Source organism: Ursus maritimus, unplaced genomic scaffold (genome assembly GCF_017311325.1).
Source record: "Ursus maritimus isolate PB19 unplaced genomic scaffold, ASM1731132v1 scaffold_1, whole genome shotgun sequence".
Taxonomy (NCBI): Eukaryota; Metazoa; Chordata; class Mammalia; order Carnivora; family Ursidae; genus Ursus; species Ursus maritimus.
In genome coordinates this window covers 29,270,732-29,414,910 of record NW_024423343.1, presented here as the reverse complement: position 1 = coordinate 29,414,910, position 144,179 = coordinate 29,270,732, and the positions used below count along the sequence as shown (strand labels likewise).

The 144,179-nt window shown below is 45.0% G+C and overlaps 2 long non-coding RNA genes and 1 pseudogene across 2 annotated transcripts; 1 reads left to right on the top strand and 2 right to left on the bottom strand.

Moving 5' to 3' along the window:
• Positions 1-44,177: 44,177 nt before the first annotated feature.
• On the bottom strand, positions 44,178-78,688 carry LOC121104401. Its single transcript, XR_005836708.1, has 3 exons — positions 78,512-78,688; positions 65,396-65,506; positions 44,178-44,767 (listed from the first exon to the last, which is right to left on the bottom strand). It is a non-coding gene; the product is annotated as an uncharacterized LOC121104401 (long non-coding RNA).
• Positions 78,689-83,814: 5,126 nt separating this feature from the next.
• On the bottom strand, positions 83,815-107,085 carry LOC121104400. Its single transcript, XR_005836707.1, has 3 exons — positions 106,890-107,085; positions 106,638-106,713; positions 83,815-83,894 (listed from the first exon to the last, which is right to left on the bottom strand). It is a non-coding gene; the product is annotated as an uncharacterized LOC121104400 (long non-coding RNA).
• Positions 107,086-129,278: 22,193 nt separating this feature from the next.
• Positions 129,279-129,718, top strand: LOC103659954 (annotated as a pseudogene).
• The last annotated feature ends 14,461 nt before the right edge of the window (positions 129,719-144,179 follow it).

Genomic DNA, 144,179 nt, shown 5'->3' with positions numbered 1-144,179 from the left:
GTAGTTATTATTTTATGCATGAGCCTCAGGCTAATGTATGTGTGAACATTTTGTTATTAATTAGAAGGTAAATGAAAGCTGGCTGGAGGGAATTGCATTTGACCTTTAGCAAATTCTTTCATTTAGATGCACTGATGCAAAACTATCACATCCTATGAAGAAAGACGAAAATAAATCTGGCTGACAAAAGATGTTTTAATAAATACTCAATCTTTCTCCAACGTCCTCTCAGTCTATGACCACCCCACTATAATTTGTATGCCATTTGGGAAAGCTTTGTGCCTTTCGCTCTCTTGTCATAGTCAATCACTAACTGATCAGAGGCCAGATTCAGCTCAAAAAACCTTTCTTGAGTGCTCGCATCTAGTGATCCCTCCAGAAAAAGGAATTCTTAATGCTGTTCTCCCTCCAAATAAGCTTGCTACCAGGTAAGTGTGAGTGTACTGGGGTTGGTAGAGTCTCTCTAAACTACTCCGAGGCTGAGATCAGCTCATCTGGTAGCTGGGATGCGGTAACCTAATGCATCCAACCTGCTATGTGCCCCGTGTTATTGACAGGCAAAGAGAGCCTGCTGCATAAAGCACTCATAACATGGAAGCCACGGTCGTTACAGGAAGAAGAGCGTATGTGTTCCAGCTGATGAGAGAAGAGGGAAAAGGGGGAACGACCAGGGCTCACCACAGACCAGGCAGAGAAGAGACGCAGAGACGCACCATGGCCTTATCTTGGAGATCCATGAAGACTCGACCAATGAATGGGAAAAGAAGGGAAGAGTGTTAAGGGGGGAAGGGTGAGCATCCATAAAGGCATCTCTGGGGTGGAGAGCAATGCACCAAAGAAGGTGGGCTGCAAGAGGTTAAGAAGGATGAAGAAGCTAGAGTAGCCATGTTTTGCAGAAGAATCAGTGACAAAGAACTGGCCGGCAGCCTCAGGGCAGAAGGGAACTAAGACTACCAGGCTTTAAACAAATAAAAGAACTAGAAAAGAAAAGGAAGGAGAGCCATAAGAGGAAATCAATTGCTGATACTACCCTGTTGCAAGAGATTTCGGATTCCACAACAGAAAGAACGAGACGTGTTTATCATGTGGGATTCTCTCATGCTGTATCACACGTGAGTAAATGGTGCTCTCAGGGGCCTCATCTGGAGTTTCTCTGCCTCTCAACGTACCTGGAATGAGGATGTGTTAGAAAGTACAACCCAATGAACTTTCGAAAAAGCCGTGATTAGTTTCGGAAGGCTCCAACTGTGCAAGCAGCCAATATAATAAGCTCACATGTTGTGACTGATTACGCCCATTACCATTCCTGCATATTCCTGCCTTGGAAAGCCCACGGAGAAGCAGGAAGGAGAGTTAGGCAAACATCTCCAGGACTGGTTTTTGCATCCTGAAAAGCTATCAAGCCCTTTGAACTTAGCATTTTCATCAGAAATCATCTATTTTAAATAATGATACAGCGAATTTGGAGTGCTTTTTATTCAAGGACCTCAAAACGCATTACTATTATTGTTGATTCTCAGCATTTGGTAGCTAGTGTTAGATTAGTTTTCTAGATGGTTAAGCTAAAGCATCTAATGGCGAAATGCAGAATCAGCTGCAAAAGTAGGAAAAGAGTTTAGAGTACGCTGGGTCAAGCTCTGACTGCTCATCTACGTAACTATGCTTATTGGCATAGATGCACAGTTATGAGCTAGGAGCAAATGAAGACTTTATTTTATGACTGTCCATTTGTAGAGGACATTGGTCATGTTGGTGGCTCCCTGACATCTTTTACGTATACTTCTTTTTTTAAGATTTTATTTATTTATTTGAGAGCGAGCGAGCACACAAGTTGGGGGAGGGGCAGAGAGAGGACAGGGAGAAGAAGGCTCCCTGGTGAGCAGGGAGCCCCACTCGGGGCTGGATCCCAGGACCCCAAGACCATGATCTGAGCCAAAGTCAGATGCTTAACCAACTGAGCCACGCAGGTGCCCCACATATGCTTTCTAGGTTTGGGGAGGATCTCACTTCCCTATCTCCCTTGCAGCCGCAGTGCAGACATGTGCAGACCTGTGGCCCGGGCTCTGCTGATCAGATGCAACGGTGGGAGCTGCGAGTCTACTTCCTGGTGCACAGGTTGCAACAGAGCAAATTGCAGTGGTAAGTGCATGGCGATGGCAGCAGTGGCTTCCCCATCAGACCAGTTTGATAGCATAGTTGTAGGCATCTTTCTAGAGGTTTGGCCTCTAGCCTGGTTTTTCAGCTCCCTCAATGACCTTATGAACTCCTCTGTCCCCTTTGAACAAATCCTTCTCTACACAATCAGCCAGACAGCTTTGGTCACTTGCAGCTAAAATCCCTGACAAGTATTCCTTTGCATCCCATGGAAAATAGAGGTTCACGGACTCCCTTTTATGGTCTTAGATAGGTTGATACCTGCATATCAATCCATTTTTGAAACTGAAAGTCAATTTACTCAATTGATATTTGGTATTTATAAATATCTAGTATCCACTGAGCATTGACTAAGTACAAAATTCTGGGCTAAGTATTATGGAAAATATGTGCTGGGTTCCTGCTATGTGCTGTGTATCACACTGAGGGCTGGCGCATCAGAAAAGTAAAGAAAAACAGCCTGGCCGCCACCCTCCAAGAGCTGACAGTCCACAGGGAAAGGCAGGCAGTAATTGAGGAATCACACTCAGAACTGTAAAATTGCCACTGTGATAAGTGAAGTGAAGGGCAGAGAAAGCATCCCTGAGGGAAAAATATGTTAGCATGAGATATGCCTTTGAAAAGAGCACACAAGAGTCAGTTGGAGAATTAACTGGAGGGAAATCAAAATAGATGGAGACAGAGCGGTGAGGAGGCAATTTGAGTTATTCAGGAGAGAGCTGATGGTAGCTTAGACTAGGGTGGGAGGGGCAGATAGAGAGAAAAGGACAGACTCGGGAGATATTTAGGAGACAAATTCAAGAGGACTTCGCAATGGATTAGATGTAGGGAAATGAGGTAAGGTCACAGATGACCCCCAGATTTCTGACTTAAGGCACTGGGTAGATGGTGATGCCTGTCCCTGGGAGAACACTGGGAGGAAATCAAGTTTTGTAGGGACGTGGTGAGCTCAGTCTCATACTATGGTATGCAGCAAAGTCCATGTCCTCTCTAAAGGGTGTAGCTGGGGGCTCCTGGGTGGCTCAGTCAGTTGAGTGTCTGACTCTTGATCTCAGCTCAGGCCTTGATCTCAGGGTCATGAGGTCAAGCCCTGCACTGGGCTCCACACTCTTCATGGAACCTACTTTTAAAAAATAGATAATAAAAATTAAAAAATAAAGGACTTGGTTGGTTCCAAGCTCAGACAAGTTATTCCCAGATATGATACTTGTATCAATATCTCTCTATTAAGTCTGCCAGAGTTTGAAATAACTACATTAACCTGAATGGACCTTGACTGAAATGGTATTTAACCTAGATTTCTAGAGTCAGAAACCCAGTTCTCCACTTCTGAGTCAGAAATGATCTTCAACTACTGTAAGTTATTTTCCTACTAAATCCCCTGTTTTTCTATTTCCAAATAGTGGTGATACCTCCAAAAGAATGCTCTTCTACCCCAAACACTTTCCCTGGCTATAAACATTATCCCTGCGGTGCCTGGGTGGCTCAGTCCATCCCAGGTCATGATCATCAGGTCCTGGGATGGAGCCCTGCGTCGGGCTTCCTGCTCGGCGGGGTGTCTGCTTCTCTCTCTCCCTCTGACCCTCCCCACCGCTTGTTTTCACTCTCTCTCTCAAATAAATAAATAAAATCTTTAAACATAAATAAATACATACATACAAACATACTATCCCTAAAACTATGTTCCAATGTCTAACACTCTAACCATCGTTGGCCCACCCTAAAACCCCCTCTATTATTCAAATCCACCCTGAAGACCAGGGAAACACTGGCATTAGAGCCCCATGGTGTGTAAACAGGGGCTAAATCATCTCCTGGCACTATAAAATAGTTTGGGTTAGGAACCAGGAGGGTAGGCCAGCTGAGGTGAAGGCACAGTCTCTGGGAATCAGTGACAGGAGTGAAGACAACAGAGTTCTGGAGTAATCTTGAGGCTGGCCTAGGGCAGAGAAAAGAAAGTGAGAAAAACTAGAAAATAATGAGAGGCACTAGCTCTCAATGTTAATCAAATCTGGCCTCGTTTTTTTTTTTCTTTGCCACTCAGTACCAGTATATTTGCCTGCAGGTCTGGAAGATATTTTCCATTTATATGCATTCAGATTTTTTTTTTGCCTTCTCAATATTCCTCTGAAGTAATACATTGCATATACTAATTATAACTGCCAGCTATTGACTAAATCTGATATGTGGTTGAACTGGATTTATTTCTTAGTTTAGTATTAGAACACACACACATACTCACTCAATCACTCACACAAAATCAAATTCTTCCTCCCCCTTCCTACTCATCCAACCCCAAACTGTAATTATTAAACAGAGGCATGAAACCCAGCAGACCGTCAGTGCATGATGTCGTAAAGCAGCTATGGGAATTTGCTCTGCCCCAGCCTACACCAGGTGAGTCAACCACACAGCTCACCTGTGTGGCAGCTTCCAAGGCAAACATCCTTTGGGCGACATTACACAGCACCCAAAACAAGATCGCTGTTAGTATTTTCCATACAATCTTGGTTAGTGTTGGTAAGAGCTTGCCCCCAACACTCCCTTTCTGTTGACATTTGGCAGGACTTCTGTCAACAAACATGACATCAACCAACGCCTAGCAGAATGTCTCACACGTGGTTAATACTCAATACTGGTTTAATAAAAATTCAAAAGAAAATCAAATGAAAATGAGCCATCCTAATTTAGTGAGTGAGCAGAGCAAAGCACTTGGTGTCATAGCAAGCATCACAGAAATTAGTGTTGTTATTATCTGGAGTCCCAGTTCCTCTTTGTTCACATTCTGGGAACCCAGAAGAATCTCTCCTACTTCCTCCTCTCACTCCACCCCCTTATTTAAATACTATCACAACATTCAAAGAAGTTTAAACTACCCTTCTCCCCACCACACACACACATATACACACACACAAGTATGGTCTCTCAAGCATCACCGATGGGAGCGTAAGCAGCACAGCTCCTACAGATGGCAATTTGAACACATCTATCAAAATTACAAATACTTTTCAACCCAGCAGATCACATTGGAGAATTTATCTTACAGATTAACTCACAACCGTGTGGCTTACGATAGGTACAAGGTTGTTCATTGCAGATTTGTTTGAAATGGCAAAACGGAAACAAGCTAAGCATCCGTCAATGGGGAACTCATTAAATAAACCTTGGTAGAAGCACAGCATTTGAATACTATACAGTAATGAAGAAATTTTCAATGAGGACATTTTCTGCGTACTTTCACATGAAGATCTCCAAGATGTATTGCTAAGGGTTTTTTTTTTAAAGGTACAAAATAACAGTGTATAAAACATTCCAAATTTTGTATAAAAGTGGTGATAAGGAGGGGGTAAGAATAGATAGCTGCATTTGTTCTACGTTAATGTATGGAAATATATGAAGGAAACTAAGAAGAACAATTGCCATGGCAGGGAATGGAGAATTCGGGGGTGGGGGAGAGGGTAAGAATTGAAGCAAAAACTTTTTACTGTGAAACTTTATCTATTCAAGATAGATCGATAAACCCACCTTGCTTTCAAGTAAAAAGAAAACCTAGTCTTATGACAATCTAGGAGCGTGTTCATCTGCCAGTGTTCTATGGTTGAAGTTGATGCCCTGGAAGTTCAACATCTTGCCCAGTCTGTGCCCTGCCCTCCAGGCTCTTCCCTCACCCACTGGGGGATGATGCAACCTTTGAGATGAGCCACTGTGCCTGGAAAGCCGGACACCGGTGTCAGCTAGCTTAACACAGACTATTGGGCTATGGTCCTATTGTCACATCTATGTATTCCTTCTGGGACACAAGAGTATAAACTAAGAAAAATCTCTTGGGTCACAGACTCAGTATTATAACTCTTTATTTCTTGGCTTTCATCAGTTTAAATCCAGACTTCTAATGTGATTTGCAAATAGCTTTGTGTGATATGATATTAGAGGTTAGAGGTCTTCTTAATCCATCTAAAAATATATAAACACACTGCAACAAAAATCCATTAAAAGTAGAAATAGCTAATCCTTTACATGAGGAGAATAAATAATTCACCTCCGGGTTTTCCCACCATAAATCAGTTCTGCCGTAATCAGATGCCAGCCCTGGAATAGGAAAGCAAAGCAGCTGTATTAAACTTTGACAATTAAAAAAAAAAGGAATGGAAAAAGTGGGGATGAACCATTTGTTTTCTTTCCATGTAGTTCTCTAAACAGACTACATAATGAGTAAGCTGGGGAGAAACCAGTGTCTTCATTCTATTTCTAAAGAAAACCTTTCCTTTGTTTTTCCCTCAGGTAAAGGATGTGTCTGACTCACCTTGTGGGCTCCCACAACACCACATGATAACCCTCTGATGTGATTCAGACACCTGCACGGGCTCATCCCGACTCCAGTGAAAGACCTACTAAGAAGAACCTGCCATCCTGCCTCCAAGCTCAGTTGGAGGAGAAAGGGAAGGCTCGGGGACAGAATAATCCAGGACTCATTCCACACCACAAAGGGCCATAAAGAAAAGAACTGCCCCAATGCCTCCTGGAGTCAGGAAGAACCAGGAAGGCTATGGAAGTTTAAGGATGAAGAGGACCCAATCGGGAAATGAAGCTAAAGCCAAGCCAGCCACTTCAATGCAAGACTTTTTAAAACTCAGTCAACAAACATTTGCATCTGTCCTTTTCTGTGTCAGGAACTGGTCTAAGTGCTTCAACTACCAACTCCTTAAATCCTCACAATGTCCCCTTGAGGTAGGTTCTATTGCACTCTCCATTCTATGGGTGAAGAGATTAAAGTGCAAAATCATGAAGAAATTTGCCCGATGTTATTCAGCTGTGGATCAGAATGCACGAAGATGCTTCAGTTAGTCACCAGCTTTACAAAGGGCTGGCACCACCCTTCAGTTCTGCTCTGGACTCTGGGCTGCCTGTGGGGGAGGAAGAGATTACAAGTGGCCAGAGATATGTTGGAAATTGGCCCCAAAGTTAACAGAGCTGCTTTTGCATCCTAATAATTATCATTATATAAGGAATTGTTGAAGTTTTTAGTAGGCTTACTTATCTTGGCATTCTCAAACCTCATCCATATCTAATTGAGAATCACAGTGAAAAACAGCGGCGAGTTAGCTCTTCTCCAACACCATTAACAATATGCATGAGGAGGAATGTGGGGGAATTCTCAAGACAACTACAGCTCACTTCCTCATCTGAAAGGAGCCCCCAAAATGTGGACTCAACACCTCAGAATGTGGCGTATGTCGGCAGTAAGAAAGTATGAAATGTGAAATGGAAAAGACCAACTTTGTATCAGTTAGCTATTGCTACAACAAAGTTGTGTGACAAATAACCTCAAGACCTAATGGCTTCTTCTGGGACAACTGGATATCAGCATGTAAAAAAAATTATTTGGACCCCTACCTCATACCATATACGAAAATTAACTCAAAATGTATCAAAGACACATCTATAAGAACTAAAACTATAAAGCTTTTAGAGAAAACATAGGAGTGCATCTTCATGACCTTGGATTTGGTAATGGATTCCTAGGTATGACACCCCAAAAGTACAAGTGACAGAAGAAAAAACGGATAAATTGGACTTCATCAAAATTAAGAACTTTTATGCAAGAAAGGACACTATCAAGAAAGTGAAAAGCAACCCACAGAATGAGAGAAAATATTTGCTAATCACATATCTAATAGGGGTCTGGTATCCAGAATATATAAAGAACTTTAAAATTCAACAACAAACAAAAACAACCAACTCAATTTAAAAACAGGCAGAGGACTTAAATAGACATTTCTCAAAAGATATACAAATGGCCAACAAGCACAGGAAAAGATGTTCAACATCATTGTCATTAGGGAAATGCAAATCAAAATGACAATGAGATACCACTTTATACCCACTAGGAAGACTATTTATAGAAAATTCTTTTTAGAAAAAGAAAAAGGGCAGGGGGAAGGAAGGAAGGAAGGAAGGAAGGAAGGAAGGAAGGAAGGAAGGAAGGAGCTAAGTGTTTGTGAGGATGTAAAGAAATTAGAACCCTCCTGGGGGACCTGGTTGATTTGGTCAGTAGACTGTGCAACTCTTGATCTTGGAGTTGTAAGTTTGAGGCCCATTTTGGGTGTAGAGACTACTTTAAAAAAAAAATCTTTATTTTAAAAATCATTTATACTCAGTCATTCATCTGTAAGTCATATGTGGGTAAGGTGATCTAATGTGAGCTAGGCTGAGCTTTGTTCTGGACTACAGGTTGGAGCCAAGTCTGCTCCCATGTCTCTCATCCCCCTCACACTGGTAAGCGAGGCAGAGCATCTTCTCATAGTGATGGCAGAAGCACGAGAGGGCACACCCAATACTCAAACGTATCTTGGTCTGCATAATGCCTTTTAACATCTCATTGGCCAAAACAAGTCACAGAGCTGAGCTTGAGGACAAAGGGCAGGAAAGCACATTCCAGTACCTGTGAAAGGAACTGGATGAACCTGGAGGATATTATGCCAAATTTAAAAGCCAAACACAAAAACACGAATACTGTATGATCTCACTTAGATGTGGAGTCTGAAAACTTGAATTCATAGAACCAGAGACTAGAACAGTGGTTGCCAGGGGGTAGAGGTGGGGGAAATGTGGAGATGGTGGTCAAATGTACAAGCCTTCAGTGAGCCATTAATAAGTTCTGGGGATCTAATGTACAGCATACTGACTGTAGTTAATAATACCGTATTGTGTATTTGAAATTTTCAGGAGAGTAAATCTTCAGTGTTTTTAACACACACACACAAACACGAATATGTGAGGTGACAAATGTGTTAATTAACTTGATTGTGGTAATCATTTCATGATGTATACATGCATTAAATCATCACGTTGAGCACCTTTTAAAAATCATATTGTACAACTCAAATATATACAATTTGATTTGTTAATCATACCTTGATAAAAAATGGAAATACATAAATGCATAAGAATAATTTTAGAAGTTGAATGATGAAACACAATGACAAAGAAGGAGTAATGAATTGGGAGCTATAATCTAATCTATCACAGCTCTTTCTCTACACAGACCTTTTCCTTCTTTTCTTCTAAAGGGCAAGAATTGCTCCATATCTTTTCCACCAGCTTTTATAACTTTTTAAAGCACAGGACCTCCTAAGGAATGTGACCCAGTTCACTCAAGGTAACTCTTATTAAATTGCAGAAAACACAGATCAAAGTGAGTGTTTATAAACTTAGCTGGGCTTTGCTAATGGGTAGCAGGTGGAATTGATGGGTTCTAAGGCAGTTACAAAGTCCTTGCTATCAGGTTACACATTTTCAGGTGTGTAGGTCTTCCAGCATCCTCCAGGCAGGTTTTAAATCTGACCATCACTCAAGGGAAGAGCGAGGACCTGGAGGACCAGGTAGGAGTTTCATGGGCCAGTCCTGGAAGTAGCAGACACCACTTCTACCTTCTTTCAGCCAGAACTCACTCATGTGGTTACAAATTTCACAACCGCAAAGGAGACTGGGAAATGCAATGGAGCTGTGTGCCCAGGAGGAAAAGGGGACCAGTGGAATGAATGGTTAGCTAGTCTCTGCCACATTCTATATTAAGCTGCCTTTCCTTGAATGTCAAGCCACCTAAAGTTGGCTTTACAAAGTGTGAATCTTCTGTTGGTGGGAGTTTAGGGGATCACTTCCTCCTGACTGGAAGAATAGAGGGGAGTCCTGGCACTAAATTTGAGGACATTGAACAGCTGGAAAGGTAGCGACAGCAATAAAACGGACACGAATCAGCTCAAAGGAATGGAAAACTATACCAAAACTTGAAGAGCGAGCATGTGAGGCATCAGTGACCCAAAGGATTCCAATGCCTGGAATCCAAACAAGAAAATGGAGTGAATTCTTAGAGACAGACACCATCAAATGACAAAAGCCTTGACTCCACTTAAGTCTGGCCTGGGGAAGCAAGACTTCCATGTAAGTTACATAATTCACTGTTCCATTAATGGCTTGCTCCCTAGACTTTTACTGTCACCTTGAATAAATTTAAGATTGAAAGAGCAATGTAATCAAAGTGATTTGGACACAAAAGTCTTTCTCTCCCACTCTTTCTCCAACCTTCCCCCTCATTACAGCTGCCCTGAATGGGAGTAAAGGAAAAGTGAGGCCCATGAGGCTGTTAACACCTCCAAGGCCAAGGAAAGACAAAATGAATTCAAAAATCCTTCTTCCAAAGTACTCATTGTGCTTCGAGGAGCTGGCAAGCTCTTTCTTTCTCTGCAGTGACCTAGTCTTCTCCCCTGAAATTTCAAGCCGGTTGCCATTTCCACCTCTCTCAACTGGGGGCTTTATTATCTTAAGGTGAGAAAAGTTTCTTCAGCAGAAGTCTGCCTGGGAGAGAAATCAGAGTGATTTAAGCAGTGCCCATGTGTGTTGGAGATGGAAGAGAATCTCCAGCTGACACATCAGAGAGGAAAAATGTAAGCTCAGATGCATTTATTAAGGGAGGTTGGATATCTGTTCAGCCAACCTTCTTTTTTTTTTTTTTAACTCTCAGATACTATTTTAATGAAAAGCCACCACAAGTCCTCAGCAAATCACAGCTTTGAAGGAAAATGTCAATCCCTATCAAACCCCGAAGAACTGTTGGAGCTGATGGAAATCTACATTCATCAGCTCATTTCCCCACTTCCCCCTCCATGGGCTCCAACCAGGCCCCTCCTCCTCCAGCTCTCCCTGGGAGTGGAGAAATGGGGCTGCAAATCAAAGCCGGGGGGACATCCCATCAGACAATGGGAAGGTCTAAAGAAAGGTTAAAGCAGAAAGGAAATGAAATTTATAGACTTAGCATTAAAATCTTAAAGGACCTTAGGAACAGCAATGAATCTGATGTTAGGAAAGGCAGGGGCTGTCAGAGGCCACGGCAGGAAGGCCTGACAAGGGCCATAAATCTAAGCTGCGAGCAGAAAAAATAGGCGTCTTTTCAGGCTGAGGCAGCGTGATGAAAAGAGTCCAACCTGGACTTAAAAGAGAGGCAAGGCCGGCCGCAGAGGCATGGCGGGGAAGGAGCGCAGTGGGGACTGCAAATAAGGAGGGCAATGCGGTGGGCAGATTGCGGGGGCGGGAGAGGGGGCAGCTCGCTGGCAGAGGCCGCCAACAAAGGCACCAGCGACACGCCTTTGGCTGTGGGGGGACCTCTGAAACTGATCCCCAAAGAAAGGAAATAGAAAAGAGGTGGATGCTCTTGGCTGTACAGATGAGATGGGAGGTGGGGGGTGCTGAAGAAGGTCGTGGAGCGGGAGCTGGGGAGGGGCGGGAGTTTCCACTGGTTACAACACAGGCTGGGAAGCCAAGAACTCCCAGGATTGTCTTTAATTTGCACTCACTCATTCTGTCGTATTTTGGGGTTTGGGGTTTTGTGTGTTTGGATTATTCCTTCTGGGGCCCAAGTAAAGTATGTGAAGACACTAATTAAAATACATAAAACCACTGCAACTGAAAATAACATAGCATGAATTATCATTAAAATGCCAAGCTCAGTGGTCTTTCCCTGGGGGTAGGCCTGACTGGAAAAGCAGGACTGGCACGGTGTGGTAGGTCATCAGGGCATGTGCCAGCTTCACCCATGTCCCAGAATGAAGCACTGGGGCCTCTGTCTTCGCCTCCCCCCTCCCCGGTGGAAGGGAAGTTGGTAGATGTGTTTCACAGTTGCAGGAGAGGCTTAACTGAGTGAATAGCTCCACGGTATACTTCAAACCTTTGAGATTAAGTTTAATTGTTGATGCAGTGGTAATGGGCTGTGTATGTCTACATCTATCCAAGCATTTACGAAATGCGACTTTTTCAGTTTTTTGAAATACGAAAATCAATGTACCTTCTCCATGCTTAACAGTCTTCTCTACTCCAGTTATTTTCTACATTCTGCATTTCTTTTCTTTCTCCTGGCTGTTTTTCCCTTCTTATCAAATTTCTGTCCACTTTTCTCTCCTCGCTTCCGTCTTTTCTCTTGTCCATCATTTTGACTCTCCTCAGTTTCTCACGCCTCCCATTTGTCTCAGAAACTAGAGTGCATCTCAAATGCAATGTCATTTCATAGGTGAATACATATGGTCATCAATATTCATTAGTTTTCTTAATCTCTAGTAAAAATAGAAAAAAAAATGCTACCTTTCCATGTGTCAGACCGGTTGATTAGCAGACTGTACTTTTAATATGAAATTCTCATTCCATGGAGAACCTGAAGGCCTGAAAGCTCAGGGGGGGAGGGCCGGGGGGGGGAGGGGTGATGAGACTTTCCTTGGACCAACCAAGGAAAGGGGAGATCAGCAAAGTTAAGAGAGAATCTGGGGGGAGAAATGTAAGCTTCAAAGTGATAAGCGATAGAAACTTCAGGAGTGAATTCACCTACGTGCATTTCCCAAAGATAGCGATCATGCTTTCACATCCTGGACTCACCAGCAGATTAAAGGGATTTCCACAAAGAGTTAAGAACCCTACACTCTAGAACCTGATGAATGCCCTAAGGGGTTATCCACTCGATGTGGATCACCGAAAACTGGCTGCGGGGACACAGCGCTAGCATGTACTATCTTAAAACACAGAAAGAAGCCAGAAATGTCTGTAGAAATGTGCAAGGTAAAGGGTTTGTAAAAAGTTAAAAAAATAAATAAATGATGGAAAAGTAAACATCACCTCATATGTAAGGAAATTCTGATATTAGGACCTCCCATAAGAATTTTTTTTTATTTGCTTAAGTCAATGGATCCATAAATAAATGAACTTAATCTGACTTCTAACTCACTCATTTGGTGAAAAGCTGGTGGACTAGAAGTTTATTTGCAGAACTGGGGTCTTTCAGCAACTCAATAACAGGCTTCCTGTTTGACTTTGGGCAAGTTATTTAACTACTTGATATCTAAAGTTACTCATCTGTAACATGAGTAAAACAATCTGATTGCCATGTTATTTTTGGCTCTTGGGCTGCTCCCAGCCTTGAATGTGTAACTGAATCTCACAGAGGAATGTCACAGAATTAATGAAGATCTGCAAATCCTAAAGGGCCTCAGGCTGAATGTTGACCTCATGGTATTATCATTATAGAGTAACTGTTAATAGCCCCTGTACTATCACCCCCTCTCCTAAGTCATCACTCTCTTGTGTCTGGTCTGACCCCTCTGTGCTTAAGAACACATCTAACCATCTCCTCCTAGCAGGCCGTCTTGTCGTTCCACCATCCATTAGAGCCCCTACCATACTGTTCCTCTAGAATGCATAGTAAATCTTGTTGGCTTTGATTTGTCTCTTCTTCCCTCTCCTTAACACTTTATTTATTTATTTATTTATTTATTTATTTATTTTTAATGATTTTTTATTATATTATGTTAGTCACCATTCAGTACATCCCCGGTTTCCGATGTAAGGCTCGATGATTCATTAGTTGTCCTTAACACTTTATAATCTGGTTCCTGTCCATCACCACATATGACTCTTTGTGTCAAACTCAGTAGTTTCCCTATATACAAATCTTTCTAGAAATTGTGTTCTTCTTACCACTTTTTCTAGCAGTGTGATAGTTTATGTTTAAACTTCAGAGATGCGTCCGTGTAGCAGATCACCTCCAACCTTTCTGATAACTCCTTGGCAGATTCTTATTTCTCCTCCTGCCCAATGACCATCCCTTCTAACTCTTCTCCGTGTAGCGTTTCCAATAAGTGTTTCATCTAATTATGTAGATTTCCTATCAACTTCATGTATGATCTCCAGCTGCTATGCCTTCTCTTTAGGACCTGCAGCAGAAATTCTGTCCAAGACACATGTGTCAGTTATCCATTGTCACAATAATAGTGCATAGCAAACTACCTTAAAATGAAGTGGTTTAAAACAGTAACCAGTTTTTGGGGCGCCTGGGTGGCTCAGCGGTTAAGCGTCTGCCTTCGGCTCAGGGCGTGATCCCGGCGTTCTGGGATCGAGCCCCACATCAGGCTCTTCCGCTATGAGCCAGCTTCTTCCTCTCCCACTCCCCCTGCTTGTGTTCCCTCTCTCGCTGGCTGTCTCTATCTCTGTCGAATAAATAAATAAAATCTTTTAAAAAAAAAACAGTAACCAGTTTTTATGGCTCATTAGTATATGAGTGCTCTGGGTAATTTTGTGATGTGGGCCTGCCTTGTTTGGTCTCAACTGGATGTGTTCATATACCTGCCGTTTTTCCAATCAGTCTATTACATCATAATTGTCCTGCCATCATATAAGGCCAAGCAAAGAAAAAGCTAACCTTTGTTCCTGGCTTTATTGGCAGTATGAACAGCATCCCTAAGTTCCCTAAGTTTAGACATTTAAAACCATCATTCAGCTTACTTCAAAATTCCAGCATTATCTGAATCTTTTTTTCTTCATATTATATCCCACCCAGGCTCTTCACGTCATTTCCTCACAAACTTCCACATTTCCAGGGATCCATCACTCCCTACAAGTCATCTTGAATGGAGCCTACATTCCCCATTCTGTGACCATCACTTTGACCCTCTCAGCCTCTGATAAAAATCTCTGCTCCTGGTCCCATTCCTTCACAAACATTTGCATATGCATGCACAGGTTGGTGTGCCACGTCTTGAAAATTAAAAAAAGAAAGGAATCAATAGCAGAATGATTTTTGTAATAGAAAAAGAAAGAAAAGGAACAACTAAATTAAATGGCGCAGAAGTTGAAATCCAGTTTATTTCTTCTAATTGAGCCAAATCCTGGAAAACTCTGAAAATGATATCCTCAATCGAGTCACTCATGCTGTATATCCATCTCTGACTATTTAAAACAAACAGACATAATTGTTGGAAAACTCATTAATCCAGATCTTACTGATACAGCTACTGTCAAAATTAATCATCTCTTCCCAAGCAAGATGGTCTTTCCCTTTGTTAAATTCATTGGTGCCCATGAAGAAAATAAAATGTGCCTAGATTTTCAAAAGTATGTTTGAAAAGAACCAAACACAGTGAATAATTTCTAGAACTAAAAGCTGTAGATAAGAGTGTAATGTCCTATTTGGGCTAAAAAATGGAAACAACTTCATGTACTTGTTCATTTTTATTCTCAGCCCTTGCTTGCTGTTCTTCCAAAAATGCCCATGTCTTTACATTATCTCTTATTAAATCTATTTCTATATGCAAAGGTCTTGGTCCCCACCACTGTTCTATTCTCCAAGCTTCCCAACATTGCTTGGCACATAGCTGAAACTTAATAAGTATTTATCCTTTATGGTGGTAGCGTGGGACCTATTTCAAATGCACCACCTCTTTGTCAGTGGACTTCACAAAGACACAAACTTATAATGAAAATGTGCAGTCTTTTGAACATCTGGAATACATGCCAGACTTTGGTATGAACACTCTTCCCTGGAGATTTCAGATTTGTCTTTCTTTTGAGTTTGAATGTGTGTGGTTATAACTATTGTTCTCAAAAAACCAATGTCTGGTGCTTTTTCTTTGGATTAGTTTAGACTCATAGCTTTAAACTAACTTTAATCCATTAATGGTTACTCTCTATTCTTTTTTTTTTTTAATTTGGTTCTCTTTATACTCTCCTCACCCTGTGTCTTTTAGAGCCTCAACTTCTAGGTCTCAGGGCCAACACTGAAGACCCTTGGAGGGAAGACTAATCCTTCTGATTTTGTTTAGCATGCTAGCCTTTTTCCCTCTCTGTTTTCCATGGCTCAGCAATTGTTAACAACCATATGTAATCTCAAAAACTGCTTCCATCAATATATATTCAGGTATCCTATCCTATGCTCAGATATGGGGGACCACTATGTCCTTTTTGGTTTTCTTCAGTTACTGAATTTGAATTTCTAATTTTCCCACCTTATAGTATACAATCAATCAGACCAGAGACTCATAGTAACCAAGCAAGAGGGTAGGACCAGGATTAGAGAGGGCTAAAGCTTCCAGGTTGGTGTTTTTTTTTTATACCTTCCCATTTTTGAAGGATTGTTCCCTGTAAGTTGACTTCAAGCCCCATATTTTACAAAGCTCCCTCTCACAGAGTTCACCTCAGCCCTTTCCTCTTCTCTCTCTCACAAACTCTTGAGGCCCTAGAAAGTCTTCCTTCAATCCACACAGACAAGCAGTTCCACTTATTAGTTTGATTCAATGCCAACTTACTTTTCTGAAACACTTTCAGTCTGTGCTATAAGCCAACACTCCCACGAGAGCCGGCTTGCTTCCTTCCCACACTGATGGTGTGAGAGGGGAAAACAACACCCCACACATCAAAGAGCAGTCTTACTCAGGTCTGTGATTGGTTGAGAGACAATGCAGGGCGTGGTTCTGGGTCAACTGTTCAGCTCTTCTACTTATCCTCTTTAACTTAGAAAATGGAATAAATGATGAACGGGAAAATTAAGCAAATCAAACAAGATTAATTAAGTGAGCTTCTCTTTCCACATGCTAATCTGCATAGTGATGGGGAGCAATTTCAAATCAAGATGTGAGCAGTAGCCAAAACTATTAGTAGGTTGGGAAATGGAGTGCATCAAGGGTCAGATTTATAAAACAGTGCTCTTTCGCCAAACCTCTGAAATTCTAAACAAAAACAACACTCAGATACGTTGAAAAGACCAACCCGAAGCATCTGGTTTCCTTAGCTGGTGCACATAGCAGGAGAAATGTTGGCAGAACATTTGATTACCATAAAAGAGAGAGCTATGCAGAAACCACATTAGAGTAAACTCAACCAAAACAAAGTCAAATGTTTGAACTGTTTTGAATAGATTATGGTGGAGACTTGAAAAGGGTCTAGCCTGGATTAATGAGAAATGCAAATGAACTGGCTCTGAAGCAAACCTGCTTCCCCTGTGATGTGACCCTTTGCCCCACAGATTTGGGGGTGAAGTAAATACCTGTCATCTACAGAAATGCTCAGAGGCACATAACGTCCACATGACGGGTGGTTTGAGCCAGGCATGCTAACCATTTCCAAAGAGGTGATAAGTCAGCCTGATGCTGAAGTGTGCCTGTGGATCCCCCTGAACGGCCAGCCCCACCCCTCTATTCCCTTCCATGAAGAACTACATGGAGCAGCTGGTTTTGATCATTTCAGCCATGGCAAAGACTGTGAGAAACACATTTATTTTGGTAACACACAGCAACATATATACACTTACAAATACATATTTGCACATGCTTTTTCTCTGGGTTGTATATATATCTACTTATTGTCTAGGGTTGGCAATAACTTTCGATCAGTCTTTCACAGTGTCCTCTTATGAGCTGTCAACAAAACCTTCCCTAATTTGGGTTCTTGGCAGCTGGATCCAACCACCACTGGAAACCAAACTGCTGAGCTTTGGAAAGCCCAGCCCATCCATCTGGGCAGCCAATTTTCTAAGGGACTCTGACCTCCCCCTGGAGACCCTTTCCTCTAAGCCCCTTTTAGCATTATTGTGCTAAAAGAGACTGTTAAGAAACCAGTACTATTTTGAGAATACATGAGTGGTTCTCATCACACTCTCCAGATCCTGTCTAGAGTGGGAGCAAAGACTCAATGATTTGTGGGCTTGGAGAGTCAATGAATCAGGAAAATTTTCCCTAAACTAATGTTAACGAAAAGAACCGAGGGGAAGTATACAATTAGGTTGACAAAATGACTGGGAGTATTGGTTATGGTTCTGCTTGGCTGTCAGGGGAATGAGCTCGAGTAATAATCTTGCTGATAGTGAGTTATTTTCATGAGGGCACTTTAAGTGAGCTGCTCCCTCTCCCTAGATAACCAGACTGCTTCATGCCAGGGAGCCAGCACCACTCCTGCTACTTTGGCTGCCCAGTGCCTGGGGTTGAAAAATGTGAGGCAGCTGTGGGAGATGAGAGCCAGGCATCTTTCTATTTATTTAACTACTTCTCTGGCCTGAGTACAATCATGTGGTTTTCCATTTACATGATCTGCTAATTGGATATCCATACCTGCCCAGCCTTGATCCATGGTTAGAAGTCCTAGATGCTAACCCTGGCTCTTTCATTCCAAATATGCCCTGGATGCCAAGAGTGGTCCAGAAAAACATTTGAGAAAAACACATTGAGAAAGTCTTCTCAATCTTTACCATGCACAAGAACCAACTGGTAAATTATAAACTACACACTGTTAGGCCCACCTCAAAAGATTCTGACTCAGCACATCTGGGATAAGGTTTGAGAATGTACATTTCGAAAAAGAAGTTGCATTTCTCACAAGGTAATGCTGATGTTGTTTGTCTATAGATTATACTTCGAGTAAGGCACAGCCTTTAGGAAAATTGCTGTCAGGAGAGGTCAAGTCATTACTCTCTCTTTAATCAAGTCAACAAGAGATGTTAATTGAAAACCAATTTTTCCCAGTTAAGAAGAAAGGAATTTGTGGTCCCTCATATGCAGATATTTATCTTTCCCTCTCACTGCTAAGCTAATCCTACTCATTCTTCAAGGCTTGGCTTGAGTCCCTCTGGAGACTCCACCAGATTCTCCAACCTACACTAACATCTCCTTTATCTGAACTTCTACCGCACTTCAACACAGGATTGCCCACTTTTGTTCTTAATAGTTCACTAGTTGTTTCTTGCATGTGAATTTTGTCATAGATCTAAACTCTAACACAACTGGACAAAGACTGTCTCAACACTCACAGAGCGAGGAGTAGGCACAGAATGCTCTTTAAAATGATTTTCAAAGATCAAAGCAGAAATAAATTAGTGTGCCTCTAAATGTAAGAACAGGTAACACTGGAGAGCTATGATCACCAAGGAATCATCAGAGTAATCCATCACCGTGGCATTTTGGCTGTGGTTTTAAATTTTTTTGCTTGAAGTGGCTGGCATAAGATAAAGAGAGACTCTACTGTGTGGAACAGTAAATGACTTAACCTTTTCTGATTTTTTTTCTAGACAGGAATTAGTTCAAATTGTGCCCACAATGTTTCCAGATTGGATGTTGCTTCATGAAACAGATTTAAAAGTAATATGGTGGGGACTGATTGTAGAAAGGCAATGTAAGGAGTGCTGAAGACCCTCTCCCCAGGTAAATACCATTTAAATACTGAAAATTATAAATGAAAAACCACTTAAAGTCTCCAAAAATTTTCCTAAGAGATACATCAAATGGAGAAGCATTCATTTACAAAAATCTACTATATCTTAATATATGATAATATGTATACTGAAAGCCCTAGAACAACCACTAAGAAAATTTTTAAAATATAGTTTAAAAATATAATATAAAAATATAGTTTAAAAATCACTGAAGGAATTAAAATGTTCCACTAGAAAATACTCAATTAATGCAAATTAAGGCACAAAAAGAGGAACAGAATCAAAAAGATATGAGACATGTAGGAAAAAAGGCAAAGTGTTAGACACAAATCAAACCACATCAATAGAAACACTAAATATGAATGGAATATACAATCCAGTCAAAAGGCAGAGATTGTCAGACTGGATAAGAAACAATACTCAACTATGTGGTGTCTATAGGAAACACATTACAGTCAAAGACACTAATAGGTTGAAAGTAAAAGGATGGAAATAGATATATTATGCAACCAGAAACCAAAAAAAAACCAGGACTGCCTATACTAATATCAGACAAAATAGACATTAAAACAAATAATGTCACTGGATTATAAAATAAAAAATACATTTTATAATATCTATGATTTATAAAGTTAATGAGATATTTTATAATGATAAAATTATCAATTCATCAGGAATATATGGCAATTATAAACCCATATGCACCTAACAACAGAGCCTCAAAATACATGAAGCAAAAGTTAGCAGAACTGGAGGGAAAAAGATGAGTCAACAATAATAGTTGGAACTTAAATACCCCAGTTTTTTTAGGGGCAACTTAGTAGACGTTATTGTGATCCTACATTAAGATACTGTTTTAAAAAACTTTGCATATTGGGAGATCTCTGTGGCTCAGTCAATTAAGCATCTGCCTTCGGCTCAGGTCACGATCCCAGGGTCCTGGGATTGAGTGCCACATCGAGCTCCTTGCTCAGCAGGGAGCCTGCTTCTCCCTCTGCCTGCAACTCCCCCCTGCTTGTCCTCTCTCTCTCTGACAAATAAATAAATAAAATCTTAAAAAAAATTTTTTTTGCATGTATATACTCCAAATTTAGGCTATGAGTAAATCTTACAAAATTGCCATTCTTCTTTTTTTTCAGTTATACTTTTTTATTTTATTTATTTTTAAAATATTTATTTATTTTTATTTAAATTCAATTAATTAACATATAATGTATTATTGGTTTCAGAGGTAGAGGTCAGTGATTTCTCAGTCGTATATAATACCCAGTGTTCATTACATCACGTGCCCTCCTTAATGTCCATCACCCAGTTACCCCATCCCCTCCACTGCCCTCCCCTTCAGCAACCCCCAGTTTATTTCCTATGATTAAGAGTCTCTTATGGTTTGTCTCTCTCTCTCTGATTTCACCTTGCTTTATTTTTTCCTCTCTACCCCTATGATCCTCTGTTTTGTTTCTTAAATTCCACATATGAGTGAGATCATATGATGATTGTCTTTCTCTGATTGACTTATTTTGCTTAGCATAAGACCCTCTAGTTCATCCATGTTGTTGCAAATGCAAGATTTCATTTTTTTTATAATACCCCAATTTTGATAATGGAAATAACAACTAGAAAGAAGACTGACAAGGATATATAAGACTGGAACAACAGCATAAACCAGCTAAATGTAACAGACATCTAAAGAACACTCCACCCAAAAACAGAATATTTATTCATCACTCAGTCAATCACAGTGGACTGGGGAACAGACTCTGATTGATCTGACCTGAAGTAAGGTATGTGTGTTGGGATTCACCACAGTGGTAAAAAGTAAAATTAGAAGCAGGTTGTTGTTAAAACTTCTGAGCTTAGGGAAGGAAAACTCTACTATGATCACTGGAAATTATTTTAAACCATCTGAAAAAAAAAGGGTGTACCCAAGGTTGAATAATGAACTTTAATTAAATATCCAACCACACAGATGGTGCCTTTTGAGAAGTTTCTAAAATGATAGCAAACAGCTGAAGCTCTTTATGGTTTTGATGAATCTAGCCTTTATGATTACATAGCTGGATCTGGCACAATTTTGGCATGCAGTTCCTACTGCAACCTTTGCATTTCATCATAGTATACACATACACCTGACTTCTAATGGTAGGACCAAAGAGGTAGAGCAGTCCAATCTCTGCCCTAAATGGAATGCAAGGGAGGCCAACTGCAAATACAAGTGTTTTAGAGGATATTGTGTTGCGATGTTTCCTGGCATGTGATCCTTCGAGCAAAGCAGGCTCCTGTCTTTATCTGCATCACACTGAAAAAGTTGCAGCTCAGGACCAGTCCAGAGCCATTTTCAGGGTGGTTGAATTTCAGTCTGGCTTCTGTGATCTTAGCATCTGTAATCATTGTCATTTTAGTATAAGATTAACAGGGAAGTTGTTTAAATTAATATTTTATTAAAAACATACACACAGGTCCTTAAATAGCCTACTACTGATCGACCATTTGGGGCTTTTCCCTAGCTTCGCATTTTACATGTATTAATTTTTCTTTGCAAAAAGAGGCCAAACACTGTCCTACAGCTTTTGTAGCTTCAATAACAACTTTGCAGGGCAGATGTGACAGAATATTTTTAAAATAATACCAGTTTGATTATTGAGAATGTGATCTTGCATGGGGATAGAATTACTAAGAAGAATAGCACTTATTATATTAAATATAACAGTATTTATTAGGCACTTACATGCACTCATTTAATTTTTACAAGACTTTAAGAAGCTTGTGTTATTTAAACAATAAGGACACTCAGAGAAGTAAAGTAACTTACCCAACGCCACACAGCTAGTAAGGAACGGAACCAGAACTTAAACTCACATTCTAGTCAGTGCTTTTAACCACCTTGCTGACATTTTGAAGGTAGCCTCTAAGTTATTACACCCATCAGAAACCCTGGTGACTCCATCATGAGGCCTACTTACTGCAATGCTTAGAAAGACACACACATGAGACAACACACACAAGACATACACACACAAAACATACACACACATACACATACACACATGCACACACCCAACATGTGTACCCACAACCCTCACACACACACACACACACACACACATACTGCTTCTTTCCTGGCTGATCTTGCCTCTCTCTCTCACCTCCTTACTTCCTCAGAGAGGTAGCCAGCAGTATCAGATGTGAAGCCAGAAACTCCAAGCCATTTACTTACTGGGCGACCACTGGTAGAACACATCAGCACTCCGACCTTATTCAGTATTTGTGAAATATCCTGTCTCCCTCATAGTATCCTGTGAGGATCAAATAAGCTAACATTGGGGCAGGCGCCTTTGACATATGGCGGTAGAATTTGTATTGAAGGAAGATGTGACATGTATTTGCCTTTCTCGGGGTAACTACAGAAACTCGGCCCCAGGACCGCACTTATTACCCTCAGGAGCCCGAGCTGTCCAGAGGGTTAGCCACATCATTCATCCATTCTCCCTATCTCTGAGGGGAAGAAATTGTAAAGAGGTAAAAAATTCCAGAGCTGTGTCCCCTTAATCCCCTCTATGCCAGCCTAAAGGGGCATATCCCAGGTTCTTTCTACTCCTTCATGGGTGTTCTGGATCTAAAAATTAAAGTGATCACCAACACTCCATGGCAGCCAGCTTTCTGAAAGGAATATAGTCACCTATAGCCAGCTGGTGTGAGATACTGATTGGGGTCTTCTCCCAACCGGAAATGATACCAGACATACGGAAATCCCTATGGAAAGAAAAAGTTCCACATTTTCCAGAGCTGGATTCAAAGAAGCCTCTGGTGCTCAGGAGCAAAACCACGGATCTGGATTTTCATCCAGTTTTCATCATAAAGAGATGAAAGAGAAGGCATGGGAACTCAGAGAGGCTGTCAGAAGAGACAGGGTTCCCTCTCAGGGCCAGGGAAGTGGGTTCCCCCAGAAATTCACACATCACATTTAGGGGTGTGTGTAAGAAAGGGAGGCTGGCATTTTGATTGGCTGACTTCTTAGCCTGTGGACTTCCTGACTAGCCCTTGTAGCAGGAACTGAGGACAGATGGCCAGACTGAAAGTGCCAGTTTCCAAAAGAACTGAAGATGGATTTACCTCTGCCAATAGGCCCCGCAATGAGGCCATGGAGTGTAGACACTGGGCTGCAGGCTTACCTGACGCCACTAAGGCATGGGCCAAATTGGGACAATATCAGGGGACTGTGGCTCTAGGGTACTACCTGGGGGAGGTCTGAAAGACATAATCCTGGATTCTAAAGCTCAGAAGCTGCTGAGCTCCCATCGATAGGCCCTTGAGGGCTTGTTGAGGTTTCCACTTTTCCATACCAAACCCAAGATGAACAAGCTGCACAGTGTAGTGATCTTCTGAAAGGGGAAAAACAAGCTCCCTGCGGGCAATCAGGTAGAAAGAGCCTACCCCCATCTTTCCCACCCCCACCTCTCACCACAGAGGGAAAAGCATGGGAAAGGAGGGTATACAAGACAGCCGAGCACACCTTTACCTCTTCTCTGAGCCACTGGGGCCATGAGCGCAACCAGAGCTGGAAGGACAGCAAAGAGCTATGAATAGAATCTGAGGTTGGAGTTGAAACTGCAAAATGAATGAGGGCAAATTCTAACAACCGAAGGAGACTGTTCCAATAAGCAGAAGTGAGTGAAAAATTATGGAATCCAACTGAGGAGCTGCTAAGGGGACCTGCTGCTCCGGCAGGTAGGGAGGGACTCATGGTCGACAGAGCACAGCTGGCGGGAGTTATTGGAAGAACAAAGCTGTTTTCAGGTGTATTTGCCAATAAGGTGAGACCTCTCAAGCTAAGCTCTAATACATCAGGGCTGAGTTTAAAGCACATCTATCTTCATCCATATGGGCCGAGAGTCAAGGCAGTGAGGGTAGAGATTAGTTGTAGATCCTCTGGAGTCAGCAAGAACCAGATGTGAGACCTGGCTCTACTGCTTACTAGCTGTGGGGCCTTGGGAAAGTTCAACTCCTCTATGCCTCAATTTCCTCATTTGTAAAAAGAAGATAATAGAGTTCTTGTGAAGGTTCACCAGGAGAAGTCATATGAGCATTTAGCCCAGTGTCTGGTAGACTATGAGTCTTTAAATGTTCATTATTGTCCTTACTACTGTTCTCTGCTCAGAAGCCCATAGTAGGTTCCAGATGCTGCCATTTTCCTCCTCATTAAGCATTCCTGCTCTCTGTTCTCTTGACTTTATTGCCACCATCCTCCTTGTCTTCCTTCTTAATCTTCTTGTTAGCACCTCCTCATCTACTGAACTCTCTCTGGGCTCAGTCCTGGCCCTCTCCTCTCTCACCGGCACTGTCTCCCAGGGTGACTGCACTTACCTACAGGCCCGCAGCTCAAACTCAGGTCCCTTTCCTGAGCCCACTTACAGGCTCACCGACTCACTGCTGACTGGACATCTCTCCTAGATGTCTCATGGGAACCTCAAACTTAACTTGTCCATATATGGGCTCTGGGTCTGCCCTCCCCCACCACTCCATACGCTGGCCTTCCCACCCAACCCAGCTCCAGGCCAGCTTGTGTTCAAGCCAGAAACTTGGAGGTAGTCCTTTAAACCTCTCTCTCCATCACTCTCCACCACCAATCCATCATCAAGTCCTCTTAGTTCTTTCTCCAAATTGTTAAGCCATTCACTTCTCTCCCATGTCTACTCCCACCAATATGGTCCAAGCCACCCTTGCTTCCACAAAAACAAAGGCAATGGATTCTTAACCGGTTTCCTTGCTTTCATTCTTTTTCTTTTAAACCTTTTAAACCTTTAAAGTTCACCATTTTAACCATTGTAAAATGCCCAACTGAGTGGTATTTCGTACATTCACAATGTTGTGCAACCATCACCACTCTCTAGCTGCAGAACATTTTCATGACCCCAAAAGGAAAGCTCATCTCCATTCAGCAGTCACTCCCCTCAGCCCCAGGCAACCACTCATCTGCTTTCTGTCTCCATAGATTTATCTATCCGGACACTTCATGTAAATGCAATCATACAATATGTGACCTTTTGTGTCTGGCTCCTTTCATGTAGCAGAATGTTTTGAAGGTTCATCCATGTTACAGCACGAATCAGTATTTCACTCCTTTTTATTCCTTGCTTCCACTCTTACCCCCTATTTGTTTTCACAAAGATGCCAAAGTAATCTTTTAAAAGTATATCATTCCTTTGCCTCAAACTTTTCATCAGCTGTCCATTGTGCTTAGGACAAAGTACAAAATCCGTAACATGACCTTACAGGACCTACATCACCTGGTCTTTGCCTACTGCTTCACCCTCATCTTGCTCACCATCTCCTCCTAGCTCACTTTTTCCAGCTGCAATGAGCTTTCTTGGCTCCTTTGAGGCTTTACCCTGTGCACGTGTTTCTTCTGCCCAAGATGCTCTCTCCTCCCCTCTTTGCCTTCTCAGAGAAGCCTTCCCTGACCCCTCAATCTAAATTACATTGCCCCATTTTTCTCAGGGCACTGTGTTATTTTGCTTTATAGCACACATCGCAATTTGTAATTAAGTTGAGTCTTTATCTGGCTGACGTTCACCTTCCCTGCTAGACTGTAAGTTCCATGAAGTCAGGAGCCAAGTCTGTTTTCTTTACCAGTGTTTCTCGAGCTCTAGGCTTCCTACATAATCGTTTCTCAAAAAAATATCGATGACTAAGTGAATGAATGAATGGATTTTCCAGAGCAGAAGGAGTGGGAGACGATAACCGGACCCTTCTGCCATTAGAGAGCCTCATCTAAAATTGCACAGATGAGCCAAAGCACTCATTTACCCTTATCATCACCACCATCATCAACAGCGGCTTCCTGCTGACCTAATGGTGGCTGCACTGTGGCAGTCTCAGAAAAAAACACACTTTCTGGGTAATTCCAGTTTCTCTCCTACAATTTTCACTCCAGGCAGCTAGAAGCTAGAGGCTAGCAGCCAGCCCCATGAAGAATGACTGCAGGGCCACAGACAGAGACGTGGGATGATTTCCTGGCTTCTATCCCCTTGCTGGCCACGTTGCCACTCAGAGCCATGCTTCTCAGACTTCCCTGCTCACAGGGAGACAAAGATGCCACCCTCACAGCTCCTACTCACCATCCTAAGAGAAATAGAAGATTCAAGAGAAGAATGGTAGTGCTTTAACTGAAACACCAAAGGAGGACCATCATAAATACTTACTAATTTATACCAGCAACAAAAGCCTAACATTAACATTCACCCAACAGGAGACCAGCCTTGCAAACCACCAGGGAACCTGGACCACACTTCGAGAACATCTCTCTAAGAGGACTTGGGAATTTCCTGCTAACCTCCCTGACTCTGTTATTGTGGCCCCAGATGAAACCCAGTCCAGTTAAGTTAGCATCATTTTTAACCAACAGCAGAGCCAGCCCTGCTATGGGTAGCTCACAATTCTCTGTACTCTGTCACTCCACGATCCCTGGCATTGGTGCCTCTGTCAGCTGGTACCATCTTCCTCCTCTCTTGATGTGGTTCCCCATTTCCACATGTGTTGGCCTGAGCACATCTGGAGCTAACAAACTAGGTCCATTAACTCTAATGCTCTGGGGCTTTAAAACAATCAGAGGCCACAAGTGGGCTTTAAAAACAATGAGACCACAAATAGAGCTTTTAACATTCTTCCCCATGGCTCAGCCCTGCAAAGGAGCCCCAAGTCCCACAAGAAAATTGGGTAATACATCTAGCCAGTCCATCAACAAGTATTTGCAGAGCATTTCCAAGTGCCAAGTTCTGGGTTGGCAACTGAGGTTAAAATGGTGAACAAGACTGACTATGATCTTTGTCCTGATAGAGTTTACAACCTAGCTGGGAATACATAACTCAGTCACTATCCAGTTTAGTAATTGCTCTGATGAGGGAGATAAAGGATCCTTAGGATCCCATAGGAAGGACCACTCCCTCCTATGAGGAGACGTCAGAGAAGGCTGCCTGGTAGAAGTGACATCTAAGCAGAAATGTGAAGGATAAGCAGAAATTAACAAATGAAGTGGATGGAGTAGAACAAGTAGTGTACAAGATAACTGGAACACATGTTCAAGGGATCAACATGTTCAAAAGAACGTGAGGAATTAAATAAAGTTTAATCCAGGTTGTGTGGAAAAGAGTGTCAGGGAGATGATGCTGGAGAGCTACGTAGCAGACAAACCTCAGAGCCGTGTCAGTTACTTCACAGAGTCTGACGTTTATTCTATGGGTATTGAGAAGCCAGAACAAGATTTGAAACAGGAGAAAGGGAAATCTGCATTTTCCAAAGATCTCTTTGACTGCAGTGTGAACAGTGTGCTACGGGAGAGCAATAACAGAGATAGAAACCATCTAGAAGTGATTTCAAAAAACCAGATGGGTGATCATCGATAATTGCCCCAACTGGGATCATGAACGGCAGTGGGTATGGGGAAAGAGGACCAAGTTCTTTTGGAGCAAAAGGACTTGAATGGGAGCCCGGGGGAGAATAGTAATGATGATGCTCTGGTTCAAACAAACAAGTGAATGATCGTGTTATTCATGCACACAAAGAAGCCCAGAAAAGGAGAAGATTTGGAAGGAAGACGAGTTCAGTTTTACACAGGTTGGTTTATAGGTGTCCGGAGGACATTCGCATGTGGTTGTTAGGTACGTAGTTGAACGTGCAGGTCCACAGCTCCTTCCTAGGAAGGAAATCTGGGCTCTATAACCACATTTGGGAGTCAAGAGCATGTATGAGCTTTTTGAAGCCATGGTAGTTAATAAACCCACTTAGAGTTACACGTATCCTCCAGTAGCTTCCTGAGAAAGGGCTGATGGCAAGTAAAGTGATGGAGAGCCTGCATGACTTAAACTGTCATTCGCACAATACCTGAGTAAAAATACACATGATCATTTCAACAGATGCAAACAAAGCATTTATAAAATTCAACATAATTTCATGATTTCAAAAGAAACTCTTATTAAATAATTATTTACAATAGCCAAAAGGTAGAAAGAATCCAAGTGTCCATCAACAGATGAATGGATTAACAAAATGTAGTTTAGACACAGAACGGAATATTATTCATCCACAAAAAGGACTGAAATTCTGAGACATGCTATGACATGGATGAAACATCAAAACATGATATTAGGTGGGGTCTCCTGGGTGGCTCAGTTGGTTGGGCATCTGAAGTTTTTGCTTTGTTTGTTTTGTTTTGTTTTGTTTTTAGACAGAAAAAGAGAGAAGAGCAGAGGGAGAGGAGAGCAGACCGCACACTGAGTGGGGAGCCCGATGTGATACAGAACTTGACGTCACAACCCTGAGATCATGATCTGAGCCTAAATCAAGAGTGGACGCTTAACCAACTGAGCCACCCAGGTGCCCCTCATTGTTTTTAGTAGCTTTCATTACATATATTAATTAGAAGTCTTAACCGTTAGAAATCTGGTGAAAACTAAGGAGCAAGTAATCGTGAACTGTCCGTTGTACTTGTGTACTTTAAATGTGCAAAATTGTGAATACATTTAAAAATTTTTAGAAGCATATGCCTTTTTAATTTTCTAATGGAGCATTAATATATCCACATATCTTTTGTTTTTCTGTAATAAGAAGCCAAAAGTAGATAAACCTATGTTTAGTAATTAATTATTTAGTATTTTATCTCATTTGGAAATGATTTAGATATTTAATGAATTTAATTCATCATTTAACTTAACAAAACTTTAAGGTTTTAGTTATCAAAAAGACTTAAGAAAGCTATTTTAAAATTTTACCCAAAACTTTTTATTTAATCTATTTGTTCTTGACACTTACATTCTCACTACCTATAAAAGCTTTATCATACATTAGACCAAGTCAGTCATTATCCTAAGATATTATCTTTTTGTTGACAGAACTTATAAGAGAACATGAATTGAATTGGCTAGTAAACTTAGGTAGAATGAAAGTTTTATATTTAGTGTTGCTAACTCTGAAGACACGTCTGTTTTAATTAAACCATTAACCTTAAACTAGCTTTTATGATGTTGCAGGATCTTTTTCTCTGTTGGTGCCCACGGTTCTTGGTCACGCCACTTCGAAGAATGAAGAGGTAGACCAGACAGAGCGGTGGGCAGCAGAGCAAGGTTTATTGAGCAATAGCAAAGTGATAGTACAAAGCTCCCAAGGAGGGAGGGGACCCAAAGGGGTTGCCCGGACATCTGAGTCTTGATCTCAGCTCAGGTCTTGATCTCAGGGTCATAAGTTCAAGCCCTGCCTGAAAACAAACAAACAAACAACAACAACAAAAAAAAAATCCCACAAAGACAAAATATGATACTAGCCAAAAGGATCCAGACACAAAAATATAAATATTGTATCATTCCACTGATATGAAATAGCTAGAATAAGCACATTTATAGAGACAGAAAGTAGGTTAGAGGTTATCAAGGCCCAGGGAGGGAGAGCAGAAGGGGTGTTACTTCTTCATGGTTACAGAGTTTCTTTCTGGGGTGGTGAAAAAGTTTTGGGAAAATATTGTGATGCCAGTTGTGTAACAATGTGAAGGTAATGCCACTGAATTGTACACTTAAAATGGTTAAAATGACAAATTTTATGTTACATATATTTTACCATAATAAAAAATCTTCCAAAAAAACCTCCGCAAATTAAGACTAGAGGAAACGTCCCTAGCCTGATAAGTAGTTCTTACAAAATACCTTTAAAACATCATCCTGAAATGGAAAAATATTAGAATAATTCTCACTAAAATCAGAAATGAGTCAAGAGTCTAGTCTTATCATTTCTGTTCTGCATGATATTTAAGTCCTCAACCAGCAAAAAAAAAAAAAAAAAGAGAGACAGACAGACAGACAGACAGAAAGAGAGAAGAAAAAGAAATAAGGAATGAATGGAAAGGAAGAAATAGAACCGTGATTGTTTTCAGGTGACATCACTGTTTGCCCAGAAAAGCAAAAAAGATCTATGAGCAAATTATTAGAAATAGTAACTAAGTTTAGTGAAAATCAATTGCATTTCTGTACCCTTGGAATAAACAACCAGAAAATGTAATTAAAGAGAAGACAAAATTTACAATAGTTTCAAAGTACACCAAGAACCTAGAAATAAATATAAATATAAATATAAATGTAAAATCTCTAGAGGGAGAATTATAAAGCTTTATTAGTAGCCAATAAGATGACCCAAATAAATGAAAGGATAAATCACATTATGAATAGGAAGACAATAGCATAGTGTTGTCCATCTCCCCAATTCAATAAATTTCCAGTCAAAATACTAACACGCACTAACTAACATGGAACTTGATAAGCTGACTTTAAAATTTAAATGGAGGAGTAAATGGGAAAAAAATACCCTGGGCTTTTACGAAGAAGAGAGCGTGCAAGGAAGAATTGCCCCACCAGATACCATGCTTTTTTGTGAAACTACAATAATTAAGAAAGGATGATATTGGTAGTGGGTCAGACAAACAGAGCATGGAATAGAATATGGAGCTCATGAGATGTCCATTGACAGATGAATGGATAAGGAAGATATAGTATATATACAATGGAATATTACTCAGCCAACAGAAAGGAAGAATATTTACCATTTACATCAACGTGGACAGAACTGGAGGGCATTATGCTGAGCGAAATAAGTCAATCAGAGAAAGACAATTATCATATGGTTTCACTCATATGTGGAACATAAGAAACAGGGCAGAGACCATAGGGGAAGGGGGGGAAAACAGAATGGGAAGTCATCAGAGAGGGAGAAAACCATGAGAGACTCTTAACTATAGGAAACAAACTGAGGGTTGCTGGAGGGGAGGGGGTCAGGTGGTGGGATATTTGGGTGATGGCCATTAAGGAGGGCATGTGATGTGATGAGCACTGGGTATTATACGAAACTGGTTAATTATTGAACACTACATCTGAAACTAATGATGTACTATTAGTTGGCTAATTGAATTTAAGTTAAAAAATAAATATATGGAGCTCAAATATAGAGCCATACATGTATAAGACTGATGTATGACAGAGGTGGCCTACCAGATCAGTGGGAATATACATATAGCAAGATAAAAAAGGTTATCCATACAGAAAAATATGAAATTAGATTCCTTTATTACACCATATACCAAAATTAATTCCAGATGAATTAAGGGCTCTAACCATAAAAACTAAAATATTAAAACTCTTCACAAAAATCACAGGTAAATATCTTTTTGACTTTGAGATAGAGAAGAATTTCTTAAACAATATTCCAAAAAATGCTAATTATAAAAAAATTCTAAATTTGGCCATATGTAAGTTTAGAACTTCTATTTCTCAAAAGAAAGTGAAAACAAGCTGCAAATAAGGAAAAGATGAGGGCAATATATAATAATTATTCTTGGACAATAGGCATAAGTGGTATTGTCCGAGGAAAACCAGGCTGCAAGGTCACCCCCCACCACCCCCAGCAGTTCTATACCTGGTGTGAAGTTATGAGAGACTTCTACCCATGAACACCTGGAGACAGCTGTAAGGTTGTTCATAGGAATGCTATTTGCAATAACAAAATCTGGTGTTACGGACTGAATGTGTCTGTCCAAAACTCGTGTGTTGAAGCCCTAATTCCCAGTGCGATAGCTGGAGGTAAGGTCTTTGGGAGGTAATTAGGTTTAGATCATGAGGTCATGAGAGTGGGACCCCTACGATGGGATTAAAGTCACAAGAAAAAGAGAAATCAGAGCTCTCTCTTTCTCTACCATGTGAGGACAAGTGAGAAGGCGGCATCTGCAAACAAGGAAGAGGAACCTCACTGGAAACTGAATTGGCCAGCACTTTGGTCTTGGACTTTCTAGCTTCTAGAACTGTGAGATACAAATGTCTGTTATTGAAGCCAACCAGTCTATGATATTTTGTCATAGCAGCCCAAGCTGACTAAAACACCTGGAAACAGCCCAATACCCATTAACAAGAGAGTAAATGAACAAACTATGATATAGTCACACAATAGAATATAACAGAGCAGGGGTACCTGGGTGCTCTGTCAGTTGAGCGTCTGACTCTTGATATCAGCTCACGTTTATGATCCCAGGATCATGAGATCGAGCCCTGGGACAGGCTCCATGCTGGCTGTGGAGCCTGCTTAAGATTCCCTCTCTCCCGCTTCCTTTCCCTATGCCCCTCCCCCTCAAAAAAAAAAGAAAAAGAAAAAAGAATATAACAGAGCAGTCAACAAGATTAAGCTAAAGCTATACACAGCAATATGAATAAATCCTAAAAATACAACTTTGAGTTTAAAAAAAAAAAGTCAGTCCTAAATGGATATATACAGCATAATATGCTTTTTAACAAATTAAAAGCAACTTCTAAAAAAACATACTTTGTACATATGATTGGATGAGTGTGGATAAATTTATGCTATGTCAACTTAGCTAAGTTAGAACTACATTTCCCAGAATTACCTTTCCTGCTTAGTTTGGAGTTAGCAAGGCTGTCAAAAAATATTGTGAACAATATTTAGAACAATATCTTGAATAATATTGGCCTTTCTTGGGGCATCTGGGTGGGTTAGTTGGTTAAGTGTCTGACTCTTGGTTTCAGCTCAGGTCATGATCTCATGGGTTGTGAGATTGAGCCCCGATTCGGGCTCTGTGCTCAGTGGGGAGTCTGCTTAAAGATATTCTCCCTCTGCCCCTCCCCCTACTCTCATGCACACTCTCTCTCTCTCTCTCTCTCAAATAAATAAATCTTTAAAAAAGAAGAAGAAGAAGAAGAGGAAGAAGAAGAAGGTGGACCTTCCTTATGTTCAGAAGGCTGGTATAAGGTACCAGGCACTGTTGCAGCTCACACACATTGTCCCTGACCTGCTGGCTCATCATGTTGGCATGGGGTAGCAGGTGGGTCCAAAGCAACTCCACCTTCTCCTCCAGACTCTGTGAATCCTGGCCCAGTGAGTGCAGCTCCTGGGGCAGCAATTAAAGCCATGCCTCCTCAATTCCTGCCGGGTCTTCTCTTCAGCTTCTCCAACTCCTGGTCTAGACCGAGCACCAGATACAGAGCAATAACCATATAGCAATAATTTAACTAGCACTGGCACTATATGGAGTTGAATCTCTTTAATAAATTCCATATTCAATATAATTTCTATGGTTCTGTTTCTATGATCAAACCCTGACATACAATGAGATAAAACAATCTAAGCAAGTAAAGGAATGGTGAATACAGGATTCAGAATGCTAGTTACTTAGGTTAGGAGAAGACAAGAGGTTAGACTGGAGAAAGACAATAAGTGTAACTTTTTTTCATAATTCTAGTTTTTAGGCTGAGTGGTGTGTTCATAGTGGCCTATTACATAAAAAATAAATACAGTTGGGTATATGAATGGATGGATGGCCATGTGTGGACCAGTGAAGGATCATGAATACTGTAATTATGTTAACCTAAGGTGTAAAAAAGGGAGAGAGAGAGGACAAGTCATTTCTTTTGAAAAAAGATGTCTAGATATGGCATCGTCTCTTTAACTTACCTCCTGTTGATTTAAACTTGGTCCCCTGGGCACATCTAATTGCAAAGGAAGCTGGGAAATATCTTCAGTTGGGCAGACCATGTATCTGGATGAATTTCAAGGAGATCTTTAGATCTAGGTCTTCAGGGAAGAAGAAGACAAGAGCTACCAGGAGATAATGAACAGGTTCTGCTCCAAGTGAGGGCTATAGAGACAATGGATTTACGAGGTATTTTGAAGAAAGAACTGGTAAACTCTATAATGAACATAGATGTCAAAAAGCACTCCATGAACCAGTGTATGAAACCAAGAGGTTGGTAGGCGAGTGTTGTGGCTATTTGTTTTGAAGTCTTCCCAAAGGACCTTCCTAAAGGCACTGAAATTTTCTTTAGGAGAATCATTTCCTCTTCATTGGATATGCTCTCCAGGACTATTATCAGGTACCTTTTTTTCCCCAGCCAATGTGCTAGCAAGAGACATGTCTTAATTTAGCTCATGTAAAAGTAAACTGAAAAGTCAGTAGAGTTATATGAGACTGAAAAAGTTGAGGCCCATTTCTGGCCTGACCAGATTGCTCCTAATAGCAGATGCTCCTTAGGTGGCTGCCTTCCCAGCCTTCTAGAGATGTCTTGTTTTGAATCCATTTCCAAATCTGGTTCTCTATGTTCCTTGCTATCTTTGGAAGCTTCCACTATCCTTCCAAATAAACTTTCAATAAACTTCCAGTAAAGTTTCCAGAGTTGGTTTCCATTGTTCGCAACCAGAAAACATAATTGGTACACCTGGAGACTCCATACACCTGGAGACTCCATACACCTGGATACCTGATACACCTGGACATCACTGCCACTGATCTGGGTCTTATAAATGTAATTCATCTCTCTGCACTTCAGGTTTCTCATCTATAACATGAAAGGATTGAAATAGATTTATTTCCAAGTTTCCACTCAGTGGTAAGATTCTATGATTCGATTTGAGCCAATTGATGATCAAACAAGGGAAACTATAAACTCTTTCATGTACTCTGACTTCCAGACTCCACTTTGTGCAAGTGTTGCAATCTCCTATAAATAATAATAGGCTCCACGATCGTTGTAGGTTGAGTCTTATGAAAGATAGAAAGACTATAACAAAGGCCAGCTCCCAGATTTTACCCCTACCAAACCAAGAAACTGACCAAAAGGAGAGATTCATAAAAAAAAATGTTTTGCTTTTACCCAAAGGAATTCCGGGCAGATAAAGCCAGGCTGCCCACGGAATTCCTATTATATCAAATTCCTAGTGCATGTGTAATTGAATTTCTCTTTCTCACTGCCATCACCACTACTTCTGGAAGAAGGCATGTTGAGGCGTGGAAAGAGTGATGTACATGGTCCATTGTTCTCCTACGTGGATTCCATAAACAAATGTCCAAGTTGGAAAAATGATGAAGCTGCAGTCAGCTATCATCTTCCAGCTAATAATAGAGTTGAGCAAATGTAGCAATATTGCAGAAAACAAACAGATTCAGACCTCTACCTATGAAGTTATGATGATTTCCCAAGATGTCCAGGGAAGAGAAGAGATGCAGCTGATGAAATGCATGGCATGGACTGAACAGCATGAAGAGAGCACCCGACTGCAGCTGTCTCTGCAATTTGGCAACCTGCAACTATTCAGACAAATCTAAACAAATCACTACCCCTGACTTCCTGATGCCTCCAGGAAAGTCCTGTAATGACTGCTCTGTGCTGGCCTCCGAGGTAGGGGTGAGGGAAATATGCAAATTCCACAACTTTAGGGCTTTCCTAAGGCTTTAGCTCAATGTAGCAGCTGCCACCCTTCCACAGATTTGGCTGTTTTCTGCAAAATCCAAGTTTTCATTAACTAATCATATGTTTGCAGCCCTTCCCACTGTGGTGTGGTATCCATAGCTAGTAGGTAGGCACCAAAGACCCATTCCCCTCATAGCCCACCCAGCTTTATGGAATCCCAACACCCATCAGATAGCCCCAACTGGGAATAGCTAAGGTTTGCCCTCTGCCCACCTGACTATGCCTTTCTGACTCCATTTCCAAGGCTTAAGTAGCAGCATTAGTAACTGGATCCATGCACGTGGCTGTCACCTGGACACACATGTCCAGCCCTGAGTCCTGACAGCTGCCTCCCCCGCCCCCCCCCCAATCTCGCCTGCAGCTGCCAGGATGGCTAGAGCGCTGCTTGGCAGCCATGGTCATCTAGTTAAACACATTTCACTGGTGGGAAAGAGATTTATGTGCTCTGACCAGTATAGAACATTATGTAGAATGGGTGGTTGGGAAAAAAGTCCTACCCCCTGAAGTCTCCTCCCCTCAAAAGAAAAAGAGAGAGAGAGACAGAAAGAATTTTTTAAACTTGCTCTTTTTGCCCCAACAGCACTTCAGTGAAGCAACCCTAAAGGAGGTTGTGACAAAATAAGTCTGATGAGCCACCAACAGAGACTACTGGATCCCTGCAGGGAGAGTTGTGGCCCCGTCAGTAATCCATGGCTTAGGAACATTGAGGAGGGGGAGGGTAGGGCAAACCTATCTTGACAGTCAGCACAGTGAAGAAGAAAGACTCCCTCCACTCAGCATGCCTGGGGAAAGGCAGTGAGAGGGGCCTGAGTGCAGTCAAAGCAGCCCGGGTGGTGTAGACAGCAGCACAAGAAGTTTCCTCCAGGAAGTCAGCTCCCCAGGGGAAAAATGGGAAAAGAGAGAGAGAGAGAAAACAGAGTTACTCTATATGATGATTGTAAATCAACATAATCACAGAAGAAACATCTGAGCACCTAGTTTGTTACCATGCACACAGCAGGTGCTCAATAAAAACTTGCTGGTGATGGAGTTAAGTGCGACTTGCTAGACAAAGCCTGCTTTACTGTCAGTGAAATAAATACAGTATCTATTGAAGTGAAGTGAAGTGAAGTGAAGTGAAGTGAAGTGAAGTGAAGTGAGGTGAAAGGTAGCAGGTTGGTGTAATTTGAGGAGCAATGGGAAAATGGTCCCTGTCCCAAACCTCTCTTCCACTGGAGCTGCCAGTGTGCTAGAAATTTCCAGATTCCTCTACTAGATTAACAAAGTGAAGAGAAGTATTGGAAGGCACATATTGTCCAGGAGAGTTAATCCATGAAGCTATTACAACCTACCATTCATCCAGGATGGCAAGTTGAATCCAACTCAAGAGCCCTCACTGATAGATTCATAGGAGCTGCCTGGAGCTCTGGCCTGAGGAGGCTCTGAGTCTGTACCTGGCTCAGCAGAAAGTAGTGTGTGCCAAAATCACTGATATCTGCAGGGATGTGGAAAGGGCTTGGTATGAGAAATGTCACATATTTGCCATACTTGTCACTTAGCCTGAATTCTGGACATATTAGCTTTACTTTACAGGCTCCTAAGGGAATGTAAACTGGGATGAACATTCACAAGTTAAGAAGGGTCCAAAACATGAAGGTTTTGCCTAAAGAGCAGGCCAGGGTATAAACAATTGGTAGGCAGTATAAGCCATGTGACTTTGGGGGTAAAGGGCTGGAGAAAGATTATCTGAAATCTAACTCCGCCTACTTCAATTCTGCCTTAAGTCAGTATGTACTACAGACTCTACCGTCTGGAGGACAACCACAGCTTTTACTCCCCCATTATGTGAATTTGTCTGGCCCTTGTCAAACTTTCCAACCAAGTTCACCCAACAGCAGAGGAAAGCGAATGCGTCACTCTGTAGGCACCAAGGGCCAAGAGCCTGCCATGAGCAAAATAGGTCTTTGAAGCCTCAGTTTTAACTTAAGAATTCATGTAAAGTTTATATTCTATTTTATGACTATTTGCTTTAATGTAGAAATCTTTAAATCACTGCTCAGCTCTATGAAAGTAATGTTATCTGCTGTAACATATCAAGCCCAAACACTCAGTGAATTAACACTTTAGACATGTATTCACTCACATGAAGTCCATGTGGGTGTGGCTGGCGAGTGGACAGCCTGCCCCTTGGTCTTGTGACTCTACCCTCCTTCAGGGTCTCTGCAAACTCTCCATTCAACTGTGAGATGGGGAAAGGACTGCTTCTTAATTGATTGGGCCCAGAATTCATAGCCATTCTCCCCACATCCCTTGAGCAAAAAGTCCTCACATGGCCCCACTTAAATGCAATAGAAGCTGGGAAATATAATCCCTGATTACCCAGCAACAACTCTGGGTATCCTTACCTCATTAGTTAATGTCTTAACTTCACTATCTCCCCAAATCAGGGAGAAAAGTTAATCTTCCAGAAAGTTGTGCTGAGTTTTATCTCCTACCTTTACTCATCCCAAGAACACTGCCACATAGTCCCAGAAGGGCATCTATCCCCATTTAAGAAACACACAAGTAGTCTAGTTTCAATAAGATTCCATTTCCATCTGTAGCCTCAATGGAAACCAATTTGAATGGACTACCCTACTTACTTCCCCTTCTCTCTGCTCTCTTTCTCATCCTCCCAATCCAGTTAGGTACCATCAGGATTTCTGAAAGTGGGCCCAAAGCCATGTTGAATATTACCCGGAAATGGCTGGCTGGCTGTCGACCAAGAGGCCTTCCAAAGTGGCATTATCTTAATGAATTTTTCACAGTCCGAGGTCTGGCCAGAAGACTTACAGGTCCAAAAATTCAATCTTGTTAGTGTTCCAGGATTTGCCTGACTTGAGAGGGCTGACTTATGTGAACTAAACTCAAAAAATACCAAAACTTCTCACCAAAATGTCAATACCTCTATTGACAAGGGGATGTGCAGCTGTCAGAAAGATCAAATAATCACACTCTTCTCCCCAGCACTTTTTCTCCCTGAAGAAAACCTACACAGAAAGTCAATTATAATTGGAAAGTTCCTTAATGAGTCTGGAATCAAGAGCAAGGGCAGTTTAGTTAGATGACTTGAAAGCTTAATGGCATCACACAGCTGGGACCTGATGAAGCCGTCACCCCTGGAACATTCATACCAGCTTTTCAGGGCTTCCTCTGGCCTGTCCTCTGAGTTCTATGCCCACCAACTCCCTTTCTGATTGACACATTCTCTCTTTAGACACATCCAGACCATCAGTGGGGTTACTGTCAATCCATCCTCTGCCTTCTTCTGACACAGCCAACTTTTTGTCTCTAAGGTGCATTTGTGTATGTCTGGTCTCATTCACTGTGTTAATTTTATAACCTAGCTCTCAGATCTCGGAAGAGGAGAAAAGGGGAAAGGGCAGGTAGTTCATGCTCCTCTCTGCCTATACCAGCTGATATTTTCCTAAAATGGAATGTAAGAACTTACTTGGAACATGGAGAGATTGGATATTTGTAGATCTTTGACTGAATTAAAAGATGCTTCTCTCCTCTTTCGCAGAGACTGAGGCAGACTCAGCAAGATACTTGCAGGCCTCCCTGTCAAGGTCATAACCCAGAGCTGCTAGCAGCAAATACACACCAAAAGATGAGTCCTAATCAAAGCCAAGAAAGTTCGCCAAGTTCAGCGCCAGGGAAAGGGATTGAGTTTCAGTTGCACTGGGTGAGAACCAGACTGTGGATAGAGGGTCAGATAAAGATCACTAGCCATGGTGCAAGAAACGCGCCTGGAAATAAATAGCAAAGACGGTTCCAGTGAAACAGAACAAGGTAGAAGCTTGAAAACAGGCTACCAAGAGGCTCCTTCTTATTGGATGCTGGCCAGTTTAAAGTTCAAGACTAAGCCAGGCACTCAGCAATCTGGTAAAGTAATCTTCAACTCAGCTTGTGACATCAACAGGCAATCTCATAGGGTGGTAAAGAAAGGGACTCAAGCCTGGAGAACCATGAAAAACAATCCACAGCCATTCTGCACTCACTGTATAACCAGGATATACAAGATACCTGCTTTGCAGTTTCTGTTCTGGCAGTCATTGGAAGCTTGACTTCTGCAACTCACTTTACCTCTCTGAGCCTTTCTGCAGCTCCATTGCCTCTTCTGTTAAATGAGGCATTTGAAATCAGCGCTCTCCTTTCCTGATGTACGATGACACTGTGTCTATAAAGATAATGCACCCCTCTGAGCACACATCTATTAATATCATGTGCTGAAAAGATCACCTGCTAGAAAAGAGGGGGCTTTTAAAACACTTTTTAATTTATAACATACATACATAAAAGTGTGCAAAATGGTCCTACAACCAACTCCCAGATTAAGAAACAGGACATTTACCAGCACCTCAAAAACTTCCCCCTTCCCTGTCACTCCCTAACCCCAAAAGCATCCACCATCCTAAGTTTCGAACAGGATGATAGATTAGTTTTGCCTGTTTCAGAACTTTATGTAAATTGAATCATACAGCATGTACTGTTTTGTGTCTGGCTTTTCCACTCAATTATTTGTGAGACTCACCCATATTGTTGTAGACAGCTAGAGTTGTTTATTTTTGCATTGCTTAAAGATACACTATATGAATATACTGCAATTTATTTATCCACCTTATTGTCCACAGACTTTAGAGTTGTTTCTTATTTTGGTATTATGAAGAATGCTGCTACGAAAATTCTTATACATGTCCTTGGGTGCACATTTGTAAACATTTCTGAATTTGTTATCTATTGCTGTATAACCAATTACCACACAATTCAAACAACTCACATTGTCTTACGGCTTCTGTGGCTCAGGAGTCTGAACACAGCTTAGCTCGATCCTCTGTTTCAGGGTCCCTCTCACAAGGCAGAAGCAAGCAGACAGCCAGGGCTGGGATCTCATCTGACATCCCAACTGGGGAGGGATTTACTTCCAAGCTGTCACTATGGTTGGAATAATCCAATTTCTGGAAGACTGTTGGACTGAGGGCCTCAGTTCCTAGCTGGCTGTTGGCTAAAATCCACAGTTAGTTCTTTGCCATGGAAGCCTCTCCAACATCAAAGCATGGAAGACCAGAAGGCAATAGGGAGAGTCTGCTAGCAAGACAGAAGTTACAGTTTTAGGAAATGTAATCATAGAGGTCATATCCCATCATAATTGTTGTATTTTACTGGTTAGAAGAAGGTCATAGGTCCCATTCACCCTTAAGGGGAGAAGATTTCACAAGGGCATGAATCCCAGGAGGTGGAGTTCATTGGAAGCCATCTTAGTGTCTGCCTACCCCAATTTCTGTTGGGATTATAACTGGGAATGCAGTTGCCTGCTCACAAGTCCAGCTTCAGTTACGGAAATCCACTGGTTTTCCAGTGTCAGTTTACCAATTGACACCCTCACCAGCATGTGCTCCACATCTGGGATTGGTTTTTACCTAGGTTTCTTTCTGGTGTGAGTTATCAAATTGGTTCTGGCAAAATTAAAAAATGGTTTTCTGCACCATGTGGTGTGGTACATTTAGGAAGGTGCCTTACTCCATAACTGAATTGAGAGGCAGAATTCTAAAGCCCCTGCATCAGACCTACTCACCCCTTTTCTCCACTGTCCTCAGAGGCAATTGATCTCTATTAAACACAAAGTCAAAGAAGGGCCAACTGGTAGTGCTGGTGGCCACCATACTGCAGGGCAAAGGGTCTGGACAGAATGCCACCAACTCATCATCTACCAGAGCTCCCTCGTAATTAGTCAGCTTCCACTGAGCCAGGGGTGAGCCACAGGAGTGACTCTGATTGGGTCCTAAGCTGGTAACCAATCCTGCATCAATTCCCTGCAGCAGGAAAGCTGTCCCTTGTCATTTCTCTCTTCCCGGCAGTGCATACTGTGGACATTCCATAAGTGACTGGAACACAATAAGAGTAATAACACTACTAGACATCTACTCTCAAGAAGTGCTTTCTAGATTTCTCTGTTTCAAATGGAGCACAGACCCCAAATGTAAAAGAATTTTGGGGGAAAAACAATGAATGGGCGGAGAGCATTTTTAGGATTTACGTAAGTGTGATTAATATTTCTCTGTCCATGCATGGCTAGCAGGGTAGAATTCTGAAAGCCCTAAATAGTGGTACTAACAGTAGTATAAGCAAGCTGCCTGAATTTGAAAAACTTCAAAATGTCCTCAAAGAACTTCTTAAGAGACAATTGACTTGAGTATGTTCTGCCTAAAATACCTTCCTGCGGACACCTGTGAAATGTTGAGGCTAAATGGGGCTTCTGATGCTGATTGTGAAGGAGTCTGGGGGTTGCTGTTTTTCCTCCACCAAATTCCATCTCTTTTTCTACTACTCCCTTTCATTGGGGCTGTTAGTGTATCAGATGTAAAGAGTATTAAATGGAAGTGTGCTTTTGTGTGGAAGTCATTACAGTGAACACCTGTTCACTGTTGAGTTTAATTGGACTACAGCTGGTGCTGATTGTGTGTGAAGGGGGGCTGCTCCTCTCGCCCGCTGAGGAGCTCACTGTCGGTGGTAACAGTGGGGAAGTCAACGCTAGGAAGTTGAACATGCACGTGCCAAGTACTCTATGTCCTGTATGGCTAGTTGCCTCTGAGATGTCCTACGGTAAATTTAGCCAGGCAAGAGGTAAAAAAGGTATCTGCATCTCTGGTCTGCTTTCTTATGTCAGCTCAGCTCCATACATGAAAATTCAGAGACACGTGGGGGAGATGATTGATATAAATTTAGCATAATTATTTACAAAGGAAACAAAGAAATGACAAGTTTGTTCAGAGTGATAGTCTTAGCAGTATCAGCTGCTCGCCCATGTCCAGAGATGACAGGCATTGAACACACATACAAATAGGAAGCCAATAACAGATCAGGGGTATGCAGACAGCAGCAAATTTAGATTACATTCCTGACTGAAGCCTTTAATAGTATTAATAAGTTCAAGTTGTTGACTTAAAAAGAACAGATGCTGACTTGCAGATTTTGGTAGTGTAGATGTAATTCACATTACTTATTCATTTAATATCAAAATGCATTGAAACAATGAAACATTGAGTCTACTTTATAAAGTCCCTTGCTTAATATTCATATTTATATTCAAATTATTAGCTTCCATGCTTCTGAGGATGACCTCTGTGCCCCAGGGATGGGAATGATGTCCGAGAAACTAGGAAATGTCCATGCTGAATCCATACATTCAATGCAATCCCTACCAAAATACCAACACTATTGTTCACAGAATTAGAACAAACAATTCTAAAATTTGTATGGAACCACAAAAGACCCTGAATAGCCAAAGCAATCTTGAAAAAGAAAAGTGAAGCTAGAGGCATCACAATTCTGGACTTCAAGTTATATTGCAAAGCTGAAATAATCAAAACAGTATGGTACTGGCACAAAAACAGACACATAGATCAATGGAACAGAATATAAAACCCAGAAATAAACCTACAATTATATGGTCAATTAATGTTCAACAAAGCAGATTTCCCAGATCCAATGGGAAAAAGACAGTCTCTTTAACAAAGGGTGTTGGGAAAACTGGACAGCAACATGCAAAAGAATGAAACTGGACACTTTCTTACACCATACACAAAAATAAATTCAAAATGGATTAAAGATCTAAACGTGAGACTTGAAACCATAAAAATCCTAGAAGAGAGCACAAGCGAGAACTTCTCTGACATTGACTGTAGCAACTTTTTCTACATAGTTCCCCTGAGGCAAGGGAAACAAAAGCAAAAATAAACTATTGGGACTTCATCAAAATAAAAAGCTTCTGCACAGTGAAGGAAACAATCAGCAAAACTAAAAGGCAACCTTTGGAATGGAAGAAGATATTTGCAAATGACAGATCTGATAAAGGGTTAGTATCCAAAATATATAAAGAACTTATAAAACTCAATACCCCCAAAAAATCCAATTAAAAAATGGGCAGAAGACATGACTAGACATTTTCCAAAGAAGACATCCAGATGGCCAACAGACACTTGAAAAGATGTTCAAGATCACTGATCATCAGGGGAATTCAAATCAAAACTACGATATCACCTCACACCTGTCAGAACGGCTAAAATCAACGACAAAACAAACAACAGTGTTGGCAAGAATGTAGAGAAAAAGGAACCCTATTGCACTGTTGGTGGGAAGGCAAACTGGTGTGGCCACTCTGGAAAACAGTATGGACGTTCCTCAAAAAGTTAAAAATAGAGCTACCCTATAATTCAGCAACCACACTACTGTGTATTTAACCAAAGAATACAAAAACACTAATTCAAAGGGATACATGCAACCCTATTTTTATAGCAGCATTATTTACATCAGCCAAATTATGGAAACAGCCCAAGTATCCGTTGACTGATGAATGGATAAAGAAGATGTGGTATATATCTACAAAGGAATATTATGCATCCATGAAAAAGAATGAAATCTTGCCATTTGCATTGACATGGATGGAGCTAGAGAGTATAATGCTAAGCGAAATAAGTCAGTCAGAGAAAGAAATACCGTATGATTTCACTTATATGTGGAATTTAAGAAACAAAACAAAAGAGCAAAGGGAAAAAGAGACAAGCCAAGACACAGACTCTTAACTACTGAGAACAAACTAATGGTTAGCAGAGGGGAGGTGGGTGGGGGAAAGGGTGAAATAGGTGATGGGGCTTAAAGAGGGCACTCATCATGGTGAGCACTGGGTGATGTATGAAATTGTTGGATCACTCTGCCTGGAACTAATATAACCTTGTATGCTAACTAACCAGAATTAAAACAAAAACTTTAAAAAAAAATGAAACATCCACGCTAAAGCAAATCTGTTGATCATTGGTTTGTGCTGTTCAGTGGGACTCATCCCTCTTTGTGTGACCTAACAGGTACTGGGGGGCATGACCCACCTTTGGGGATGAAACAGAATTGCTTCTGAAAGTAATGAGTCAGATGAGTGGTTGTATCTAAAAACTATTTCAGGAATCCATTTTCTTGTTGTTTTGATATTTACACAATCCCTTTCCCCGCAGGATAAGAAAGGTCACTTGTCCCTTTTTGCTTGCGGAGACAGATCCGTGTCGCCGCCCTCAGCCTGGGAGGGAACACGAGGCTGAGAGTTTCCCTAGACCCCAAATCAGGGCAAGATGTAAAATACGTAAAATATTAACGTCGCTTGCGTCAAGTTCAACAGCCCCTCTGCGATCGCAGCTGCCTTGGCCTTAGAGATCCAGCTGCCCCGTGAACTTAACGAGGCCTCGTTGGAGTCAGAATCCAGCGTCGCGGTGTCATTCTCTATCTGTGTGGTCTTGGGTTAGTCACTCCACCCCTGTGGGTAGGATCAAATGAAAAAAACTTAGCAAAAATGCTTTGTCAACTGTGAAGAGCCTTACAAATACAGAGACGTTTATGACTCACGGGGCAGTTTTTCAGTCCAACTGAAAACAGATTTTTCTGCGTGAGAAACTGTTCCTGTGAAAGGCAACAGTGAGAGATTGAAGGGCGGGGAGTGTTTGCTCTCTCCTCTGTTCTCTTTTTGATTACTTATGATGAATGATTCTTTTCAAGCCAACACCAAATACAGCACTGCGGCTGATCCATAGATGGTTTTCCCCAATTGTTTGCTTTTGTTCTCTACTCTTCAACCAAATAGTACAGTTGTGCTCTTGGGGGAGACACGCACATGCACGCGCACGCACACACGCGCACATGCACACACATGCGCTCACATCCTGTTTCCCAGCACAGATGGTAAGCAGTTTGAGTTGGTATAAATGAGGTCACAGATTCCTCCTTGTATGCTGGCGTGGTCTTTCCATAGCTGCGCTAATCCCCACCAACATCCCGAGTGGTTGGAAAACACGAGATGGCCTTGATCGGATGACGTGAGGGGATCCCGGTATTCAGTAGAAAGGTCGTGAGGGCTTATCCACCTGGGGGTCTAACACCTTCACCCCTGGGCTCCCTCAGAAGCCACTTTGGTATCATCCAAAGCCTGGCCTGTGCTGGCTCAATTGTTTTTGCCTTTATGGGATCAGGCCAGAAAAAAAGGGATTGATGGACATTTTCCTGAGTTAAGAAATGGAGCCACACATGGAGCATTTCCAAACTGCAGCTCAAACTATAACAAGTGCAGTGGCCCAGGCCTGAATGAAAATGCGTGTTCAGCTGACCGCTGCTCGGAGCAAAGGCAGACACCTGGCCTGGGGGAGGCATAGAGAGCACATCGGCATCTGTCAAGAGCAACACAGTAAGGCCCCAGCCTACTTTTGGTTTGGGGGGTACACACCTGCACCACCTTCAGGAGACTGTCCCAAATAGGGAACTAAATGAGAGCTGAGACCACCAGGGGGCCCACTGCCACCCCACAATGGCAGCACCCTAGAAAATCCTGAAGAATGTTGGACATTTAGACCCAGGCTGTGTTCCATGGAAGACACCAGGTCTCTAGGTTGGTCCATTACGTCAGAGGTCAACCCTATCCGTAGAAAGCTAAGGACGCCTCGCTTTTGGTCCCAGGACGTCACAAGCCTGGGGGAGTTCCTGAGGCCACACACTTGACACTTGTGAGTTTCTATCTCCTCTGTCCCAGAACCACGGCCTGCGGTCAGCCCTGCCCGTCCTGCCCGGTGGCCTGCCCGAGCCACTCCCACACCACTGGTCCCAGCGTCCTCCCCACCTCACCCCACCCAATGAAGTCTGCACTCTTCCCGAACTTGGCAGCGCAGCCTGATGTCCCTCAGCCGCCGCTGCCTCTCTCTCCATCCCCACCAGCACGGCGATCTTTCTGGACAGGCTGGCTGGTCCGCTCTGCGCGCCTGGCCGGATTGCACACAGGGAAGGGGCGAGCACGCATGCCTCCCGTGGCTCCCTCCGCGTGCAGAACCACATGCTCCCTCCGCAGCTGCTTGGCTTCGCTCAACTAATTTGAAACAGTGATCTCGACACCAGAAAATGCTCTAATCCTACTCTGTGGCCCAGGCGGCTCCCCCCGTGGGAGGGAACTGTTCAGCTGCGGCAAAAAATTATCTACTTGATTTTCTCGTTAGTCACGGCCTGTCCTGAGTTCGGTGGCTTGGTCTGTGTCCTGAGGGAGGTGACACACTGGCAAGATCTGCACACTTGTGTCATCTTGGGGCTCCGGCGGGCCGATCAAGCCGGTCTCCCACACCCCGTCCCAGGTCCTTCATGCTTCCTTCTCAGCAAAAGTCAACTTGCACTCGTTCTCTGAGATCGATGGTGCTCACATGTGATGTGCACTGGAAATGCAGGTTCTGGAGCTCTGGCTCCAGAAATTCTAGTTGAGTAGTAGGGGGCGAGTCCCAGGGATCTGCATTTTTAATAAGCACCTGCCCCAGGTGGTTCCAGGACCTGTGTGGGGTCCATTCCAGTGCGATGATCCAAGACCACATCATTTTTTTTTCTTTGAAAATATTTTTTATTTTTTTTTATAATTTTTATTTTGTTATATTAGTCACCAAACAGTACATCCCCAGTTTTTGATGTAGTGTTCCATGATTCATTATTTGCGTATAACACCCAGTGCACCATGCAATATGTGCCCTCCTTAATACCCATCACCGGCCTATCTCCAATCCCCCACCCCCCTCCCCTCTGAAGCCCTCAGTTTGTTTCCCAGAGTCCATAGTCTCTCATGGTTCATCCCCCGTCCTGTTTACCCCCCTTCATTCTTCCCTTCCTTCTCCTACTGATCTTCCCAAGACCACATCTTGAGAAACTACAAAAACATGACCATGAGGCCAGAGACCAGGGACCAGGGCCTACGTCGGGTTTGCCACCACTTCCCCAGCTTCTGGCACGGTGTCACGCCCAGTAGGTGCACAGCAAACCCCCAAACCGGATGAATGATCGCGGGATGGCAGCATGAGAAGTACCCTGCTTCCCCGAAGGCAAGGAGTATGGGGCCGATCATCCTGTAATAAGCTAGGAGCGGGTAAATGGAACAGAGTTTCTACCCTTGAACTTGGCAATTCCTTTTGGGAGAAATATCCATAAAAAGTATGATAGAGAAGGTTAAAAGGTTGTTATTTACATGAAAGGAAATTTGGTATCTCGAGAGAGCGTGCAATTCAGGAACGGCCAGGTTGTGATGTCTTCTCATGAAAGAGCCCTACCTGGGCAGCAGAATGCAAGCGTGTGAGCCAGGTGTACATGAAATGATGCAAAATGAATGAAGCAGAACCCCACACAGTCTGTTCCCATGGAGCGAGCGCGTACACAGACGAAGCTCGAACGTGCACATGGAGGGTTATGAGTGGTTAGCAGTTAATGTTCCTTTGGTTCTTTTTATGTGCAAAACAGCTCAAATTCATATGAACTAAATAAAAGCAAATGAGGCTGCCGCCACGTGGCTAGCCTAGAGCTCCTGGTAAACATCTGAAGAGACTGACGGCAAGAGGCAGAGAGCTGCGCTCGGAGTAAAAACATCTGAGACATGCATTGGTTCTGACAGACAGAGGAAATCATTCCCGGATGGCTGGATGGGGTCCTCCCCAGCTTCCTCCATCACTCTGTGCCAGCAGGATCTGGGCTGGGCTGGGGTCCCTCCTCCCCACCGTCCCCTCCTGCCTGCATCCTCTCCACAACCCTGGGTCCCCTTGACCTGGTCCCAAGGGAACAACACAAGGCCTCTGTCCCTCAGAGGAGCTCCTGTGCCCAGCCTTTCCCAGCATGGCCCTTCCCAGGGCCCCTCAGACAAGCAGCTAGAGAAAGGAACAGGGGGAGAGTACTCACAAGGGTGCACCCTAACCTGACCACGTTTCAGGCTGTTCTCTCCCCCACCACCTCCATTTTGGTCATTCTTCCCCAAAGGTCTGTGGTTAAACAAGGTGGCATTACCAGAGGCGAATTGTCAGTAGGCTGCCTTGCCGCTGACCCCAGAGAAAGGCTGGCCAAAAGGTACACTCAGGGGAGTGAAGCAGGAAAAGCAAAGAGCAAGTGGTTTCTATAAGACCAGGCAGCCAGATCAAGCCAAACCGCGTTAGCATCAGCATCTCTCCCCAAAGCCAAAGGAAACGGAGCCAAAGAAACAGTGGATTTAAGCACCATGGCTTTGGCACTAGCGCTTTAGAAAACAAAACCAAAATGTAACAACATCTCAAAGCCAAAGGTCTGCTCACAGCGCTAGGATTGTCAGCATAGGAATCAAGTACCAGGCTTTTTCTTGCAGAATGAGGAGAGGGTATAATGTTTCGAACATTGTCCCACAAGGTGTCAATGCTTTTTAAGCATTCCTGGAGCAGGACAGTGAGGCAGCACGTAAGCCCTGGACACAGAAGCCTGGCAGGTGTGTGCCTAGACTGCGGGAGCAGAGACAGAGGATGCTCTCACTGGGCCTCGGGCCTCAGCTTCCCCTCCCCCTAGGGCGACGCATGCCAGAAACGTGTGAGGTTGCTTTGGGGATGCGGAATCTAGACGTTCTGCCATGGAAGGGGCTGGGCTGCTCAACAAAATCCTATCCAACTTTGAATGTCGTACCACACAACCGTGTAGGAGAAAGACCTCGTCATACTTGAGTTGAGCCTGGACCCTGAATTTACATATAGACATCAAGTGTATTTTGCATGGTTTTAATATTCACTGAATTCTGAACATGCACTTAGTATGTAAATCTAGGAGAGATTATACTGTTTTATTTGTTTTTTTATTGAGCTGAAATTCATATAACATAAATCAGCCATCTTAAAGTGTACAAATCAGCATACTAATGGTATAAATGTATGTTCACATTGTTGTCCTATAGAGTTGCGTGATATTGTGATTTATAATGAGAAATATATTTATTTTTTTGGTCTTCCTCCCCACAAGAGGTCCAGAGACCACTGGAATTTCCTAAGCGATTGAGAGCAACAATGGTGTTATGTTAATGAGGTGACTTTGGGGTTGCACCTAGGTTAAGGGCAGGTTACCAGAAGAACCAACCATGTGATTAGAGTATTGGAACTTTCAGTCCCCTCATCTCCAGGGAGGGGAAAGAGGTTTGAGGTTGAATCAATTGCCAATGGCCAAAGATTTAATCAAGCATGCCTCTGAAATGAAGCCTCCATAAAAACCCAAAATGATGGGGTTCAGAGAGCTTCTTGGCTGGTGAGCGCAGGGAGATTGGGGGAGAATGGCACGCTTTTACAGAGGACAGGAAACTCCACACCCTGTTCTCTTCCTTGCCCTTTGCTTCTCTTCCATCTGGCTATTCCTGCGTTATACCCTTTTATAATAGTCCAGTCAGATAGTGAGTAAAATGTTTCCCCGAATTCTGTGACCTGCTCTAGCAAATTAATTGAACCCAAGGAGGGCATCGGGGAAGCTGCAGATTGATAAGCAGTCTGTCAAAAGTACGGATAGCAACCTGGATTGGAACTAGTATCTGACGTCCAAGGAGGGAGTCATTGGAACCTCCAGTCTCTAGCTGGTCGGTCAGAAGCACAAGTGATAACCTGGACTTGTGCTGAGCATTGGAAAGTGGGGGCGGGGGAAGGGTGCTGGGTGGATAATCTTGTAGGACTGAACCCCTAACCTGTGGTATCTAAGACTGTCCCCAGGTAGGTAGGCATCAGAGCAGAGCTGAATTTCAGACCCTGGTAGGTGTCGGAGAATTCCTTACTGGTGTGGGGAAGCCCACAGGCCCACGCAGGCACCGGCTCACACGCACTGAATTGGGTCCAGGAACCCAAAAAGAAGCTCTTAAAGATTTTGGTCACTTCAAAAGAGAACCCCATAGCCATTAAGCAGTCACTTTCTAAATAGGGCAAAAGCAGAGAACCTGAATAGACATTTTGCCAGAGAAGACATGTTGATGGCCAACAGACACATGAAACAATACTCAATATCACTCATCATGAGGGAAACGCAAATTGAAACCACAATGAGACCACTTCAGAGCAGGTAGGATACCTATTATCAAAAGACAAGACATAACGAGCATCAGAGAAAAGGGAGCCCTCGTGCAGTGTTGGTGGGGATGTAAATTGGTGCAGCCACTATGGAAATCATTATGGAGGTTCCTCAAAAAAATTACAAGGAGAAATATCATATGATCCTGTAATTCTACTTCTGGATACTTACCTGAAGAAAATGAAAACACTAATTGGAAGAGATATATGCCTCCCGTTATTTATTGCGGCATTGTTTACAATAGCCAAGATATGGACCAAGCCAGTGTCCATCAACAGACAAACAGGTAAAGAAGATGGGTATATACACACACAATGGAATATTCCTCAGCCATAAAAAAGAATGAAATCTTGCCATTTGTGACAACATGGATGGACCTACAGGGCATTATGCTAAGTAATTAAGTCAGACAGAGACAGACAAATACCATATGACTTCACTTGCATGTGGAATCTAAAAAAACAAATCAAGCAAACAAAAAATAGAAACGAACTCATCAATACAAAGAACAAACTACTGGTTGTCAGAGGGGGATCGTCAGGGGGAAGAGGGGTGAATTAGGTAAAGGGGATTAAGAGGTACAAACTTCCAGTTATAAAATAAGTAAGTCACGGGAGGAAAAGTACAGCATCAGAAATACAGTCAATAATATTGTAATAACTTTGCATGCTGACAGATGGTAACTACACTTGGGGTGGTAACCATTCTGAAATGTGTTGTTGAATCACATCAGTGAAATGCCGTCACTTTGCATCTGTGGAAAGGAGATGCCATTAATACCAGAAGTGCTGGCCAGGACTGAGTTGTTTACACCTTTTGTCCGACAAAGCTCTGTGGTTTCCATACCTATAGCTTAAAAGCTACATGTGTAGTGGCCTTGAAATAATTGAGCACTAAATCCCAGCTGATAACATCCATGGTGAGGGTACCGGACCACACAGAATGGGACAGAACATTGTTTTTGCTCAGTCAGGGATATTTGCGGGGGGCCTCCTCCTAGAAGTAGTTCTCGTCCACCAAAGCCTGGGTAATAACCCTCTCGCTAGCACACAATCTAGAGAGAAGCTAGTCACAAATAATAAAGCAGCAGAGTATTTTGAGAGGGTCAGCCTCCTTAAATTTCAGCTACATATCTGCAGAGCAGTAAATTAGAAATAGGGAAGGACGGATGGAGCTATAAAATAGCTGATGAAAACACTATTCTTAAAATATCATCCTACTCACTAAATTCATAATAATGGTTGCCTCTGGGATGTGGGGGAGGAAAATTTGACCAAAAGATACTTCACCTTTCTCTGTAATTGCTTTTTCCTTTATTTAAAAAAATTTTTTTGCAGAAAATTGATTAGCATGTTGATATTTGTAAAGTCTAGGAAATGTGAATGAGGATGTTGGTTATATGTTCTCTGTAAACTTCTGGGGTTTTTTTCCTCAAAAAATACAACAATTCTAGGCAAAAACTGAGAATTATATAAAACCCTTAATGTGACCAAACTAGGCCAAAGTAATGAAGATCATAACAAAATGGAGAGATGGGAGCAGCATGTTAGGAGAGTAGAGAAGGCCAAATCTGAGGCATTTCCCAGGATTCCTGCAGTTTGGAGAAAGTTTCTAGCAGTTCATCCATCATACGGGATGATGGGCATTAATACCAGAGCCACATGCAATAGCAATTTTGTTTGTTGTGTTTATAACATTTAAACTACTGTTTTCCATTCTGTGTCTAGATGGGTTGGTCATCTCAATTTTTTATGTTCTCTCAATGGCATCCTGAACCAAAAGAACTTTTCCAGGCATTGCTTAAGATAAATCTGAGACCAGGTGGAACCCAACTGATATTTCAGCTAAGAGTCTGATGCCTGAGAGAGCCAACCAGTAAGACGCCTGTGGTAAATTAAAGATAACCACAAGTCCTTTGCGTCTGCTCCCATCAAAAATGTGGAGTGTATTTCCTGTCCCCTGGAACCTGAGCTGGCCATGACTTGCTTGACCAATAGAATTCAGAGGCAGTGATATTCTAGAATTTCCGAGGCTAGGTCCTAGCAGCCTGGCAGCCTCCACCATGACCCTTACAACACTGGATCTGAGAGAAGTCAGCCACTGTGACAGTCTGCCTCCTCTGGGACTGCCAGCCTGCCAGGTCGCACAGCTAGATGAGCAAAGATGGCACCATGACTGGCCAGCACAACAGGTTCTGGTTATTCCAGCTCAGGGACCAGACAGACGCGGGAGTGAAGAAGCCATCTCAGACATTTCATCCCCAGCAGATGTGACATGGAGAAAAACTGAGAAGGCAGCTGACAGCTGAAATCACAGCCTCAGATATATGAACCCAGTTGAACTGGTCAAACAACCCCCAGCCATGTGAGCCATCCCAGTCATCACAGAACAAAGATGAGCTCTTCTCACTGAGCCCTATCCTAACCCCTGACCACCCCCAAATCCGAAGCATTATAACGTCGTTTACTGCCACTTTGTTCCAGGGTTGTTTGTTCCTCAGAAATTGATAACCAGAACACGGCCTCTGGCTGAAGAGTACCTCAAGGTCCCAGATGGACAGGAAATCATAGAGACCTTAAATACCCAACCCAAATCCAACGTGAAAATAGATGTCTTGATTTGCAGATGGTTACAAACTTTTGCTATATATTTGTATCTTGTCTTATTGTTTTTATTTTATTTATGTAGCTGAGGACAATGGCCAAAGTTTATTCCAAGGACAGGTGTTCCTTAGGGGTGAGAGGAGAGCAGGAAAACTCCATGATTTAAAAAAGAAAGAAAGAAAAAGAGAAGGAAAGAAAAAGTGGGAAACGCTGGTAAATCAAAGTTAAATAGGTTTTAGTCTTGCAAGACTTCTCAAAGCCATTAGCCCATAAATGTTCATTGTGGATCACCAAGACCAAAACAGAAGATGAAGCATTTCCCCAAGTCTATTTGATCATGAAAAAGGGTTTGGGTCTCACACACCACCTTGCAGGATTCATGTTTCACAGAACACCCCTTAGACATAGTGACCGAGCCACTTGCCTATACCACTGGTTCCATCTTGGTTTACAGCTGTTCAGTAGGCAGCATGCACGTGTCCTGGAAATACAGCACACAGCAGTGTGCTCTGGGAGTCGCACACATAACATGAGCCTTTGAGAAAGAAGCCCAAAGACAATGCAGAGATGGCATGCAGTGAGGCCCCATCCACATTACACCCCAGCTCTCTTCTGATTTGGCTCTGCCTTACTGATGGGGCAGAGCCAAATCAGAAGAGAGCTGGGGTGTAATGTGGATGGGATTGAGATATATATATGTGTGTGTGTGTGTGTGTGTGTGTGTGTGTGTGTGTGTGTATGTGTGTTTCACCAACCCCTCTGGGAATATAAAGAATGGGAGGGAAAAAGAAACGAACAATGGTGGAAATGATCAGGTGGCCCACCCTGTCATTGCTTTAAAAAAAAAAATCATTTTGCCTTTGATTCTGGGAAGCACATGCCTGGGAATATTCCCCAGGCTCCTCACTTGACCCTAATGGAACTGTCCCTTTTATGCCACCAAATGAGCTTCGTGATTAGTCATGCCCGCTTCAGCTGGCAAGTGCCCAAGCAGGGCCTGAGGCTGGTCCAACTCTTTCTTCCACCAATTTGAGCTGTCAAATCCACTCATTTTCCTAGGTTAGTATAGCAGTTCAATCATTCTCAAAAGAGACATTTCCTAAGGGCCAAGGCTCACATGCTCCCCAGCATCACATCCAAGTTGGGCTCAGTGCTGCTCTGACACACGCAGGAACCTTGAGTAGTATTTCGGAGAAGCAAATCCAGCTGCCCCACACTTGCATCTTTTCACTCTGAATGCTTCTTCTCAGTTACAAGGGACTGGCTGGCCATGTTTTTCCAGGTTCCTCATTCCCAGGATTTAGATAAGCATGAGGAATGTTTCAACCCTAGTCATCAACTTTATAATTTGGGAGTTTCCATATAAATTTGGAGTGTTTTGTTTTTCATGGTTCAAGCCTATTTTTCATCCCCTCCTTCCTGTTATAGGACTTAGGATATTGGGTTGTTACTACCCATCTACACTTTTGTATGTTCCAGGGGAGTGCCACACTAGAAACCCTCTTGTTTACTCCCTTCTGCCCAGCACCTAGCACAGCGCTACCATTTGGCTGCCTCACTCTGGGTATCTCACCTGTTTTCAGGCATGAAGAGGAAAAAAGAACAAAGAGAAAGAGAAAAAAGGTATGTGTCAGCTAAGTTCACTCCCTTTTATCAGGAAAAAAAAAATATCTGTCAGTTCTAAAATATCCACCTAGTAAGCTACCCTTACAGTAGCTCATTGGCCAAAGCTGAATCACTTAACCATCCCCTGAGTAATGGAATCCATGTTGGAAAGGGGGGGATTTTTAACCAGGCACGTGGTTGTCCCAAACAAAATAGGGTTCCTTAGTAAGGAAGAGGACAGAACAGATGTTGGATCATCAACCACAGTGTCTGACATTCATCAAAATGAAAAGACCAGCCTGGTTTTATTCATAAAAACAAAGTTTTAAAAAGATGTGTTTGGGCATTTCTATCCACAGGTGAAGACATGACTAAATTTTATTTACATAAGATATTATGGAGGAACTCTCATACTCCTCTGGCCAGTGGGAGTATCCAGTGGGGGAGGGAGAGTTGTGTTGTTGTTTTTTTTTTTCCAATAAATCACTCAGCTGTCAGAAATTAAGCACCGCCCCTCCTCCTTTAGGTTCCTTCATGAATCACCAGACCACGTCCCCTTCCATTTATTTGCCTATGTTTTGTTGCAAATTAACTTTTAAAAGACATTTTTTCTCAAAGAAAATTTAAAGAATAGAGTCCCCCCACAGCCACCACCCAGGATAATGAACTATAGCTGCTGTCATCCCAGGAGGGCTTAATGACAGTGTTCGATGTGTGCGTGGACAGACGAGGCTCCCTTCAAAGTTGTCTCTCTGAATGGGCTTCAAGATGTTTTGACTATTATCTGTTACAAAGAAACTCACTATTAATTGCATATTGTCATAGCTCTTAGTCCAACATAACTGTTAGCCCAACAAAGCATTCTCTCCTCAGGAGAAGGGGATGGGGACCCGGCCTCATCTTTTCCCACTGGGTAAGTCATTTCTCTAAGCCCCTCTCAGCTCCCTGCCTTTAGTTTTCTTGGAGAAAATCAAGGGAAGGTTCTATTCATCTCTGTACATGACCTCAACTCTTTTCCAGCCAGATGCCAGGATGACTCTCTATCATCCCAGAATCCACCAGGAAAATGCAACCACAGGAGCAGCAACTCTCAACAAGGTTCACAAAGGACACCAGGGACACAGAGGCACTAGGGCTGCAGAAGCCTCACGTAGCGCAGGTGGTAGGGGTGGCTGTTTCCCGGCACCTCTCCCATACTTTCAACCACCCTTCTGTGTGATCTGATGCTGGAGAAAAATGTGGTTTAGTAGGAGGCTGATGGGTATGGAGGTCAGGAAGAGAAGGGACAAAAGTAGGATGGAAATGTTGAAAATTCTTATTGGAGGGATGCTAACTACTATTAAACTCCTAGAAGAGAGCAGCAATATCATTACAGTGCTAGGTTCAGGAGCTTCACTCCGTCTTGGACAAATCCAGAGAGTTGGACCAACTGTACCCATAATCCTTTCCCTACATGCTCCCATGGATTTATCTTTTAAAAACACAGATCCAATCATATCCTTCCCCTCCTTAGCCACTTCCAAAGCCCTCCATTGTCTGCTAGATAAAGCCCGTCCCTCTCAGCCTGGCATGCAAGTTCTTGCATAGATGGGCCCAGCCTACGCTTCCAACCTTGTCTCCTACCATGGCTCTCAGAGTCACACCGGAATCACAAAAGACTACTCACAACTCCCAAGGTCAGTGCACTTCATGCCTTCATACCTTGGCACAGGCTCTTTTCTCTTCCTAGAATGTCTTCTCCTCCTTCTTGCCTGATAAATTCTTGTTATCCTTTGGGACCCAATCTAAATGTCACTTCCTATGTAATGCTTATCCCAAGCCTTCTGAAAGAATTCATCCTACTTCCTCTGGGCTCTATGCGCTTGGCTCCTAATCAGCTATAGCGCTAATCATGTTGTATCATCATGTTCTTATCTCCTCTGTTAAATCGTAAAATGATCTTCTCAGCAGGGGCTGTGTCCTACTGATTGGTATAGATCCAGCAATCAGTACAGGCAGAAGAAGAAGTAGAGTATCCTGGAGGATAGGAGGAGAAATGGACAGGCAGAGGGATGGATGGATGGATGGATGGATGGATGGATGGATGGATGAATGGATGGGGTAATTTGTATTATATTAGGTATGTTGGGCTGTTAAAGAGGCTCCCACAAGCCTATGAACTATAAGAAATCTGTAAACAAAGAATCATTGAACTGAGACTCAAGGTGATCCCAGACCTAGTAGCTTTATAGGTCCCAGTGTCCCTACCTAATAAATAAGAAAGGCATTTTCTACTCTAATGTTCTATAAGCCAGTGAGAGTCTAAAATATTGCTATCCAGTTGAATTTTCTGTAGGAATGGAAATGTTTTAAAATTTGTTCTACCCAATAGAGTAACCATTAGTCACATGCCACTATTAAGTACTTGAAATGTGACTAGTGCAACTGAGGAACTGAATTTGTCATTTTATTTAGTTTTAAATTAATTTTAATTTTATATTTAAGTAGCTACATGCAGCAAGTAGCTACCATATTAGACAGCACAGGTGGAAACCATTATGCACAACCCTACATTATACCTCAGTGTACTGCTACTTAATACCATCAAAGGCATTACTATCCAGGCTTGATCTGCACAAATTCTTCTTGTCTAGCCTATCACACCTACCTGGCCTGAATTCACTCTGTTAGAATTATAACAATCAGCCCGGAGATACCCAATCAAAGATCAAAACCTACTGATGAATATAAAAGTATGACCTCATACATCTCCAATCCCCGTGCTCTGGTCCTCAAAATTGTAACCCCATTGAAGGCAGGAATGATGTCATGTTCATCATCATATCTCTCATAACATCTAGAATTACGCCTGGCACTAAGCAAATGCTCATTAACATTTGCTGAATTAATTTACCAGGATTGCCAATGGGAAAGAGCATTTTAGCTATAGACTTGAACTCCAATGACTAACAACTTCATCCCCAAAAGCCTATCAGCCCGTCCAAGGTGATCAGACATAAAACCTCAGTCAATATTCAATAACAAACACGTCTTAAATACCTGCTATGTGTCTAAAGCTAGGCCTTTTGCCATTTACGCAGGACCCAGGGTACAGAATAGAGAAGACAAGGTTTCTCCCTTCAAAGAATTCACAGTTTAGTGGTAAACAGAGAAACACACAATCAATTCTAATTCCAGAAGCCACTGACTCCAAAAGAAGTGCATGAAAGAAGGTATACAATATCTCTTCATTTTTACAAGTTGAAGAATCTCCGTTCTTAACACAAGAAAAACAAATTGTAACTATGTACAGTGACAGATATTTGCTAGACTTACTGTGGTGATCACTTAACAATGCATACAAATATCAAATCATTATTTTGTACACTTGAAAGTAATTTAATGTTATGCCAATTATACCTCAATAAAGAAAAAGATTCCCTGGATTGGACATCATGGTGGACATAGGGTTACACCAACTAGATCCTCCATCAATGAAGGACTTGTTGCCCCAGTACTAAGTACCATTGCAGACAGTTTCCACGTACCAGTCCCTTCTCATAGTCTTCATCAAATGACTGGACAATGCACAAGTGTAGAGACCTAGCCATCTAGTACCAGTTCTAGGTAAGTCTAAGAGCCATTTAGCTGTAGAGATTACCAAGAATTCAGCTGAGACTGTCCTAGACCTGCATGGAAGCTTGATTTCTCCTGGCATACACATCTTCATTCCACTCCCCTCCCAAGGGCCTTCCTTAATAAACCTCTTGCACGCTAAACTCAACCTCAAAGCCCCCTTTCCAAGGACCCAACTTGCAACAATTAGTAGAACAAGCGGTAAGAGAAAGCGGGGGATTCATTAGGGGTCTGGGTGGTACATCATCTCCTGTCTGGCTGGCAAAGAGACCCCATCACTCACTGCTAGAATTTGAAGCACTGCTAACCCCTGGCACAACAGAGAAGTCCAGTCCTGTTATAAAAACAGCCACTAGAGGTGTATTAAGATGGAAACCAGTGGAAGAGGATGCATTAGCTGTTGCAATGTATCAGATGTTTGAGAAATATGGTGGTAATAGCAATTATAAGACCAATGTTGGCTATTATTAGGCTTCATTGATACCATGAAAAAATATAAGAAAAAGCTGAAAGGACTAATCCTAACTGAAATCTAAGTATGAAAGCCAGAAGACCTCCTTGGTAGCATATAAGAAGGACCTCATCTCATGCAAGGCAATGGCGGAAAAACCTGAAGGCCAGGACCAGAACACAATGGTCAGAATTGCTGAACCCAAACTATAAACTCCCAACCAAGGAAAATCTATTTTGTCGAGGTCAGGGCTGTGGTTAGGATAAAATGAAAACCCTGACACAGGGGTGGGAATGGCTGAGTTATTTCCTCCCCCCTTCCCTCTCCACAAATTTTGAATCCACAGATGCCCTAAACTTTCTGAGCCTGCAGAAGTGGCCTACCACCCTTCCTAATAAGAAACAGCACTTCATCACTGATTGGAGATTATGAGAATCTTCACTCCTGCAAAGCCACAAATGTCCCACTCAAGATCTGCCTCCACTTGCCTTACTGACACTAATCTTATAACTAGGTTTAGTTAAGTCATAACATAACTGGGGACATACCATGCCTGATCAGGAAAAAGGAGCTATACTTGTGTGTGTGTGTGTGGTGTATGTGTATGTGTGTGTGTTTTAAGGAAGCTCCATGCTCAGCATGGAGCCCTATGTGGGGCTTGAACTCACGACCCTGAGATCAAGGCCTGAGTTGAAATCAAGAGTTGGATGCTCAACCAACTGAGCCACCCAGATGTCCCCCAAAGGAGCTGTAATTTTAAGGAGCTCCAAGACCTAGCTAGCATGCACCAGCAAAAGCTGGGAGAGTATTCATGGAACTATATTCTGGAGGTGTTTAATCAAGAAGGTTGGCATATAAGATTGGATAAATAGGAGTTTGTCAATGTGAGATCCTCTCCCAGGATTAAAGATTTAACATGTTGGCAAGAACTCTGGAAGATGGTGTAAGCTCACAACAAGATGGCCGCTGGAAGAATGCAAAAAGCAATGCTCACATTAAGTGAGGTTGAAATGCCAGAATAGCAAGGCTGGTGGTAAAAGAAGAGAGTCAGAGTCTCAGAGAAGTGGAGATGCTAGAATGGATATATTAAGCAAGGCCAGAAAGTCTACAAGAAGACTCTTAAGACTCTAAAGAATGTACTAGTAGGAGGAGCACCAGGATCCCTAAGAAATACAGTGGTAGCTCTCCTCTCTAGCCTCAGGCTACCAGTAGGAAATGCCATTGTAGCCCTAGACTCACTGATAATAAGGGGATGAAAGGGCTCCAAAACAAGAGGGACAAGTTGGCAATGCATAAGCCTAACGAGCCAGGAGAATTCAGCTGTCATAATGCGCAGCAAGATTGCAGAGAGCCGGGCGGGGGGGGGGGGGTTGCCCCACAAAGAGTTTCTGCTGATGGTTCATAAAACATGATGTACAGGAACGCCTGGGTGGCACAGTGGTTAAGCGTCTGCCTTCGGCTCAGGGTGTGATCCTGGCGTTATGGGATCGAGCCCCACATCGGGCTCCTCCGCTATGAGCCTGCTTCTTCCTCTCCCACTCCCCCTGCTTGTGTTCCCTCTCTCGCTGGCTGTCTCTCTCTCTGTCAAGTAAATAAATAAAATCTTTATAAATAAATAAATAAATAAATAAATAAATAAATAAATAAATAAATAAAACATGATGTACCAGGAGTAAAAAAGACAAGCAGCCAACAAGGGTACTACTCAACTTGTACCAACTAAAGAAATCACACAGATGATTAGGAGACCAGGGGCGGTTATTTTAATATCATAATCTCTTGCCCAGTGTTATGACCCAGAACCCAATGACTGAAGAAGAGGCCACGTCCCCAAGGAAAAGACCCCATAATACCACAGCAAGTACACACTCTTCTGATCCCCCACCCCCTCCCTGCCTGCCCACCGGTTCTTCAAAAGGATCTTCTACCGCTTGGTCAGGTAACCTCTCAGGTTAGAGAAGGGGGCATGCCCAAACATTTTGAAGACAATTGAACATAGGATGCAGATTGACAATGATACCCAGAGGCTTGTTATAGTAGGGGCCTGTGGGAACTAGGCAAGAAATGGAATCTTGGCCAAAGTTTAACTCAAGGGTGTCCCTGAGTCTGCAGACTCATCTGGTGGTCATTTCTTCAGCTCCCAAATGTATAATCAGCACAGACATCCTCAGGGGTGAGCACCACCCCTACATTGCATTTTGGGACTGAGAGATATGAGCTGTCGTAGTGGAGAAATTTCTACCTGCCACCTCCCAGTCAAGAAAATAAAAAAATAAAATCATACCCAAGAAGATATGCCAAAAAATGGGGCCTCTCTCAAAGATCTAAAACTGCACTGTCTGATTCTTACCCCTAACCACTTGTGATTACTGAGGACTGAAAATGTTCATAGTGCAACTGAGAGACTGAATTTTTTATTTGATTTGATTTTAATTAATAAAATTTTAAAACATACTCAAATCAGTTATTAGAAAAATGTTTAAATATGTTTGGAAAAACTTGAGTATATGAGTCTACTTTTTTAATTGTAAATTTTATGAAACCTAAATATAGATCAAGTATTTCTGATGAAACCTTAACATCTGAATTGGAATGTACTATAAATATAAAATACTCTTAGCACCAAAAAAAGACTGTAACATATCTCAATAGTATTTTGTTTATTACATATTAAAATATTGTTAATAGATTGAGTTAAATAAAATATATTGCTCCAATTAATCTCACTGCCTCTTTTTACTTTTTTTAATGTAGCTATTAAACATTTTTAAATTACATATGTGGCTCATATCATTTACACAGTGGAAAGCACTGGTCTAAAGGATACAGAGGTTGTGGTTCCAATTATATCTCCATTTCCCTCAGCAGTCTGGCTCCTGCACAAACCAGACAGATCCTAGGGTACTACAGGCTGCCATGAACTCAACAGGTAGAGAGCCCAAATGCAGCCTTTGGGGCAGCTGTGATTTCCTTTCTAGAGCAGATTCATTGTGCCCTACATCCATGTTACGTGGCACTTGATTTGACAAATGTGTTCTTTCCCATCCCTATCAGAAGAGAGGCTCAGAGACAGTGCCGTTCACGTGAAAGGGACAACAGTACACATTTACAGCTTTGCTTCAATGGACTCTGACCTGGGTTCAAATTCCACATGTCCCTCGACCGCTTGCCTTCAGCACGTTAACCTCCCCAAGCCTCACATTTTTCCCACACGTAGAGTTAGATTCATTACGTCCACCTCATAGTGTTGCCATGAAGCCCAACATGGGTTCATATGTACAGAGTGTCTGGCAAAGAGAAAGCAATCGGTAAACATAGGTGTCTCTTCCCCTCAGCAGCTAGAAAGAAAAACCTTGGATGATAAGACACCAAGGGCACCTAAGTTCAGATCAATAGACTGTTACCGCCATGTTGTTATGATACATACTGGTAGGTCCAGGGAAGGCTGGTTGCTTAGCCTATCCACAGGGATATATATTAGTGACTCTCAACACTGGTTGCAACCGAGGCTGCATAATAGAATTATCTTGCAGAGGTGGTTTTTTTTAAATGGTGTTATTTATTTATTTGACAGAGAGAGAGAGCACAAGCAGGGGGAGCGGCAGAGGGAGAGGAAGAAGCAGGCTCCCCCCGCTGAGCAAGGAACCCAAAGTGGGACTCGATCCTAGGACCCTGGGATCATGACCTGAGCCGGAGGCAGACACTTAAGCAACTGAGCCACCCAGGTGCGCCTATCTTAGAGAGTTTTAATTCGGTTATTGGAAAACTTTTAAATATGTTTGGAACTGGTCTGGGTAATATTTAGGTATTTTTTTAAGCTCCCCCCTCCCAGGAGATTCTAATATGCCACCAGGGTTTAAAGCTGCTTTTCTTATCTTGTCTTCAGTCTTGGATAAGTGATCTCCCTTCCCAGCTGCCTTTCTAAATTAAACCTGAATGCTCATCCGCCATAGGTAAAGATTAATGAGATAATGGCATCGGGTGTGTTTGAGATCCTTGATAGGGGAGAGGAGCTCCAAGATATAATTAGGGCCATTGTCATTATTAGTGCTTAAGTTTCAAGGAAGGATTTAGAAGAAGGCAGACCCTTGTTCTCCTGTTCTGCCTCCCTACCTACTCCCGGATTGAGCATTCTGAGTGTGCTGCGATGTCCAGAGCCTGAGGAAGGTCCTAAAGCCTATTCATGTGGAGACCAGCCCAGCCCAGGTGTAAGCTGGGGTCTGATGCTTTTTGCCATTAAACGCAGCAATCTCAGTGTCAGCGTATTTGCAACACATTTCAAGATTGGGTCAGGAGGCCAGGAGCTGATGATGGATTTTTTTTTATTTATTTATTTTGCTTACTGGCAAATTTGAGATTTGTAGGGTTCTCAAGCAGCCACTGTAAAATTCAGGTTACAGAGAACGGGCACCCGTGGAGAGGGAAAAAAATAGATTCTGGTTCTGACAGCCTGTGTGGTCAGCTCATCCCCTCCAGATCTCCCTGTCGCGGAGTGAGGCACCGATGGGATAAGGCACAGGTGTTTGTCATCGGGCTGCCAACTGGGACATCGGCAAGGGCCACCTCTGCACTGAGCAGCAAATCAACTTCCCACTTTGTTGATTGTTCAGCTAAGTTATCACAGCTGCCTGGCACCCCAGAGGGGTGTGGCCACTCTCGGGGCCTGGAATGACAGAGAGCATTTGACCTCTCAATGCCAAGTCCCCCTCACTAAACCCCCGGGTAGGGTTCAGGAAGGGAGCAAGACCTTCAAAGGCAAGGACCAACCTCACACTGCTGGCATATGGTTAACATACGTTGCCCCCCACTTTGGGGAAATGTTTAAGTCGCTTTACTTCTAATCTCTATATGTTTTCACCGAACATAGAAAATGCTACCAATTTTCACTAGAATCAGAAAATCTTAGCATCAGAGGCACCTGAGAGGCGGACCAGTCACACCTCCCACTGAACACATTTCATGCCATCCTGAACCCAACGAGACATCTGCCTGTCTTTGCTGGATGGTCCCCTGTGATGGGGGACTCTCCTGATTGTCCAATGCCCACCCACACACTAACTCAAGTGAACATCTTTACTGTGGATCCAGAATATCGTCCACCAAAAACCTGTTCGAAATCCTGGGGAGTGGAGGCAGACGTCGAGTAGCCTGACTCCAGCAGGGAGGACGCGGAGTAGCAAACGTAGAGTCCACCATACCTGGAACCCTTCAGCACTCATACTTTCGGTGACCTGGAAAGTCACCTTGGAGTGCAGGGCAGATAGCTTCCTTCTTTTCCTTGGCACTTCTTTTTTCCCCTTTTCTCGTTAACATTTGCAAATCCTTTCTTGTCCTCCCCCTCCTCTGGCAGCCACTGTCAGTCCAATAGCGTTAAAGCCTTTGAGGGCGCCTGAACCCACTGTCCATCCTGCCGAGGACCTCCTCCGAGCCTGGCAATGACACCCCGTGCCCTCCGCTGAAGGGCGTCTATAAAGACCATGAGGTTTGGGGTGATCAGAGCTAGACTCCAAATCTAAACCTACCCACTTACAGCTTCAAGCCCTTGGGCAATGATCTAACCTCTCTGCACCTCAATTTTCTCATCTGTAAAGGGAGCTTAATACTGATCTTTAAAAAGTGGAGAAAATATGGGGCACCTAGCCAGCTCAGATGGTTAAGCATCTGCCTTCAGCTCAGGTCATGATCTCAGGGTCCTGGGCCCAAGCCAGGACTCAACAGAGTCTGCTTCCCCCTCTGCCCCCCCTCTGCCAGTGGTCCGCGCTCTCTCTCTCTAAATAAATAAATATATCTTTTCTTAAAAAGTTGGGAAAATGAAAAAAAAAGATGTGCAGACAACAATACCATATAATCACATAAATGAACCCAAGAAGAAAAAGCCTCCTAAGTAGGATGGAAAAATATTTTGACAAAATTTAACACTTATTCATAAAAAAAAACAGTATGATGACAAAAGAAAACATAGCGAAATATATTGGTTTTTTTTTTTTAAATGAGCACCATTCATGATAAAAAGAAGGTAAACTAGGAATAGAAGCGGGTTCCTCTAACTGACAAAAGGTATCTGTAAACATCTATAGGAAACATCACGTTCAAGGGTGAAACGGTAAAAACATGCCCATTATTACCAAGGGTGTTCAACACTGCGTTGGGAGTCTCGGTCAGAGCACTAAGGCAAGAAAAAGAATAAATACCTCAGTGAGAGAGGAAGAAATTTAACTGTCACTATTTGGTTACTGTAATTGTCTACATAAAAACCCTCAGAGGGGCGCCTGGGTAGCGCAGTCGTTAAGCGTCTGCCTTCTGCTCAGGGCGTGATCCCGGCGTTCCGGGATCGAGTCCCACATCGGGCTCCTGTGCTGGGAGCCTGCTTCTTCCTCTCTCACTCCCCCTGCTGTGTTCCCTTTCTCGCTGGCTGTCTCTCTCTCTGTCAAATAAATAAATAAAATCTTGAAAAAAAATTTTTTAAACAAGAAAATTTAACAGTGTTTCTGGACACACAAATCAAAACGCAAAAATCATTGTACTTCTTAAGACCCAGAACAGAGAAAAAAATAGTTTGAATTTTAAATGCCATTTAAAATACAAGCAAATACACAAAGTATTTAGAAATAGATGTAGGAGTTCTGAACCCTCCTCCTGCTCACGGCCCCACCCACCCACCTTACCCTGCAGCAGCAAGTCGTGGGAGGCTCAGCCTAATTCCACCCGTACACTGCGCTTTGCTAATTATGGCCACGAGCTATGCTTGAGAAGGGACAAGAGAGATACTCACCCTATCTTGTTTCTGCTACCTGGTTCCATTTGTCTATCATTCAGCTCTCTCTCCTCTCAGGCGGACATTATTTGAGCTCAACACAAGACACAAGGTTTGGCCTGGCAAATTCTAGGAGGAAGGGAGGCAGGTAAGGTGGTTAAGAATAAGAATCAAGGGCGCCTGGATGGCTCAGTTAGTTAAGCGTCTGCCTTTGACTTGGGTCATGATCCCGGAGTCCTGGGATCCACTCCCACGTTGGGCTCCCTGCTCCGCGGGGAGTTTGCTTCTCCCTCTGACCCTTCCCTCTCTTATGCTCTCTCTCTCTCTCACTCTCTCTCAAATAAATAAAATAAAGTCTTTAAAAAAAAATAAGAAGTATCAAACCCAACAAAACTGGATGCAGGCCAAAAAAATTAAAAAGAGTATGATCAGGACTTCCGTATCAGACAAGCAAGGATCCACTTGCCAGAGCTGCGTTATACTTCGTCTGTAACAGAGGGCAATCTCTGCAAGGCCTCCTCCAAGACCCAGCTGAAGAGTAAGTGCGAGCCAGTGCTTGACCCAAAGTAAATGTTCAATAAACATTAGCCATGCGGATGGTGCCCCCTATGGGTTAAAAGTGGTGCAGACATGACTTAAAAATGATGCAATTTTAGAGCGAGTGCTTGACCCAAAGTAAATGTTCAATAAACGTTAGCCATGCGGATGGTGCCCCCTATGGGTTAAAAGTGGTGCAGACATGACTTTAAAATGATGCAATTTTAATCTAGACATCAAAACGGAATCAATGGGATACTATTTTTTAATCCAACAGCCACTGACCAACACTAATACACGTCTAACTCCTAGTATTGGTGAGAAGTCCTTTTGACGTAGGAAGGCTGACGGGACTCCATTTTAGAAAGAGTCCTTCTCTGCTATTTTGTGCCTGGCCCCACTTACTCATGTTCCACATTTTGCCTCTGAATCAGCCGAAGAAGCCATGTTCCCACCTCGAGAAGGAAACAGGAAAGTGAATCCTTCTCTGAGTTTCGTTCTAGGCCCCAGACACCCGATAACACCTAAGAAGAGCCAGATCGTGTTCTAGGACATTAGCTCCCAACAAATCTGGGCTGGCGCCGGCATCGATACCCCCCTACCTTTGGCAATTTGTGGAGTAACACCTAGTGTTCACCAACACTCTCCTTTGATCAGAACACATACCCTAGACCCTTTCCCAGTATAAACCCCTGGCCCTAAGCAATGACGAGACTCATGCCCCTTGCCTTCCCGAGACTCCCAGACACGCTGTCTGCTATTCTCTGTCACTCGCCCTATTCAATAAACTCTGCTTCCACTTCCTCTAGCTCCCGTTTGATTTCTATCCTACGGGGAGCCAAGGGTCCCATGGGACCCGCCCCTGGGTTCTTGCTCTCAGCCTGCCTGCATCGCCCTCCTGCAATGATAGGACTATACACCGACGCAAACTTCCTGAAGCAAATCAAGGCAACTCCTATTAATTACCTTCAAAGCATACATATCCGTTCCCTTACAAGAATGTACCTAAGGACGTAATTAGGGACATGTGCCAAGACACACACCCAAGTATGTTAACTGCAACATTGTGAATAATTAGCAAAAATGGGGGAGAGGGGCGTCTAAATATCCAACGATGGGACTTAAAGAAGTGATGATAGAATCCTCTGCAGTCATTGGCAATTATATCATAAGGACATATTGAATGCCATGAGAAAAGGCTCACAACATATTTTATTTTTTTTTTAAGATTTTATTTATTTATTTGACAGAGAGAGACAGCCAGCGAGAGAGGGAACACAAGCAGGGGGAGTGGGAGAGGAAGAAGCAGGCTCCCAGCGGAAGAGCCTGATGTGGGGCTCGATCCCAGAACGCCGGGATCACGCTCTGAGCCGAAGGCAGACGCTTAACGACTGCGCCACCCAGGCACCCCTCACAACATATTTTAAAGTTTAAGAAGCTGGCTCCAGAACAGAGGGGAATCTTTAATATTCTATATAACAAAGATGCTGCAGATTTACTAAAATATTATGAGCAGTCATCTCTGGGCAGTGGGATAATAGCTACAATAATCTCTTGGTTAACAAATTTGATTTACATATTTTGAAATGGTGCCTTGAAAGAACTTAGCCATTTTTCAGAACTGCCGAACAACTCTTGGCAATAACTAAGAGGACAGGAAGGTTTTGCTTAGCATCCTGCTGCCAGCCGCTGCCCGGGGGCCTGCACCCTCCAAGCAGCTCCCCACTCCAGCGCGGGGCTCAAGTTCACGCCCCACTTTCCTTCTCTGCTTGCATTCCAGGTGGTCTGGAAGGAGGTCTTCTCTCTGTGAAGACGGATTCCGAGGAATATGTATGCAACAAGTCATGAAAAGGCTTATAAAAAAATTTTTTTTCAAATGTGAGTGTACTTTATCAAACAGAGCAAAGCAGGAAAACATTATTTTTGGAAACAAATGGAATGTAACAAAACAAAACGAAAATGTAGAGTGTAGTGGCCAAAACAAGAATGTTCCCATCTCTGTGCCCCTGTGCCCTGTGACAACGTTTGCCAATGAGAGAATTTTTTTTTTCAGTCTCAGAAAATATCATTGGTGGGCAGAGCGACTTGTCTCAAGTGAGAGACTGAGCTCCAAGCCCCGTTCTGCCCTGAGCTGGAGAGGAGTTGGAGGCTTTTCTGTTATGTGAACCGTCTTTAGCTTAATGCCTTCTTTTTTTTTTTTTTTTAAGATTGTATTTATTTATTTGACAGAGAGACAGCCAGCCAGATAGGGAACACAAGCAGGGGGAGTGGGAGAGGAAGAAGCAGGCTTCCAGCGGAGGAGCCTGATGTGGGGCTCCATCCCAGAACGCTGGGATCACGCCCTGAGCCGAAGGCAGACGCTTAACGACTGCACTACCCAGGCGCCCCTAGCTTAATGCCTTCTTGCTACACTCCCTGTTTTGGAGAAACGGATACAAGATATTAAACCGAAAAGAGTTGTAATTTATTTCCCTCTTTGTGCTTTTCTGTATTTTCCAAATTTTCTACAGTGGATACAAACTGCCTGTGTGAGCAGGTCACTATTCTTACTTTGCGGAGAGGCGTGAAGTCACGCAGCTGCCCCCACCGCACCATCTCAAGTGCCCTGGAAAGAGTTCCTGGGCCCCCTGAAGTTGCCGGAAACACTTTGAACGGAGGACAAGAACTCTCATTTCAATGAAATAGAGCTTAAGATGCCAAGTGCTGGACCAGAGGTGAGGGGGGCAAGTCTCCTTTCTCACGCCTTGCTATACACATCAAGGACCTTAGTGGGGTGCCCTGGGAGGGGCTTTTCCATCGACGGGTCCACTGTTTAGTAGCTTGGTCCTCCTTCCTAAGTCCTGCCCCACAGACAATGCTTGGGGTCACGTGGGGCGATTCCCCGCCCACCCTGTCTCCCAGCACCCAGTTCCATGCTGGGCGCCCCATGCCCTGCGGCTCACAGGAAGGGCGCTGGTACCGAGAACAGCTCTCTTAGCGCCAACACAGGCATCTCCTGGATTCCCTCTGCTGCGTGGCCTCCGAAAGGACTCAAAGGCTTGGACTCACCTGGGTCCTCTTGGGCCTTAACATCCCACAGGAGTGACCCCAAACCTTGTGTGGGGCGCTGGTTGTTTACAGCTTCCTAGCCCTCTCTGATCCGCACAGGAGATGCAATCCCTCCCCCATTCCCAGGAAAGGAGGAGGAGGCAGGGAACAGGCTGGGTCAGGAAATCAGGATTTCCTGCTTGAACCAGGCCTCGACCACAGGTGTGCGAACTGCGTCAGAACCACCCTTTTCCTTGCTTCGCTCCAGTCTGAAGGGTATTCGCAGCCTCCCGGGGCCGGACTCACTCACCAGGTCTGAGCCGCGGCCCGGCCTCCCGGCTTGTTACGGGAGCCGCCCAGGAAACAGGTGCGGAAGCCGCTGAGACCTGGCACCAAATCCCGGCTGCACACGTTCTCGTCCAGGCCCCCCTGGCCAAGTTCGTCCCACTCACGGAGCCTGTGTTCCTCACCTGTAGGGCGGGGACCGCGGGAGAAGACAGTCACGGGCTTCGCTCCGTGCATCCCAGCTGTGATTTATGAATCAGTTCACGCCTTACGTCCAGCCACATGCAGATGTGCTCACAGCCCTCACTGTAATTAATCAGAGACCCAGAACCTAACGACTATTGCTTCGATTTCTCATCGGTTTTCTCCTCAGCTTCACTGAGCCCCCCCCACACACAAATAATATATAAAAATAACAAGCAACCAGGGGCCTCACGTAAGAGGGGAAAACTTAATCTCGGTTGTGTGTTTCTGCTTACAGAGAAAAAAACAAATAAGGCATACAAAAAGATCCATTTTCCTACTTTTTAAATTTTAGAAAGGCACCTAAACTTGCATTAAGTACACAAACAAGAACATACTATTTTTATAATAATGTGTTTGTATAATGATGTAATATATTTATTATAGCCACATAAGGATGAAAGGGGAAAGAAAGCCACGGGAAGGAGGGAGAGGCGCATAGAACAAAGAGATGGGGCCACAGATAGGACAAGGCTACGAGGGGCGGAGTCACTGAGAAAGAGGAGAAGCTTTGAGAAGGAAGAGAACGACAGAAAAAACAAACATGGCCCCCTGCCCACCCACAACCTCTGGCCACCTCCCCTCACCAAGCTCTAAATCGGGGTCCCCTCCGGCCAGAAGCCGCCCAAGCCCTTTGCGATGGAGGAACAGCGCCATCTTGTGGGTCACTCAGTTACTGGAGCTGAAGATCTTTGGAGTCCCGTTGCTTTTTTACTACCATGGACACACTTTTCTTTTCTGCAATTAAGAAAGAGGAATCCGAAGCGTCTTCGTTTTAGAAAATTTGGTGAGGATCAACCAGAATTAAGGAAAGGCCTGGCGATTTTCCTCGCCAACATCATTCACCTGCTGCAAATGTCTGACTCTGTTTCTCAACCACATCCAACAGAGAGGGTCACCTGTAGCAGTCCCCACCGCACACCCAACAGAGGGCGTCATGACAGGGACAGGAGCTGGCAGAGCCACTGGGCGTCCTGCAGGAAATGAGACAGAGATGGGAAGTGGCTGACGTGGCTGAGGATAAAAAGTGTTCATACTTGGGCAGAAAGGAGTTGGGACAACCACTGGATTCATGCCCCAGAAGATGGTATTCATTTCAAGGACAGATTCAGACCTAGTGATGCCTCCATGGCTCCTGGTGTTACTGAAAACCACCCAGAAATGTACCTTCTTTGCAGCTTTATTTACAATACGGAAATTTTGGAAACAGACTAAAGGGACAGTGGGAGTGAACTGATCAAGTAAAGAGCCGTGTCACCAATCAGTGGAATGGCATAGAGTCATTAAGAATGAAGCTGTATCAAACCATTTGCTTCTATTCTGTGCACTTTTCTGTATTAATATGTTTTACTTACTTTAAACGGACTACATTTTTAAATGATGCTGTGGAATATTTAATGGCTAGGTACATATTCCTGGTGCTATGTTAAAATTTTTAAAATGCAGATCTGGGGGCGCCTGGCTGGCTCAGTCGATAGGGCATGTGACTCTTGATCTCAGAGTCATGAGTTTGAGCCCCATGTTGGGTGCCGAGATTACTTTAAATAAATAAATAAATAAATAAATAAATAAATAAATAAATAGGCAAGCAAGCTTACCTAGCAAAAATTTTCTTTAAAAAACACAAATCTGCATTATGTACTTGAATCCACACCATATGATATACTATATTATATACCTGAATGTTGCTAAGAGAGCAGATCTTAAATGTTCTCACCGCAAAAAAGAAGTCGTAATTATGTAACATGACAGAGCTGTTAGCTAATGCTATGGTGGTCATCATTTTGCAGTATATAAATGTATCAGATCAATGTGTTGTACATGATATTATGTCAATTACATCTCAATAAAGCTGTAAAAAATATAAATCTGAATAGGTGATGGTATGGATTTTTCTTTCTTAACCCAACCCCACTTTTAATTTGTGCTATAATGTCACATTTTATGTGTCCTCGTCAACCATGTTAAATCTTTGCTGGAATAAAATAGAGAATAAATAAGGAAAATAAGGTTCACAATAGATGCCCCGCTCCAAAATGTATATATGCCTGTAGAGAGAGAAGGAGAGCGAGAAGAGCAAGATACACAATGATCATAGACATTGAAACGGTCTCTAGGTGAAGACTGCTGGGCATTTTTGCTTTATTTTATTTTATTTTTACATTTTCTTCATTTTCTACACTGAATGAGTATTACTCCTTCAATCAGAAAAACAGTAAATGTTTTAAAGGAAATGAGTTTCTGCATTAGCCTTTCCATCCTGCCCCCCCCCCCACACACACACCCTTTCCAGCATGTCTCATGGACCAGCTGGACCAGGCAGACCCTGGAAAACCAAATCAGAGATATCCTGGGAAGTTCAAGCTGGTTGCAAAAAGTACCCCTTGCTTCCAATAGCTCCCAGGGCCAGCATTAGAGCAACTCCCTAATGAACCAGCCCAGTCCTGCAGAGGGGGTGACATTGGAAGCTGTTACTAATCAATTAGATATTAATATAAATGGGTTTATCAGCAGAGTGTGATGGTTCTGGGATGGGCCTGGAGTCAGGACGCTGCACAGACATCCTCACTCTGTGGTTTACTAATGTACAATTTAGAGCCAGTGACTCAATGTCTCAATTTCTTCATCTGAAAAGTGGAGATGTCATTATACTTCCCAAGATGGCGGAGAAATGAGATGTGATGGTACTCTATGACAATACTGCTGATGCAGGTCAAAAATGGGCAAATACTGGCCATTTCTTGGGGTTCAACCTGTGCATGGAAAGTGCTCAACGCAGTGCCAGCAGGTGGCCAGGGCTCCCTCAACCTCCAGGCGATTTTATCCCCATTTCACAGATTGGGGTATAATGGTGGAAAGTGGGGGAGCGGGGGCTGCAGGAAGGCATGGGGCCCTACGACGGGGGCCAAGGCAGACTGAGATGAGAAGCCTCAGAATGGTGCTGAAGGCTCTGGAAACACAGCATTGCCAAAGGTTGGTCCCCGCCTCCCTTTTGTCATTTTAAAGCCACCTCCCGACATCCCACACACACACATACCCAGGACCCTCCTGACCTCACTAAAATCACTTTCATGAGGCAGAACTTCTCCCCTGAATCTGAGCCCTGCAGGATTCACCTCTTGACCCCAGAGAGCTGACGTCAGGGCAGGAACCCCGAACCCTCCCTTCAGCAGCTCCGCTGGACACATGTAGGCAGGTGCCTCCCACTGGATGGAAGGCACATAGACTAATTTAAGTAGCCTGGTTGTGGTGCTTCCCTCGGTCCTAATTAACTCAGTTGCTGTAAGTTCCATTGCATTGGGTACTGGAAGACTCGTGTCCAAGGAGTGGGGAACCAGGGGGGAAGGGGGTCAGAGAAGGAGAAAGCCAACACTAGTCAACTTGTTGGGACCTTTCATGGGGGGGTAATACAAAGTTGGGTATTTCCTTTAAATGTCAGATTCTGAATTAACTTTCATCTCAAACAAAAGGTCTGCCCTGCTCCGGCCAGAGCTGCCAATGCCTCCATGCCTTTGATAAGGACTTTGAGTTTTGTCAATGACATCTTTCAGACTCAGATGAGTGGGAGCACACAGCTGGTGGCTCGGGGGTACATGAAAAGGGAGATGGGGATGACAGGAGGAGGATTGAAGGTGTTAGGGGCTCTTTTATCCTTGGGGTACTTACTCCAAGAATAACATCTACAATTCACATTAGAAAGATCTACATGGCTTGGTCATTTAATGCTCCAAACAGCCCTGTGTGTAAGAGTTTTAAGTGAACACAGGGGCTCAGAAAAGCCAAGGGTCATGTCCAAGTTCACACAGGAAATATGTGAGAGAGCCAGGACCCAAACCCACATCCACTGCCTCAAAGACCCATTCTCCTTCCAAATTGCCACAAATCTGAAGGAGGATAATTGCCCTAGAATGGATATTCCCAAACCAGGGAGTCAGGGACCCAATTATGGCAAAGAATACAGACAAACTATGGCAAGGAATCTAATTCAGGTGGGACATCAAGCATGGTCCAAACACTTGGAAAGATGAAAGTATGACTGACTTACAGAATTGGTTACTATGGTAACAAACAACCCCCAAATTTCAGTGGCTTCCAACAACCAACATGTATTTCTACTCGGACTACACACAGGCTGCAGGTTGGTCAAGGCTGAGCTCTGCTCTGTTCCATGCGTCTCCTCATTCTGAGAGTTGGGCTGAAGGAGCAGCCCCTGACCCTGACAAGGTGCAAGAGACCTAGCCATGTTACGCAGTCACTTCTGGCCCAACCATGGAGTGCCAATGTCCACAGCCCTCGCGGGAGGCCCAGGAAGGGCAGGAATGGATAAGCCTCTTATGAGAGGGAATAAATAATCACGAGCATGAACGCAACCTACCACTTTGTAGACTTTCTCAATCAGCAAATACTAGAGGCAGAGCTACAGTAAGAAGGCTTCCAGAATCAAAACATTGGGANGGTCCTGCTGAAGGAATAACTTGAAGTCTACTCCTAAAACCCCGATTTCCCCCTGCCTGAGCTCCATCAGTAATCTGTTACACGAATGGGGGGGGGGGCAGGGTCTCCAAGATGGAATTCAATATTTAAATATTGGTTTTAAGGTTCTAAGGTCAAACCTGAGTTGTCTCCAATTGCATCTGCTCTGAGAAGCCTGTGAAGCCGCTTCAGATGATGTAGGAAACGTCATTCACTGCCCACCCAAACAGGACGGTGCCAAATGACTTCTGTTGGTCAACTCTGGGCAAGCATCTTACGGAAAGTGGGCATAATCTTGGGAATTCAACCATTCAAGAAGCAGTTAGATGGTGCTGACGGTGTGCGATGTGAGACAAAGAGTAACAGTGCTCATCAGAGAACTTGCCGGTGAGTAGACTTAGCCTCCCAGCCTCGTGTGATGAGTGACACCAAGGCTCTGAGGTCCTATGACTTGACCAAAGTTGTCCTCACCAAATCAAAGACTGTAAAGGGACTAGAAATCGGGTGTCCTGATTCCTAATCTCTTTTCTCTACCTATGTGGTTCCTTGACTAATGTACTTTCCATTCCAGCTGCTCTGTTGTGTTTTGTGTTAACCCTCCCTTCCCTACAAGGCAATGTGGGGCCCACTCCTTGATAAGAAAAAGAGAAGTTGCAGGAAGAAACAATGTGCACCCAGAAAGCAGGTGTCAGCTGTCCATAACCCAGAGGCATCAAACCAGGGACAAGAATCCAGGATTTTTTTTAATTATGTAAATGATGAAAGCCACCTTTCGCTACTTCCTTTCCGTCAGAACTCTTGGAGCACTTGTGGCTTTGATTAATGAGGCTATATCCAAGAATGATATTTATGTTACCCGATAAAGACACCATGGGTTGTTCTGAGCTGAATTTTGGCAACTTGCTCAATATTCAAGCTGGGCTTTTTTTTTTTTTTCCCTTCTATCTTATCGACCAGGTACAAAAGGATGTTGTTTAAATGAGAAAATCTCTTCCTTCGTGTACTGTTCTAAACTCAGTGGGTTCTCTTTGCAGCCAGGTGAGAAAAAGTTGCAATTTCAATGCAGAGAGCCCTTCTGAATGCCTGCGGCCTGGGAGGTATAATGAACAAGCTTCAGTCTTGGACCGGTTCCCAGACCCACAACGCGAGAACGCTGTGGTGTCTAAACAGAAGTCCCTGGCTTTCTTTCAGTCCCTAGTCTTATTAGGTTTGACGCTTCTTTATTATGTTTTGTTCTGCATCTCTAAATCCCCCTTCTGAAGCATAATGCTGCAAACATGGGGTCTGCACGCCCAAGAGCATTGTCCCTCGGTCGCCATGGCAACCCAAGCGCATCCACCAAGCACTTTCCTCCAAATGAAATAGCGAGCCGGGCTCTGAGCTTGCACGTTGCATGCACCCACCCCAGTCAGTGAATATCCCCACGGGGGTTTCTGTTTATAAGCGAGGGTTGGCAAGAGCCGAAGGGGCCGGCGCAACTGTGTTTTATCGACTTTATTAAAATACCTGGGATACACATTCAATTTCTATTTATTGTTGTTTCACCTGTGCCGAAAGGGGAAGTGCCGGCCCTTGACAAATGGGCTGAAAAGCTGTCGAGTTTCACTCTGGAGTTGGTGGGTAACAGATGCCGAAATGTGGTTTCATAAGAGCGTAATGAGACTTTGTACTTTTACAGCGCCTTTCATCAGTGACTCTCAAAGGCTCCCTCATTAGTCCCCGCAGCCCCCTGGGAAGGAGGTAGGTGGTGAGTGGGTCCCCCACACCGCAAGCCCGAGGCAAGGGGAGGCCTCAAGCTAGTTGCCTAGACATAAACAGGACACGGATCCACAAACAGGCCATTGGAGCCCCTGTCTGAGAGCTGCTCTGATCATGTAATTACCCGGCAATCGTGCCCGTCATTTGCATTTTTAATTCCACTCATTAAACTCACGGCTTCTGTTTAGGGAGACTTGTCTCCACACATCTCAACCGTCTGAATGCCTGTGGCTGGCCCTTTTATGCAGTAACCAGGCATCCCGATAGAAAGGTTGAGGAAAACATTCGCTTGGGCCCGCCACAAAATAGCCCACGAGCTACCTACACAGAATGGCACGGGGAACGGTGGCCTCCACGGACACGCAAAACAGGCAGCTCTGAACGTCCCCATGTCCATGACTGAGAAGCCCTCAGTAGGCCCCAAGTCACCTGAAACCTTCCTCCCCACCCCAAACTACATCTCCACGTTGTTCAGTGGGTGAGGCTTTGGGTAGTGTCTAACTCCCAGACAGGCCAACTTCAGATGAAGAAATCGAGCCCCACAGAGATTCGTCAGTTAACTCCTAGTCCCCCAGCGAGGCAGCGGCGAGGAAACCCAAACGGCCCGCCCTATGGTTCACCCTCCTCGCCTATGTTAGCTGGACGATCCCAAGACAAACTCACATGGAAAGCTTGGTCCCACGTGCGTGGCCCTTGAGTGTTAGCAACACGAGCTCCATACTAGCAGGGATTTTGTTTGTGGTGTTCTGCTGTCTCCCAGAAAAGAGAGCCTACTGTGTAACAAACTCTCCATAAGTGTTTGTTGCCGGTCAGACCTCTGCACTGATCCTACCCAACGTGGTTCCGTTTGAAGGACAAGGAGCAAGGACTCAGAAAATCCATTTGAGCCTCAGCCTTTTCGAGTGTACCTTGAGGCACCATCTATGTCCCACCTGATTCCTGGAACCGTTGACCTTGCCAATGCCCTCTGCCTAGATGTATTTCCCTCATGGAGAGCTCAGCTCGAAGGGTGCCTCCTCAGGGAGGCCCTCCTTGACCCGCGAGTTTATTGTTCATCTCCTTCATCGAAGTCACTCGTTCCAATTTATTCTATTTTATGCCCTTTTTTGTTATTGCTGTTAGGACAGTTATGAGTAGTTGAAACTCATTCCACAACTCTCTCCCCGGCTCTGATGTAATCTCCATGAGGTCGAGGATTTTTGTCTGCCTTGTTCACCACACTATTCCCAAGACCTCGACCGGTGCCTGACACATGGAAGTGGCTCAGTCAATGTTTGTTGAAGTGATAAATATAGAAGGAGAAAACAATGAAAGAGAAAGTGCTAACGATCATAAAATCCAAAGTATTTGTTTCAAAACTGGAAATGTTTAGTATTCTTGTGCTTCTCCTAGTTATCAACATTAGCAACTTGGAGCTTCATTAACCCTCTTAGGACTTGAGCAAATTTCAGAGTTGATGTGTGTGTACAAAACACGTCCATACAACATATCATTATCTTCCTGGTTCCAAGTGATCCCACAGTTGGTGTTCTCACTATCTGTCTCAGCCTCTGGGGCTTCATTAATATAATTATAGACACAAGTCACCAGTTGGGTATATAATTGGGATTATCTATATAGAACTAATCACTGAGAGGCAAAGCCAGAGTCACCCAGGAAATCAACGGGTCCAACTGGTCCATTTTACAGATACAGAAACTGAGGCCCTGGCAAGTTAAGGTAGTTGCCCTAAGCCACCATCCCGCTAATGTGGGGAGATACCAGAAGACTTCAAAGAAACAAGTCTGCCCCTCTTATAGAAATGGAAGTTCAAAGGATGTAAGTTAAAATGACTTCAGTTAAACACATTATCAAGGAGATTTCCTCCCCCTCCAACTGTAAGAATCAGCCTGAAGAAAAACCATCCCCAAAGGAGACAAGTCACCTAGTGTCATCCAAAAGGAACACAGAAACAGAAGCAGACATTGCACTAAATGTCCCACGTTCACTCTCGGAGCCCTTCCCGTTCTTCCACACAGTGAACTACCTTCACTGATATTCTCTCTTTACTGTGAACAAGCAAACAAACAAACAAAAAAATAGAAGCATCACTGGGCCGATCAAAAGGGCACCACCAGTATCTCTTGGGTTTGGGAACAAAAATCGAATACAGGACTCAGACAATTATGATATATCTGTCTTCTGTTAAAAGCATCCTTTGTAATCTCCCAAATGTGCCCTTTCTCAGCCACCTCACCCCCCGGACAAGGCTCATTCTCCACAGGGCGCTGATATGCATCTGGTTTTCTCTTCTTGGCTGGGCACTAACTCGGGAGTGCCCTGCTCCCATCACTCCGCGCGCACCCCTCTCTGTGGGAGGACTCCAGACCGCGGCCGCTGCAGCGCGCTCAGCTGCTAGCTGCGTTGCTAAGAAGCAGAGAAATGCAGCTGGTGGATGAGAGCCCTTCCTTGGCCTCCAGCCAAGAGTCGGTGTGACTCCTTGACTGCCGTCCATGCCCCATCTCTCTCAACCGAATGTCAGTCTGACAATTTTCTCAAAAATAGCTGCCCCTTTTCTAAATATTCCTGACAAGTGCAATTTGTCTGTGCCTCCCAGGGCGGTGTCCGACGGCTTCAAGATGTGCTTTACTCTCAAGTGGCTTTGCCACGTGGGAATACACGGGGCTAGTGCTTCAGTTAACCGTTGAACTGATATCTTGGAAACCTGCCCTTAGGAACGTTCCGTCACGTTTCCATCACTTGGCATTTTTGAAAACACGAAGTTAGCCCTAAAAGACTGATTAATTCCTCTATGGCGTTCTGAGCACTCACCGCGTCTCCAAACCCAGTGGCTGTCACCGGTGACTTGGGTGATGTCGAACATTCTTGATCATCCCTATGGCTCATGCAACTGTTCCCTGCAGGTGCACTGGGGAGTCCCTCGAGGATGGGGACCACATCTTACTTGTCTTTCCATTTCCCAAACCAAGAGCAGTGCCTGGTCCATAGTGGGTGTCTCTCTGTGAAATGAAATGTAGAGTCTCATTTTTGCTTTCTTTTATTATGGTAAAATACACAGAGCCTAAAACTGACCGTCTTAACCATTTTAAAGTGTGCAATTCAGGGCATGAAGTACATGCACAGTGTTGTGCAGCACACTTCTTAATTTTAAAATCTCTTCTTAATAAAATAACTTTAAATAGGTTAACAGCTTTTCCTAAGAAATGAATAAACAAAAAATAAAATATAGAGCCTGGTTTAAAGGAAATCTAGGCAACAAGGTATGAATATTGTTTCCTACTAAATACAACTGTTATTGCTGCTTAGCTGTTCTGTGACCATCTCCCAGCCCTGAGAACACATTCGGGAAGTGGCTGTATCGAGCACTCTGCTAGACACTGGGAATAAATAGCTGGAAAGCCGTGGCCATTGCCGGAGAGGGGCTTAAAGGCCAGGAAAAGACGGCTGCTTCTTTCTAATTCCCCACACCATCATGCAAACCTCACAAGGGCAGGGATATTTGTCAGTTTTTTCCCTACTATATCCTCTATACTGAACAGCATCTGGCATCATTGCAGGCACTTAACGAATATTTGTTGAATGAATAAATAATGAAAGTCTTTCTGGAGAAGTCGGGGAAAGCTTCATAGAAGACATTAGATTGAACTTAGTCTTGAAGAAATTGTTTCTTGAAGAAAATACAAACATCCCTAGTGGGAGAACAGAGTCTGCTTGGAAGGCTGCGGGACCAGCAGGTGGTGTGACCGGATGCTACAGGGAAGGACACGTAAGCAGAGACTGGGTCGTGAAGGGCCATATGTGCCAGGTAGAGGAAGCTGGAGTTTTCATTCCTATCTTGCAGGTTTGGAACTTTGGGCAAAACGTTTGCATTTTGGAAAAGCCCCTGAATGGTGTGCCACACTAGCGGCACTCACCAAAGCTCACCATTAGGGTCCCCTCCGCATCGGGAGCCTTTAATCACGTGATATGCCCAGAGCACTTCACACTCCCACCCTGTACGCATGATCCCTGATGAGCAGCTCCCCCGGCCTTTCCATCCCAGCCTTCCCACTGAAGTCCCTGCTCCCTGCACCATGTGCTTCCAGTGACAAAGAGAAACACAATGAAGAGAGACCTGCACGAATCCACTTGGGAGGCTCTTCCCCATAAGATTACACTTTCAATTGGCTTTTTAAGTTCTTTCCATCCGTCCTGAGTTTGGATTCTCCTGGAAGCAGACGCTGGGACGAGGACTTGAGAGTGAAGGGGTTTGGGGAGTGATGCCAGGATGAACAAGTGAGCCAGTGGAGAAAGTGAGACACGCAATACAGGGCAAGCTGGTGAGTGAGCTACCACGGGAGGACTCTGCACCTTGGCCTCACCATAGAACTGTGGAGTGTACATCTTGCAATTGTGTCTGGGGAGGCCAAGGAAGTTGGAGTCTTTATCCACCAATTCCTAACCCTTTGGCTAAGAATGCCCCGGGGGCATTAAATTCTGGACACTTGGGGTCTGCCCTGTGCTTGGGCTGACAGAGTCTCAGGACAGAGAAGCGACACAAGGGCAGGTGCAGTATGGAGCCCTCAGTGTGCACGGGCAGTGCCGCTGCACCTGCTGATGAACATGGAGGTGGGCCAAGGGGCTAAGAGCCGGGCATCAGCAGCGTACCACCTGCCCCACTGGAGGCTAGCTTCCCTTTGAAAAGACTGTGGCAGAGACAACGCTCTGTGTTCACCATACCATTTCTCCTCAAGCACACAGGAAGACCACATGTCCCTAGCTCCGTTGTCGTTAAGCCTCTTCATTCACAACTAAGTTGGGGAAGGGGTTGCCACTGGACTAAGTTCTGCCCAGGAGGATATAGAAAGAAGTGACCTAAGTCCCTTCCAGCCTGGTCCTTCAAAAAGTCCTGGATGATCCACCGGTTCTCGTTTTGCCTTCCATGACTACCTTGGAGGCCATTTGTTTGGAAAGGCACGTTGTGACTTGGTTAAATTAACATGTGTTAGCTGGAGCACAGAGTGCTGGATGGGGAGCCGCGGTTCGACCACAGATCATAAGAGAAACTGAAATAGAGATGTTTATCATTCGCAGTTGCTGAAGGAAGTACACGGCACACCTTGGGGGCCAGATAGGGAGGTCAAGACCAAGGGCAGACAGAAAAGAGCAACAGGACCTGGGGAACATTCCTTCATGAGGGCCCACAGGTGGAGTGCTTTGGGGTTCCCCAGCCAGACCCCCATCGGTCAACTCAAATCAAAAGAGTGGGGTTTTAGTAAGTGTAAGGCATGCAGGGGCTGGGAGGTAGGGAGACCGCTGATCATTCACAACAGAAACTTACGTGTGTTTGTGACACTGGGGCTACTGTCTAGGGCGTGTGCTTACAGGAAGGGCTAGTGACAGGATAAGTTTCCTGCAGGTCACTTGGCCAAATAAGATGGATGGCAAGACAGCAATACCGTGGAGGAGCTCAGCTAAACCCTCAACATGGTAGGAACACAAGCAAGGAAGACGGTTTATCCCCAAGTCCCTGCATGGAGGCGCCTACCAAGGAAAGTCACTTAGATCACATCAGACTGAGAGATAAACAGTTGAACAAAGTCGCTTGGGTTGGGGGATGTATTTGTTACTGCCGTAGAGTCTAGCCTAGCCTGACTAACACAGGGTACATTTGGACTCCACTGAGAATCTCCGCACGTCTTAGCGATATGCCCCCTTTCCCCTCCTTCCTTCAGAACTTGAAGAGAATAGTTTAAGGCAATTTTAGGACTTGAAACAGTATGCTTAAGTTTCAAAGAACAAATATGCTTAGCTGAGTGATAGTCTCGCAGTCTGCAACGAACCTGTGAAACCCAGCTGGTGTAATGGATTTGATAGCATCTCTCAAGGCCCCCTGCCCACTGGAAGACATCAGTTTTCGTGGTAAGTTTCCGCCTCCCACCCCCTCCACTTAACAGATCCAGAGAAACTACTAATTACCACTCGACAGCCTTGCACGAAGCAGCCCTCAGGGTCAGAGGACGACGTCCTAAAGGGCCATTTGCAATGATTATGTAATTAATATTATCATGATGTATAACCGCATATAATGGTTTCCGGAGATGGAGACCTTTTCTTTCTTGGCCATCCTTCAGAGCGAGGAGGTTGCTTGTTCTACCTGTATGACATTCAGGAACATCCTTCAGCAACCTGGTTTATAAGTTTTACCGTACATCTTGAAGTCTTTTCTTGAAAACCCACAGGTCCTGGAAAGTTTTGAACTAGGTCGCGTGGCTCTACGTCACTTTCAGTCTTTAAAGGCATCGGTCTACACAAATGCTTGATTGTGGCCGTTGGCTCCTCCCAAAGTCAACACTTACTTATTGACTGAGAAAGACATAACCGACCGAAACTTCACCCAGCTCAATATTTGCCTAGAGACAATAAATCTCAACACTGGCCAGAACTGAAAGTCGATGGCTATGTATTGTTACCTACTTTCTTTTGGCAAGAGCAATCAATTGGGTATGGATTTTGAAATAATTTCATTTTGATTGGAGTGTGGGACTAGCCTGACCGTGCAGGGAGAAAATGAAGGGTGGAAAGTGTGATAGGAACAGTGGCTCCTTGTAGTCCCACGGTTAAATGCAGTGCTGTGAGCAGCACTTAAAAAAGAAAAAAGACCCTGTCATCTATCAAGCATCCAGAAGGGCTGCTTTATGTGAGATGATGTCATCATAATGGCAGAGTGTGTTAAGCCCTCTGTGAATCCCCACCGGGGATTTGTCCTGCATGAGAATCAATTACAGAAAAGATAAATGGTACATTAGAAGTGCCTTTTGGCATATATTTCACTCCTGATATATGTTGTTCTGCGGAGCAACAAACGATTTAGATAAACCTCAAGGTCATGTTTGGACCAGAGAGATGTTTTTCATTAGCCAGAGAGTGACCATCCTGATAACAGAAAAAGCAGCTTGTGGAAAACCGTAGAACACCCACCTCCGCGGGGGCAGCCCCACCGGCCTCCCGGGGCCGCCCGGATCGTGCTGAACGCCCTGGATGCTCACGGGAAGCCACATCAGCAAACAGACCGAGCGTGCCATCAGCTCCCGACTAGAGCCCCTCTGAGTCCGGCGGGCGGTTATTGCTGTGACCTGTAGCCACACTTGCAGGAGGGACCCTGGACAGAGCATCTCCCCAGCTCAACGGCTTGTCAATCACAAATCTACAGACCAGCTGAGTTGTGACCTTTTTCCTCCACGACACCCTATGGCCCGTGTTATCACAGTTGATTTCCTATCTTGGCCAAGCCTCTTGGTTTTCCTGAGCCTTCTTCGCAATTCCACGCGGGAGAAGGGAGAGTGTGTTCTTGCCTCCTTTGGGTCACCTGGGCGTCCGTTTTCTTGTCACGAGGTCTCAGTTCCGTTGCACTGGGACATTTGTACTGCCTGGGTGGGCTACCGCACTGTCGCCCTAGGTCATTCGGCCCAGTGCCCGCTGGGCCCTCCCTGAGGGCCCTGTCCTCCCAGGAATTCCCTGCAGCCTCAGCGGCCTGTGAACGCCGCCCTGCTCCGTGTCTTTGTTCCAAGTTCTTAAGTGTTACTAGGGCACTCGGTTGCTTTCCTTGTAAAAGGTCGCCTTCCATATTTTCATGAAGAAAAATTTAAGTATTTTCTCAGAATCTTGCACTAAGAAGCTGCCTCTGACCCCTCAGATCTCAGGTGTCTTCTCCATTCTTCCCTGGCCCGCTCTAGAGTCCGTATTGTAATCACCTGGTTATTTTTTGTCACGTCAGCGGCCTTGAAACAGCACGCGCTGTGAGAAACCATTTCCATCTGGTTCGCCGCCTTCCTGCTCATTATAAACCTGGATCTTGGCACATAATATCTACTCAACAAAGATTTTTGAAACAAATGAAAAAACCTTAGGACATCAAATGCCTGTGCCCATAGTTTTCTACCAGGGTCTGTCACGGTGGGACCAAGAACTTCAGAGACTCGTTTCTGTTTTCCTCATTCCCCAGATCATGAACCACAGAGGCTCAACAAAACATAGGGACCGCATAAAGGCCAGCAGCACAGGCCCGTTCACGGTCTCAGGAGCGCGCGGGCTGTACGTGTGCACTAACCAAACAGAAAGGAGCAGACCTGAGGGTCACTCACTGGTTCCGGGCCAAAGAGCACTGCTTTCTGGCTTGTGAATTTTTCCCCTTCTTTCCATGGAGAATGTGGACCTGGCCAGAGAGAACAATGAGTTCGGCAAGAAGGGGGAAACGATCCTAGATCACAGGCACCCTGGAATGTGTGAGCTCGCTCTCTGTGCCCCCAAAGCTGCACTGGGGGGCCCCTCTGCACACAGCGGCTCTGCCCTAGCACTCCCCACACTGCATCATGACCAGCTGGCTGTTTCTCGATCCTTGCCTCGCCCCACGTGTAAACAGCTGATCTTCTAAAGCTAAGGTTGGGATTTTTTTAATAGCTTGATGGAGTTATAACTGACATACAATATCACCCATGTACAGTTTGGGCAAATAGATAACATTTTTTTATCCACAAAACCATCACCACAATCAAGACAGTGAATATATTCATTACCTCCCAAAGCTTCCCCGCTTCCCTGTGTTAGCCCCCCCTTCTCCCAGCCTATTTCTCAGGCAACCACTGATCTTTCTGTTACTACAGATTAGTTCACATTTTCTGAAGTTTTATATGAATGGAATGATACAATATGGACTCTTGTTCACTGACTTCTTTCACCCAGCGTGATTATTTTGAGCTCCATCCATTGTTGTCGCATGTATTAATAGTTTATTTAAGGCTAAGAGTTTTTAAATTCTTATCTTGAAAGTTTGAGGGCATCCTAAAAATTGGAAGAGATTGGGTTCTTACGATGTATTATAACACACACTGTCTAGATTTGTTCTAGAATTAGCAGCCCTGATATCAACAGGAAACCCACCATAAGGAAAGATTCAGAACCAGAAAGGAACAAATCACAAGTAAGATAAACAGCTAAGAGAACAGAGAGAAGGAGCTGGAAATATCTCCTGAATTTCCTTCTGTCTCTAACCCTCTCCCCCACTGTGCTTCCCCAAGACCCACTGTCACCAATTCATCTTCATCTGTCGCTGCAAGTACTTCCCTTTGCTCTTCTTCCAAATGTCTCACCTCCGCCATAAATAAAGCCTTTTTTTTTTATCACCTACCTGCAGCTGAGCAAGAAAGAGTGAAATTACCTCCCACTCAAACATCTCACTGGAAACCCCACTGATTCTGTGTTTAGAATTTTGAATCCACTGTGACTTGAGACAAATGTTTCCTTTTCAGGGTTCCCACGTAAGGGCCCCAATGCCTGGCTTCCTCTGCCTCCCCCACCACATCTCTGAGACCTCAACCCAACCGGGGACACTACCCACTGGTTATAAAGCAAGCTAATTTCAATACGTTATCCAGGTAGCCCAGGATCGATGCCTTTTCAGGTGGGAGGCTTCTTCCGTGTCTTACTCTCTGTAACGACAGGACTATACAGGTATAGCTCCCTTTGCTAAAACAGCTGAGCTCCAGGGGCAAGCACCGTGTCACCTCGTAGGCTGCTGCTTTTCCAGAGCCAATCCCTTCAGCCCAGAAGAACTGGCTCTCATGCCCCATTTGCCTGTTTGAATCCCTTAAATATGTAAGGCCTTCCCTCCTTGACTTCCACGTGTGCAAGAACCCACATCCCAGGAGGCCGACTGCGGTGAGAAGTCCAACCTGCAGCTAGCCGGCTGAGAGACGCTGGGTTTGCTCTTCGCTTTGTAAAAAGTCCACTTATCCTCTGTGGCTTTTTCCAGAACTCCTAGCATAAAACTTACCTATTTAATGGGCAGACTTTCGTGCATTAAACAGCACAGATTCCAAAGCCACGGTTGAAGGCGGGGCCAAATGATTCCCTGGCAGATAAGGAAGGCGCCACTCCAATGGCTGTAAACCTGGCCGTGAACTGCCAGGCCCAAAGCCATCCTTTATCAAGACTGGTGGGGAGTGTCGGGCCATTCCTACAAGTGGAAGACTCTTTTTCCCTCCCACTCCACAAACAACCTGTGCCAGGAATTGGCTCATGCTTGCAGCAAGGGGCTTAATGACTTGGGACTTCATCGGTCATGCTGTATTGTGTAGAGCTGTGCATATCCTAAGTCTTCAAAGACCCTTCCCTACCAGATCCTGACCTGTCTTACCTCCCTGACCTCCTCCGTCCCTCGAATCATCCTTCCAGACCATGGCCACATCCTGGGCTTTTCGTCACTCGACCCCCTTTTCCACATTGTCTCCTTGACCTAGATGGTCTCCAGGGGCCCCACCTCCCCCATCTTTGCCTGCTGGAAACCTGTCCATCCTCCAAATCTCGACCTAAATGCCCCCTTGTCCTTAATGCTTCCATTACTCCCCCAACCAAAAGTGATTTCTTTCCCTTTCTTCCTTAAAGCACTTAGCGCATTCCATAAATACGGTAGATGTCCCATTCTGCCTGGTTGTAGCTCGAGCAATCTAGAGGGCCGTCATCACTGTACGTCTGACATTTGAGAGAACTTCGGGGCAGACACTCTGCTTCCACACGAATCAGTGCACTTAATCCTCAAAGAACTGGCTAAGTCCCAAAGAAGTTATTCAACTTGTCTAAGATCGCAGAGCTCGTAAGTCATAGATGTGCTCCTAAGTTGGCATGACCCTTGCACTTAACCAAGGTGCTAGACGGTAAGCTCCTACGGAGACCAGCTCTCCAGTGCTTGCAGCGTGCCCTGCCTACAGTCACGGTCACAGGCACAGCACACACAGAGACACCAATTTGCATTCATGTTTACGCGGATACTTACACCTACATAGGTAGAGATACCTCATGTAAACGCGATGAATGAATAGAACACGTATCGTTCTGTGGCTGCAGGAGCAAATCACCACGAAGTTGGAGACTCAAAACAACTGAAATTTCTTTCACAGTTATGGAGGCCAGAGGTCTGAAGTCATTGTCACTAGGTCAAAATTAAGGTGCTGGCAGCGCCCTCTAGAGGCTCTGGGAGAGAATCCATTCTTTGCCTCTTCCACCTGAAGAGCCGGGGCCTGCCCACTTCCCTTGCTTTGCGAGCACTGCACTCCAGTCTCTGTCTCCACCTTCACATCGGCTTCTCGATGTTTGTCGACCTCTCTCTTACAGGACACTGGCGATGACGCTTAGGGTCCACCCAGATAATTCAGGGTAAGGTCACCAGGTCAACATCCTTCACTTACTCACATCAGCAAAGACCCTTTGGCCGAATAAGGTGGCACATTCCAGGGACTAGAACCCACTCTTCCCAGGCCGGTGTTCGGCCAACTCCAACAGCCAACCTTGACTCTTATTCCTAAGACACGGGCGTCCGCTGGCGGCTGATTTTACAAATTAACACGTTCTAAACAGCGCGGTAAGACTCTGTAGGAGCCACGTCCTCCGTCCCTGATAAAGAAGCGTTAAAAACGACCAGAATTGCACAAAAGACTTCTTTTAGAAGCTGGGTTCAAACACAAAGAGTATACTCTTCAACAGAAAAAAGAAGCAGAGCTCATTCCCCTCAACAAACATATTGTAGGTCACATTTTTATGGCTGAATCAACAAAATGCCCTCCATAAACTACAATTCTGTGCAACACAAACTGTTTCAGAAGCGCTCCTGCTGCCAAGATGAGAAGTAGATACAGCCCGTTCCGTACCCTGGTGTCTCTGAAAATTCTTTCCCACGTATCTCGAGGCTGCCAGTGCTAATGGCAGGGATAGGGTATCACCCTCCCGCGACCAGCCGGCTACCCCTCTGTCAGGGGCCCAGGGAATCTCAGAGCACAGAGCATGAAACACTTCAAGGTTCCATGGTAGGAACCCCAGACAGCTGCTGTCAGAGGAAGTTACGTAAGCATTATTAACAAGGGCCAACGCGAAATCACACGCTTAGGTCGAGCCCACCGACTCTGACAACGTCGATGCATGAGGCTTTGCTAACAATCCTCCGTTTGGGAAACAGCCTTGCTAGATGATGCTCAGATGTGGAGAATGCCCAGTAGGCCTTTGGTCAATATGATTTTATGGTTTGTTTTAAAATGGTTAAATAGCTATTAAGCTTCCTTCTCGCTGGCCTGCCTCCCTGCCTGCATATAAGTCATGCGTGCATTTGCTCTCCCTCTAAATCTCCGGGACACGTAAACACACACACTCTCTGCAGCTTGATTGCTCCATTATGGGGAGGAAACATCATGATTTTTCCACCCCTGTTGAAGGTTAAGAATGCAGTCGCAACCATGAACGTGAGCTCATGAGCCTTCAGTGACAGGCTCGGACGCTTACAAGCCACAAGAGCTCTTTCTGCCCTGAGACGCAGCCAAGGGTGGGGGTGCTGGTGGTGGGCAGTGGGGGGCCTTTCTGATCCATTCTCTGTTTCAAAGAGCTCAATAAAATTGATAGAAATTAGACAGCTTTCTTTTCCTGGCGATAGTTCACCCTACCCTGTTTCATTTCTGCTGGGTTGTCACTAACCGACCAGCCCGGTTGTTAACTACGTTTATTACTCACAGTCCAGGGAGCCTCAATAAACTCAGCCCGAGAGCCCGCAGTGCACGCTCCCCCAGGACCCTCTGGGTCAGGCAGGAAGTCCCCTCCAGAAGCAGATTTCAGGGGCTGCCAGTTGGACGGCCATTTTGGTCAGGAGCCAGGCCCAGCTTCTCTTCCAATGTCACACTTGGGGAAGGCTCAGCAGCCGTGAAACCTCTCCTGGGACTCTGTCATCCAACTGTTACACAGAACATGGATTTGCCTGACAAGCCCTGAACAGCACAGGCTCTTTTTCCCAAATCCTTTATCTATGCATCCCAAGAAGGTTCCGGTTAGGATAGAGCTATATTTTATACCACTCGGCATGTTGGCAGTTGTCTCCTTCCCTAACATGTGATTTAAGAATAACAGTATGTAAGGACCCAGGGTTAATACAATAATGAAATCCAATCTTAGCACGAACAAGGGAGCACAGAGATGAACACGGGCTATGCTATGGAAACTCACAAATTTGGGGATGCCAAATGTTTACCTTTTGATTCACAGAACAAATCCTCATTACCTAAACAGATCGTAAGAACAAAGGTGATGTTCTCTGCAGTTTAAAAATATGACCTGAGGGGCGCCTGGGTGGCACAGCGGTTAAGCGTCTGCCTTCGGCTCAGGGCGTGATCCCGGCGTTATGGGATCGAGCCCCACATCAGGCTCCTCCGCTATGAGCCTGCTTCTTCCTCTCCCACTCCCCCTGCTTGTGTTCCCTCTCTCACTGGCTGTCTCTCTCTCTGTCAAATAAATAAATAAAATCTTTAAAAAAAAAGAATTATTTAAAAATAAAAAAATAAAAAATATGACCTGAAATTCGGAATTTTATTCATTAACATTAACTTCTTCATTCACTGGAACTGGAGGAAACAGAGGGTTTCGTCTATCTCTTAGAGAACACAAAACTGTTCAGTCCCCTCTTGATCACATCTGTTCACTGTGGAAATAAAGGAGGCTTCCATTTCACCAAGAGTGGAAGATGTCAGTGCTAACCCTGCCACAGTATTCCTTCAGGGACTCCCAGGAAAGAAGAGAAGGGAGAGACGGATGGAAAAGCAACAGAAGGAGCCGAAGAAGAAAAGATCCAAAGTCTCCAGGAAGCTACTGACATAAACACATTGCCTTTGTTAGAGAATTCTTCTCATCCTAAGTTTTTGCCCATGTCTACAGAGAACACACCCACTTAAGGCTAGGACACAGGCCTTGTCTTCTAGAAGCCATTTGGTAGTATCAAGGAAATGCAGAAAAGGAAGGTCTGCCCCTCAAAAAACAAAAACAAAACCCTCCCCCATGATGCATTGACTCACCACTGTGTGTTGAGAATGGCCTTTTCCCACACACTCCTCCTAGGACATGTCTATGGCAAATCCCTTGCTCGTCAGCATGTGTAATACTTCAAATTCTTCAGCAAAGGAGAGAGCAAGGAGATTTAAGGATGCAAAGTGAACTAAGGGCAACAGAAATGGAGGTCAGGAGTGGGGTCCTTGCTGGTATGTATGGGGGTTCTACCCAGATCTGGACAGGTGCTCAGGCCACAGTCTAGTGAGCTACACTGGGAGACTAGAAGGCGATTTTGTGGAATGGGGAGAGGTACGCCTTTCTCCTGGCAAACTCAGAGCCACAGCAGGGTGTGCAGCTTGGCCATCAGCTCCCTCTCTTCTCCTCGGCCAGGCCCCCTTGTGGGGTATGCAAGTTGCACAGCCCCAGGCTGGGGCTCTGGCAAGAAGACGAAACCTCAACTTCACAACTTCATGTGGGGACTGATGAAGAAGAACTTTCATCAAGAGACAAGGGAAAAAGACCTTTGCACCATTTTTATTATTACTTGAATTCATGTTCCCAGATATTACTCTAAATACCCCCATGTGTCTTCGATCCTCTAATGGCTGAGACACTGGCATGTGCACTCACCATAACTGTCTAGCATGTTCTCTACACCTTTTCTGTCTCTGTACCCAGAACCTACCATTTTCCCCATCCCTATCTCCCCCATTGTTTCCCTGTTTTCCTGACATAAATAAGAAACAAGATGATGGGTGGGTTTGTGGCATTTGCGTTGCCGAATTACCATTCGAGAAATAATTCGTGAGTCTAGACCATTCTAGACCTAGAGCATGCTCTCGGCCTACATCTTCAAACTCCTGGCAATCCCAGAAAGTCTAGCCTCGTGTCTAAATCATCACACTTACTTCCATACAAGGAAGGCAGAATCAAACATGTGTACCTCTCATGCCCAGGGATCTACAGGTAGAAAATGGAGGGGCTGGGATTGGAACCCAGGAGCCCCAGGGTTCATGACCACCATGCCCGCACGGGATCCCAGGGAGCGTGCAGTGAAGCTGGCGGTGTCTAGGAATGCTCCTCCAGATTTAGATTCTGCCTTTCAGATTTGGTATCTGATTTCTTGCTCTGCACCCTAGTAACAATGGCTTCCGAATAGAAACCGGGCCCATGAGCAACCGGGCAGGGTCTGGGTGATAAGCCCTAGGTACGCTGCCATTCAACCAGCACCAAATATTACTGAACAAACAGGCGTAAGTCTAGGTGGGCCAGAGGCTCCCTCAATGCCTTCACATTTCATGGCCAAAAGGATAAGCCCCCAGGTTAAGGAGGACAAACATAAGCGCTTACCGGGTTGCCTTGCTAAACATGGTAACTACAGACTGGGAGAAGGGACAAGAACTTTCTTTTACTTCTTCCATTATCAGTAGGTGCTACCCCATCTGTATTTTCTGTTGATCAAAGTAATGGAATTTAACCTCAAATCATTGTTGCTATGCTTGGAAATGTTGTTCATATATAAGAAATATTCGCAAAATTCTTTCAGGTTTAAAGACGTTTCTCTCCACTCTTCGCTAAATTACTAAATGAAGAGGCAGATCATGGGAACGACCAATATGTCTCTAAGTGATGGTCTATATTTGATTTTCCTCTTGCATGTCCTTCAATTAATACCTCAAATGTTTATTACATTATTTTAATAGTTGTAAAGGACATGTTTTCCAGTATATCAGACGCATACTTTAAATATGTTTTTATCATAATCTTGGAGCTAAGAATTTAAGTCCAATTTGTGGAAAATGTCTCTCACCTAACCTGTTTAGAAAAACTAAATCTTATTGTCAAACCAATTATCCAGTCAAACTCACTTTAAGTCAGAAAAAGTCCAATTTTACTTTGTTAACGCCAACAAGTGTGTTACTACAGGCTCCCAAGACTATTTCCTTTGTTCTGGATTCTAATTCCAAAGTGGATGCATGGGTGGGTGGGTGAATAGATTAGAGCCTTGCCATGAGTTCATCACCCGGAAGAAATAAGGTGTCTTCCCCTCCATATTTCTTCTTTTTACAATTGTGGCAAACAGCACATTATATAAAACATCCCATCTTAACCATTTTAAAGTGTACGGTTGTACAGTGTTGACCACATTCACCTTGTTATACCACAGATCTCTAGAAATTCTTCATCTTGCAAACCTGAAACTCTATACCCACCAAATAACAACTCCCTGTTTCCCCTCCCCCCAGCCTCTGACAACCATAATTCTACTCTGTTTCTAGAAGTCTGACTTAACTTTAAGTACCTCATATACAGTATTTATTTATTTGTGGCTGGCTTATTTCACTTAGCATAATGTCCTCAAGTTTCATCCATGTTGTAGCCTGTGACAGGATTTCCTTCTTTTTTTAAGACTGAATAATATTCCATTGTATGTATATACCACATTTTCTTTATCCATGCATCCATTGATGAACATTCGGGTTCCTTCCACCTCTGAGCACTTGTAAATAATGCTGCAGTGAACGTGGGTGAGCAAATATTCCTTCAATATTTCTTAAGAAGGCTCTTTTTGCATTGGTCTCATGAGAGCCTACACTCAACAGCAACACATTACTAAATTTTCCCTTTTAAGAGTTGCCCTGGGGGTATTCTATCCCCAGAGAAAATACACCATCATAAAACCCAAGATTAGTGAGAGGAATTCTTTTCTTTTGTAATGTGGGGAAAGGGTGATTAGAAAAAGAAAGTCAAGAACTAGCAGAGCACAGACAGACATCGTAGAGTTGGGTTAGCACAGAGGATGTATGGAACTTGGGTTCCAGGAAATCTAGGCCCTTACAGCTATCCATGGCCCTATAAAGTTTCCACGGACTCCCAGAGGCATACATATCCCAGTTGAAAGACAGCCAATGACCTCACACAGTCCCTGGAACCCAATACAAACCCCACAAATGTTAGATTTCAGTATTGCCTAGCCCCAGAGAATGCATTGCTACAAATATACCTATACCCTCATTTCACTCCTCCCCCCACTGCCAAAAAAACACCTAGGTAAAAAGACTAGAACATGATCAGGTAACAGGTGCAGTGAAAAATTAAATTATACTGAGCTGAAGGAAAGAAATGTATTTCAACCCCCCAGCAGGGAAGGTGCTCATTCCCCGCTCCTTGCACGCCTTCTTAATGATGATGACTGTTTAATCACATCCCCCGGTGGTGGGGGAAACATCTTGTTCCCATTCATTAGGTCACAATAACTTTTTTGTTCATCCAAAGTGCTTAGGATAAGGTTCAGTGCCTAATGTCACTGACAACACTTCTAATTGAAATCCCATCTGAAACATTGCACCTACATAATGGAGACCAGCCAAATAATTCCATGCCTTTCAGAATGTCTTCTTCCTGCTCCTGGGCTAAGCTCTTGTACCTAATTCAACGGCAAGCCCATTCTCTGAAGTGTTTAGACTGCTCAGCAATTGAGTGCCACTGCGACCCAAGATTTGCGGAGCGAAAGGAAATGTTTGTTGAACGAATGCATACCGGCACGCATGAATGAATGGATGAGGGAACAAATGAATCAAGAGCGTAAGGCCACAAAGGATTCAATTCCCTGGTGCCAAAGAAAATCAGAAGGAGGCCACTCCTCGAGTGTTTTAATCCTTCTTGCTAAGCACAGCCTTGACTCGGTTGACACTAATGAAGTCCTCAGCAATAGCTAATGAACTGGTCAATAAAACTAACCAACCTTACAGCCTGACCCCAGAAAAGGTCAAATGAGTCAATGACCCAACTCCACAGCCAGGTAGCGAAGTCCTGAGAGCTTTCCTTCAGATGTCCCTCCACGGGATGGCTCTGCCACACAGCGCCCTGACTTCTGGCTCAGCAATCATTCGGATCCATTGCTTTCCCACCCTGTGGATGGACCCACACATCCATTTTCCAAACCACAGGCCTCATGCCATCCCTGGGGAGTCTGATCGACTGAGCCTTCACTGAGGGTCCTTCCACTCTGCCAGGTCCTTCTCTTTGCTCAAACAAGCACCCCAAAACCCCACACTTGGACCTCCCAGTAACACGGTGATTCACTGATTTTGGCAATTAATCTCATTCTTAAAAAGAAAGAGATAGTAAGCAGATGCCAGTGAGAAATAAACATGGCAAAACTTTCTAGAAATTGTAGAGAACCATGATTCTCTCGGAAAGGTTTTGTCTCTGCCCCCTCTGTCCCTGGGTGTAAAAGTGCATCAATCACTCCCCTTATCGTAGGCAACAACCCGGGCAAGCAAGTCGTTCTGCAATCAGCCAACTTCCCTCAAACTCTGAAATGTTGACTGTGTCTGCAGATCGCACCAGTTTAGTTATTTTTTAGCACTTTGGCCTGTCGTGAAAACATTCTCTCCAATCCCGGTATTTTTCCTACACGCGCATAATAACTTTGAAATGTATTATTGCTGAGAAACCGCATTCTCCCTGCCAACAAGTCCCCAGAGGGAACGCTCTAGCAGAAGAAAAGAAGTTTTTACAATCACTTCATGAGAGAAAGTCGCTCATCCACTGGACCTAATCAAGTTTTCCCAAAACATGGGCCACAGCTGACACCCAGAGCTGCACTCCGTGTTTGTGCTTTTTTTCTTTTCCTTTCCTTTAAAAAGAAATGGCGACAAACCTAGGCTTTTTTTTTTTTTTTCCACAGCAAAACATAATGGGCAAAACAAGCGACTACCATTGTGGGAGTGCTAATAGAGATTCTAGCCGGTAAGTAAAAGACATCCCAGGACCAGAGGACTAATTAACAGGTCAGCCAGTAATGCACTCACGCAGGAGGAAATGTGTATTTAAAAACCAGGGCTGAATGTGGACGGCGGGCTGCTGCGGACTTACAGCTGCTCCTGTGGCCCCTGTGGAAAAGCATTAGCATGGGGTGCGGAAGGGGGGTGACCTCAGTCCCAGCCCCAATCAATGCGTTCCTGTCTCCTCCGTAAATCAAGGCGTATGTATTAAAGTGAAGCCCTTTCAGAGGCCTGTGTTTGGAAACAGGGATCTGCTTCTTGATAGTCTGATGAACGCTTCAGTAAACATCTCTGCCACTTGGTGGCTTCGTCCCAGAGACACTGGAGATGATGGGCTTGGCTGCTCAGAGCTTGCGCTCCAAGGAAAGGGGCCCAGTGTCCACTTTCTCTGTGTGTTTATAACTCTTGTGTGGAGGCTGACTCTATGGCATGCACGTCGGCTCAACTGGCATCCCTTCCAACAGAAACTTCTGTGAGCTGGCAGGCCAGCCCACTGGCTCTCAATGTACTTAATGGGGATCCAGGGACATCAAGGATCTGCCAGTGCCTTCTAAATTAGCAAAGAAATATCACCAATGGGCTTGTGTTAGTCTTATGTATTTCATTAAAGCTCAAAACATCTGAGGACCCACCATTTTTCAGTGAAAGTAATTAGGACTTTACAGTGAGCATGTATGACAATAACTGATGTCAGCGTTCTCAGCGATGGGCCTGAGCAAAATGGTGAGCTCACGAACGTGTGTGTGTGTCTCTTAGTGTCCTTTTACCACTGTCACAGATTGCCACCAAGGTAGTGCTTCAAAACATGCGGATTTATCATCTCCCAGTTGTAAGGCCAGAAGACTACAGTGGGTCTCCCTGGGCTAAAAGGGAGGTACTCGTCAGCAGGGCTGCGTTACTGTCTGGAGGCTTTGCAGGCCATGCCATTTCCTTGCCTTCGAACTTCTAGAGCTTGCCTGCATTCCTCGGCTCACGGCTCCCTCCCCCATCATCAAAGCCGCCAGCGTCGCATCTTCCAATCTCTCTCTTACACTGACCTTCAGCCTTCCTCCTCCACACTTCGGGGACCTTCGTGATTACCTTGGGCCCATCTGGATAATCGAGGATAATCTCCCTATTGCAACGTCCGCTGATGAGCAACCGAAATTCCTCGTTGCCATGCGACATAGCATATTCACAGATTCTGGGGATTAGGACATGGGCGTTTTTGAGGTGCCACTATTCTGCCGACAGTGGTGCGTCTGTAATGGCCCCTTTCTTCACTCTGTTCCCTCCCTGGCAGTATTGCCTCCTGCCATCAAGGAGACCGGTTATTCTTATTCAGAGAGGGCAACAGCTTGTCCTACTCGATGCTTATATCACAGCGTTCCTGACTTCCCCTTCATTGCCTGCTCATCTTTAATGGAAATTCAATTTACCATATATGCTTGCTTTTTACTCTACCATCCACTTCCATCCATTTTATCAGCTGAACTGTTTCCTCATTCCTTCTCTACTCTGAACTCCATGACTGCTTTCGTGGAACCCACGGAGCACGACATTGAACTGTGTACATAGAAAAGACCCTAGGAAAGAGGTCCCCCCCAGCTGCCTGCAGGGCCGGCCACAGGTGGGACCAGAGTAGGACTTGGCACAAGCCACTGAACGCAGTCTTAGAGCTGACAGCCCAGAGGAAAAAAAAAAAAAAAAAGAGGTCCCCTCACCCCCAGAGCTGTGTTCCTCAGCCCCGTGGAGGAGGGCTCACCAGTTGGAAATGGTGGCCTGGGACATGACACTGACTTTCTCCATCTGCAGAGTGAATCTCTCTTCGGTGGACTTTCTCCCAAAAGCCTGTCCTGGATTCACGAAGTACCAATACTTACTGTTGCCAGGCATCTCGTCGAAGCTTTCAGAATAGAATGCATTTATGTCTACGAGGCCAGCCTTTAGAATTGCTGGCGTGATTTTAGGGTTTCATTGCCTGAAATAATACTTCTTTCACTGTAGAGTGCCTAAAATTCACTTCTAAGATTCGCTTATTAGACATTCCTGTAACGTGAAGTTTCCTTCAGATGTTAAAATGAACGCTCCTGTGGCCGGGTTTATGCATGAAACACCACCGACTGTACCTCTATGTGAATGAGTGCCCGTCTGGCCTCAGCCGGGGTTTGAGAGGAAGCGGAGGGGAAGAGTATGAATATAGTCGGAGATTCCCGTACCTGACTTCTACCCAAGCCCACTTCCTCAGAGAGTTAAGTCAAGTGGCCCGTGTTTCAGCAGGACTCTCGTCCTGTTACAGGTACCAGTTCACTTAGCCAAACAGCTCCCGTGGAAAAGGGGGTCACCTTCTAAAGCACCTTCTTCAGACCTTCTCCCCCCAATGCCTTCAAACTGCTTAAAACTCTCCAAGCTCTTCCACGAAAACCCCCCGATCCGGGCATCTCAGGAGCGTGACACGTGGTGGAGATGTCCTGTGGGACATTATCACATACAGGCCAAGGGCGTTTTCCTCAGGAGTAACCTGGAAATGGTGAGCACCTGCCAGGATGGTGGTGAGGACTACGTGAGAATCGCATAGAAGGCAGTGCTGCTAGGGGGCCTCTATCCACAGGAAAGGGGGAAGTGAAAGGGGCTGAGAGAGGAAACAAGCCGTTAGCTTTACAGCTTTTCCTCTCTCTTTGAAATGGAGCACCACCGAGTCCCAAGCACAGAGCCACCTGCTTCTATGGACATCATCTCATTTCATCCTGACCACAGCCATGTTTCTAGCTGAGGGCATGAGGCTGAGGGAAGTGATGTGATGCCCCAAGCTGACAGGGAAGTAAGCGGCAGAGCTGGGACTCCCGACTCTTACTTCGGAGTCTCTCTCCCCTTGAATATACCAGCCCGGTTCTGGAGGAATAACTAAACACCTCTTCGGGTCTGCCTATCAATACCATTTTGATAGCAAGTGAATATTAAGAAGTATCCTTGCAATGTGCCAAGCTCTCTGCTAAACACGTATCACACTAAATACGCACAACCACCCAGGGAAATAATACCAGTCCCACACGGCCGATGAAGAGCCTGATTCTCGGGGCGGTTAAGCAAGCCTCAAGGTCACACGGTCAGTGAAAGGAAGACTTCTTGGATTTCAACCCAGGTCGGTCTAATTTCAAGTAACTGTACATTTAGATTGATTGGGGTAAAGATAAAAGGAACAATCCCACCGCCCCATAAATTCACCAAAATGCAGCTTGTAAAATATTAAGGAAAACACTTTTAGAAAGGGACTTAAAATTGTAGAAGACCCTCGGGTTAGAGGAAAATCCAGACATCAGACTTGAAAGGGCTACGATATTTAGGAATGATATTTAGGAATGAACCAGGAGTTTTCCAGGGCAATTCGATTTATTTAGTTTTTAAAAAGAAAGAAAAAAAGGCTACGATATTTAGGAATGATATTTAGGAATGAACCAGGAGCTTTCCAGGGCAATTCGATTTATTTAATTTTTAAAAAGAAAGAAAAAAACTGGTGTTTTGTTTTGTTTTGTTTTGTTTTGTTTTGTTTTGTTTGAAGAGCAAAGTACCCAACCAGGGAATGCTCTCTGCCCCACGCAGCATCCGTCATGTAACGCCACAGACTTTCCGAAACCAACTGTGTATGTGTGTGGAATTATCCCCTCAAGGAAAGTGGCCGAAACTCTGTTACGTGAGACTCGTATAACTGTGCTGGACAGAAATGAAGAAAGACACTCTGGAGAATACTCTGCCCAGTGGGAGGGGGACCAGATGACCCAAGAGTGCTGAGACCTGCAAGCCAAATGACTCACGTTCACATTCACAATTCAGCACACAGCAGCATGGGTGGGAAGCACTTCAAAGCCAGCAGGTACACACAGAAGGAGCTGAGCTCCCTGAGCCCCAGGGACTGGGCATCACTTAACGGCATCCCCGGCTTCTCACCAGCCCAGCGGGCCCTGCTGACTGAACCTGGTGAGGCGACACAGGCTTCAGCCCGGCACAGCCGAGGCCACCCATCCTGGCCACCATCGTGCTCAGAGCCCTTCCCTCGGCCGGCCGCCCAAACTGATGGATTGCATCCTGTCAGAATATCGATCCTGGTGAACTAGGGGACCCTTGGCTGTGATTAAAAGAACCTGAGCATAAAGAAAAGTCTTGAACTATCGATGATACCATGCCACGTGGGAGACATTGCCAGAAAATCAACTCCGAATGGAATGGGATTGAGACTACACACATCTAGGGAGTGGGGTAAGAGAAGTTTCTACACAGCCAAAAAGCTCCTAGTCACTTGTTTTACAAATGTTGTGGCCGTGAGCCTCTGTGTGGAAACCACACCGCCCACCAACCCTTTTGCATGATGACCTTGCATCATACCCTTTAGCAAAAACAAATCAGCCCCCATAGAGCCAAGGGTACAAGAGCGGAAGGCGCCTGTGGCCACCATGTATCTCCTGTCGTTCAGACTTGCCAGCATCTCTTCCGTCCTGAGTCCACAGCTGAACAGAAAGGGCACCTGCACGTCCAAGTCTCTCCCCATCTCCCACCTGTCTCCAGGTTCAAAGTCTCCAAGGAATTTATGAGCTTCCTTTCTACTTTTTGTGTTCTCTTCTGCCGAAGTATCTGCTAACCACGTTGGGTGTCCCTGAGCAAAGCACTCTGGGCCACTTAAAGTAAATGAAGCCCCTCGTGTCCTTTGAGAGACGAGGCTGAGCCATGAGAAGCAGAAGGCCCCTCAGTGGCTCTCAGGCATGAAACAGACTTGAGCAGAGGCAAACAGGGAAGCGGGCGCCATGACGCAGATCTTCAGCAGGATCTGAAAATCTGAGTAAGAGCACGTCAACCATTCCTTGCACTGTGTGCTGGTTTTCGAGATGTGTTTCCACTGAGGGCAGTTCCGTGTCTAATTCATCTTTCTGTCCCTTGCATCAGGCACCCCCACCTGACAACGGTAGGCTTCCAGTTGCACTGTGTTTCACGATTGGCAGGGTCCTTCCCCTCCAGTCATTCTTTACACCCTCAGCCAACAGCTTCTGAGCACCTAGTGTGTGCCTGGCACTGTACTGGGCCACAGGAATGAACGACGTCAGAATGCCGACGCTACCCACGCCGGGAGAAAGAAAAACTGGAAAACAGTGTGACAGATACAATGACAGAAGGGCCCCTTCTCCATGCCCAGATGGGGACAGAGGTCGGCTGAGGAAGCAACCTGATGGTGGTGACCCTGAGCCCAGTCATGAGGGCCAATGTGTGACTGAGTCAGCTAAGAGAGCTGAGCTCAGAGGAGTCAGATTGCTGCTATGGAGTGGTGGAACAGGGTCAGCAGGGGCTGGTGTTCACAAGACTGGTGTTCCAGGCAAGGAGCTCCTCTTTTATCACAAAGATCACAGCAGGTTAACATCCACATTGGAGAAAGATCTTTCTGACTGCAGTAGGAGAGGGGTGGAAGGGTGGCAGGGAGCAAGGAGGCTGGAGGCAGGGAAAGCAGGGGTGAGTGAGGGGGAGGAGAGCCACACCCTGGGTGGCTGGAGGGAGCTGGTGAAGGGTTACAGATGGAGAGTGGGTTAGGAAAATCAACAGATCTTGGTGACCCATGGCCAATGGGAGGGAGGAGTCAAGCATGATTCCCAGGGTCCACCTTAGAAAAGCCTGGTAGAAATGATGTCATTTGGAAAGGTGGAAATTCTGGAGCAGGGGCAGGGAGTCAGAGAAGGAGGTGGCCATCAAGTCAGGTTGGAGCCTGTGGAATATGCTCTGGAGGTCTGTGTGGACACGTGCAGCAGTGCTGACCTCTGGCTCTGGAGCCTGGAACCAGGCTAGAAGAGTGCCCGGGGATCAGGGAACTCACTGGTTAAGCTCAATCCTGGTGGGCGGTGTTAGCCAGGGAAAGCACTCAGCACTGCTTAAAACAGCCACCACAAACAAAAAAAAAAAATGGGTTTGGACAGAACCCAGGAGACACCAATGTTTAATAAACTATAGAAAGGGAGAAAATCCACAAAGGAGACTTTCAAAGCTTGTGAAAGAGAAAACCAGGAGAGTTATATGTCAATGATACCTCATTTTTTTAAGGAAGAGAATAAAAGAAAAAAAAATCAGGAGAGCGTCATGAAAACAAAGGAAGGAGACAAGGAGGCCCCGAGGACAGAGTCTGAATTGTCCTTCACAGCCGCATTACTGTTCCCATTTTACAGAGAAGACAACTGAGGTTCAGAGACTCAGGGAGACGAAGCAACCTGTTCAAGACTTTTAGTTTGGAGAACAGGCTCAACTACCAGTGTTCGGGCCAGGCGGAGCAGGCCTTACTCCCCCATGGCTGCGGCCCACAGAGCAGGCTCTTAGGTTCATTCATTCATTCATTCATTCATTCATAAAAACTGTAATTCCTTCCTACTGTCAAACTAAGTCACTAGAGGTGGCAGAAGTGTCCCACACTAATACGTGGATAAAGGAACTGAAGAGGGGTTCTGCAGGTGCTGAGCCACACCAACATTTGCTAACAGGCCTCACACCAGCTTCAGCCCACGCGCTCCTCAATCCTGCAGGGCTCCTGGCAGGTCCGCATGGGTGGAACCTGAGAAAAGGCGGTGGGAAGCAGCTACCCCTGAGACACCCAGACACGCAGTGCAGGGCTTGCTGCGGTGCTGGCCGAGTTGGGGCTGGTCACTGCTGCCCCGCGGGCCGGGCGTCCTCCCTCCCGTGCGCGAGCCTGGAGCGCCCCCTAGTGCACGTCACGGGCATAAACATGCCAAGGAGCTCGGCGGGAGACCAAGCGGGGCTGCGGCGGTATTCCGCGGGAGAGACCCCGGGACTTTCTCCAACCCTGATTTCTCACAAATCTTTGGGCCAATATGGCCAGTTCAGATGATCTGAAAAGGTTTTCCAAAGACGTCTTCGGTGGCCTGAGCATGTTCGCCAGGACTGCGGATGACGATGAGCAAAATAACTACTGCGATCAAAACCCTTAAAAGGCTGAAACAGTTGGACAGCCACCCCCCCCCCCAGAGAAACCAGATGTCTCAGGAAAAGCGAGGCAAAGTGGATAAAGTGAGAGAAACATAAACCTTGGAACCCAGCTATCCTGAGCACACCATTAATACCAACCGCACTAAATGATACATCCAATGAACAAAATTATTTTCCCATGGGGGAGAAAAAAGAGAGAGAGAGAGAGAAGGGAGAGGAGAAGAAAGAAAAAAGATACATATGTGCCCATGAAGGATTTTTTAAAAGGTGGCAACAACATGCAAAAGAGAAAAATGCAGGCTCCTTTGTAGAAACAGGGAGGAGGCCACTTGATTTGGGATTCACTTGCTGTGGGAATGATGGAATTTCCCTCTGCGCCCAGCTTAAGAGTAAATCAGTCTTGAAATGTACCAGAGAAACCGACAAACAAAACATTCCCTTCTCCCGCATCTCTCATGCAAAGTGTCCCAAAGAGGCTTGGCAGAATGGAATTGAGCTGAGTTCTGCAATGAGAAAGCATATACGCTGTAAAGGAACATTCTATAGAGAAGCAATCAATCCAAGGTGATTCATGCAATCAGTCAGTCAGAGGTGTAAATCCCTCGGGGCGCATGAGGTATGCCGCTGGCCTGGATGCCTATTTTCTGGGGGCGATGAATGAATGGATTTCTCCCTCCTTCCCAGGCTCCAGTGCTTTTAGCAATTGGCACTGTGGCAGGATTTATACCACGGTTCTTGTAAGTTGTACCTTCTCTCTCTCCTTTTCAAAGGTTTCTTTCAATAAAATGCAGATGGAATTGTTGGAGAGCTGCTTTTCATGTGTTTATAGGTTACTTCTGCTCTACTGCTTATGCAGGTGTGTGTCTCTAGGCCTCTTTGTTTTTTATTTTCTCTGCCTATTAGGGAAATGGAAACATATGGATTCCTTGTTTGGGCCCAGCGGACCTCATAGAATGGTATCCCTGTTGCTTTCCTCACACATCTTCCTGCAATCACAGGGCTCTGAATTAGCCTCTTAATCCCCAGTGGAAAAGCCATAATACAGGGAAATTCAATAAAATGTATATGTGGTGTGAATGCCAAAGCATTTACAAAAATAGATGGCAACGTGGTCATTTATACGCCCACGTTAGGAGAGCCTTAGCTGGCGATGGTGAGGAGGCGCAGTGTGCGTAAAGGAGCAGGCATTCAAGATGGCAGACGTGAGCCTGGCGTTCAGGCAAGCTAAGATTTTAAAATCTAGCTGGGAAAAACAAACAGTACTCAAGTGCAAAGAAATTGGAGGCTTGGTTTTGGATCTGAACCTCCAACATAAATATTTCCAGGTTTACATGAGCAGTTCAATGCAGAGCTTCTTTACCTGGAAGATGGAGTCTAGAAACATATGCAGAGTGTTCCCAGAGATGAACGGCGAAGCCCTGCTATAGGCAATATTCCCATGTTATAATTTTCATTGTAAATAAATAACTCATTTACCGGAGGCTGAATATGTTTTATTAAAAGGTCCCCCGATAGTCCTTTAGGAAGAGGAAATATGTAAATGTCCACTATCCCCAGCAGAGTGTTCATTAAGACTAATGGGAATACAGAGTGTCTATGATGTGGGAAACAGAGGCAAAAGAAAAATTAAATTTCCTTACTACTTACAGCCCATCGACAAGTCCTATAAACAGGCTGAGTGACATTCCCCTAGGAACTCAGCTGCCTCAATGTTATTATTTTGCTAAGGGCAAAAGGTAATCTTAGCCCGACCCCCAGGTCCTGGACGTTTACTTTAACATATAAAAAATACCTTTGGAAACTTCCTTTATCTCTATCCCACAAGATATATGTTGGCAGTCATCCTCCAATCATAGGACCCACCGATATATGTCTGAAGGGTGTCTTGACTAAGGTTTTATTAGACAGTAATAAATGACCTTTTCCTAAAAACAGCTAGCCCCCTCAGGATCCTGAGAACCTTGCTTCCGAAGTTCCTGGAGACTTAACGCTATCCCTAACCGCCTCCCAACTTGAATGTATATAATCGCCGCTCCTCGTGACCCCAGCACAGCTCTTTCTGCCCACAAGTCCTATCCCTGTGCTTTAATAAAACCACCTTTTTACACCAAAGACATATCAAGAATTGTTTCTTGGCCATCAGCTCCAAACCCTAACATCTTTCCTACATCATCAACACTGCTCAAGGCATCAAGTTTGTAACAGTTTGTAATCAGGGGCCCCAGAATGATTGGCAGGGGTTCAGACCCAACATGGCTGGATTCCATGTGCTTTCTTGAGCCTTTGGGGAACACTGCTGAAGTTGCTGTCCCGAAGGAGTCACACCGCAGAGCCCTGACACCCATGGCCTCTGACCACCTCCCCAACAAAACAGGCGGGAAATCTTCTGTTCTGGATGGATTGATTCCACTTGGGTGGACAGAGGCTTTAAAACCTTCTCCAGCCCTTCCCGGAACAACTTGCGAGTTTGGAGACAAGGCTGCCTAAGGAAGAGCGGATGGATTGATTCCACTTGGGTGGACAGAGGCTTTAAAACCTTCTCCAGCCCTTCCCCGGAACAACTTGCGCGTTTGGAGACAAGGCTGCCTGAGGAAGAGCCTGGAGACATTCTCCCCCTGGTGGAGAATCACTGTATGTAAGGAATGGTTTCTGCGGTGGAGCCCTTTGCTGGGTGAACAGAATGAAAGCAGAAAAAGGAGTCACTGAGAAGGAACCGCTTGGAACATTCTTGCAATGACCCTCATGACTTGAATTTGATTTTTTCTCCTTTCAAATTTCTGAGTGCAATTCTACAGTAGCTTTTTCTTTAAAGAAAATAATAGGAGGCCTAGCAGTGGGATTCCTGACCTGGGCTTGACACTCACCCCCGCGTAGTCCCAGCTCTCCCTCAAATGTATAACCTCGGGCAGAGTGTGTGACATCCTGAGACTCGCTTTCTAAATCTGCAAAATGAGCAGCTCTGACAAGATGATTTCTAAAATCATCTCCAGCCTTAACATTCTAGGACTCTACACATTCAGTGTTAAAAATTAAATATCAAAATGTGCTACCCGTACCACGCAAACACGATGATGCTTGTGACTAGGCAAGCCCAGAAGGGATCCCTCAACAGGACCAACTTGGTCCTTCCACTCTCGCGTGGACTCCCTTCTGCCCATCAGCCCTCATGCACGAGATGGCCGGTCAGAAAACGACGACTGTACGTGTTTTGTCACAGAAACATTTTCTCACTTGGTGTATTGCCAGTAGGAAGATGTAATAAACACTAATTAAAATTACCTGACACAGCATCTTTCATCCTGACAGATACCTCATCCCCTATCTTTACAGAAACAAATCTAAAAAAGCATCTATGGCTCTAGAGAGGATAAAAGAACAGAAGTCTGGCCAGGCGCCCTGTATATGCCCTAAGTTGCAGCGGAGCCCGTGAATGCAGCTATTTCAAATGTAATTACCTCAGTCACCCCCCACTGGGCAGGGACTCTTCAGGTCTGCTCAGCTTCCAGTGCATGGCTGGTGCTCAATAAATGACAAATGCAATTATAATAATTAATAATTCATATATTAATAATGCAATCCCTTTCCCCACGCTCCGTAATTGCGCGCCAGCATGCCACACATACACACAAGCACGGGGGCTGCCAGGCGTCCCAGAATTTCTCCACACTTCCCTAAAGCTGTGTCCAAAGGTCACCTTGAGGAGGCCAGCCCAGCACCTGTAAGTCTAACAACAACGTCTGGCTTCAGTATTTCATTCTCTTTCTATCTCCTTCCCATTTCAAAGATTCAGAACTCTCTCTGAGGCCCAGGCCCGAGAAAGAAATGCCACGTTGACGCCCAAGGGATAAGCGCTGGCACCCACATCGTGACACCACTCCCCCACCGGCGGCCCCCCAGACACGATGCCTCCCTCATCTCCAGACTGCCTTCCTTATCCAAACACTGCAAAGAGCTGGGGCCACGGAAATGTCCATCCGGACCCTCCCCGTCAGCGCCCATCCTGACAGCACAGAGCCTTGAGGCGCGCAGAGCCGCTTATCTGGGGTGAACTGGTGAACCCAGTTTGGCAAATCCTCATCGCACAGTGAACAGCGTTCCCTTCAGAGGCAGTCACAAAAATCAAAAGCCCCAGCAGGTTATTAATACCCTAGCAAGTCTTCCCAGAAGAGGGCTAATGTTGATCTCTTTATCTCATCTGTGTTTTCTTTTTTCCTGGCATTCTTTGATTTTTCACAATGCAGGTAATTCTACTCTGTTTGATCAGAACTCGCTCAAGTTGTCTAATGAATTTCAATTGCCCGTTTATTTAGTTTTCCAACTGGTCTCTCCTCCCCGGACATTCCAAGCGATTTCCAAACTAGGATTAAAACCCCGTGTTTCTAACCCCCACCCCACCCTAAATCCCCTCCTTTTCACTCCCCCTTGGCGCTCCCCACCCCGACCCCCACCCGTCTGCCAGCTCTTCCCCCAGACCCAGCCGCTTTCTGCTTTCTGTAATATTAAGGCCTTCGTCAGCAGGAAGCAGGAGGCTGACGTCATCAGACAACTCTGTAATCCTTCTGGAGCCCAGAAATGACTGACCTTTTGTTATGCATAAAATCCACTCCTACACCCTAACTCCGAGGGACCGGAAGGCAAAAGAGTCCTTTAAACTGATCATTTTGCTTCTTACAAATTGCTTTCCCACGTTGCTTTTTTAGCTTTCCTTTTTTCCAGGCGCCAAGTTAAAACCAACTAAGATACAGCTTCTAGTTTCACCATCGGAGGATAAAGTATCTATGAAACGAACGTTCAGATTTCACGTTCCGGGTGTGGACGAGATCCCATTCATCAAGCTCACGCTGGATCGCAGAGCTCTACTGAGCATGCCATTGGCACTGAGCCCCCCAACGAGCCGCTGCTGCTGAGACCATGCTCCCCGTTCCCACATCTGCACGACTGGGGCTCACTTCTGTCTCCCGTCTTCCTGGAGAAAGTGCTCTGCGCATGTTTTTGGTACACTTTATGCCTCACAGGGGCTGAAGGAAACCCTTTGATACCAGGTTTTCTCTCTCCCCTGCTTCTAGTTCCGAACCAGAGCCAAGAGTATCTGTCTCTGTGTTAACACGCTCCTCCCAGACCATTAAAAATATCTTTGCCTTCAGCTCAGTTCTTTGTTTTACTGAAGTTGGGATTTCTCTTTAAACAAATACATTGCTCACTCACCCGTAAACCCACCTAGAAGAGAAGCCCAACATAGCAAACCCGTCCCCTTTCCCTATAAATCTGTCTTCCTCTCATATCTTTTATACTAATTCGAGGACACCACCACTCTCCTAATGCAAGGGTTGGCAGCCTTTTTCTGTAAAGGTCCAGAAAATACTCACTGTAGGCCTTAGGCCGTGTGTTCTCTGTCACAACAACTCAATTCTGTGGTAGTGTGAGAGCAGTCATCGACAGTACCTAAGGAATAGTATGGCAGTGTTTCAATAAAACTTTATTTACAAAAACAGGTGGTTCCCCAGATTTGGCCCTTGGGTCATAATTTGTCAACCCTTTGACCAGAAACCTGGGAACCATCCTATCTCCTTCTCTCTTTAAGCCCATACAACCAATCAATAGATGAGTGCCGATCTTACCTCCTAAGTATTTCTGAACTCTGCTCCTCTTAACCAGCGTTACGTTCTTACTTCACTTTAAAGAAGCTGCAGCTGCAAACTACAGAAGATGCAAGAAAGACGGTGCCTGGCTGGCTCAGTCAGTGGAGCGTGCAACCCTTGATCCCGGGGTTGTAGGTTCAAGCCCCACATTGGGTGTAGAGATTACTTAAAAAGAAATCTTGAAAGAAAAATAAAAAAGAAGAAGAAAGGTTAGGAAGACAATGGGGCACACCCACCTATGTTCAAGGGAAACTTCTCATGCCATAGAAGATCAGAGAACAAATTTCCGTTCACTGTATTTCATCGAATCTAAGATACCATTAATTGTAAGATGTGCCTTGTTTTGTGCATACTACTAAGAAAGAAAAAATAGAGGCAAAACTATAACCAAAGTTTCTTATCACTTAGAATTTTTATTTTATACTTTTTGAGAAAATTATTTTAGACGGAGAAGACATTGATTTTTGTTGTTTATCAGTCTTGTGTGTTTAAAATATACATATATATGAAAATAAATTGGTTAAACTTCTTGACATGCAGAGCCTGATACATACATCCTTTTCTTTCTAGAGTCATAGAAGTCTGTACCTTTCAACTCAGTAGCTTCCCTTAAGCCATCATATTCACACATACTCGGCCAGTGTCAGTGCTGTCCCTCTCTGGATCTTACTAGAAGGTATCAAGGGAATGTTTGCCAACAACAGCCAGGACTCATATTCCTTCCTCAAAGGGCCCTTAAATGGTTTGTGGCTCAGAACACAGAGGATCTAAAAAAAAAAAAAAAAAAAAAAAAAAGAAGAACACAGAGGATCTGCAGTTGTCCAGGGGTGGCGCCCTGAATAGCAGACTAATATACTTACAGCAGCAACGACCAGGACATCCTGAATTTTGCCTGGCAGACAGCAATTACTAAGCAATGCTGATTGCAGAGGTGCTGATGTAAAAACATGTGCATCTTAGCATCCGTGAAATATGGTATATATTTTAAGTTATAACAAATGTTTTATGGCGCGTATGTAACATTTTTTATGATCCCCCCACTTCAACTAGTTTTTTAGATGAACTACCGGTCATGGTTACCTATAAAATAATAAGAGCTCTTTTGCTTTACATGCCAAACAGTAATGTTTTTAGAGATTTGGTTTACTTATTTGAGAGAGAGCAAGAGAGAGAGAGCACACATTCACAGAGGGAGAGAAAGAAGCAGACTCCCCCATGAGCAAAGAGCCCAACACAGGGCTCGATCCCAGGACCCTGAGATCATGACCTGGGCCGAAGGCAGATGCTTAACCAACTGAGCCACCCAGGCGCCCCGGCCAGACAGTGAGTTGACAAGATCAGTCTCTATCAGAGACGAGGTTTGGAGCTTAAATAACGTTCTTTGGATGAGTATGTCACTAGCAGCTAGACTGTCTCACTGGTGCTACCGTTAGCAATTAGGGAAAAAAAGATATAATTTTTTCCCCCAAACTCCTCCCAGTGGGCTTGAACAATTCTTATTTCCCTACTGATTTGGTTTGAAAAAAACTCAGCCATGGTGACAGAATGAGCAGTAAGATTCTTGGGCTATAGTCTTCCAGTACAAAGATTATACCACGACTTCAAATTTGTGAAGTCTTGTGGGAGCCACAAGACACAAAAAGAAGAGCTAAGTTTCACAGGGAAAGCCCTCCGACCCTGAGAGTTTGGAGCATTCTTCCAGAATCACCCTTGGAAGGCACATGCACCCATGAAGGAAAAGCGTCTGAGGACTTCAGGCTTAGATCGGACAGCTCTCCATCTGGAACTGGGGCTGGCTCCAACTTCCCCATAGAATGAGTTGTTGGCTCAGCTTTTGATTCCAGAAACAGTGCAGTTATCGAATTGGAGAGCTAGAAGGGATCTTGAAAAGACACACCTCCTAAGATTCCATCTGGGAAGACTGAAGAAAAGTGGAGAAAAGTAGATCGGGCTGGGGGACCGCCCCTGGTCAGGAGCAGAGCAGCCAAATCCCGCAGCCAGTGTTCTACCCCCAGATCTGGGGGCCCTTGCTGGCGAATTCCTGAAATGCTCCAGACAGAGGCTACTGGTAAGACAGTTTTTGGATTATGAGCCTAAAATGCCACCCACCCCAAACCCCACGATCAGAGATAATCTTTTCTTCCCTTTGAAATGTGAATGAGAGTGGTACTGCCAAAAATCCTGTAAGACCTCTTCTTTTAAGCTTTAAATGGAATTCATTAAAGCATGTGGGAAAAAGTACTATTGTTTGATTTTCTTGTGAGTTTTTCGAAAGAAAGGCAGCCTAGTGAGGAGAACGTGCCCAGGCCATGACTGGATGAAGCAACGGAGATTCCACTCCCGACATTCAGCATCTCAACTGCTCCTGATAAGACAAAACTAACCAAGTTAAGCATGAGCCCACACCACCCTTCTTCCTGTACGCCTGGGTAATCCTGAGCGGAACGACTGGGTATGCCTACGAGACCGGCCCATAGGTGTGAAGCCATGTGGGGAGCCAGAGGCAAAGAGGAAGGTGGGGTCACTTTTCTCTGTCTTATTTCAGCTGTAAATTTTCTGGGCAATACGACTGTGACAATTGATTTATTTTTCATTTAATACAGATTTATTCTGTGAAGCTTTGAACACTCACTGACTCAGAATGGAGAATTTTCAGTTTAGCAAAGCAAACGCTCAATAAATATTATTGGATATGAAATTTGTTAATCTGCACTTCCCCTGTTTGGAGATAACCATATTTTCTGCTGCCCCATTTGACAGATCTCCAACCCCTAGCATCTCAATGTTAATCTGAAATGATAAGTGATCAAGGCTCATCACCTATTTTCTTTTCAGACAAGACTGACTTTTTTTTTTTTTTAAATCACCTTCTTAAAATCGCCCAAAGAACAAGTCGGGAATCCCTAAGGAATCTCATCAGCTCTATTATGCTGACTATGAAGACACTCCTGCCCCCAAGCCCTCAAGGAAGGATCTTAAGGAAGTAGAAATTAAATTGCCACGTCTAATGGATTCCCTGTGTGACTAAATCACTGTATTATTTCTCATGTTTGAGGAGGTACACAGATTTCACGGACAGGCGCACTCCCAGCTTAGACATTCCTGCTTCGACAGCTGCTGCCTCGCGCTGCGTCTAAGTCAGGCTCATCGATGGCGGAGCCCGGCACTTCCTACTCGAGTGGGCTGAAAGCATGAAAGAGTTTTCTGTTGACTTCACTCCCATGCTTCCAGGAGACCCCTCCCCACTCTGTCCCAGGAAAGAGTCCGCCTCTCCTCCTCATGATGGGAGTTGACAGCGATGAAAGGAAACGGGGTGGCTGAAAGGGCTTTCATCTGAGTCTGAATAGCACAAGATGGTCGGGGTCGCCCAGCTGTCCCACAGAGGCCCTGCCCCTCGTGGCCTCCGCCCTTCACCCTTAGCTTCAACGACTAGCTTCTTCTTGGTCCCCGTTTCTTACACAAACTCCAGAGAGAGAACGAAATCAACCATCTTAAATCTTTAGGGGAAAAGGCTTGGTATAAATACATTCGACGAAGGACACTAACAAATGTTTGACCTTCTCCTGTTTTCCAGTGCAACTCCAGGAGCAAAATCTGAAATAGCCCTCAAGGCTGTGGGCATCGCAGACAGCTCCTTACCCTCACTTCCACGTACTGCATTCTCATTTTAATACGGTTTAGATTTTATATATATTAGAAATCACCATTGAGGATATACTGAATATTGAAATGAACATAATCGTACGGTTTCCAACTGGCACACGTGTTTATACGCATAATCTGAGTACTACGACATGGAATATCATTTTTTTCAAATGGGTTAAAAGTAAGATTAGTATCTTTTTTAGCTCAATAGCGGACCTCTTTATCCAAACTCAGACAGGAAGCGTATCCTTTTTACAAATCTTAAGCTTAGCGAGCACAAAAAATAAGGCCATGCCTAACGTTTAAAGTTAGTTCCTCGGGGAGTACTTTGTTCTGATCCTTTTTAGCAGTTTCTATCCAATGATTTCCCTTCTCCAATGTCAGTTTTAGTTATGTTTAAATAGGACCGTCCCCCCAAAATGTATCTCCCTATTAGAGAAAGAAATCAGAAAACACTACGACTACCTCTCAAACTCCCTCTTTCTGTTGTCATTGGAAACGGGCAAAGGGAAGAGAGCAGACCATTCTGAGTCAAAAACAGGGTGTTTGCAGCTGCTTGGGGGTGTCCATTACACCTCCTCGGGGGGCAGGAGGCCCGAGCTTGAGAGGGCAGGGAGCGCTGGCCCGCCCACAATGGCAGGCGGGTGCCCCCGAGCCCTGACCAGGGCCCACAAACACGGACAGGGCAGAAAGACAAAGAACCTGGAAAGAGAAGAGAAGAAAGCACTTCCAAACTTTCGTGCATGCATTCACAAAGAGGGTGAGAGGGTGTGCATCGAATGTGGGAGAGCTCGACTCCAGGAGGTGGCCTGGGACCTAGCTAGTCTGCCCTGCCCACTGCCCGAGTGCTCTGCTGTGCCCGGCTGTGTTTGCTTGGGCACCGAGCCACAGGCCGAGGGGCTCACACGACAGACACTTACACTCTCCCGATTCCGGAGGCTGCAAGTCCAGAATCAAGGCACCAGCGTGTTTAGTGGCTGGTAAGCACTCTCTTCGAGCTTGCAGACGGCTGCCTTCTGCTTGTGTCCTCAGTGTGTGCAAGGGGAGGGAGGGGGGAGAGAGAGAGAGAGAAAGATTTCTCTGGTGTCTCTTATTTATTTACTTATTTATTTATGGAGCCCAACCTGGGGCTTGAACTCATGACCCTGAGATGGAGACCTGAGCTGATATCAAGAGTTGGACACCTTACCTCCTGAGCCACCCAGGCATCCCTGGCATCTCTTCTTATAAGGTTACTAATCCCATCAGACCAGGGCCCCACCCTGATGACTTCATCTAATCCTAATTACCTCCCAAGTGTTCCCTTTCCAGAAGCCACCACATTGGAGGTTAGGGCTTCCACACCTGGGGGAGGAGGGGTTGTTGGGCACACAAACATGTAGTCCATTCCATGACTACAGGCCCTAAACCCACCAGCCACAAAGCTCAGAGCCACGCAAGAACAGCCACTGATTTCTCACTCATCCATGAGGTTCACTGATTTCATCTGGAGGCCCTGCTACTGTGTTGAGCCCCATGGGGGCAGGGGGACTGATCTAGACCGATCACCTGGGGCCCATGTCTCCTTCCTCCAGCAGGCTGGCCTGGCCACGTGCCCCTGGAGGTGGCGGAGGAGTGAGAGAGAAAGCAAGCCTTTGGCCTCATCTGGTTGTATCACGTTACCCCTCCATCGGCCCAAGCCAGTCCCAGCGTCCGAGCCCAGAGGCAGCGTGGCGGGCACAGTAAAATGACACCCCTCAGTGGGGTTCAGAGAGGGGTGGAGCCCTGGGGCCATCCTTTAAACTTGCACAACCCCTCCGTAGTTGTTCGCATTGCCTCACCTCTCTGCAAGGGGTTCTAGTTCCTCTTCCGAGGGTCATCAGGATATGTATGTTACACCCTTTTCAGCTTTGTTCATCTGTGATGCGTTTCTTAATATAATATTTCATGTGCAATGTCATCCTACTGATGAAATAGTTAAGTAGTGTTTTAACCCTAGTTCAACGGTATTTTAAACAATATTTTGACATATGGAAGGGGGTGGGTTTTAAGTCTATAATGTTCAATTAAACCAAGACTTTTTGATAGAATTCGCCAGAATGTAATACCACTTGGGTTTTGTCTCTCCCCTCTGCCACCCCTCATAGAGTGTTTTTCCCTGAAGAGAACAGGGGATTGGCTGAAGCAAGTGAAATATCCAATGGGGCCTATTTGCAGCCAAGTCGAGTTTGTGTGAGAACGATAACACCACATCCTGAAAAGTTACTAGGTGTGGGAAAAGACAGACAAAGACAAAAGAGCTATTGTACAGACATCTTGACGAATTAAAAAAAAAAAAAACTAGAAGGAAATTTAAAAAGAAAATCTAGGACTATGAGCTTATGAGTTGTCAGGATAATTGAGAACAGGTAATTTCCTAGGTGATAATGAACTAATGGGGAGGAAATGTATTTTTTCAGCACTGGAAACAGATTGTACCAAAATATCAAATTTAGGGAGATCCCCAAGAGACAGTCTGACGCATGTGTTCCAGTAGTGAGAATGGCACCCCGACCCTGCAAAGCCAGGCACATTAGTGGTCATGCTGCTGTGGTCCCCTCCCGACGGAGGCAAGGGCCACCAGCAGCCTCCAGCTGTCATAATCAGCCTGCCCTTTCTGCAGGGGCCTCTGGGAGTCAGCCCAGAAGGGGACCCAGGTGGCATAAAGCAGACCAATCCTTGTCCAAGAACACCAAGGGTGTGGGGCTTTGCAGTTGAGGAAGATGGTACCTCTTTGCTCCTTCCTGAGTCCCCTGAGGTGTGACTCCATCAAGGCAAGCCCCCGGCAGACCCTTTGACCTCAAGGAAAACCCTGCATCCGTTTCTCCATCTGCAGAACAGAGCCATTCAAGCCAGGCCAGCTGAGAGCAGGCCGTTAGGGCCAGAAATCACTGCCCCGTGCCTCACACTATGCCACGCGCCGTGGTAACCCCTTCCCACCCATCGATGTACATTCTCTGAGAAGTATCAAACCCCACATTCTATGAGAGCTGGCTCCCCACATGCAGACACACTAGCCTGGGAGCTCTCACGGGGCAGGAACCAGCCAAAAATAAAAAGGGGGTAAGAAGCTAGGATATGATCAGTGGGCCCAGTGCTGGGGTGCTTTGGGGGAGGTGTCCTGCTGGGTCCCCAGACCCCCGTACACTCCTGCCCTCCTCCTGCAGGACGATGCACACCCTGGGATTGGCCTCCGTGGATGTGGAAGTCTGCACTCAGCCTACGTAGTGACTTAGGGACGCCCATGAACACAAGCGCTCACACCTGTCACCACCACCAAGCGATCTGGTGAAATGCCTCCCAGCACTTGCGGTCAAACTGTGGCTTTGCCAGCAAGGGATAAAGAGCTTGGAAAGAGGACAACGAAGACTCCAAAAACCCAGGGCCGGGAGATAAAGCAACCACTACAAAATCCCCTTCCATTGAAAGAGGACATGAAGATAAACTTATTTTTTTTTTTAAGATTTATTTGAAAGAGAGAGAGAGAACAAGCAGGGGGAGCAGCAGGCAGAGGGAGAAGCAGACTCTCTGCTGAGCAGGGAGCCCAATGTGGGGCTCGATCCCAGGATCCTGGGACCATGACCAGAGCTGAAGGCAGATGCTTAACTGACTGCGCCACCCAGGTGCCCAGAAATTAAACTTTAAATAAGTCATCATCTGACATGCATTCACAGTTTGATTCCATACCTGGATTTCTGAGAAAACTGTAAGGAAATGAAGGTTTTATCCAAAAAACCCAAATAAAGCTGCTTTGATTCTATGTTCATTCTTGTGCCCTTTTTGGTCACTCGCTTGATTAATAAACAGAGGCAATTCAAAAACAACAACCACCACCACCACCACCACAAAAGTGAAACTTAGAAGACACCCTTCAGCCCTATCAGAAAATCGCCATAACCTATAGAAAACCACAAACACCCAAAGGGAACAGAATAGGAACTGAGAGAAACAGGAGCGTCCCCAGCTGGGATGGAATACCCTCTCCCCTCCACCAGGCTCGCCTCTCCTCCCTCTTACCTCCCTCTGCCTCTCAGCTCCCACTCGGCACATTCTCTCTGTAGATGGACATGGTACTGAACACTGCAAAATAGGCTACTTTTATACTAAAAGGAATTCAATAAAAGTGAAATACATAAAAGCCAGTGCTTATAGATTTTTATTATGATTCTTTTCAGCCAGGCTTTAAAAAAGTCTCTGATGTTGGGAGAAGCATAACCAACACATCTTGCAGGAGGAGACAAGATGTCAGGAAAGAAAGCCGGTGCGTCTGCACGAAGACAATCCCAGCCCCAAACAAAAACCCCTGTCCTCCACAAGAACCACTTTCCAGCGTCACCCTCCTCGTCCCCACACGCTTTGGGACAACTTGCTTTTTCGTCTGTCCTATGGCTTTAGGTACCAAGGAGGTGGTCCCCACAAACTGCATCTTTTTATGAATCTTTCCTGAAAGCACTTTTTTTTCATACGCAGTGGTAACCTGATGTTCATAGAGATTGACGACGGACTTGGGTGTCAGCAGAGAATCAGACAGATGGCAATTGTGACAATAAATAATCGTAATGCTTTTCACTCTCTTGACCTCGACAATCCAAGGGTCTCAAAACACCACAGAAACTTAGCATTACAGGGAGGGAGAGACCTTGGGGAAAGGCATCCTGATTCTCCTTCCGGCTTCTCACCCAGAGCTCAGACCAAAGGAGATGCTCTCGTCGGCATGTGGCCTCGGACCACCTTGCGGATGGCTGTGTGTCCGGAGAGGACACGGGTGCAGCCCATGCATTATGGGACGTGCCTCCTCATTGCCACCAAGGGCCCCAGTGACCTCCAGAGCTCCCCCCCCCCCGGTGAGATGGAGACGTTGAAGAGCAGCTGGTGGCCGATGGCTGTTGGGGCAGTGAGAAGGCAGCAGTGGGGCCCCCAGAGCCCTGTCCTGGCGGGAGACGGCACTCTGCCACCAAGAAAGAGCAGATGCCGCGGAACGTGGCAGTGAGACAAACCAGCACGATGCCGCGGATAGCCCTGGCTGCCTCCCCTGCCTGTTCTTTCCTGGAGTACGTATTCTACGGGACGTGCCTCCTGGAGCCCAAGCCAGGCTTCTTCGTGGGCTGTAACCAGCTGCTGAGAAGGGATGTGGCCTGAGACACTGAAGAGCTACTCGCCTCACCTCCCCCCTGCCAGCCGCCACGACAGAGCGCTCCATGCACCACAGGGCACAAGTGTTCCCAGATGTGCGGACAGAGAGCCGGAGGACTGTGGCGCCCCAATCTTCGTGCTGCACAGAAAGGGGAGGGGAGGAGAGGAAATGAAGTTTTGTCTCCAGGTACCCACATCCGCACACACCAATACCAGGGCCATGGGCACGAGGACCAGTTTAAGGTGCATGTCTGGAGCACTGGTTGCAAACATAGCGATATTTAATTTCCCCCCATTTCATAAGGTTCAAGGCCTCTTTAGAACTCCCTCCCTCTTCATGGGCCCCATAATCATAAGTATTCCAGCCCAGAGGCTCAGGGTTGTCTGTGCAGGGATCTCTTCTGAATTTTATGCGTATCTTAATCCTCATCGCCTTTGAAAAAGTCAATCTTGGGGCACCTGGGTGGCTCAGTCGTTAAGTGTCTGCCTTCTGCTCAGGGCGTGATCCTGGCGTTCTGGGATCGAGCCCCACATCGGGCTCCTCCCCTGGGAGCCTGCTTCTTCCTCTCCCACTCCCCTGCTGTGTTCCCTCTCTCACTGGCTGTCTCTGTCAAATAAATAAATAAAATCTTTAAAAAATAAAGAAAAGAAAAGAAAGATTCAATCTTGTCTTTGACTAGAAAAGCAGAAACTATCCCGCACCCATAAAAATCTGTAACAGCATCTTCGTTCTTGAGAGCCAAATTTAAAAAAAGTGGAGGTGATTTCAGGTCCTTCTGGCCTTCTTTATAATGTCCAGACTCCGAACTGGAGGAGTTTTAAAATTTGACAAATTTCTTAATTTACTTTTCCAATTTAAAAAATGTAGTTGCTGGAGCCTTCTGAAAACCGACCTTGAAACAACAGATGCCAGCGAGTAAATTGTGGGAGCAGACCAATCATGAAGAAAAAAACGAAGCACTTTTTATAAAAGTCCTGTTTATGGCTCAGTTATTCTGTTCTAAGTACCGGCATAGTCAGAAATAGATCCAGGCATCATTAAAACAAGATAGAACTTAATGTCCAAAGTGTTCCAGAAATACAACCGTTTCTCAAAGGCACGGTGCACAGCGACCCTTCTCCCGTCAGCGGCAGGCAAGTCCAAGCATCATAGCACGACAGTGCTCTGCCATCTGGTGGCCGTAAGTGAAATGACCCCGAATGCTCGGCCAAAAGAACAGATGAAGCGTGAGAACTACAGCCATCGTGAACAAAGCGGTTTTCTCAAGCCCACCACCCATGAGCAGTGAAAGCTGGGACCCTGAAAAAACCAATTAGATGTGGAAGAATCTTCTTCTGTAAGCCTCACAGGTATGAATGAAAGGCTCGTAAATCGCTTGCTTAGCTGAGCCTGTCTAGTTACCAAACGGAGGTGCAGAAAAATAGCGGTTATTCGTCTGCAAGCCCCTTTGGTCACGTGTGTGCACCGGCCATTTATCTGTGCCGTGCACATCACTGGCAGGCGTCAAATGGAGAAGCAAGTAGCTCATGTGGGTGATACAGGAAGAGAGACCTGGGAAGGGGGACCTGGGACATTCCAAGAGCCACCTGTGAATGCATTTAAGTGACTATCTGCATGAGCTGGTCTATGAAACACCAGTCCCAAAGACAACTTACAGAACTGGTCACAAGAATTTGGAAAATGGGCCCCCCAGCCCCCTCTGTCCAGCACATCTGTCATTTCTCCTTCCTTGGTGATTCATAGCTTACTTTAGTATGGGAAAACCTCAGAGAAGTCCCGCAGAAAATTTGTTTAACTTGCTTAACCCAGAATAGCCTAAGTTTCTGGGACCTCTGAATATATTTATTTGTTGTTATTTATTTGGGGTTTTTTTAGTTAGGTTTTTGTTTGAGGATCCTTTTTAAAAACTGTTGTTGTTTTTAATATGACCCAGAGAATTTGAGAAACTCAAGTCTAAATGCAGTCTCAGCTCTGCTGCTAGCTGAGCAATATTTTGGAAAGTCACCTAACCTCTGTGTGCTTTATTTTCTTCAGATGGAAACCCCAAGTGGAAAAGGAAGAGAAGAGAAAACATTTTACTTGAGCCATCTCTAAGCTCCACCTTGTTTCCCCATCTACAATCAACTTCCAGCAATCTACACTGCAGATTATCTGAAGCCATCCATCTGTGAAATAGCCAACGGACAACACACTTTTGTTCCCTCCCTCCCCCCACACCCACCTAGGCTGCGAAGGAATAATAAGGAAGAAATTACAAGAAAAAAAGAATAGGAGAGGGAAGAGCCAAAGATACACAACTTCAAAAAAATGCATCCTAACCATGCAGTAGATGGTATTTTCCACAGACGACCACACACTTCCGGTCTCCCAGGTTCTTCACAGTGTGACTTCACCACTCTCCCATCAAGAGGGATTGTCTAATTGCCCCTCTCCTTGAATCTGGGCTTGCCGTATGACCTTCCTGCAACCAATAAAAGTCTTGCAGCTCTGCCTTGGCCTCTTGGAAAGCTTTCTCCCAACACATTTCCTCTTGGATCCCAGCAGCCATGCTGCAAGGAAGCCCAAGGCACGTGAGCTACCACCTGTAGGCACTCTGGTCCACGAGCCCACTGAGCCAAGGCTTCGAGTCATCCCAGCCCTCGTGGCAGACAGGAAGAGTAAAGACGTCCCAGACAGAGGCGCTTTCCTGGGCTACTCTCTCTAAAACAACACCCTCATCCTGCGTTATTTTTATTCATAGCCATAATATCATTCATTTGTTTATTATTCTCCCTTGCTAGAATATAATCTTCATAAGGTCAGAGGACTTTATCTTATTAATCACTATATCCCCAACACGTAGAACAATACTTAGCACATAAAAGGCACTCAATAAATATTTGATGAATAACTAAATGAATAAAACAATCAGGAAAAAAAAAACAGAGGAAAATGCAATCAATGCAAAGAACAGAATGAAACTTCAACAGGTATTAATTAGTATCCGCAGAGAGATAGACAGCATCCACACAAGAAGAATCGGAAGCTGTTGGGGTGGCAGGGCAAATAAGAATACACAGAATAAGAAAGAGCCTGAACAAAATAAACATGGAGTCGCTGAAATCAGAAATCCAATAGAAGGCTTATTAGATAAAGCTGACTAAATCTTTCAGAAACCTGAATCAAAAGAAAATGAAATGGAAAATGAGGGGGAGGAGGAGAAAATTCGGGGATCAGTCGAGGAGGGCTCAGATCTAATACGAGACGCAGACAAAATAAGAAGAGAGAAAATGGAACATAGCTGAGCAGCCCAGGGAAACCCCAGGAAGTCGTGTGCACAGCAAGCCAGAGAACACCCCACCGACTGCCGCAGACCACAGAGGGTGGGGGGACCCAAGGGAAACAGAGGACTGATGCATTGCCCGATTTGTTTGGCATTTGGAGAAGCCATTCTCAAGCATTTTGTTAGAAATTTCTGTTGAAGTATTTAGAAAAAAATGTAGTGTCTATAACGGTAGATCCATAGTAAACTACAGAACTAAAAAATTAAGGTAATGACTAATTCCAGGAAAAGCAAAACATTATACAATTTAACCCAGCAGTACAAAGACATTGCTATCAATCTAACCCCCAATTGTGAGGTCACCGTGTTGGAGGATGGGGAGAGAAAGGCAAAGAGGAATGAGAAATGTAAGTGAGCTCAATCAGCCACCGTCAGGAAGACAAGAGATCATGTCCAAAATGGATAACTAACATGTCGTCAAATAAGCAAATTATTTAGGTAGATGGAGGAAATACAGAAGAACCATAGAGTCCTCAATGGGGACCTATGGAGTAGAGAGAAATGAGCAGGAAATTAATGTTTTTCTTTATAAGCCCTTTGATACTGTTTGGTTTTTCAGCTATGCACCTGTATGTCTTTGATATAAATACATACATGCATAGAAAAGACAGGGAATTGACTGGAATATAAGAAAAACCAGAGGAGGGGTTGTGGCAGTCCTGGATGGCAAGATCCTGGAAACTGTTTTGCCTTCTTCTTTTTCGGATATTCCAGATTTTCAATAATAAGACTGTAATACATTTGCAATGGAAAAGTTCCAATAAACACTTTAAATAACGTGCCGCAAGTAATTATGCCAAAGTGATAGTCCCAAAATGTGGCTATGCACTGAAATTACCAGGGGAGAGGCTTAAAATATAAAAGCCTGGGCCTCACCCCTGGGGAGTTTCATAGATGCCCTATAGTCCACTCCCTGGACTTTTATAGATCCTCTAAATACACCAGAAGGGCCACAGCGCTCCAGGCCTCATCTAATTCAAAATATATGAAACCCAAGCCAGGAAATGTTCTTTCCATTTCCGAAGATATGCAGTACACGATGCATACATGATGGATCGGAAGGTCAGCGTCTTTCTAGGTTGAACCATTTTCTGATGAGTGCAGGCACGTGTTCCCGCGCACACCTCTGAGGTGCTAGTGGCCCGGCAGGTGCGGGCTGGGCGCGGGGCTGCGCGTCTGCGGCACACTGTCCGGGGGATGTGGGAACCCCTGCTCCAGGACCCCACTCCACAGGGGGGTGCTCTCCCCATCTGGTCCCCGTACCTCGCAGTCCAGGCTAGCAGTTTCTCCCTCCACAACGTCTGGGGACACTCTGGGACCACAGTGACAAGAGAGATACTTGGAATTTTCCTGGAAAGGACGATTCGGTGGAGAGCAGCAGCAGCTAGTAAATTCAGCTGAAGAAAGGGAAGCAAATTCCCTCAGGCAGCAGGGATCCCAGCACCACCGGAAGTGTTGAAGCATCAGTCACCCCCAGGGGACGGCGCAACAGGCTTCCCACAGCCAGGAGGCTGGATTTCGAAGTCCTCAGAACCCTAGCGTGGCGGTTGCCTAATGCACTTTTGCCCACCCACTTCCCCGTGAGACATTTCACGATGTTTGGAGACATTTTTGCTAGCTACCACTGGGCGCTGGTGGTGGGATGCCACTGGCGTCTAGTAGATAGAAGCCGGGAACTCTCTAAATACCCTACAATACACAGGACAGCTCCCCTACCCACTCCAATGAAGTATTATCTGACCCCAAATGTTAACAGTGCCCAGACCGACAAGCCCTGTGCTAGAAACTGTGACACAGTTATTCAAATGAGCTAAAAAGAGTAGCTGTTTTCTTCTTTTACCTCTATTATCTATAAATACCCAGCTTGATGGAATGTGTTCCAGGCCATGTGCACAAGTTGGGACCATTTATAGACAGGTGCATTTGCAAGAACACCCGTCAATCCTTCCCACGTAAGATCAAAACACACACTATTACCATCTCTCCTTAGCAGGCACAGACATCTCATAAAGGATGCTTTTCATGACATGCTTTTTTTTTTAAGTCTTATTTCCCAGGGGGAGGTGGAGATGGTAAAAAATAAAATCTGTATACAAAACTAGTGAGAAAAACAATTTGACGAGTGATGTCCAATGCTAAAAATAAAGTAAGGGGTGTTAGTTTCCTAGTAAAGGAGAATGTTAGATGCTGGGAGGCAAGTTCAAGATACCAGTATGACATTTGTCGGAATGAACGGACGTTATAGACGATGGTGACATCACACCAGAAATGAAAGTTCCAGCAATATGCTAGGGTACAAGGTGTTTTGTGAGGTGTAGATATAAAAAGGCCGACCCATCAGATGACTGTTCTCACGAGGAAGTGCATGCCATGCCATGCCACGCACGGCCACGTGGGGAAGCCCCAGAATCAGGCAGGAGGCAGAAGGAAGGACACCAGCAAGGGTCTGTGGGAAAGAATGGGTGAGACAGAGTAGGCAGGCTAATCTAACCAGGTTCAGGATTGGCTCGTTCAGATCATTTCAGAGGGCTCTGGGCATTGGGCTGTTGCTTGTTGCCTGGTCCCTGGCCCCAGGGTGATCAGGGTAGCTGGAGAGGGGCCCAACAAAGGAGGCGGTTGTGGTTATGGGCTCTGGATTGGTTGGTGTGTGTTTGAAAAGCACACTAGAGAGCAAGCTGGTTATGATTTCTAGAAATTGGCTAATGCTGGGAGAGGCAGTCCGTCCAGGGTCTTGAAGTCCCCAAATAACAAAGCATCAGAATACAGAAAAGAAAAGCCAAAGGAGGGGCACCTAGGTGGCTCAGCCATTAAGCGTCTGCTTTCAGCTCAGGGCGTGATCCCAGCGTTCTGGGATCGAGCCCCACATGGGGCTCCCTGCTCTGCTGTGAGCCTGCTTCTTCCTCTCCCCCTCCCCCTGCTTGTGTTCCCTCTCTCACTGGCTGTCTCTCTGTCCAATAAATAAATAAAATCTTAAAAAAAAAAAAAGAAAGAAAGAAAAGCCAAAGGAATGTCAGAATGAATAACCAACTATGGAAAATAGTAAACTTATTCTTGCTGAGTGTGCATGGGTCCATGAAAAGGAGATATATGGGGTGCCTGGGTGGCTCAGTCGTTAAGCGTCTGCCTTCGGCTCAGGGCATGATCCCAGCATTCTGGGATCAAGCCCCACATCGGGCTCCTCCGCTATGAGCCTGCTTCTTCCTCTCCCACTCCCCCTGCTTGTGTTCCCTCTCTCGCTGGCTATCTCTATCTCTGTCAAATGAATAAATAAAAAAATCTTAAAAAAAAAAAAAGAAAGAAAGAAAAGAAAAGGAGATATATGTCCAAGAGAGATGAACGGTGCCTGACAGAGTGGGCTTTTCCCCTCTGCTGATTGGGCTTAACTCAAACAGCTGGGTCATCTAATGAGGAAAAAAAACCAAACACCCACCCAAATGTGCATCAGCTGTTGACAGGATGAGCGAAATGTGGCTTGTCTATACGATGGAATATTCTTCTTCAATACAAAGGAATGAAGTACTGGTCCATGCCACACCACGGATGAGCCTTGAAAACATACTACGTGAAAGAAGCCAGATACAGAGGACCACATACTGTAGGATTCCATTTCTGTGACATGTCCAGAGGAGGCGAATCTATAGAGACGGAAAGTAGATCAGCGTTGCCAGGAGCTGAGGGGAAGGGGCAATGGCGAGTGACTGCTGATGGGTGTAAAGTTTTTTGGGAGGTGATGAAAATGTTCTAAAATTAGACAGTAGTAGTGATGGTTACGTAAGTCTACAAACATACAAAAGAGAAAACCGTATTGAATTATACACTTTAAAAGAGTAGACTTGGGGGGCACCTGGGTGGCTCAGTTGGTTGGGCATCCGACTCTTGGTTTCATTTCAGGTCATCCCCCCACCCCCGCTCATGCACATCTCTCTCTCTCTCTCTAATAAATAAATCTTTTTTTAAAAAAAAATTGAAAGAGTAGACTTTAGGGGTGTCTGGCTGACTCAGCTGGAAGAGTGTATGACTCTTCGATCTCAGGGTCGTGGGTTCAAGCCCCACACTGGGTGTAGCGATTACTAAAAATAAATAAACTTTAAAAAAAGTATTTTATGGGGCGCCTGGGTGGCACAGCAGTTAAGCGTCTGCCTTCGGCTCAGGGCGTGATCCCGGCGTTATGGGATCGAGCCCCACATCAGGCTCCTCTGCTATGAGCCTGCTTCTTCCTCTCCCACTCCCCCTGCTTGTGTTCCCTCTCTCGCTGGCTGTCTCTATCTCTGTCAAATTAATAAATAAAAATCTTTTTTTTTAAAAAGTATTTTATGGTTTATGAATTACATCCCAATAAAACTGTTACCAAAAAATTTAAAAAATAAACAGGCTGTGCAAGGCTCCTCCTAAGACAGAGTGATGAATTAACAGAGTGAATAGGCAAGAAAGCAGGGCTCAGGGCTATCGGTCCGCCCTGGGGGAAGGGCCGCTGGTAGGAAGGTAAGTTTGGTAGGCCTGCCCCCAAACTACCTTCCCCACTGCCTGGCTTAGTGAATTGTATTCCACCCTAAACTACTTATTACTTCGGCAGGTGAAGGCTTTTGATAATCAAGAGCCTCCTGTTAACACACAAATACTTCCAGGAGAGTTCTAGAATAACAATCTCTCCTGAAGGTGGAAGCCAATCTTGCAGGAGAAGCTACTGACCACCTGCATTCAAATGTTAGCACAGGTATTGCAAAAAACGCTGAGACTCAGCTGAGCCCACAGCCATGGGGGCGGGAGAGAGGGCTGTGCCTGACTCCAAAGAGACCGCTGGCAGGTGAGAGCAGGTGTGGGATGGATATGCGACAGAGAAAGGACGACATGGAGTATGGGAAAGTCTGGGGCTTTTCAGTGCATCATAGGAGGTGAAGGTTGGACGTGGCAGAGACCAGCCTCATGTCCCACGCTGAGGTCCCAAGCCTCCCTTCACCACGCTGCCCTTCAGGATGGGACTAGGGTACAGACTGGAAAAGACCTCTAGTAGGTTCACAATAGACCAGGATAGGATGTGAAGGAAATCCGGAGGCACAGCGTCGCAAGCCAAGATGGCATGGCAAGGCCCCAGGGGGCTTCACGCCAGGAAGAAGAGGTCGCTAAGGACCAGGACAGGCCATCAGCCACAGTGGCAGGGCCAGCGCGGTAAGCCCGAGTCTCCCCCTGCCTCAGGGAGCTGAGTGTGGGCTGGTTCTGCGCAAACTAAGCACAAACGATGTTAAGTACCACTGCCAGCCCTCACTTGCCTCGAGAGAAGGGTCTGCGCGAAGAAATCCGTCAGTAATCAATGGATTGCCATTCCTTCCTCCAGTCAGTCAACACCACGGAAGGTCTACCTGGCACAGGACCGATAGCAGGTACTGAGTTCGTGCAGAGATTGACTCCTGGCTCCTGAACGCGGTGGGAAGGAGTCACATCCGGAGTCAAAAAGAAAGCAGAAGACGCTCCTCCTGTGGTCCTTGCCAGACAAAGCCATTCTCCTTTCACGCTGCCAGGGGCAGCTTGGGGGAGGGGCAGGAACAGTGTTACCGCCTGCTATTTTGTGAGCAGGGATTACTGGACGGGCCTGGAGAGAGGGCATCCGGGAAGGGGCGAGGGCAGGCACATCTGGAGAAGCTGCGGTGGTACGGAGAAGCAGGAAGGCCATTCGGCCTCCGCGGCTCTCCAGCTTACACGCATCAGAATCACCTGATTCCGGGTCCCGCCCCAGCGTCTGGGTGGAGTCTAAGAATCTGCATTTCCAGTAAGTCCCCAGATGCTACCGCTGCAGACACTGCCGAGGGCCACCTCCCTCGATAAACCATCTCCCCTGTTTTCCCAGGTTGCCTGAGCAGATGGGTCCTGTGAAGATGCACAAAGAGGGCTAAAGGAAGGGCCCAGCATCCAATGGGCTGGCTGGAGAGAAGCAGGAGAGATGCCATTAAGAAACACAAGTAGGGGCACCTGGGTGGCTCAGTCGGTTAAGCATCCAACTCTTGATCTCAGCTCAGGTCTTTTTTTTTTTTAATTTATATATTTATTTTAGAAAGAGAGAGAGAGCACGGGGGAGGGGTGCGCAGAGGGTGGAGATGTGCAGAGGGAGAGGGAGAGAGAGTCCTAAGCAGACTCCATGCTAAGCACGGAGCCCTACACGGGGCTCGATCCCAAGACCCCAAATCATGACCTGAGCCAAAACTAAGAATCCTATGCTCAACCAGCTACACCACCCAGGAGCCCCTTGGCTCAGGTCTTGATCTCAGGGTCCAGCGTGGAGCCCACTTAAAACAAAACAGCAACCACAACAACAAACCCTAGTAGTAGGTCCTAGTAGGAGTAACACTGATTTCTGTGCACGTACAATGTGCTGAGCACACGCTGTGTGCTTTGTAGTTTATCTCCTTCACACCACGCAACAACCCTACAGAGGTCTATTCGTGTCCCCTATTTATATGTATCAGGAAATCAAAGCACGAGGAAGGTAATAAGTACTGGGGGTGCCAAGATTCAAGTCCAGCTCAAGTGCCCTCACCCTTAACCGCTGTGCCCCGCAGCTAGCAAAGGGTGTAGAATGTTCTTTCCCTCATGAAGCCTCCTGCCAGGCCTTCAACTAAGCACCTCAACTCTGCAAGACATTCTTTTTGGAAGAGAACTGAAAAGGAAAGTGTGAGTTTGCTAGGGCTGCCAAAACGACATACCACAAACTGGGGGGCTTAAACAACAGAAACATATTGTCTCACAGCTCTGGAGGTTGGAAGTCCAAGGTTGGGGTGCGGGCAGGGTTCGTTCCTTCTGCTGGCTGTGAGGGAGAATCGGTTCCTTGTCTCTTGCCTAGCTTCGGGCAGTTTGCCTGCCGTCTTTGGTGGGTAGACACACCACCCTGACCTCCGTCTTCTTGTTCACATGGTGTTTTGGCAGTGCGCTTGTCTGTCTCCACATTTCCCCTTTTTTTATAAGGACGCCATCATATTGGATTGGAGGCCATATTCCAATATGACCTCAGCTTAAGTAATTACATCTGCAACGACCCTAATTCCAAATAAGGTCATATTCTGAGGTAAGGGGGTTTAGGACTTCACTATATGAATGGCAGGGTTGGGGGTGGAGGGCACAGTTCAACTCATAACAGGAAGCAAACATCTTCCTGGAACTAACTCCAAATGCCTCGATCCTAAAGATATCAAAAATACTTCCCTGGGCGGGCCTACCTGCCACACCGTCGCCACTAAGTGGGAAGTCCCACTTTCCTTCAGGACTTGAGAAACCAGCACCTGTGATGTAGAAACAACTAGGAAAAAGGAGGAGTATGTTCAGGGAATTTTTATAACAAGAATTCTCTTTTTTTCCCCTAACACTTGGCTTCAACTTTAATGTTACTCTTTCAGATGTATATACCATCCAATTATAAGGTAGAAATGAAGCAAGTCAGGGGAAAATGGTCTTTTGGTACCTGCCACTAATGAGTGTGAATCTCTCCCCTTTGAATAGCATTTGAATAAAAGCTGAGCTCATTTTTGGAGAGCAAGGTTGAATTAGAGAAGACGGATGTGAAGATTTCTCTGAACAAAGGTCTAAGAAGTAAAGTGAAGAGAGCTGATGTTCTGAATCAGACTGCCTGGGAAAGACATGGTGATCTATTGATTTCATTATTAGAGATTTCCCACATCCTTCCACCACTCAGCGTGGGATGGGCCAAATGGAGAAAACCGCAATATCTGAAACAAGAAGTTCCTATGGTGAGGGATTGGAAGAGCAACCTTTCTCTGGGTACTTCTTTTTTTAGGCAAGCACCCTAATTAATTGGAGAGAGAACAGTGAGGACATTCTTGAGAATGCCAATTCACATCCAATGCAGAATTCAATTTGCTTGAATGTCCATCATACAGGTGAAAATAGACTCAGGTTCCAGCCTTTGCTATAAAGACCTCTTCTTTCCTTTATTTGCTGTTTATTGGACTCCTGTGACGTGTCAGGCATTGTGAAAACAATGAGTGAGAAAGTCAGAAGCACCCAGCAGCTCCTTGCAGGGAGCCCTGCAGCCTGCAGCCAGTACTTTTCCTCATGCGTAAGTTTTGATCAGTAATGTGAAAATAGAAAATTGAATTTTCCTAAGGACTCCAGTTCCACAAACATTCACCCAGTCCTCAGCGTGGATCCAGACAGTGTGTTCAGGGCCAGAAGGCTGGAGAGGAAGACAGGAGGATGGGATCTACGATGAGTTAGATGGGGCCCCTGCCTGGGAGACACAGAAATAGGGCGAGGAAGACAGACCTGTCAGTGACCGAGATCAGTGCTCAACAGATACCAAGAAGAGAAGGGACTTATTCTCAGTGCTGAGGGAGAGTAGGGAAAGGCTCAAGGGAGTGAGGTGCACCCTTTATGCTGGGCCCTGAAGAAGGAGATGCTTTCTTTGGTAAAGAACTGATGAAGGACAGGCGAGGTTCAAGGTAAGCGTGAGCAAAGGTCCTGGACATGAAAACGCCACACTGGCAAGAAAGGCATGTAGCAAACCCAGACATCCTCAGTAATACGGCCCCTGCCTCCCAGCCCTCTCCTCCTGTACTAGGGACCCAAATGCCCAGTTCAGCAGGCAGCCAGGAAACGGCCGGGCTCTGAGAGCCATCAGAGCAACTCAGGTGAGGCAATCATTGGACATTTAAAAATTGGCATGGGTCAGGGGTGGTGACAAAGAGCATGTCGTCTAAAGGCGACAGCCGCTGCTCAGCTTGGCATGCTGTAAAATTAGAGCAGCACAATTCAGGGATTTTTTTCACAGAAGCCAGAAAAACACGGAGTATATGTGTATATACACTCGCACGTATGTACATGTATGGATATATACATATGTGCACACGCACATACATTTATGCATTTTTTTCTCATTTTTAATATCCTTAATACATTGTGCAGGACAAATAAAACACATCTATATCTGTGGGCCAAATTCAGACCCACTGGCCACCTTGGCACAAGTGGAAAGGACATGGAAGTTCCGAGAGGGTAAGTGACTGGTGCGAGGCCACGTGGCAGGTGCAGAGGCAGGGGCTCGGATCCCAGGCTGGGCCGTTGCAGCCCAACGCTGAGCTTGTGGCAGGGCGGGCCTGGGAGGGAAATCCCTCCAAGGATGCAGCTGGAAGTGGTGGGGAGAAGTGGAACGGGAGCCCAAGGGCACAAAGGAAGCCAAGAGCTGGTCATCGAGGGACAAGGTGTCCCAGCAGAGGAGTATCTTCTAGATGATTAGGAAAGTCTACACACCTGGGCACTCACCGGTGAGGAGGGGCAAGAATGAAAATACTAAAACTGTGGCATGAAGAGAGACCAGAGAGCCGAAAAAGAACAAATCTGGAGTCACCACAACTGTGGATATTAAATTCTAAGGGTGGGGGGGTGCCTGCGTCCAGAGTTGGTTGGGAATCTGACTTTTGGTTTTGGCTCAGGTCATGATCTCATGGGTTGTGGGTTCAAGCCCCGGGTCTGGCTCCACACTCGGCACTGAGTCTGCTGGTCCCTCTCCCTCTGCCGCTCACGCACTCTCTCTCTCTCAAATAAATAAATATTTTTTAAGAAATTCTAAAGGGGGGGGCGCCTGGGTGGCGCAGTCGTTAAGCGTCTGCCTTCGGCTCAGGGCGTGATCCCGGCGTTGTGGGATCGAGCCCCACATCGGGCTCCTCCGCGATGAGCCTGCTTCTTCCTCTCCCACTCCCCCTGCTTGTGTTCCCTCTCTTGCTGGCTGTCTCTATTTCTGTCAAATTAATAAATAAAAATCTTTAAAAAAAAAAAGAAATTCTAAAGGGGGGGGCGCCTGGGTGGCGCCGTCGTTAAGCGTCTGCCTTCGGCTCAGGGCGTGATCCCGCCGTGGTGGGATCGAGCCCCACATCGGGCTCCTCCGCGATGAGCCTGCTTCTTCCTCTCCCACTCCCCCTGCTTGTGTTCCCTCTCTTGCTGGCTGTCTCTATTTCTGTCAAATTAATAAATAAAAATCTTTAAAAAAAAAAAAAAGAAATTCTAAAGGGGTTAGTACTCAATAGTGGTTTCAAATACTAAAATGAAAATTTACTACCAATTTAAGAAAAACACCAACCTGCCCAAAATAAACCTGAAAAGAGAAACCAAATCCTGGACTCTCCACCCTCTGCCTTCCCTTCCGGCCACAATTTCTTTCCATCAATAATCAGATCAGCATCCTCCAGGAGCGCGGGTCTGTGGTCGGATCTGACTGCCTGTTTCCGTAGTCGGTGTCTCCCTGCAGGAGCTAGACATCGAGGACAATGTCTGGAAACCTCTATTTTGTAGTTGTTGGCCACCATGATAATCCGGTTTTTGAAAGGCAGTTTTTGCAGGCAGGAAAAGCAGGGTCCAAAGACGATCATCGTCATCTGAACGAGTTCGTAGCTCGTGCTGCTCCTGACCTCGTGGAGGAGAATATGTGGCTTATCGAACAACATGTCCCTGAAACCTGCGGACAAGTTCAGTGAGTGGTTGGTTTCAGCATTTGTTACTGCAGGTCATGTGGGATTTCTTATGCTTCATGACATAAGGCAAAAACACGGAATAAAGGACTTCTTTACTGATGTCTATGATTTATACATAAAGTTTGTAATGAATCCACTTTATGAACCCAATTCTGCTATGGGATCAAGCGCATTAAACAGAAAAGTTCAGTTTCTTGGGAAGAAACATCTGTTAGGTTGAATGCAGAAAAAATTAGAAATAAACAGTGTCCCTACAATGGGGAATTCTCAGGAATGAGTACATTATAAGTAGCTTGATTAGATAGCCTGGAAAAATAAAAGAAGGGAGGGAGGGAGGGAGGGAGGGAGGGAGGAAAGAATGGTATGAAGCCATGACAGCCGAAGGCACAGCAGGACATACCGTATTGGGTGTGAGTGTGCCAAGGAAAGCTCCGTCCCTGTCAAGACTTTACCATAATTACACACACTCTTCATGATTTCTGTGGAAATGAAGCTCAGAAGGGTTCTTGGGGAAGATTCACAAAAGCCACAGAGCAGATCTCTTTGACTCAGACTGGTCAACATCGGGTTAGGTAAGGGGCCTGATTCATGGGAAATAAAAGGGGAAATGAATTAATCATTTTGTGAAAGGTGAGGATTAAAAGTCCGCGAAGTCTCCACGGGCAAGGGTTTAACTTCCCTCTACAGGTTTCTTCCTCTTTTACGAGTCATCGTCCCCCCAAAGCTGGGCTGTATGAAATGCGATGGCAACACTTCATTCAGAGCAGCTCTCCGAGAGCAGAGCGCAGAAGGGTGGGAAGGAAGGAAGCCTTGGACGCAGGGGACAGAAGCAGGGGACAGAAGCAGGGACAGTTGGCAGCCGGGGATCCCGAGCTTCCCCACTGAGGCCAGGCGCACAGGGTCAAGCTGTGCCCCAAGATTTCAAGGGGGGGGGTTCCTTCCTCCCATTTTTGTGAAGACTTTTTTCTACTAGACATCTATTTTTAAAGCTCCCCCTCCCCCACACATTCCATGCGGCAGCCAAAAAGTCCATTCGGGCAACTTTCAGAATACCTTCGTGGTGCCCCTGTCTGAGCAGCGGCCTCGGGAACCAGGCACAGGCTGCGAACCTGCCCGAACTTCGCAAGATGAAGACCGAAGAAAGGAATGAGCGTCGGATGGGGTGGTGGGGTGGTGGAGGGCAAAGCACTGACTCCCCAACAGAGACGGACGGGAACACCCGGTTCTCCCAGCGCTTCTGGAATCAACAGCAGACCTCAGCTGCCTGGAGCCATGGGAGGCTCGATTTCACTAACCTTGTATTTTTCCCTTTTCCCTTCTGCCTGGTGGCCTGGGTGTGTGTGTGTGTGTGTGTGTGTGTGTGTGTGTGTGTGAGAAAGACACCTCATGAAAAGTTCTGCCAGAAACCCCGGAATCCCACACAGTTCGAGAAGCAATATAGCTCAGGGCTCCAGCTCTGGGGTCAAACAAACTTGGGTTCTTGTCATGGTTTCATCACTTCCTACCCACATGAACTTGGGTGCATCAATGGACCTCTCCAAGCCTCTGTTTTCTCACCTGTAAAATGGGACGACCTAATAGTTTGTGTCTGGAAAGAGAAAATGGGGAGGTAGTGAGGTCTGCTCTTTTCTCCTAACAGGACTTATTGAAATACCTGAAATTCTAAACCAAGTCATTTATAATTTTAGTTAAAAGGTAAAAATGATTTTAAAATATTAAAATACTTCAGGAAATAAAAAGAGAAAGAAAAAAAAAAAACCCTGAAGGCTGGAATAAGACATTTCTTTCTAACCAAGACAAGAATATCCAAATGAAATGGGTATTTGTATCCCTCAAACATGTATTTCTCAATTATGTTATGAAGAAAGTGAGAGTAGAAGATAAAATAGGGTGTTAATATTCACATTTCACTTTCAGCCAGAGGAGCTCATCGGGTGTGAGCCAGCCTGGGTCTGCTACTTATTGTGTGCTGGTTAGTCATTTTTCTGTTACATTTCTGCTTTTTATTGCATGTATATTTATTTTCTTTATGAAAATCATAATTTCTACACAGCAAAATATCCATTTTAGTTCTCCCTCAGGTCTCTTAATTCTTTTTTCTGAATATTAAAAAAAATCTTTATCAGAAAAAGTTGATTAGATTTGCTTATTGGATAAAAAAAGTCAATTTTCCAAGTGTAGAATGAATTATAGAATGAAAAGAGTTATTTGTAAAAAACAGAAATATCAAATCTATATTTGGGTAAAATAGCTTCTACTGAAATTTACTGTGAAGAGAGATTTAAAATATGGAATAACATCACAGTAACCGAAAATTTCTCTGGGAAAATATTCTGTTCTGAAAGAATTTTGACAAACAGCATTTCAGAGGTAAGTTTGAATCACATTGTAGGTCAGAAACAGTTAAACATCCGCAATTTTGTATGATCGAATGTAATGAAGGAGGACCCAGGAAAGTGTCATTACTTTTCTTCTTAGTTATAATAAAAATTCTACTCAGATTATACATTCAAAATGGGTGAATTTTACGGCATGTAAAGTATGTCTTAATGTTATGGACTGAATGTTGGTGTTTGCCCAAAATTCTCATGTTGAGCCCCTACCCCTGAATGTGGGCTTTGGGAGGTGATAAGGGTTAGATGAGCCCATGAGGGCAACATGTTCATGAATGGGGTGAGTGCGCTAAGGAGAGGGAAGAGAGACCTTGCTTCCCTCCACTCTCTGCCAGGGGAGGGTTCGAGAGGGTGGGCATCTGCAAGAGAGCCTTCCCCGGCACTCTGACCCTGCGGCCCCCTCATCTGGGCTTCCAGCCTCCAGAACTGTGAGAAATAAATTTCTGTTGTTTGTAAGCCACCCCATCTGTGGTATTCTGTGATAGGATCCCAAACCAACCGAGACATTCAATAAAGCTGTTAAAAAAATCGACTTGAGTCATTCATTCATTACTGTTTTCAAAACCCTAATCCATCATTTATTGGTGGGAGATCTCACAGAGGTTCCACGAAGCTAAATGACTTGCCTGACTCACTCAGAGACAGAGAAAACCAGGCCACAATGAAAAGCCCAGACCTTGTCCTTCTTGGCTCAATCCCCTCGTTTGTGAGACGTGGATATAAAGGGGCCCAGCCTATTGCCAGTGTTTGCAGTACTCCAAGACGGGAGGATAATTAAACCAAGGCCACGGAAGTTTGTAGAAAAAGAACCAGAAACTAAAGTCCACGGTCTCAATTGCTTCTTCCTCCATGGTTAGTTAACCATTACCTCGAGGCCAAACAAGGATCTCTGATGCCTCCCTCCTCAACTGCAACACACCTGCTTTTCCCCAGCCCACCTCCCAGCCCACTGCGCTCGGTCTTAGCAGAGGACAGACAGCCTCAATGTGGAAGTCCAACGCAACCCAAACAGTCCACCCTGGGGGGGCTAAAAAAAGAAAAGAAAGAAAAAGAAAACAAGATTTGGGTAGCAACATTCGGAAAGCCTTTTTCCGTGTTCAGAGCCACAGCGCAGGACTCAAATGCGAGGCTCGAATGCTCGAATACATTCCTGGTAACAGAGAGGGCCATTCAGCCTCCAGGAAACCCACGGGAGGGGCTTCTCAGACTTGAATGTGCACCTGAATCATCCGTGGACCTGAATAAAACGCAGGGTCTTACTTATGGGGTCTGGCGTGAGGTCTGAGATTCTGTACTTCTAAGAAGCTCTCAGGAAATGCTGATGCTGCTCGGACTGGAACCAGGCTTCAAGCAGCAAAGTTCTAGAGCGGCTCCCTTCAGTAGCAATGCCGGCTGCTGCAAAAATGCGAGCCACCTACCTAATTTTAAATTTTCTGGTAGCTACATTTAAAAAGTAAAAAGAAGTAAATAAAATTAATTTTAACAATACGTTTTTATGTAACCCAATAATTCAAAATACCGTTTTGATATGTAACTAAGAGGAAAACGTATTTATGAGATGTTCAACATTCTTTTGTTCGTACTACGCATTCAAATTTGGTATGTACTTTAGACTCCCAGCACATCTCAATTCCAACTGGGCGTGTTTCAAGGGCCCGGTCGCCCTGTGTGACCAGGGGCTGCTGTGTAGGACAAACAGCTCTACCGCCCCCCTCAAGTGGCTCTGGAATGTCTGGGCAGGCACACTACAAGCAGCCCACACCGAGGAAAATTATTCTCATTCTACTCTATTCTCTTCTAGTGAGAGGTCCACTAAGGGGTCTTGCAGACTCAGAAATGGAGACAAGAAATGTCTAGTCTTTTGAGGTCTACTTATCAAAAACAGGATGGGGCAAGGGAGGAAGAAGGGCATTTGCAATGAGGAGCCTTCCAGCAGGGAGCGTAGCCAGCACAGTGGGAAGCTGGGGGAGGCCGATTCTGATGGGTGAGAGGCAGGGCCAGGGAGAGGCCCCAGGGCTCCTTGGCTGCTTGCTCATCCCTGACCCCTCACCATCCATCCTGGACCCCAGACCCTTCGGCCACAGCCGAACTCACCAACCCTGTGGCTTGCATAAATGAAGTCAAAGAGGGAAAGGAAAAAAATATTTGAAGAATAAAGTAAAGATTAAAAAGGAAAAGTGGAAAGTGAGGTGGGGCGCCTGGGGGGCTCAGTCAGTCAAGCGGCCAACTCTTGGTTTTGGCTCAGGTCATGATCTCAGGGTTGTGAGAAGGAGCCCTGTGTCGGGCTCTAAGCTCAGTGGGGAGTCTGCTTGAGATTCTCTCTCCCTCTCCCTCTGCCTCTACCCACCCCCAGTCTCTAGAAGAAATGGATAAATCTTTAAATGGAAAGTGAGGTTAGCAAGACGTAACAGAATTTCAAGAAAAAGAAAAACTCTTCTAAACACTTAACCCCTATTGGCTTTCTCACTCTTAGCTCTCAGGCTACACAGAGAAAGATAAATTTTGGAACTTGGTTTTCCTGCCTTCACCTAGAGACAGGAGGAAGCCTGAAGCCACAGTGTTTAGCCCCATAAAACCAGCACGAGAGGCTCACTCTTGACTCTTCTACAGATTCTGCATATGGAAGTCGCAGAACTGGAGGACCGTTGACTCCCAACTCCCTTCAAAGCAGGAATTATTTCAGAAACAAGGACAGACAGCCTGTCCTTGAAACTTCCACAAAGGGTTTACTGCCTCAACAAGACTTTCTTTTCCATTTTTAAAAAGTCTCACAGCGTCATTTCTAACAAGATGAAATTTACCTTCATTTAAAGTTCATCCACTGATCCAAGTCCTAGTTCCGGAACTACACTAACTACTTGTCATCCTTATTCTTTAAATAATTGAAGACAGCTGTTCTGGCACGCTTGTCCTAGATCTCTTGCTGTTCAAATCTGCCAACACCTTTATGTCAATTCAAGACCGATGCGTATAGAATAATTGTCCAGAAAGAGGATTAGTTAAATAAACTGCGGTGCATCCACACAATGAATTATCATGCAGCCATTCAAAAATGGTAATGGGAGGGGCGCCTGGGTGGCACAGCGGTTAAGTGTCTGCCTTCGGCTCAGGGCGTGATCCCGGCGTTATGGGATCGAGCCCCACATCAGGCTCCTCCGCTATGAGCCTGCTCCTTCCTCTCCCACTCCCCCTGCTTGTGTTCCCTCTCTCGCTGGCTGTCTCTATCTCTGTCAAATAAATAAATAAAATCTTTAAAAAAAAAAAAACAAAAATGGTAATGGGGATGCAGATTTATCGACGCTGGAAGACTTTCACCATAGGTTAAATAATTGAAAGGCAGGCTAGAAAACCATATGTATAGTAGAATCCTATTTTTTTTAATCTATAAGTATAGTTTTACAGAGAGAAAAATCTAGAAGAATACACACGAAAATGTCACAGAGGTTATTTACGAATGAGGCATTACAGATGTTTTTGTCTTTTTGCTTAACCACATTTTCCAATTCTTCTATGCGAGCATGTGGTACTTGTATTATACTGTTAGGTAATGCTTTATATAAATACATATAAATTATAACCAGTCTTCATAGCAGGTAGGGAGCAATGACAAATCGTTCACTTGTTCCCTCAGTGAACAAACACTTACTATGTGCCAGACACTGTGTTAGGTGCAGTTGTAGGCACAAGACAGAGAAAAATCCCCGCTCTCTGGAACTTACATTCCAATGACGGAGACAGACGTTAAAAAATAAATTAGTGGGGCGCCTGGGTGGCACAGTGGTTAGGCGTCTGCCTTCGGCTCGGGGCGTGATCCTGGTGTTCTGGGATCGAGCCCCACGAATAAATAAAATCTTAAAAAAATAAATAAATAAATAAATAAATAAATAAATAAAAATAAAATAAATAAATAAAAAATAAATTAGTAAAATACATAGCATATTAGTAGTGACAAGTGGTAAGGAGAAAAAATCTAGGCAAGGAGAAAGTAGCAAGTGTTGGGGGAGATGGAGATTTTAGGTAAGATTGTCTGGGAAAGCCTCACAAGAAGGAGCATTTGAGTAAAGACCTGAAGCAGGTCCGGGGATGATGAGCTCTATCCAGGTATCTGCAGAAAAAGTGTTCTGCGTCAAAAGAGATTTGTTACAAAGACCCTAAGGCAGGAGCATGGCCCACATTCCAGAAGTACCAGAGAACCCAACACGGCCAGGGTGGAGGGGGTTGAGGGAGGTTAGGGTGTTGGCCAGACCAGTAGGGCCTTGCATCAGCCTAAGACGGGCAGCCACACAGGTTTCTGAGCAGAGGACTGACATGATCCCACTTGGGGTCTTAAGAGAATCACTCTGGTTGCTATGTTGAGAATAGACTGAAGTGGGACAAGGGCAAAAGCAGGGTGACCAGGCGGCCACTGAAATAATTCAAGCAAGAGTTGACAGTGGCTTGGACCAGTGTGGTAACCAGTGGAGGTGACGAATCAGATGAACCACTATTAGTGGCCAGAGTATATTGTGAGAGCAGAGCCCTCAGGATTTGCCCGTGAGCTAGACGTAGGGGATAAGAGAAAGAGGGGAGTAAGGATGGTACAAGGCATTAGGTGGGCATAATCGGACAATGAGGAAGACTGTGCGAGGGTCCGATGGGGTAGACACCAGAAGCTCGGGTTTGAACACTGAATTTGAAAACTCTTGGACAATCAAATGCAGATATCAAAAACACAGGTATATATGTCTGGAAATCAGAAGAAAGGTGCTGGATAGAGATGTTAAAAAACAAAATCCAGCCGAGTAAATCTTAAAGATCTTACTGGCTTTTTCAATGATTCATGAATTGGGCAGCATCCAAGCTAGCAGGCAGAAAGGAGCTCCAAGGAGCTGTACAAAATGAAAGATTTTATAGGCAGAAGGAGGCAAGAACGAGGAAGTTATACTAGGCAAAACGGTGAACTGGTTATTGGAAGGTTACTTTCCTTACAGGGAAGAGAAGGGACCTAGCAGACAGATGACCTAACTAGTGCGGATCAGGCAACTCCTAAGCGGTTTACGATCCCATTTCTGGGAGAGCCAAAACTGCAATGAAGTAAAATCTCACTTTGCTGATAAGGGCTTAGCTTAAGCGACTCCATTTGGGACCTGTTGCCTTGTTTGTTTTTTTACCAGTTATAAATCAGGAGCTATCAAATAGATGGAACTGAAAGCCACGAGATTGGAGAGATCACCAGATTATGAGTGTGAAGAGAAGAGCTGCAAGGTCTGAGCCCTGGGGCAGCCAGTGTTACAGGAGCAGGGAGAAGAAGAGGATCCAGAGAGAGAGACTGAGAAGCACCAGGTGAGGTGGGAAAAAAGCCCAAGAGAATCTAGGGTCCTAAATGTAAGCAGGGAGCAATGTAAAAGAGTTTCAAGATGGAGGACACGGTCAGCTGTGTCTAGAGCGACTGCCTAGCTATGTACAGTGAGGAGCAAGGGCTGATTCAGCAACACAGAGGTGTAAATGACCTTGAAAGGACGGTTCTGTGGCCCACGGGGGCAGGGGCAGTGGTGAGGGTCTCACAGGAGTAGTACAAGAGAGAATGGGAGAAGAGAAACTGGAGACTGCAAGCACATATGATTCTTTCAAGATCTGTTCCAAGGGATAGAAGAAAATGGAATAATAACCAGATATGAGGAAGCAAGAGAGGCTCTTTGTTTTGTTTTTGTTTTTTCTTTTAAGATATGAAGCACACAGCATGTTTGTATATAAGTGGAAATGATCCGGTAGATAAGGAAACAATAGGGAAGAGAAGGAAAAGTTACTGGAGCAATGTCTCTGGGTAAATGAAAGGGGATGCGATCCAAGCCCTCGTGGAGGGAAGGTCCTTGCTGGGAGCACAGACGAAGAAAGAAGGGGAGTAAATGGGAACAGAGACATCTACCAGTGAGTAGAAGTGTCACAGGCACGGGTAGGACTTGTCTTTGATTGCTTTACTTTTCTTAGTGAAATTGGAAGCCAGGCTATCTGCTCAAGGTGAGGATGAGGTCTGAGGTGGGGTTCAAGGACAGAAGAGAAAGTAGGAATTTGTCTTCTTAGGAAAGGGAGAAGAGTAAAGGGAATACTTGTTTGCTAGGCAGCATTAGGGGTACACTTGAATTTAGTGACCATAAATCATGGTTGAGACCTACTATTTACGATTCTGTTTTTAAGAATACTGACTTTCACTACTAAAGTCAGAATACCCTAGACTTTCTGAATTGGAAGCTACTTTAAAATACTATCATTTGACTTCTTTCTTGCATAGAGAAGGAAATAGAAGACCAAGGAAGGGAGGACATTTGCTAAACAAGGTCCCTCAACAGGTTAGTGACAGAACCTATATAATTATTGTGGGGGAGAGAATGAAAACTTAACAGGCGTGTCCCCCAAGTACAGAAGTCGCACCGAGGGCTGGAATGTACAGGGTTTGTCTCCGTATGAAACCGTCTTACGAGAGATGCTCAATATTCAGATGGGTTACCTGAGAGGGAGTGAAGGTGGAGGACGTCCTTAAAGTGTGGTGAAGAGTGGTTCCTACATTAAGGAGTCAGTCTAAGTTACCCTTTCTTCTGATATTCTATACTGCAAAAGGAATCTTCAAGAATATTGTGCACGGGGGCACGTGGGTGGCTCAGTCGCTTAAGCGGCTGTCTTCAGCGCAGGTCATGATCCCAGGATCCTAGCATCGAGCAGAGCATTCAGCTCCGTGCTCAGCAGGAAGTCTGCTTCTCCCTCTCCCTCTTAAAAAGCCTCCTCCCGGGGCACCTGGGTGGCTCAGTTGGTTGAGCAACTGACTTTTGGTTTCAGCTCAGGTCATGATCTCAGGGTCATCGGACAGAGCCCCGCATCCTGCTCCACGCTCAGCACGGAGCCTGTTGGAGATTCTCTCCCTCCTTCTCCCTCTACCCCTCCCCCTACTCGCACACTCTCTAAATAAATACATAAATAAAGTCTTTAAAAAGAAAAAAGCCTCCTCCCCTAGATTCTTCAATTACAGCTCTTGGAGTATCAGAACTAACTGAAGTTCCTTGCTTCCCCTACCCACACCGCGGCACACGCACTTACACTGTCTATAAAACAAGTAGCTGGAGGAAGAGTCAGGAGACCTCAGGAGCTTGGATAATAAACAGAACAGATAATTAGTCCTTGAATAATTGATGAACTTAGGCTTTAAGGCTATTACTCCAACAAACATTCTTAATGGCACTAAAACTAATCCAAACGTCGTCCCAATGCCAACCAGAGAATGGCTTATAAGTTTGCTCCTAAGGAAACACTGTGTAGACAGAATGGGTACATTGCCATTCCAGCAAATGAGAATTGCCACAGCAGAGAAGGTGCCCTTAAAATGCAATCCGGAAAAACATCCGTTTGTGCCATCGCACGGTGGTGCTTTTCAAATTCTTCTGCGTATTTGGGAAAGAATTGAGCGACGAAGCAAAGCCAGATATAAGGTGTCCACGACTGTGTCACGCAAGGCTGACAGAGAAAGAAGCAGGCCTGTTAGATGCAGCTTGTTACTTTATATAGACAGCAAAAGAAAAATGAGCAAGCGTGCCAGCACCCCTGCGTCCCTTGTCCTGCAGGGCAGAGCTAAGACGGAAGGGGCAGAGAACCTACAGCACGATGGCCCAACGTCCTTCTGCCGAGGTGCCTGCGTCACAGCCTGCAGCTCAAAAGGTGGGGACAAGGCCTCACACCTCATGCAAAGAAGTAACGAGAAACTCGAGAAACTCGCACGATGACTTCCTGGGAAGACCGGGAGGCAAGCGGGAAATGAGCCCCATAGGATCTCTGCAGTTGGCTCTTGCGTTCTGGGACAATCATGGGACCTACGTGGACACGTGTCCGGATCGCCGGGGGGCCAGGTGGAGCCATTCCCCTGCCATGGTGGGTTTAAAGGGTCTCTTGGGAAAGATTATTAAAAAGATGAATGCAGTTAAAAAGTCAGTAAAAAGAGCCAAAAGGGCTCTGATGAGGACGCTGAGGCACTGATTAGCCAGCAAGGGAAAGAGCTGGCAGTGGCCGGATTGGTTCGCGGAGGTGGGCTCTGCCCGGGGCAAGGAGCTAAGGAAAAACCCATTGGACACAACCCAACAGGAGAGCCCAGAGCATTCTCAGCACAGGGACCCGGAAACACTACTTCAGACCAACAAAACCAAAAGCAGAGGGTTAAAGTTTTCGGAACAAGGAATTTTTCAAGGCTAACAAACAAGGTAACCACATACTTCGAGAATACCATCATGTTATGGTACACGGACATGCACTGGAAGAGTTCCCACCTCGGCGTGACGATCCCTAACTCCTGGACTCAACAGACTTTGTTAGAATTTGGATCTTCCTAATCTTCAAGACCCTACACAGCTGGAATCTGGTGGCATAAGGAGGGAAAAGTATGAATAAAAAAAGAAGAAGAAGAATCCAAAACAGCCCAGCATATCTGTACTTCATAGCAAAGACATTATGTTCAAAACAAAAAATACAAGTTGTTAGAATTTCAGATTTGGAAGGAATCTTGGAGATTGCATAATCTGAAAATGTTCAAACATTTGAAATGTCTAGCTCCGGAACTCACTGGTCACACAAAAGCCCATGAAAAAAGCAAGGGGAGCACGGAGCCTGGACTGTTCATCCCACCGCTTGCAGTCCCAGCCGCCACTGCGAGGGGCCTCGAGGACCTCACAGAGCAAAGTTTAGAAGCCACGCCTCTAGCCGAGTCCCCTGTTCATGGACGGGGACACTGAGGGTGAGTTTATCTTCCCAAGGTTAAATAGTTTAGAGAAGCTCGGACCCCGGAGCACTGCCGCCCAGTACAGTGCTGTTTGTCTGCTGAGCCCAGAAAGTGCTTTCTGGAGATGGAATCTCCTGGCGAAGATGCTGTGAAGATTGCTGAAATGACGACGAAGGATTTAGAATATTACAGAAACTTCTCTGATAAAGCAGCACCAGGATTTGAGAGAATTGACTCCGATTTTGAAAGAAGTTCTACTGCGAGTAGAATGCTATGAAGCAGCATCACATGCTACAGAGAAATCGTGGGCGCAAGAAAGACCCAGTCAATGTGGCAAACTTCTTGTTGTCTTATTTTAAGAATCATCACCCCCACCTTCAGCGAACACCATCCTGGGCACTCAGCAGCCAGCAACACCCAGGCGAGACTCTCCACCGGCAAAAAGATTACGACTCGCTGAGAGCTCAGAAGACGGTTAGCATCTTTTTTAGCAATAAAGTGTATTTTCATTAAGGTCTGTACATTGTTTTCTCAGACATAATGCTATCGCACACTTAACATATTTCACTATAGTATACACATAACCTTTATATGCACAGGGAAACCAAACAATGCACTTGACTCACTTTATTGCCATGGTCTGGAACCGAACCGGCAGTATCTCCAAGGTACGCCTCTACGTGGTTTTAATGTTTCATTGCGTTTTCTAGCAAGGCTTTTATTTAGTCTTAGACCCAAAACACTTTCCAAATGAGAGCATCTCCAATTTGGTAATTTATGTCAACAAGAAAATATGATTAATTAATATAGATCAGATTTACTGCCAACTTTTCAGGAATAAATTTATTTTGTCAAGTAGTCCATTAATTAAACAGAAGTATGATAAGAGAAACAAATGATAATAATACAAATAAATTACAGCCCCAAGTTTCTTATTATTTTCAGAAAGAAATGTTGTAGGTAAGAGCTATAAACGGAAAAAGATGTTATACTTTATTTATTTATTTATTTATTTATTTATTTATTTAAAGCAGGCTCCACGCCCAGTGTGGGGCTTGAACTCACGACCCCGAGACCCGGAGTTGCATGCTCCACTGACTGAGCCAGCCAGGCGCCCCAGAGACGTTACACTTTAAATATCAAAATTCAAATACAGTTTTGGCAATGCTAGTCCATCAGTATATAAAAATCAAACAAAAAAAGATATGCTTTTTAAATGAGTACGACTATGCATATATTTTTTTAAAGATTTTACTTATTCATTTGAGAGACAGAGAGTAACCTGTGTGAGAGAGAGAGAGAAAGCATGTATGGTGGGGAGGGGGAGAGGACAGAGGGAGAAGCAGACTCTCCACTGAGCAGGGAGCCCGATGCGGGACTCGATCCCAGGACCCCGAGATCATGACCTGAGCCGAAGGCAGACGCTTCACCGGCTCAGCTACCCAGGCGCCCCACTCCACACATATTTGGAGGGAGATAGGACATGGACCAGTGAAATGCTGACAACCTAGCATATGCTACGACAAATGACCATTAGAGACAAGATCACCAATCTTAAATATCAAGATATATGTGAAGGTTCCTTGACTCCCCCTACCCAGAGAAATCAGATGTATTATTTAGCTTCCACTGGCATCGTAATGAGCAACAATTTATGGAGGCTCTTCTGTATGCATTAGGCTGCATCCCAAGCCATGAAGATTTTAATAAGAGAGGTCGTTATCCTAACATGGCGCGGTCTTCTTGAGGAGGCCCTGGCCCCAGAACGGTGAGTGTCAGTCAGGGAAGCAGGATCTGCAGCCAGTGAGCGCTCCAGGCAATCATGTCGCCCAGGAACAGGGACCGAGGGGTCCTCTGGAGCAGGAAGTCTTCTTGAGGGCAGGGAGGCTTGAAAGCAGGCAGGAAAGAAGGTGGTACTTAGATAAGCAGAGAGACGGTCTACACAGGGGGTAGGTGTGTGCAGAGAAGTTTGGCCAGAAGAGGGGCTGTGAAGCGAAGTACACTTGCTATTGGTGATCACACAACGAAATCTGGTTCAAGCACATTATAAAAAACATTATGAGGAGCCTTGAAAATCAACCCGTGTTGGGACCTTCCCATGGAGGATGAAGGAGACTGAAGGCGGTTCAGATCTGAAATCATCCATTAGTCCTGGCCGATTTTGGAGGGTCCTGGGAATACCAGTGTGGCAGGAGTGTCCGTAAAGGGCCGGTGGGAGGGAGGAGAGGTTGGAAGCCAGGACACCAGCTAGAAACTACTGTGCTAGTTCAGTCACCAGGTGATGGAAAACTGGTTGAAACTGGGAGAAATCAAGATGACTGGAGCTTCTAGTGTGGGTAACTTGGAGGCTTTATGTTTGCTGAATGACTCAGTGAACAAATGAACGAGGGCAAAAATTCAAGGTGAGAACTGGTTTAAAAGGGAAAGATGAGGGGCACCTGGGTGGCACAGCGGTTAAGCGTCTGCCTTCGGCTCAGGGCGTGATCCTGGCGTTATGGGATCGAGCCCCACATCAGGCTCCTCCGCTATGAACATGCTTCTTCCTCTCCCACTCCCCCTGCTTGTGTTCCCTCTCTCGCTGGCTGTCTCTATCTCTGTCAAATAAATAAATAAAATCTTTAAAAAAAAAAAGGGGGGGGAAAGATGAGGGGCGCCTGGGTGGCTCACGTCAGTTGAGCGGCTGCCTTCGGCTCAGGTCATGATCCACGGGGTCCTGGGATGGAGTCCCACATTGGGACTCCCTATTCAATGGGGAGCCTGCTTCTCCCTCTCCCTCTGCTTCTCCCCCTGGCTTGTGCTCTCTCTCCCTCTCGCTCTCTTGCTCTCTCTTTCAAATAAATAAATAATAAAATCTTAAAAAAAAATAAAAGAAAGATGAGCGACTCTGGAAAACAGTATAGAGGTTGCTCAAAAAGTTAAAAATAGAGCTACCCTATGATCCAGTAGTCTCACTACTAGGTATTTACCCAAAGGATACAAAAATACTAATTCAAAGGGATGCACGCACCCAATGTTTATAGCAGCTTTATCTACAATAGTCAAATTATGGAAACAGCCCAAGTGCCCATCGACTGATGAATGGGTAAAGAAGATGTGCCATATATATATATATATAATATCACACAGCCACAAAAAAGAATGAAATCTTTCCATTTGCAAGAACACGGATGGAGCTAGAGGTTAATATGCTAAGTAAAATAAATCTGTCAGAGAAAGACAAATATCATATGACTTCACTCATATGTGGAATTTAAGAAACAAAACAAGCAAGCAAAGGTGAAAAAAAGAGAGAGAGAGAGAGAGAGGCAAACCAAGAAACAGACCCTTAACTACAGAGAACCAACTGATGGTTACCAGAAAGGAGGCGGGTGGGGGGATGGGTGAAATAGGTGACGGGGATGAAGGAGGGCACTTGTGATGGGGGGGTGTATGGAACCACTGAATCACTACATTTACACTTGAAACTAATATTACCCTGTATGTTAACCAACTGAAATTTAAATAAAAACTTTAGAAAAAGGGAAAGATAAGTTTGGATTTAGATAAACTGAATT